General features: G+C 37.2%; 2 protein-coding genes across 21 annotated transcripts in view; one reads left to right on the top strand and one right to left on the bottom strand.

Moving 5' to 3' along the window:
- The window catches only part of mapk10 (mitogen-activated protein kinase 10), a 64038-nt gene extending 45427 nt beyond the window's left edge, over positions 1 to 18611 (top strand). For 5 of the 19 annotated variants that reach the window (XM_084387383.1, XM_084387399.1, XM_084387397.1 and 2 more), the window contains 6 exons: positions 2821 to 3003; positions 5489 to 5613; positions 7697 to 7720; positions 9353 to 9416; positions 10049 to 10126; positions 17212 to 18611. In XM_084387383.1, the coding sequence (XP_084243509.1) occupies positions 2821 to 3003; positions 5489 to 5613; positions 7697 to 7720; positions 9353 to 9416; positions 10049 to 10126; positions 17212 to 17354 (617 nt within the window). In that variant the 3' untranslated portion in view covers positions 17355 to 18611. Of the gene's footprint in view, positions 1 to 2820; positions 3004 to 5488; positions 5614 to 7696; positions 7721 to 9352; positions 9417 to 10048; positions 10155 to 17206 lie in introns of all 19 variants that reach the window. The other 14 variants (XM_084387388.1, XM_084387387.1, XM_084387386.1 and 11 more) reach the window with 6 other exon arrangements.
- Positions 18612 to 26672: 8061 nt separating this feature from the next.
- On the bottom strand, positions 26673 to 142994 carry arhgap24 (Rho GTPase activating protein 24). 2 transcript variants are annotated; one of them, XM_084387817.1, is made up of 10 exons: positions 142223 to 142994; positions 124823 to 125031; positions 102255 to 102342; positions 40309 to 40431; positions 34809 to 35016; positions 32998 to 33130; positions 31213 to 31286; positions 30229 to 30350; positions 29074 to 30142; positions 26673 to 28276 (listed from the first exon to the last, which is right to left on the bottom strand). In XM_084387817.1, the coding sequence occupies exons 2-10, from the start codon at positions 125009 to 125011 to the stop codon at positions 28033 to 28035; spliced, it is 2250 nt and encodes a 749-aa protein (XP_084243943.1). In that variant the 5' UTR covers positions 125012 to 125031; positions 142223 to 142994; the 3' UTR covers positions 26673 to 28032. The 2 variants fall into 2 exon arrangements, with proteins under 2 accessions (XP_084243943.1, XP_084243944.1); XM_084387818.1 differs by lacking the exons at positions 102255 to 102342; positions 124823 to 125031; positions 142223 to 142994 and adding an exon at positions 47339 to 47545.
- Positions 142995 to 144179: the final 1185 nt, after the last annotated feature.

The following is a 144179-nucleotide window of genomic DNA, read 5'->3' as shown; positions in this document are numbered from 1 at the left end:
ATCCTTCCCTTCTGTCTGTTCTCCACTCCTCACTGCTGTCTTCTTTCATATTTAACTTGCCAAATATGTATATGAATATATATATATATATATATATATATATATATATATATTAGTAGATAATATTGGAAAATTCTAGAAAACTCCTATAACACAGGGATTTGATAGAAACAAACCTGTCTTTTATTAGACTCACCATTTAACCTGATTTTGGAAGCTATTTGGAGAAAGTAAGCCGCCAGGCAGCCGTTATTGTTTGTTTGGCTTCCTTAAACATGTGATTGCAAGATAGAGGGAGAGAGATACGGGTCTGGCTTTGTGTTTTGGGTGGGGGGGTTGTTCCCTTTGGATGATGTAATGTGGTCCTTTGAACCAGGACCCCCCTTTGTGGGAATCATGGGAAGCCTGGGGAGCAAAAACAGTCATGTGACTCCCCAAGGCTAACTGGGCTACCATGACAACATCCAGTTCCCCCCTCTGTTGCTTAGCACCCATACAGACGGCTCTTAACGTCTTCAGGATCCATTCACTCTGCCCAGCTCAGACCTATATGCTGTAAACGCCAATAATCAAGACCGTTGAATTCCAGCAGTCTCTCTCTCTGCCCTAATTTCACACCACTACACCTCTGTGATAATGACACCAATGAAGAGATTGCTGAGAGAAATGTCATTTTGTAACAAGAGTTCTGTTCAGTGTTTGAACTGGTCGATAACATTCAGTTTTTATATACATTAAATTTTTTATGTTTTTAAAAAGTAGTCTCTTCTGCTCACCAAGGCTGTATTTATTTGATCAAAAATACAGTAAAAATTATTAGAATGATTTCTGAAGGATCATGTGACACTGAAGACTGGAGCAATGATGCTGAAAATTCAGCTTTGTTCATCACAGGAATACATTCTATTTTAAAATAGATTAAAATAGAGAACAATTACAATACTACAATTTCACAATATTTGTACTGTTTTTTGATTAAATAAATGGAGCCTTATTGAGCATAAGAGACTGTTTTCAAAAACATTTAAAACTTTTGGTGATGTAATTAAAAATTAAATCATTTAATAGACCCATATATCCCTGCTTAGACTGCTGCCCCCGCGACCCGGCCCCGGATAAGCGGTAGAAGATGGATGGATGGATGGATGGACCCATATTGGTCCCACTTTATATTAAGTGGCTTTAAGTACTATGTACTTACATCGAAAAATAAGTACAATGTACTTATTGTGTTCAGGTTGTATTGTAAAACACTTTTGCTGCTATTGAGGTGTGATACGGGTAAGGTTAGGGACAGTTAGGGTGGTATGGGTGGGTTTAAGGGTGGGTTAAGGTGTAAGGGAAGGGTCAACAGTGTAATTACAAATGTAATTACATAAATTAATTACAGTTATAATTACATGCAGGTATTTTCAAACTATAAGTACAATGTAAAAACATGCATGTACACAATAAGTCCATTGTATCAAATTATTAATTTCAATGTAAGTACATAGTACTTAAAGCCACTTAATAGAACTGATTGGCCATTATGTGATAACATGGACTCAGCAAGTGCTCACGCCTCAAGCATGTAATTATAGATTGAGGTCAGAAATTAAAGGTAGGGTAGGCAATTTTGGATAGGCTAGCACTAGCAAGCTAGCTTTGAAAGCATAAGATCCCAATAATAATGAATGTAAACAACTTAAAGAGCTCTTAGTTGTACCAACTGACTGCTGCAGATTCATTTAGGCGTTGACAGTGTTGACTTAGAAACACATAAATCCGAGTCTGAGGACACGAACAGCTCCGAGTAGAACGTCACGGGTTGCCGTCTCTAAATTACGGTTACGACATGGACCGAACCGAATGCAATGATTGGACGAACATCTTTTGGTTCCGAGACTTCCGCAGACGATATATGCACATGTTTTAATATTTAAACCACTTCTATTATTGATTGCTATCAGGATGTGAAGAGAGTTTTAACCAGTATAACAAAAGTGTTTATCAAAACGAAATTGCAAAAAAAATACCACCGAAATGAACAAAAAATGTCCCTGCATGAATTCCTGTTTTTGTTGATTTAATTTTATTGATAAAGGGCAATACATTTTCAATATAAACTGTATATTGAGTTTATGTTAATGAATGAATGATATTGAAGTTCTCTGAAACTATTTACAGTAGAAACTAAAGAAATTCGCATTTCTTATTGTTTGTTTGTGCTTTATGCTAGTTTTTTGCCTTGGGAATAAACTCTTACAAGATTTCAGTGAGAGTTCCATCTTATGAGTCTTATCCCAGAATGCAAATCCATAATTATAATATTGAGCAATATTGGAATATAAGGTAATATCAGATATTATGGTGTCAGGAGTGTGTGTTTGAGCCTAATGGGCATTAATTTGATCTTTTATCAAGATTATCTTAATTGTAATGACTCAGTTGTTGGTTTAATTCAAGTATCATCAGTATCAATTTCTCTTATCTTGTGTGTACTGATTTGGTTTCTTTTCCATTTATGTACTACAAATTTCACACACAAGGCCTAAATAGGAGCCCTCTGGGTGTTTTAACCTTCACTGATTTAGCTTTTATTATGCTGGAGAGGAAGTGTAATCAAACTTTATTTTATTACCGATGGCATTATTAGGCTCACGGCACTTGCTTTTATGTTTGCCTTGTGTAATCATGTTAGAATAACCACATTATGTAGTTATCTTCATTTTATACTCCATTTAAAAGTGGAATATCATGCCTTATACTCTAATGCATAACCTGAGCGGTGAGGAGTGTACGTAGGCATTTTTTTTCCATGACTCCACCCACATTCAGACATCGACCAATGGAATAAGGTTATAGAGCAGCTCGGCACGCCCTCTCCTGAGTTCATGAAGAAACTGCAGCCGACGGTGCGTAACTACGTGGAGAACAGGCCAAAATATGCTGGCCTGACCTTCCCCAAACTCTTCCCTGATTGCCTCTTCCCTGCAGACTCGGAGCACAACAAACTCAAAGGTTAGTGAGGATTTGTGCACATTTAGTTGCAAACATGTTATTTGGCATTCAAAAAAATAAATACAATTTAAAAAAAGTATGTGTTTTATTGTAAAGTACACTTATAAGCCATTTCTTTGTGAGGTTTACTCAACAATACTACCTGGATAGTTAAGTAAGTAATCAACTGAGGTGGAGGCTGATATTTCTGTTTGATTCATCTCTCTTTGTATTCGTATGCGTGTTATTTTAATGGTTTGCCTGGGAGAATCAGGCAGCAATTTCCTTCCCATTTGCAAAATTGAGAGACGTTTCATAAATTGTTCTCAGAGCTCCTGTTGTTCTTCAGGGTATAGCAGAGGAGAATCGTGAGCTTTTGATATGAAAATTGCGTGGTTGAGTTTATTCCCGGTGAACAGACGTCACATCACAGTCAGATGCTGAATGTTTTATGTGTGGGAAACAAAGAGGCGTGTAAGGCACTGCTGATTAGATTCAGTGGTGTCTGTGATTGTAAATGGGGTGTGTGTGTGAGACTAACAGATATGAGTGTGTTTCTGAACCTGCCGTCAGGTACAGCAGCTAAAGGCTCTGTTTGTCACAGTGTGATGGGAAAGAGGGTTCAACACACACTTAAAGGTGCTCTAAGCGATGTTGGGTGACGTCACTTCTTGCTGACGTTCGAAGTATTGTCAAACAAAACAGAGGCTAGCTCGACCCTCCCTCCTCCTCATCCTGTCCCCTCCCCCTCCCTTCCATGAAACAGGCTTTTCCAATGTAAATTCGGGGACTTCGCGCGTTCCTTCTTTTCACTATTCCTTGCTATTTGTTCATCGGAACGTCGTCTCTTTGGTCGTGTGTCGGCCATATCAAAATTCAAGAGAATATAATTCTAACGTTAGTCGTTGTCTAGGACATCTCTCCTCTAGCTAGCTTCCCTCTTCATGCTTCTCTCTCCTCCACTCCCCACACCCCCCTTCATGTGCACGCGCACTAACCCCCCACCCCAAAATCATTCTTGTCGGTTATTGGCTGGAACACTCTTTGTTATGATTCGTGGTCCAGGTTGGGCCAGTTTGTTTTTGTTGCCGTTTGTGGAGCCTGGCCTGGGCTGTCTACAGAGACCGCGTATTTTTATAGTGTGTTCAGGGGACAGGCGGCTAGCGGATAGTGAGGAGATGTTTGCTGTATGTGACAAAAAATGTTTCAGCCTAAAAAACACATGACATTGCTTAGAGCACCTTTAATTCCAGGCCTTGTATAACATTGCACTGCACATTTTTGATGATTCCCTAATTCGACTCATCAGCCTGTAAGTTGAGGCTCCATGAACTGTTCTGTGTGTGTGAGATAAGGAAGACCACCTTGTGAGCAACCACCATATTTGATTATATTATTTCAGTTATATTTTATTTATTTTATGTCATTTTGTTTTATTTTGTCATTTTATGTCATTTTGTAATTGTATGTCATTTTATTTTGTCGTCATTTTATACCATTTTACATTTGTTTTATTTAGTTTAATTCTGTTCCTTGTGTTCATTTAATTGTCTATTTGTGAGTTCAGTTTGCATTTCAGTTTCATTTTATGTATTATTTTTATTTTTTATTTTGTCGTTGTATTTCATTATAATTTTTTTTTTCATTTCATTTTATGTATATTTATTATTTTATTCAATTTTTTCATTGTATTTCATTTTATTGTATCATTTTATTTTATGTCATTTTATGTCATCATTTTGTTGTTTGGTTAATTCTGTTCCTTTTGTGCATTACATTTTTGTATATTTGTGAATTCAGTTTGCATTTCAGTTTCATTTTATACATTATTTTATTGTGTCATTTATTTCATTTCATTTTGTCATTTTCTTTTTCAGTTTAACTTTTTTGGCTATTTGTTTTCCATTGCGTTCCAGTTAGACTTTATAGTCTGCAAACACTTAGCCAATATAAATGTAAAATTTCTATCATGTTAATAAAACACATTTACATGAGAAATTGAAAGGAAGAGGTGTGAAGCGAATCACAGAGAGTGAGAGTCAGCCATACAGATCTGCAGAAATCAGTGTCGGCCATTTTGAAGTGGTCCAGCCGGTGGCAGAGAGAAGAGAGAGAAGGGAGAGATGGGATGATGCTGTGAGAGGAGAGAGAAAGGGTCTGACTTTACCCAGCTATTTATAGAGCAAGAAAGTGAGGGAATCAGGGAGCGTACAGAGGTGGAGAGGAAAAGAGGGAAGGAAAGGTGAGAGCACGAGGAAAGAAGAGCAAGAAAAGAGAGTGTGATGTTTTAGTGCCCTTGCGAATGAACAAACAGAGGATGAAATATAAAGATTGTGGTGTCTGATTTGTGAGATGTTTGCACTGCATTCCTCAAACATCTGAAATCAACAATAACTCTGTTTACTTACTTAATAAATGAGCTCTAATAACATTAGCTATATCGTGTGAAATGCCCTCATTTTAATGATGTAAAGGTTTCTCCGCTCTGTTGTCACGTGTTTTACAGCGAGTCAGGCCAGAGACCTGCTGTCTAAGATGTTGATCATTGATCCCGCTAAGCGGATATCAGTGGACGAGGCCCTCCAGCACCCCTACATCAATGTGTGGTACGACCCGGCCGAGGTGGAGGCAGTGAGTACAGTCTCCTAATTCTCTCAGCACTATCGATCAGTGCGCTTAGGGCCATCTGTCACCTGTTTATTCCACACTACTGCTAGCTCATTAAACACTGGACACAGCTTTTATAGACTCAGGTCTGTGCTAAAGTTTGGCCATATTCAGCATTTTGATTCATCTGACCTTTTTTTTTTTTTTACATGGTTGGACCACTGTGACCAATCATGGTATCCTCCATCACTCACAACTGATTGGATAGAATTGAAGAAGGAAAAAAAAAAAAAATCTACAATTTATTTTTAATATACAACACACAACTCAAGACCTATTCAGTCTGAATTTTCAGTATAAAGAAATTGTACGGAAAGATTTTTAAATTAAATTAAATTCTTGCATTTATTCAGATCATTCATTCATTCACTCATTCTTTCATTCATCCACTTATTCACTCATTCATTCACTCACTCACTCACTCACTCACTCACTCACTCACTCACTAACTCACTAATTTGTTCACTCATTCATTCATTACTCATTCATTCATTCATTCATTCATTCATTCACTCACTCATTCATTCACTCACTCATTAATGAATTAATTCACTTATTCACTCATTCATTCATTTACCCATTCACTCACTCATTCATCCACTCACTCATTCATTCACTCAATAATTCATTTACTCACTCACTAACTCACTCATTCACTCATTCTTTCATTCATCCACTTATTCACTCATTCATTCACTCACTCACTCACTCACTCACTCATTCACTCACTCATTAATGAATTAATTCACTTATTCACTCATTCATTCATTTACCCATTCACTCACTCATTCATCCACTCACTCATTCATTCACTCACTCAATAATTCATTTACTCACTCACTAACTCACTCATTCACTCATTCTTTCATTCATCCACTTATTCACTCATTCATTCACTCACTCACTCACTCATTCACTCACTCATTAATGAATTAATTCACTTATTCACTCATTCATTCATTTACCCATTCACTCACTCATTCATTTACTCACTCACTCATTTATTCATTTACTCACTCACTCACTCACTCACTCATTTACTCATTTACTCAATTATTTCTCAATTATTCACTCATTCATTCGCATTATACATTTTTTATTATTTATAAATTATGAATTAAACTCAGTACATTGTTATACCAACAAAATAATTTTTTTAACAATTGCATGCATTTGTACCAAGTCTGAAATATCGAATTCATGAGGTTTTTACATGTATTTTTATTTATTTTTAAAGCCTGCATGTAGTGATTGACTGATTTAATTTTATTTATTTATTTTACATTTTTATTGTTTTTGCGTGCTGAAAAATTAATTCAGGCTAAAACAATGTAATTTTGTCATATAATGAGTAATATTGATCATCATATTTAGCTGCTTTGCTGAAAATATTATTATATTATATTATATTATATTATATTATATTATATTATATTATATTATATTATATTATATTATATTATATACAGATCGTTTAGATCCTCACTCAATAGTTTTAAATTATTAGCTAGGTTTACTTTATTATGTTGCATTTGTTATTGACGGTTGATTCTGGGGACCTTCATCAGTCTGAGAGGACACAGGAAAGGAGTAAAAATACCACAAGGTTGTCCTGTTCTTTGATGAAGATTTCTAAACATTCAATAAGCATTTGACTCTGATTTTATTCACACGTCCCCTTTTGACAAACAGCTTGTTCTTGTCTAAAGTGCGCATCTGTACCGTTTCAAAGGGGTTTCAATGACACAACGGCCCTGGTTTTCTTGTTTAAGAGAGTGCACAACACAAAGTACAAAGCTACAGAGATACAATATGTAATACAATACTAGCTAAAATTGATTGTGTATAGCTGTTAGCAGTTGCCATTTTATGTGAACGTACATTTTCTGTTGACCGAAATATGAAACGGAAATACGAATATGGTACACTATGATAGAAAATCTGACATTCATTAGCAAATAGTTTGTTTTAATAACCCATGAAGCATCATTATGATTAGTGTGATTCTTTTCTCCTTCTCTCTGGTGTTTCTCTTTCTCTGATGAAGGCCAGGAATCAGCAGATATCTATGGTAAATAAAGACCATTCCACACTTAGGAAACCTCCTCATCTCAAAACACTCACACACCGATCTCTTTGTAACACACTTTGATGTCTAAAACTCAAAAACATAATAAGATTTGAAATTTGCACAGTGTGTGTGTAGGGTGTGAATATCTGTGTATTTGTATGTGTCTGTATTGTGTACTAATCTTGTAGAATGTAGCTAAGAGATGAGTTTAAATTCTGTATTCAGATAACATTTAGAGAATTGAATAGAATCGAATTTTTAAAGTCAATGTTAAACCTACAATTATTCATTTTTGTGTATAAAAAATTTGTGTAAAGTTTATTTGGATTTGTTAGTTTGGCTTACGTCCCATTCGGTTGCAAGGAGAGGGCGGGGTTTATGACCTATACTGCAGCCAGCCACCAGGGGGCGAACGAAACGTTTCGGCTTCACTTTTCAGGATGCGTGTGGCACATTGGGATAAACATATTTATCGCTTCAATATGCAAAAACAGCATTTTCAAATGTTTCCAATTCAGAGAGCGTCTTTAAGAAGCTCAGACAAAAAACACCATCTCAGTGTGGACGGAAGGTCATAACAGCGAAAACATTTTTTATGTATCTGGATTAGTGTAGATGTAGCCTTTAGACGTAGTTAAATTAACTCACTTATGGGTTTTGTGAAATAAATAAACAACTAATATACTGTAAATTAATAATGCAGGTGCATTGTGCTTTAAGTACCCCTGTTTCCCCAAAATGATCCTTTCAGTGCCATTTTAATCTCTCTCTTTCTGTTTATATCTTTCTTTAACTATCTGGCTTGTCACAAAACCTAGCAAGCTACCTACCTAGACTGCATTTTTGTCAGCAACACAGGGGCATTTGAAATGAATCGCATGTGGATGCCTGAAAATGTTGCTGAGGATTGATTGGATTGCTCAAATGTGTCCATGATGCCCTAAAATGCAGTCTAGTTAGTCTGCTCACCAGCCTCTCTCATGTCTCTGTCTTTATCCTAAACCTTACTGCGGACTTTTCTGTCCTACTAATGGTGGTGTTTGGTCCTTATTTACTAAGTTCTTACCGTTGAACATGTCAGCTGCATGTGCAAATGGTGAAAAACACTTTACATTACAGTGTTCATGTTATTTTTTGTGCAAATATTATTAATTACAAAAATATTCTAACAAAATAATTGAATAGACACGTGTAATATTATATTATGAACACTGTAATGCAACATTAACCCAGCCCAGACAGCAACATAGTGTCGGCCCAGATCCGGGCCACATCTGGTACATCTGAGCAAGCACTACGTTGCTGTCTTGGAGATGTTTTAACATTACAAATCTGGCCCTCATATGTTTTCTGATCAAGATCTATGCAATATGAAAAGCATTACATCAAATAAGTGACTCTACAGGAGCAGCTGTGCTATATTTAGACATTATTTAGCACTAAATATAAGTACATATACTGCCTAATGAATAAAGCATGAGATTATTACTTTTTTAACTGTTAGAGGATTGTCTTCATGATTAAGGACAAGCAATCATAAAGCTTAAGACATGTTTATTCAAAAGACACTCAATGTTTATGATTATGTTGGGGTAATTATTAAATGTGTTCCTCTTTCTCTCTCTGTCTCAGCCTCCTCCACAGATCTATGATAAGCAGCTAGATGAGAGGGAACACTCCATTGATGAATGGAAAGGTAGGCCTTCATGAACACACAGACAGATGAAGAGATGTAGCAGTAGATCGTTCACACACTATGTTGTTTTTCTATCATGACGGACACTTTCCATTGACTTGTTTTTATACTGAGCCAGTGTAAAAAAGTTAATATCTAGACCTTTGCATTTTTACATTTGAAATAAAACTTGATTTTAGTATGACATTTTTGTAGGACATGGCTGATCAACCACAATGTAGGTTATTTCAGGGTTTACTGTCTGTTTAGTATTGATTCATATTTTGGAGTAGCTTTTATTTTAATATTGCGAGTTTTCATTTTCATTTTAGTAACTTTATTATGTGCTTTTGTAAACTTAATTAGTAATTTTAGTACTTCAACTTATTTCAGTTAGTTTCTAGGGAAACATAATTAGGTTTTTTAAGCTTAAGATCTCAGCTTTATTTCAATGAATGAAAATGATTTCTTTTTTTATAACAATGGGTATACGCAAATAACAGCACTCTTAGCAATAGTACTGCATCTAAACAGCTTGACACCTTCAGTTTACCACATGGATTTGCCATTAATAATCGTGCTTTTGAGTCGATTAGCTCTAAATGTGATCCTTTCTCTCTCTTTTCCTGCACCTGTGTCTCTCTCTGGCTCAGAGCTCATTTATAAAGAGGTGATGAACTTCGAGGAGAGAACAAAGAATGGTGTGGTGAAGGGACAGCCCTCTCCCTCAGGTACTCTCTGTGCATAAGCTATGCTTCTGTAAGTCAATTTAAAGTGATTTCAGCTGTTTATGAGAAACCCTCCCATTGTGACTGCTCCATTTGTCCCTGTCCCCCTCTCATCTCGTCCGTGTGACACAAAAAGAACACGTCTTGAGTGTGATTACGTGCTAGTTTTTCATTTTGTTGGTAATCTGTTATTTTGACGATGTTGTCTGTTGTAGTCTTTGCTGAAATTAATAAAAGGTGCTGTAAGCGATTTCAGCTATTCTTTGACTTTTGACTATACTACTACAAAACAAATGCCGCGTTCAAGAAATGTCGTAATTACCGTCACTATGAGATGAGAACACGTGACATCCTATTCAGAGCTGGTCATTTTTTATTTCTATTGCAACACTATAAATGCCAAATTGAATCTGCAGCGGTCAGGTGGTTCAATCTCAGAAAAATCCCAGTTTACAAGTTGTAACTACAAGTTCTAGTAGGATGTGACCGTTTTTTACAGTAATTATGGCATGGCATGAACGTACCTAAAACTCTACAAAACCCCGCCCCCCAAAGACGCTGCTTGACAGGCAGAGAGTGTTTTTGATTGGCTAAAAAAAGCATGGGCCTCTCCCAGAGACTTACAGCATCTTTAAGAAAGCACTTTATAACACTGTATTTAATTTAGCCTATTTTTCACTTGAACAGTTACAATTGGACCTTCGCTAAACCCCGCCTTAAAATGTTACTGACCAATCCAGTCCTCCATTTTCTCAGACAAGCTTTGTCTCTTTTACAGTGCGTGCGTACATAATTATGCAAGTCGATATTCTGATCATATTTTTTTCCAAGCACATTTTACTAATTCCAAACCACATCAATCCTAATAACTACTATTAATAATAATAATAATGCACGCACTGTATAATGTAAGTCAATGGAGGATCTGTGAGTTTGGATAAACGTATATGCAGTTCTATCAATTGAAAATATCCAAAAATACAGTCAAATGATTTTCATAACCATCTTTCAGGACACTTGTAATCACTTTAATTTGTTTTGTTTTTCTGAGAAGCATTTGCCTTGATTCTGGTTCAGAATGTTACTTTGAATTTTTTTTTATATGAAAAAGTGGCAGATGAATGCTTTGCAATGTCACATTTTTGCCCATTTAATGATAATATCCCAGCATTTATACCACATTATAAGCATATTTTATATTCTGTGAAGCATGCTTGGTTAGCAACCGTAACCAAAGGGGCGGAGCTTAGTAAAGGAAACATATTTTTTTCACTTTAAACCATCATATAAATAAATTCTACATGACTGTAAAAAATATCCAAGTTATTGTATAACAAACAAACAAAAAAAACTAAGCAAACTAATGCTTGAGTTTAAAACATTGCTAAAATGTTAGGAACTGGCCTGGGTTCATTTTTTAAAATGTATGTGTATCTGAATTTATATTGTTTTGTAATGTATATTTGCCACTGTTGTATACATGTTTCATAATTAAGGTTGGAGTCCATGATGTCTGACATTGAGTCAACACTGAAAGATTTTTAGGATTAATTTAGCATTAAGAATATGCTAATTCACTCAACATATAGGCTTTTTCTTGGAGGACTGTGGGATGTCGAGTCCATTTTATCAGCAGCCTGCAGTGTCTCCGTTTAACCTGTAGAGGGCATCACATGTGTGTGTGTGTGTGTGTGCGTGTTTGCATTGGTGCGGTGTTGCATGTCTGCAGTCTGCAATCCTGCAGCACTGAAGGTGACAGACAGACAGACAATGACACGAGCTGAAGTTCTTCCCGTTTACTGTCGTCTCACTCACTTATTAACATCCGATCACGTCAATGATCGATTGGTTTCTAGCTGCGTTATGTGATATTGCTAGTGTTTGACTGCATTTTGCATGCGTTGTCCATCTTTTTCTGGCCTCATTTTCTCCCTCTCTCTCGCTCTCTCTCAGTCGGTCTCCCCCTTTGTAATTAAGTGCTTGTGCTGAAGAAAGCAGTCGCAATGCAGCTCCACATTTCACAGCAGTGTGGGTTAGTGTGTTGAGTCGTGTGTGTGTAGAAAATCACATGTTCAGTTCAATTCGGCTTATTTGTATAGCACTTTTCATAAACGCACATATATGATTTCACAGCAATTTAAAAAATTGTGGTTTATAAGAGTAATTAATAAGTGTGTAGGTGCAGACTGCAGAGCAAACATGCAAAAATGGTGCGTTATTTTCAACATACATTGATCACATGTCTATAAACAAGCTGGAAATCTATTGACGGATGAGAATTCTTGAAGACTTCAAGTGTTTGTAGATGTCCTGCAGCTGCAGTGGACCGTTGTTGATGTGGCGTCCTGTACTAAACAGTGATTCAGTACGTTTAGTTAAACCCGCAGAACTGTACTTGGGTTAAAATCGATGCAGCTATAAATCCTCATTCCCTTCCAGTTTATTAAGGGTCTGGGAGTCAGAGATGCGCTTTCCTGCAGTATAAATGAGGGATTTATGGTGGTCTCTGGGACGCTTGTTGGGGGGAGGCGTGACTGGAGGATTCTGTTAAGTGAGAGCAGAGCGATGTAGCTGAAAGTCTATTTTTGAGATGGAGAAAGAGCAGAGGAAATGGTCAGGAGAAACCCAGAAAACCAGTGAAGACCATCAGGGAATTCAGGCTGGTCTAAAAAACCTTCTGCAAAACCCAGCTGGCTTGGCTGGTCAGTCTGGGACCAAAAAAAGGGTCCAAACCCTCTCTAAAACCAGCTAACAGACCAGTCAAGACCCTTTTTTGTAGGGCTGGTCGAAGCAATTTTGTTTCGGTATTTATTGCGTCTTTGTAGCTTTTTTTAATGGTGCATTTACTGTTCTTTTATCTTCCTTAAAAATACTTTTCATAAAGTACATTGAAATTAAAGAAATGAATGCTTTTACTCAGCAAGGGTGCATTAAATTGATCAGAAGCGACAGTAAAGAAGTTTATAATGTTACAAATTGTATTACTATTTCAAATAAATGCTGTTCTTTTAAACTTTTTGATCAAATAACCCTGAAAAAAACTATGTATTATGGTTTTCTACAAAAATAATAATCAGCACAATTGTTTTCAAAACTGATAATAATAAGAAATGTTTATTTCAGACCAATATTAGGATGATTTCTGAAGGATCATGTGACACTGAAGACTGGAGTAATGATTTAGAGAGATATATTAAAATGGAAATTGTAATTATATTACGTTTAATTTCTGATTCAATTTCAAACAGAGAAGAATTATGGGCAATGTAAAGTTTTTTTCTCGTCTTCTATAGAGTTTGTGGAAATATTCTTGTTCGTCTGTGCCGTGAGGCTCACTGATGCTCTCAGTGTGATGTGATATGTAACTAGCTATCATATTTTGCTGGTTTGGCACATTTCCATAGAGCGAAAGAGTGAGTGAGAGAGAGAGGCTGAAAGAGAGACGGTGACCATAAAGCTGACAGAGATAAAAAAAAAAAACCTTACTGAGCCAATGTTACCCACCCTCTTCATTTTTAAGGGTAGCTTCTGCTTTCATCATTTATCATATTGCCATCACCGGTATTTTTTCATCCTAACCGTTGGTTCCAGCCCCACTCTGCAGTCATGCTTCAAAATTGCATTGAAATGTTAATCTCAAATAAGGATGTGGGCAATGTAGTATAAAGTTATTGTAAGTCATGTTCACAGCACTGAATGGGTATTAAAGAGCCGCCTTCTATTAAAATGAAAGCTGTAGCCCGTCAATCAAGTAAATTAGCTTGTAATGTTATCGTAGGAAGCCGTTTAAGGGGTTATTTGCGTTTGATTTTTATCAAAAGCAATCGCCTTGCCTGATTGGATTGGGCTGAGCTCAATTTGCTGAAGGATTCCAGGATTTCTGGCTTGTGGATTTATAGGGCAGCCAGTGCAACTCTCACACCTAATGATGAAAAATAGGGACAATTTGTCCTTTTTGCAGGAGCCTTTATTTATTACTTCTTGTAGAGCGTTAGCGCCACCTTGTGGCGTATCTCATTTTTTATTTTTTATGTGCTTTTTGTTACAAGCATGTAGAATGATTGTGTAACTAGTGATGCTTCCTGGAAAATACTGAAAATACTGTGTTTGTGTGTGTACTCTAATGGTTGGTACAAAAAGAAGCAAGTATATCTTAAAGTCCCCCTGTAGTCAATAATTGTATCCCTTAAAGGGCCCCTATTATGGATTTTTGAAAATGACCTTTCATGTAGGGTGTAACATAGCTCTAAGTGAATGAAAACGTCCTGCAAAGTTTTAAATCTGAAAGTGCACCGTATTTAAAGTTATTGTCTTTCAAAAGTAAGAGTCGACTCTGAGTCAATGAAATGAATCGTTTTTCAAACGAGTCATAAGCGTTTTGTTGTGACGTCAAGACGAAACATTAGCATATTGCCCGCCCACTTATTGCGCGCGCAGACACCAGGGAAAACTTGAACCTCAAACCTGCAGCTGATTCCTGTGGATGCTGGATAGCATCATGTCGAGAAGACGCTGTGCTCTACAATGTGAAGGTAAAGGCAGTTTTTTCCACTGCCCAAGGACGAGCATGTGAAGAATCAGTGGTTAAAATTAATTTTTACCACGATACCAGCAGTATAATCCTAAACTTTTGCTGTGTTCCCTTTATTTTACTGACGACTTCTTCTCAAATCTCAGAGTTCAATGCAGGATTCGCAAATCACTTGCTCTTGAAAGATGCTGTTCAAAATACTTATTTTGAGTTTTATATTGTGTAGGTCTCCTGCTAACTGGTTAACTCACATTATTACTGTCTTACTGAAATACTTCTGCTAATCAGTTGTGGGCTACTATTACCTAAAACTGTGTCTATTAATGCAGATCGTCTGTCGTTCTCACTACTTTGAGAAAATATTTGTTTTTACCAACGTTTATGTTACATCAGATCATTCACTCTAGAGCTCGGCTAATGTATACATTGTATACATGCACTGTTATTGATACTGTTTCCACATGTTCACAGCAATAAATGATAAAAATACTTGGTAAATAAATAAGTACAAGTAAAATAATCGGTTTATCGATGGACATGCACTTGTTAATGCTGATGGTGAAGAATTACAGTTGCAACATCTCATAATGTACCTCAGACTGAGTAGTGTATCACTGAGAAACGTCCAGCTCGAGTCGTCCTTGCAATGAAGGTTCGGGTTGAATGACTAGTTCTTCCAGTGTTTCATCATCGCACTCGAGCTCGGATTGATATGGTCAAATCGATGTCATTGTTCGTTACTGTGTTTAGTCTACGGTTTAGGAAACCTCAGGATAAGCAGAGCTGATGTTGTTATGGCAATGGGCGTTTTTGTTTTCGACGCGCACGGTAAACCGTACACGGTAAACCAATCACAGCAGACTAGGGCTGTAATCTCCTAGTCGCTAAGTCGATTATTTGGTCGATACGTTCTGGCTCGACCAAAATTCTGAGTGGTTGATTTTTTGCCGCGTTCATTTCATCAGTTTTGTCGCGTTGACGCGCTCATTTCATCAGATGGAAAGCACTAATTGCTAATGGGGGTGTTTTCAGAGCACCCCTGTTTCCCAGGTAACAGTCTGTCTTCAGAACACCCCCCTTGTTTTCACTTCTTTTGGATTAGCCCAACCCACTGGAGAAGAGCGACAGGTTGAAGAAAGTAGGCTACTAAAGGTTTGCTGAATATTATTTAATTGTGAGAGCGTTTAATTCATAGTCAGTCAGTCCTCTTCTACCTCTAAGACATCGGCAGTGTGGCAGCATTTTTTTTAAAGTTAATAGTCTATTCGTGTCTCAGCCGCGAAGCTGAGCTGCACAGAGCGGCTGAAATGATAACGTTAGTGTCTGTCAGTTATTATAATACATATGACAAAAACAATTGTCTAAATGATGTTGCATATTCCTCAAAAGTGCTTGTGATGATATCACTATTTTCGGAAATCATAGGCTATGATATTGCGCAGGTGCACGTGATGCAACGCTGTCAGAGCCGACAGACTCGTGTGTCAGACTCATTTCAGTGCAAAATAATTAGGTCAAAAACGATTTAATATACTGCAAATAGCCTACTAGTTTTTTTATGTTTATTTTTAATTAATTTAGGCGGACAACAAGGCTACCAAGTAAGTTACTGCGCAGCTGATTAACTTAACGCTTTTTTTTCTTAACGTCATTTTTAGTCGAAAATTTCAGGACTTCAGTCGACCAAGATTTTCTTTGGTTGATTACAGCCCTACAACAGACTGAGTCGTCTGGCCAATCAGAGCAGAGTAGCTCGCTGAATGGAGGGATTTAGAGAGATTGATTCAACTGACGAGTCGTTTGAGAATCACTGAAAATGTGGTGATGTGCAAATGTGTTTTACGAGAAAATGAAACCGTTTTTTGACCTTTGATGCATATAAACCTGCTGTAAGAAACTCCAAAACGACATTAGGAAACTTTAAAATAGCTTAAATGTTACTCATATAGTATATGCGGTTCTATGAATATGCAAATTAGCCCCGCCTCCACTCACTCACACCAGCTCAGAGATCCACTCGCTGGAGTTTTTGACGTCAGAAACACCAGCGATTTCAAACCGTGTTTTTGAGACTGTCTTTGGTTCACTGCAGTTTTAAAGAGAAAATACTCAGCGATGGTGTTGACTTATGAATTTGCACATGGTTTGTCTTAAAGCATATTAAAAACACCACATAGACATATAAACAATATTAAAAACTTGATTTTCACCACAGGGGGACTTTAAGAAAATAATAGAGTAAAAATAGTTTATATTCATATTCTGTGCTTAGGGTTCAGGACAGCATGGAGAGGGTTTAGGATAGTCATCTGTTGGCATTTGTACAAAAACATGGCTCAACATCCTACAGTATCACCTCAGAGACTCAGTCCATGGACTCCACCCTTAAAGACCCCACTTTCATCCGTGTGGGATATTTGTACACGTTTTGTTGTTATTGTAATTTTTGGTATTTGATCTTCTGCTTATAGTATCTATCAGCCCTGTAGAGGGCACTGTGGCTACGCTTTCTTTTTTCGTTGTAACCGTTTTTCCCCCGTTACTTCCCTTAGCGCAGGTGCAGCCATGAACAGCAGCGAGAGCCTCCCCCCCTCCTCCTCCGTCAACGACATCTCCTCCATGTCCACCGATCAGACCCTGGCGTCCGACACCGACAGCAGCCTGGAGACCTCCGCCGGACCCCTGGGGTGCTGCAGGTGACTAACCGCCTGCCTGCGCAACCCCGTGTTCTTCAGAAGGTGAACCCACAAACCTCGGAAAAATGTAATTAACGAAATCAAATATACGCGTAAAATAATGTACCATGAGTAAATGACGACAAAGTGTGCATTTTCATTCTGAATATGTATATTTATGAATCTTCACTAGTTGCTTTGCTTTGAATCCCCTCATATGGCATCCAAAAAATTAACGAGACTTAAAAAAAAGAGAGCAAAAAAAAAAAAAAAAGGACTTAATCGGGCATCTCTGTAAAGTGTACATTGACTGCTATCTAATACCTTGCGATTTTCTGTGCTTCAGTTGATGTGGCAGGGTGGGCTTTTACTTTAATGAGCACTGTACAATAATCGATCAACCCTTGTATTCTGCCCTAATGAGATGATTTTTTTTTTGCTTGTGCCGAAACCCCCAACTGGTTTCGGATGGGCTGGTGTGTCTCTGTGCGATTCCTTGTAAGGTATAATAATAATAATAATATGTACAATGGCGCCCCCTATCTCTTGTATATATGTAATTGTGTACAGCTGTGAGGTGTTCTCAGAGTGGGACTGACGGCCAGTAGAGGGAGTTTTCGCACACCTTGCCACATTACAGCTAATCACCCTTTTCCCTTTGCCTGTAGTCTTGCATGGTCAGAGAAAAAAGTACTTAAGCTAATTATAACATATACAATTATAGAGAACCGTGTTTATATAACATTTAAGGAGCTGAAGGGTGAATGTGGGTGAATGTATCTGTCGCTCGACTGGAAGTGAGGCTGCTTTAAAGGAAGCCATTGGGGGGTACAAGCACTGTTGCCGTCATTTTCCCACTGTCAACAGCCCTTCCTTCGTGTTCGTGAAACTCGCCCTCTCTGCGACAGCCTTGCATGCTTTAACTTCACCTTTGAAAGGTGTGTCTAACTAAGTCGAGAAGCATGAGCCTCATCTTCACTTTTGGTTCCTTGTTCACATCCACGCAAAACTAAATCTCATCTCGAAATTCATACTTTTGTGTTGGCTGAAGGGAATCAACGTGCTTACTACCTAAACTTCACAGCAGGAGTTCATTATTAAATTGTTGGATTTGGGAAGTGCCTTTGAAATAATGCAGTTTCCTCCTCAAAAACACGAATACAGTAAACGCGACGGCTCTGATAGAGGTGTCGGATGTGTCAGGTCTGTTTACCCAATCCCACAATCCCCTATTCATATAGATTTCCTAGTGTAGTCTAAGTGTCTGATTTAAGGTCAATGTATGTATAAAAAAATAGAGAAAAAAAAAGGCACCTGGACAAAAATCTGTTATAAGCCCCAGATCTGAGAACTACAGTGGCCTCAGACAGTATTTGGACATTTACATCACACTTAAAAATGTTAAAACATTAAAAGAAAAGAAATGTCAGTTCTCCTCAAGTTCACACAGGTGTAGTTCAACACATTAAATAGCAACATATTCCACTATCGTTTGACAACCGTGAAATTAATTTGTTATATGGATTTACATGTATTTTTTAATAAATCTCTGAAGTGTCCAAATACGCTTTGGGGCCACTGTTTGTTCCCATGTAACCCCTCCACATTCACATTAATTGTTCCATTTTTTAAAAGACGAGTAATGTAGTTTACATTTTCAAAAACACGTGGCTGATGGTTTCAGTATTAGGTAAAGTTTAGCTTCATTGAATATACATTATGAAGTACACAGTAAATTGAGCATATAACATTTCAGTTGTACGGTTTTGTTTTGTACCTGTATTTGTCTGATTTGATCCGTGTACTAAACATTTTAATAAAGGGATTAAATACACATGATCACATGATTTTTTTTGTTTTTGTTTGTTTATGTAACAAAGCTCTAATTTTCTAACTCATTATCATCTAGAAACACTCTTTTTGTGGACAAAATTGGTTAACTAGTATTAATAATTAAATTATTTGTATTTATAATAATTGCATTGCATGTTAATGTTTATCTGATTCTGCTTAAAAGGTACACTATGTAACTTTTGACCCTCTAGCAGAAGAACGTTGTTTTGGTTGTGCTTCGGCTCTGCGTGACTTCGCGGATGAATATGGTTATCACACTGCTCATAAAACGCGCACTAGCTTAAGAGAAATAACTAGTTTAGATGGAAAGGATCTCAAGCTATCTAGCTGAAGAGGTTACAGTAGCTTTACCTATTTGTAGACAAGGTACTTCCTTGAAAATAAATCCCAGCACTGCGCTACAATAATGAAATGTAGCTTTACCTATTAGTAGACACGGTACTTCCTTGTTAAATAAATCCCAGCACTGCGCTACAATAATGAAATGACCCTTCAAAATAGAAAATGCTTTACAATGAGCTCTGTTAGACAATTTATCTGTTCAATAAAATACCTTACCTTGTTGAGTAATAAAATCACCATCTCTGCGTCGCTTTTACAACACTTCAAATCCCTCGTTCTCTCCATCTCTGAAAAGTCAAGCCAATTTGGGTTCTTGTTTCAGTACGAGCTTTGTCGCGTTCTCTCTTTGCCAGCAGGTTCTCCTCCGTTAAGCGTTTTATAACAACGGGTGATTTTCCAGAGTTGGAGATTTAGTGAGCTCCATATCAACCTTTCTCTCTCGTTGTGACAACTATGCCACTCCAACGACATTCACGCGTCAAAATAGCCGGAGCAACTTTCGTGTTTTTACCGATCTGACGAGTCACGCACGGGCGAGTGACGTATGAACGCAATTTCCCGCGAAAACCGTCCTGTCAGGTCGAAAATCTAATAACAGGCTTACCATAGTGAATCAGGGTAAGACAAACACACGTTTTGGAAAAAGGATTGATGATGTATTGACTCAGTGTTTATTTTGTGTTCATTTAAAACAAAAAAAAGTTTCATAGTGTACCTCTAAGTACATGCAGACGTTCAATTGAAGTTTTATTTCTTTTATGACAGACAGTCACATGCATTTGACATCAAGTTTCAACCCTATAAGTGTGATTACATATTCTAGCCTTCTGTCTGACACTTTCAGAGCTGAATATGAAATCATGTTCAAACATAAAACCTCAGAATTTTGATATTGAAAGCCATTTAAGTTCCCATTATATTTGCCTGAACATTATCAGAAGTTTCCCAACCTAATCAGACATTTCCACCATAGTAATCAACATAAAAAATTCTCACGTCACCTTATAAGGTACAAAGTAATACATATCATCTCTAGAGGACAGAGAGGGTTCTTGGAGGTCTCCGTTCTCTGGAAAATATTTCAATATGGCTGCTGATGATTTTACAACAGGGTGGACACGTATACAGTAGCTTTTGTATTTCAACTGTTAGAATTCAATACTAATTGTAAACCGTTGCGTATCCAATTTGTTGATTGCATTTCATTTAGGAATAGACGGATGGCAATGTCGTGTGGCATCTTGCATTTTATACAGGTTATTTTTCGACTTAAGGCCCTCGTATCTGTCGGGTCACTCACAGGGTTCATTTCTGCGACTCCATCGTCTCGGTCGTCCATTTTGAAACTCAACTTAAACCGGTTGTTATGGAATTAAGCTCAAAACATTAACCTGAAATATGAACTCAAACTATAAGGTTTCCTCATGTAAGAGGTTGAAATGTGTGTAATGTCAGCCCAGGAGTGTGTGTTTCTCCCATGGTGCTTGAAATAAAAACATTGATGTCTCAGAATGGCTTCTGATCAAAGTAGGTGTCAACATTGAATGTGTGTACTTTTCAGAATGATATAATGCTGCTTCTGAAACCATTATAAGCCTGTGAGAGCAGTGATGTACTTGGGAAGCCACTACTGTTGCATTGTGGGTAAAGTATTGAGTGTTAGAGCTGAAAGAACGTGGCAGGTGTGCTGTATTGTAGAGTTTGACTTTGTCTCGTAACAGTGGCGGTGCAGTGTGTGAGCACGGAGCGAAAGATTGGAAATTATGTTACTTAACAATGTGCTATTATGATGTCATCATTTAAACTCAAACTGATTGGTCGAGATGGTGGCCTTAACAGAATTGTAAAATATTCCCTGGTTTTGTTTTAATCTGTTAATTAGTCCAATTCAAAAAACTGTTCATTATCCAGTCCTGAATGTTCATCATAATTAATGCATGTTCACTAGATGAAAGCGTTCAGCAGCTCCCAGATAACACATCTGTCATGTTATGTTTGAAATGAAGGTATATTTAATGTAATACTTTCGTATGAATTACATGCTTCCATCCAAACAATCTGCACAACAATGTACCGTTGATGAATCTGTGTCACTGCAATCAAAGGAAACACTCAGAGCAATATTGACCATCCATTACCATTGACCTCTTTCACTTTTTCCTCCCTTTTCCTTTTTCCCTTTGCTTTTTCAGTTCCCTCGTTTCTTTTCCTCCCTCCCTATTATTTTTTCCTACTTTCACTGTTCTTATAGTTACCTTTTGTTCCTTTCCATCCTTCCTGTTTCTGTTCCCTCCTTCCATCATTTTTTTCCTAATTTCCTTTTCTTCGTTTACTATCGTCTTCATCCTTTCCTTTTTTCCCCTTCTTCCTTCCTTAGTTCCTTATCGTTTACTTCCCTCACTTCCCTTTTTTCTCCCCCATTTTTCTTTTTTCCTTCCTTGTTGCTTTTTGTTACCTTTCAATTCCATCCTTGCTTTTTGTCTTCATTTTTACCTTCCTACCTTCCCTTATTATTTTTCTTCCTCCTTCCTTCCATTATTATTTTTCTTCCTTTCCTTTTCCTTTTCCCTTCCTTTCCTTTCCTTCTTTTATGCATTATTTTCTTTCCATTCTTCCTGTTTCTCTTTCTGTCTACCTTTTTGTTTCCTTCCTTCTTTGCTCCATCTTTTCTATCTTACTTTTTTTTCCTTCCTTGCTCTCTCTTATGTGTCTTCATTTGTTTTCCTTCCTTCCTTCCACTTTCTTGCTTTTTATTTCCTTTTGTCATTTCTTTGTTTACATTCCTTTCTTTGCCTTTTCTTTTTTTATTGTCCTGTCCTTGTTTCTCCATTTCTTTTCTTTCTTTCTTTCTTCCTTCCTTTTTGCCTTTCTGTCCTTCATTCCTTTCTTTTTCCGTTTTCCCTTTTTTCCTTCTTCCTTTCTGCTTGTTTGTTTTTTCTTTCCTTTTATTTTTTTGTCTTTCTAAGGTTATTCATTGTCAGAGATCACAATTTGTGCAATAACAAAACTCTTTAAGTGTGGGTGAACAATGGATTGTTTTTCATGAATTCGCACTGTATTAATACGAGTAATGTTCCGAGTCTCATGGTGATGTTCAACTCAATCAAGTCTTTATGGTTTCATTTGGACTCAGATGGTATTTTTAAGCCTCTTTCTCTCTCCGTCTATCTCTTTCTGTGCTGTCAGTGAGCCATTCTGTTGAGAGTTTAAGATGGAGGCTGTGGTTCTTTTTGACATCTAACGCCATTTTCACACCACCTGCTCCAGGCTTTTTATTCAACTATTCAAATGCAAGATAAAATTAGATGGTTTGGGAAAAAAAAAAAAAGTAAAAATAAAACTTAAAGATTTAAACAGCACTATGAATTGCTGTTAGCACCCGACATTTTAAAGGTACTGTGTATGTAATATAAATATCTGTATGTGACTGAAAATAAACTCCTTTGACCTTGAAATGAATTGTCATCTGTTCTTGAATTCGCATTTAATTTAAGCTAGGCATATACATGGTGACTGGTAGCTATTTATATGGGTTGTTTTTTTGTTTTTAATTACCTTTGTGACATTCATTTTAAATCTTCCTGTGGTGAGAAAAGGGATTTTTAAAAAGTATGAATATTCTATGTAGACACTGCTTGCATTAACAGCAAGGTGCTGTCTAAATTATTATTAGATGATTGTGGGTAAATACGTGTATGCTATCAGGCTAATTGGGTATCTGTATGCTATGCTAGTACATGAGCTAAAACAGACATTAATACTCAGAACGTAGTTCAAACACCACTATCATTACATGATCCTGTAGGAAGTGTAATCAGAAGAGTGCCTATTAAAAAGACAGTAAACCTAATAAAAGTAATGGGATCGCTTGGGGTCCGAATGGAGACACGATTTCGAGGGAGGACCTGATTCGTCCGGTTACTTCCTGAGAACCTGCTCAAACGAACGATTCATTCAAGAATCGGACATCACTAGGAATCACTAAGGAATGAGTGGGATTATTGAGAGAGTGTGGGGTTTCAAAAGAGTGAGGAATAAAGCAATTCAAAGCAAGGAGGTAGAGAGAGGCTTCTCTCATCTCTTTTGTTCTTTCGGGTTTTGTTTTTCTTTTTACCGTTTTCACAGAATCCAGAGAGCCAGATTTTGAAGAAGTGCTCTCTTTCTATTAGGGTCATTTTTGAGATCTGTGCTTTCGGTCCTTCTCAAAGCCGGCCTTGAAGAGTCCTCAATTTAGGATTCCTGAATATAAATGAGTTTTTCAACACAGAGGCTTCACCATAATATCTGCTTATTTTAATACCTTACCAATGCATACGTTTCTTCTCAGACCGTCTATGAGCCAACCAGGGAGTTTATAACATGGCGCAAGCTCAGGTTTCCATATAGGGTTCCTGTAGTCACGGAAAACCTGGAAATATCAGAGACGTTTTCAAAGCAGTTTCATGAGACCTTGAAATTAGTTAGAGGTTGAAATGATGAGGAAATCAAAGTTGGGTTGTAAAAAAAAGAGTGTGACCCACACCTGACCATGATGACTGTAATGAGAAAAAAAAATTGTTTTAATTTGTTTTCCAGGAATGAAACTCCTGGAGTTTCTGTAATAAATCCACATTTTTTTAACCACATTGAGCTTTAAAATATTTTTTTTAGATAGACATGTGGAGATAAACTGAATGTAAGCCATAGTAATGTCTAATTCATGAGGACAGGAACTCAGTTTGGACCGTTTCAAGCTAAACATTTCCAAAAATGATTTAATGTTTCGAATGATAAAATAATTGTGCTTGAACACCTGTGTGAACTTCAGCTGAACTGACTATATCTACATCCTATAAATCACCTTGACAACCAGATGATTTAAAAGTGACTGCAAAAATGAAAAGTAAAAAATTCACTGTGAGAAAAACTTGCAGCTTTTGTTTGCGAAAACAACTTTTTTTTTTAAGACAATTTAACCCTGACCTGAAATAATAGTATGAAAAAAATCATTTAGACAAAAGATTCAAAAAAACGTTTGCATGTGTTTTTTGTTGAGTATCATATTTGATACATCATGACTCATATATATTGTGAATATGGAGCTCATATGAGAAAAACATGCATTTAATGCAATGCAACAATGATTGAGAGATGACCAAATAAACGTTCCTCAAAAGCCTGATGCATCGTATTTGATACATTTCAACATGATTTTTTTAAGCAATTATGTATAATCAAGGACATTCCATAGACGTAATAGTTTGTATTCTGTCCCCTACCCCTAAACCTACCTATCACTGAAAACTTTCTGCTATTTTAGGTTTTCAAAAAGTTGAATTCTGTCTGATTAATAAGCTTGTTTCCTCCTTGGGACCAACACATGTCCCAGTAAGGTCAAAATTGACTAGTATTATACTTGTGGGGACATCTGGTACCCATAACGTAGGGAATACCAGGATCTCACACACACACTTGACTGAAGCATATTTATCATCTCAATAGCTCTGTTACCTACAGTGGACTTCCATCTCATTTGGTTTAGTTCTATAAAATGGAACAAAACCTGACTCGCCAACAAAGGCCGATCCCTGCATGAGAAGCACTCTATTATCTGTGCTTCTCTCCAGCTTCCAGAGGTTTGTATTCTTCAGATCAAGCTTGGCGTGAAAATATTCCTGGATCCCTCTCCTCTCTGTCATCTGTAGCTCAGAATGGAATTTGCGGGCTGCGTTTACTTTGTCCGGCTGCTGTAAGCCTATTATGCAGTGAAGAAAGGTGCGGAGTGTGTGAGCCAGACTCCCTCTATGTGCTGCTGGTGTGAGGATGGAGACCGCAGGCCCCCTGGTGTGTCTTCTAATAGGTTCAGGCTGAAATACGTTATGGGATCTTTAAATTCAAGCAGACCCTTACTGGGGAAAAATGACAAGGATGTTAATCCCCAGAGTGCACCGGGGCAGCGTTACAGGTCTGTAGCAAAGTTAAAGGATTAGTTAATGGCCCACTGAAGTGCTTTGAAACGCGCATCATTAGTGAATGTGTTGACGTAATTTACACTGAAACAGGAAGACATAATCAAACAGCTCCTCCCCTTTTTTAAAAATAGCCAATAGCGTTTTGCGTGACACTAACCTGAAACCAGACATATTTATTACTGAATAGTCTGATCGTTCCCCATCCCTTATATAGTGCACTAGTTCACCATGTAGAAAATAGTAAATGTGTGAACAAGTGACCGATTTTAGCCGCAGCTTCAGTGTCTATTTATAATATTGGGGGCGGGATGCTTTAGATTCTAGAGAGCATTTGATTGGACAGAAAATCTGCTCACAGTAGCGTTGAACTGCATCTGGATGTTCGTTAAAAGTAGGCCTATCGCTGCAAATGTGTTTCCTGCCTGTAGTGAACATAACAGAACTTCACCATGACGGGCCTTGACATGTTCAGTCTCTTGTAGGTTACGTCCGCACGAGCAATACGTTTCCTGCTGCAGTTCACTTACCGGCCACCAGTGTCGCTAATAACAAGGGTTCCTGAATTCCACACATACCTTTAATAAGAACACCAAAAAAAAAGAACAATTGTCATTTAATCAACCTCTTGTCATTCCAACCATTAACTATAATTATTACAAATATTTTTGGGGTAATTAAATAAATCTGAAATAAAAGATGTTGGTAAAGAATGACTTGGAATATAACCAAACGGAACACACTTTTGATGATTGCGTTCTTCTTTTGAGTTCTATGGGTTGAGTAAATGATGTCCGAAATTATTTTTGCATCTTTTAGTGAGAGATTGCAACACTGTGCTGAGAAATGTTCTGCCTAACTGAACATCGACACCAGCAAATACATGCACATTTACACTGTAAAGTGGGATGAAAGCCCATTCAGCATAAGAACAAGATCGGGTCAATATCCCCGTGATTTTGTTGCATTCTGCGTCATCGTGTGTGTTTTATGTTGCATTTAAGAATTATAACACACAAGAATTATAATTGGAAATTTCAAAGGGATATTGATTTTTCATAGTCAATGTCCAGAGTTTGTTTGGGAGTATGCTGTAGTGATTCATAATGTTCATTTTGTGGTTGTACACATCAGACCACCCACGGATTTCATGTGTGGTCGGCCCCAGCGACTGATACAATAACACCAGACAATTTAAGACAGTTTAAATGAGGTCACATAATTTAATTTCATTGCATTTCACTGAATGCATCAAGCTACAGCAGAAGCATGGACAGCTGTGACAAGGCAAATGACCACAAACGCACAGACACGTGGTCCGAGAGATGAACAAACCCCATCGGGTTTGAATCGTCAAGTCTTTAGTCTTCATTTTAACAGACTTCCTCTCGTCTAGCACCGCTGAAAGCAAATGATGTGCGACAGGCACAAATGACAAAGACAGGCTGAGCGTTTGCCCTGTTTTCCCAGTATTTTGCCCAGTATTTACAGGTTTCCTTGTCTAATTGGTTTTGGTCATATCGGGATGCACTGCAAAAAAAGCATGTTCTCCATCAGTATTTTTGTCTTTTCCCAATAAAAATACATTAAAACCCTTATAATTTATCTGAGACATTATTCAAAGTATATATATATATTATTTTCTGGCCACAAGTTGCATTTTGTACCTCTCTAAATTGTTAGATTTATGCTTCAATTATTTATTTTTTTAATACTGATGAAGAAAATGTTTATTTGCAGTGGTAAATTTATGCAAAAAAGCACCAGGAAAGACTGATTGATATTCAAAATGTTTGCCACATCTCATATTCGTACCATACTGAAAACAACAGCAACTCGTATGCTCACGGTAAGTGCAAGGAAAAGCCTTGATATAAAATGTATACGTAACACATTGAGAATTCTGTTTAAATATCAGTACGTACATTAAACATTAATTTGCATTTATACAGACATTTGTTTTTCACCGTGGAATTGTTAACATCGTTTCGCCTTTATATACACAAGAGGACACACGACAGCTCAAGGACACGTTTGGTTGGATCACAAGAAGAAATACGAGTGACATTCCTGGTTCTGTCGTCCTTCAGGAGTTTCCCATCATCTAAGACTCATTGTTCGTTCTCATAATTCATTCGTTTTCTCACATTCAACTGTAACAGCCAAGAGTTCATCTTACCGTTCGCTTTCAGAGCAAAGGTTTTCTGTCATTATTTAGAGTCAGAATCCACTTCTTTCAGTTTGACACTCATTTTCTAGCATATCCCTTTCTTTAGGTTTCATCATGACATCTTTCACCTTAGCCAAGCTGCATCATCCCATCATCTTTCTTTATGAATTCAATCCAACAGCAATCTCACAACTGGTCCGCAATCAGCTCTGAAAATTTGGCTCAATGGGCTTCGCTCAGCCGCGTCGAAACCTTTGAATCGAACGGACAGGTGACAGCGGCTGAGGAGATGCCGTGAAGGCTGATTTAGTCACGTTCTGTCTGAGAACAGCCCACACAGTGTAATGTTAATAATAGACTGTCCTCAACACAAGCGTGGATGAAAAGACTCACTGGATCCAGATGGTGTTGGCTCTGTCGGGCCGTCGCGGGTCCGCGGTCAGGTCTCCGAAGGTGGAGAAGAACTGCTCCATCTCTTTCTGCAACATCTCGTTTCTCTTTTCTGCATCGTCCTTGGCTCGCTCTGCGTTTCTCAGCTTGATCTCCACCATGGTGTATTTCTTCTTCTCTTGGTCCAGCTCTTCATGTAGATTCGCCATCACGGTCTCCAACTCTAGATTCCGATGCTCCAGGCTACAAAGAAGATGGGAAAGGGTGGGTGAATACACTTTTAGTACTGTGATAGTTTAATAAAACACTTAAAAGGTTTATTTAGGTGAAAGTTAATTCTATAATGAAGCAGTTTGTTTGTTTTTTTACTCCAAAAAAGAACAAACACCATGAATTTAGACATTAATCTCTGCCAGAAATCCAAGTGAATGCAAAAATGTTGCATCCAGACGCATCACATCAGGCTTGACATCAAATCAGTTATATTTCCATCCAAGAGAACTTAAGTTATGCAAAAGACCACCTGAATGAAAGTCACTTTTCAAATGTATTTTCCCACTTTTAAATGTAAAATAATTTAAATAAAATTATTATTATGTTATTGTAATAACAATACAAAATACATGTTTAATTACACATTTACTTTAGTTTTATCGAGAGGGAAAATACATTTGAAAAGTGACTTATGTGTGTGTGTGTGTGTTTTTGGTGATTATTAATGTTTTCCCATTTTTGTGGGGTCTTTTTCTGCAGATCACCTAAAAAAATGTAGTAGATGGAAACTGATTTGTTGCAGCATCTCTCATCACTGAAACTGATCCACAAAAGAAAGAGAGGCATGCAGGTTGGAAACAACCAGGGTGAAAAATTAAATCAGATTTTCATTTGTTTTCTATACATTTTCAATTTCATTCAAACTGTGAAAAACATCTCTTATTTGAGTACTCTCCTACCAAAGACAAGGACAAAGGCAAACAGTAGCCTGGTACCATTAGCTTTAAGTCAAAAAAGTTCATTTTATGGTTAAACATGGCTCTCACCTCTTGATCCTGGCTTCGTATTCATTCTTCTGCTTGAACATTTCCTGTTTGAGGCTGGCCACCAGGCTGTGTAGTGCACTGTGGTTGGTCGGTCCATTTGTGATGGCAAACGTTTCACTGTTGTCGCTGCTGCTGGTTCCTCTGCTTCCCCGGCCTCCTCCAACACTGGTCCGCTGCTCCTTTTCGTCCGCCACCAGTCTGTTGTCCTCCTGTACTGGCCCGTCCAACAAAGGGTCCTCGAAGTTGTTGCCAAAGAAGTCCTGCTCTGGGCACGTGGTCGTAGAGGAGCGGCAGGAGGTTGAGTTTTCCGGTAGGGAGATCTCGCAAGACGAGGTGGACCATGTGGCACTATCCACGCTCTGTTTGTCCTCACAGCTGCTGCTCAGACTGGGCTGTGTCGTCTGCTGCTGATGGATGTGGACGTTGTCGTATGTGGACAGGCGGTTCTGCTGGTGCTCGGCGTCTCGACTTTTAACCTCACGCATTGTAACGTGACCATTGGGCACCCAGAGTCCATTCCGCCCATTCAGAGTCCCAATCGTCATATCAGTGCTGGATATGCCCATTCGAACGACACCATTCTGGACCCCCATTTTAGTGCCCGAGCCCTTTATCGCACCCGTCCGACGGGCATGCAGGGTGCCTATATTAGGTAGAGTCTGAGTCTTTTCCTGATTGGCGTCACATGAGGACGATGACGACGAGCTGAACGATCCGTTAGTGACAATCCCGCTGCCTTTGCTGAAAGCCGGGTTCTTTTTTACCGCCAGTGGCGGACTGCGGGTCACCTCGAATCGCTGTCCGGTGAAACCGTTACGCGGGCTGCCCGAGCGGGGAGAGCCATTGTCCAGAGGAGCCCGAGTGGGTGATTCGGGTGCGTCCCAGGTGCATTGCCCACTGGTGTTATTGTTCTCTTTGTTTTGTTGCTGACCATTTGCAGGCCGTTTCTGTGTCTCATTGTTGTTATTATTAACCAGTTCCAGGGTGCAAGTATGGTCCTCTTCGGGTGGGAAAAGAACATCATGCCGGCCAATCAGAACGGCCATCAACTGCTGGACCAGTACTGTGCCTGAACACATGACAGATTGCTCAAACACTAAAATAATCACGATTTAGATCGTGTCTGGAGTGAGAGATAAGGACAAAAAGACCTACCTTCCATTATAGTCACCGGGTCCTCAATCTTTGGCCTCAGAATATTTGGCCCAAAGACCGTAGCCAGATTTTGTACACTCATTTTATTCACACCTGAGTAAGACTGAACTTCATCCAAAAACCTAAATCCAAAGAAAGAAAGGGTCTTAACTTTACAACTGAGATTTCTGCAACTGAATGTACACATCTAAATGTGTAACATTGGACATAAATAAAAATAAATAAATATGTAAATACATAAAAACTGAAAATTAAGTGGTGAGAGGTATGACCTAAATATCAAGGTCATTAGCCTTGGCCACAAGGCACAAACCCAATAGCCATTATCGCATGGTTAACTTAATATAAAATAGCCATGTAGTAATATTTACTTATTTGTTGGTTGGTTTATTGGATGGAACTTGATCGTGGCAAAAAATAAAATAAAAATAAAATAAAAAGATTATATTTTATATGAAACCCAGCACATGACGTGGAAAAAATATATACATTGTGCCCACAAGTTAATAATCCATTCCCTCATTTTACTAAATCATGGCCACATTGTAATAATTTGTTCCTTTGTTTCAGGTCAGTCAAAACTGTACTGCACAACATGGCCATGCTTTACTAAAAAGAGGGAACAGATTAACAAGTTGCAGGAATTCATTCTTAATTTGTGGCCATAATTTACTAAAACAAGGAACAAATTCTTAATATGCAGTCAGAAATATATATATAGCTTAATTTTTTTTAAGCATGTGATAGGGCTCCTTAAAATATAATATAATATATAACAAGCAAGAGTGCTGTTGCTCCTTTATTTTTTGCCGTTGAGTGAGTTAATTTACTGACTCACTCAAAGACTGTTACAGTTAAGTAAATGTTTCTTTAATTCACTTATAAAGAGAGTTGCCATATATTACAATGTAACCTGCAGAATCATGCAACCTTAATGCATAATGTGATGAGCCACAAAGGAATAAAATAAAACAAATCACTTACTTGCATATGTATTTAAGTAGATTGTAGTTCACCAGAGGTAGACCTTCTACTTGCCCTCTTAATTCCTTCATTCCCTGTATAAAAAATAAATACAAATTATATATATATATATAAAAAAGGAAATATATGCATTTGTTTGAACCAACTTCTGTAATTCAATTTGAAATGATCTGGACTAATATACATAATTTAAAGACTTACTAAATCAAAATACATTTTAACCTATCCAATTGCTTTTAGAACTCTTCCTAATTGACTTTAAATATTCATATTGCAATTTATTTTGTTATAACTATGCTATTCGTCTAGGCATGGGTCAATGAGTTTAACAATTGATGACTGTCTAGATTTAATGACGCGCTCCATCCCAGATCTGTTTTTATCATGGTTGATATGTCTTTTCCCTGCAGGCTCTCTCTGAGGAAAATGATTTTGTTGCACCACATGAGAAAGCTATTTCTCAAAAACAAATGGATCCAGTACAGCCTTCAGCTTCATTTGACATCGTACCACGATTCTTTGTGCGTACCGTACTTGAGGGATTCTCACAGGTACGAATCTCGTTCAAAACCTTGGGCCAGTAAATTAAATTCAATCTTGCAAAACCCCATTGTGCACTTTGAATCTATCCTGAAAAGCCTCTGGCTGGACACAGTGGTGATTTATGCAAGGTAAAAGTTGAACATTAAAGTCAGAATGAGGCTGTTTCCGTTCCTCAGGGTCGACCCGTTCTTCTTCGGGCTCAGCGAAAATAAGGATAAATGTAAGATGAAAGACGACTGCAGGAGAATAATGTGATGAGTCATATGCCATTCTCTCAGCCTGCTGGTGGGAACCAAACTCAAACAGAAATGAGAAATAGCACGAGGAATGGCACCAAAGAGGTCAACAATACCTTGAGTCTACAGTAGACGCATTATGAAACGCTTTTATTCAGTCTGTTAAACCAAGTGTTGTAAAACACTAAATGACAAACAACTGCAGGATCAGTTTTAGGCCTAATTTGCCTCATTTTAATTGACCTAAGTTGATCGAATAGTATAACAAGTAAGCAAGACAAACAAAAAAATCCCTATTTAAACAGTAAGGAGTGAAATATACATGTGAACAAAAACACGTGTCCAACATGTGGCTAAATGAAATTCATAACACAATGCATACACACATTGTATTCTTAATGTTTCCAACAATTTGATGTACACTTGCTGAGAAAGTTAAACTGTCAGTAGTTTGTTTTTTGCAAGAAATGTAAACTTTTATTTAGCAAGGATACATTAAACTGATCAAAAGTGACAATATTACAAAAGATTATTTTAACTAGACCTAAATTATGTTCTTTTGAACTTTCTTGTTTTCTTCATCTAAGAATCCTGAAAAACAGTTTCCGCAAAAATATTAAGCAGCACAACTGTATTCATGATAATAATAATAAATTATTCTTGAGCAGCAAATCAGCATATTAGAATGATTTCTGAAGGATCATGTGATACTGAAGACTGGAGTAATGATGCTAAAAATTCAGCTTTGCATTACAGGAAAAAATTACATAAATTATTTTAAAATGTAATAATATTTCACAAAATAACTGTTTTCACTATTTTTGATCAAATAAATGCAACCTTATTGATCAAGAGACTTCTTTCAACAACATTAAAAAACGTAGCGTATATAGTATCTGGCAACCTGCATCATTAATGACACTCATGACAGTCGCATGCTTGCAATGTGATGGTCAACCATTCATGCCTTCATTTTTTTTATTAAATGTGTTATGAGGTGACTCACTTCATCCTGGTCTTTGCTGAGGAGTTTGGTGCAGGCCAGAAACTCTTCGTATTTACAGAACGGGATGACCGGCTCAGGCAGCTCTCTCAAGTACAGCTTCAACAAGGATGCTACGGTGTGAACGTCTGTGTTACTGCAGAGAAAGATGGGAAGTGTAGACACATTAATGTTAAAGTGACCAATGAAAAGCTAGAAGCATCCAGTGTTTTAAACATTAAAGAAGAAATAAAGCATGTAAAACAGTGTAGGACACTTTAAGTGGGTGTTCACACTTCGATTAAAACAAACTTTGGTGCAATTGCTCTAATAGTGTGGTTCATCCAGACCCATGAAAATGTGGGTCTCGGTTCGCTTACAAATGAACTTGTTTTGTTTTGCATCTTTAGGTTCGGTGTTAAAAATGACAGTGTGAACGCCAAGCGAACAAGGACTAAATGTATCATTTTCTTTTTTTGGCCCGGATCAAAAGAACCAAGAGAACTGAACTACAAGTGTCAACACACCCTATAGAGAGATTGTGGGCCATGTGGACATCCATGTGTCGGTATCCCAGAGTATCTAATGATGAGTAACAGGAAGCTGGTACTAAATCAAATCAAGTACTAGCCCGTCACTGATCAGCCCTATAACTTCCCCGTAGAGGACTTAGGCTTGTGGTGACGCCGTAACATGCTGGATTTATTGTCACTTCCTGGGTGGGCTGTACAGGAATAGCTGGCACATGTACTGTATAATGTAACCGCCAAATGTATTTTCTGAGCAATGACCCTTTATAATTATCACCTTTGCTTCAGACACCAACAAGATCTAAATACGAACTGTGTTAAATATGCAGTGTGCTTTTCCTGGTGTCTCGTTCTGTGTGGAGCTCTGACAGCCATCGCTAAAATCACAGACTGTAAATCAACTGGAAAACAGCTGCTGGTGTTATCTGAAGCGTTTGGTATCATGGAAGTACAGAGAAAGCTCCTCCCAAAAGAGAAAGTGTCCACGTCTACATTTTAATGTAATGTAATGAGGAGACATTCCATTAAAATGGACAAAATACTGCACTTTCAGTCTTAACTCTGGATAATCATCTATACTAAATGGAAAATAGGTCATTTGGGGAACGTCATATAAAGGGAGAATAAGACTAAATAAAAACCTGGTGTTGTTAAAAAGGAAGATTTTGTCTTGCTAATTCATAAATGCAAATGTGTGGATAAATATTCCAGATTTAGGTTCTGCTTAATTGTAATGGCAGACTTCTGAGAAGAAAGCAAATCAATTTGATCAAGCAAAAAGATGGCACACTAATGGGTTTTGTTATGAAGTGAAAGTATGTTGAACAAGCTTCATAGGCTCTAAACAGAGCTGTCAACTGTGTCTTTTCACTTTGATTTGTCACTGGAGCCAGAGTAAACTAAAATATTTCGTAATGCATTTAATTAGGACTCAGTTCAGGCATTATTTAAATGCTATGGTATTTGAAAAGAGAAAGATGTTGCAGGTCACCATGTACAGTATGCATTTAGCAGATATGCTTATCCAAAGCATATCTGAATGTTTAACATTTTTTTTCCTATGGCATTGCTGCAAAAAACCCTTTTGGGAACCTTTATTTTGCACAAAAAGTTCTTCATAGTGGAAAAAGATTCTTTAGACTTTCAAAATGCTCTTCATAGTAAGTAAAATAAGTCCAAGTCTTTTAAGATCTGATCACTGAAAGGTTCTTTGGAGGACCAAAAATGGTTCTTTATGGCATCGCTGTGAAAACCACCTTTTGAAATAATTCATACAGAGACTATAAGTGTATTTAGAGCAAGTACCAGTCGAAAGACGGCTTCTCTCCACAGTCGAAAGCATCCTGAAGCTCTTTGACGAGGTTGGCTTGTCCGGGCAGACGGAAGAGCCCTTCCTCTCGTAGACCCCAGCAGCGGATGAAGTCCACGCACTGCTCCACCAGCATGGGAGCCATTTTGTTGCCATAACGTCGCTCGTATCGAACTGTCTCTTCCAACTTCTGACCAAAGATTCCTGAAACACAAGCCAACATAAAGGAAAATTCCGAAACACAAGCTAACATATAGGAAACTTCTGCTGATTTTACACAATAACCTTGACACAGCCCAGCAAAAAAAAAAAATTCTTTGTTAATACATATATATATAGAGATTCAATAATCAAATTATTTACATATGTCCATTAATCAAATGATTCTCATAAATCAATATTTAGACATCAAAAAGTTGCAAAGTTTCAGTTCAAATAAATGTATGCTCTGCAGTTTTTTTTTATTTTTATTATTTTGAATCTTTATTTATAATGCTTTGAATTTACATGCCTAAATTAAATGTGAATATTTTCAGTTAGTGTGCAACTGTAATATTATTATGGAAAATAAGTCTGGAGCTATTTGACAGATCTTTTAGAGCGCTAAAATAGAGTTTTAGCTCAAGTGGAAATATAGATTGATCCCTGTTCTCCTGTATCAGAGACAAAAAAGCCCCATAACAGTGAGGAGAGAGCTGCTAAAGAAGCCTGATTTAAGCTATTCTTTCATGTCATGCCCTCTGAGAAGAAAATCGCACACTTCCTCTCCTGTCCTGTTCTTTTGTCTGCATCAGTCAGGCTGAAAACAAGCGTGAATCACATGTGGCATGCATATGAGCGGGATTAGGCCAGACTTCCTGGAAGCTTTGGATCGGTGGCGCTTTCCGGGTCTCCGGACTCAGACGAGGGTACAAGATGGTACAAATTCAACTAAACCTAGAAGACAGGAAGGGATTTACTGCCCTTTCCTGACTGAGCTGATGGAGAAAAAAAAAAAGAAATTTTCTTTGCTTTTTCACATTGAAAAGAATGTCTGACTCACCATGTTTGAAGCTGACGCAACTTTTAATTTTACGGAAGACGCTTCTGTGCATGAAACTATAGTAAAATAAAGGATGCAAGAAAGTGCATCCGAACTGTCTTCCCCCGAGCATCTTCAACAATAAGTCCGACGTGGCCTGCAGTCACACTATATCCGTACAAAAACACAATGGCACAAGAATATCATCCACAACGTTAAGTCCCGGCTAGTACTTTTAGAGTCTCCAACCAAATTCTTGGGAAAAAGCTTTGGGAACATTGTAACTCTGAGAATATCCACACTTGGACCGCAACTGGAACTCAAAATGCTGACAGAAAAAGGACTTGCTTTGTATACTACATAGATCCTTTCTGGATGAATAAACACAGAAATTTCCAACGATGCATCTCTGGACAAGCAATGTCTGTTATTACGGTGACCACACAGGTGTGAGATAGTGATCTGCCTAAAACACAGTAGGAACTAAAGTAAATAAACTGAATGTAGACATTCACTTGGCTTCAACTCTTAATGATTTATGCAGAAGCTCTTGCACGAGTTTCTAGTTTCCCATGAAAAGAGTTTGATGAATCAGACTTGTGCTTCCAGCCAAAGGTAATCTCCTGATGGATTTTCTCTCCCTTCGGTGAGTTCTCCTGGCTTTCACCTTGGTTTCTCATGACTGGATCTCCTGTAAGCACTCAGTTTGTGAATCCTCGGCTCAGCGCTTTAATATCACATTTGGGTTAAGTTGTCTTTTGTCATGTTGACTTTGACTTCACAATAGCAGTAGGCAATTATCAGCACTGTACAAACACACACACTTAACTTCATGCCATCTTCAAGCTGTCCAGGGCTTTTCTGCTGACCTCATGTATCCGCACACACAAGGCTCTTTGTGCTGCTCTGCGACTCTTATCCTACAGAAGATCAAATATGAGCAGCTGGCAGACCGGCTCTCCCAGCAAACTATCTTCTCCTCTCATTACGCTCTTGCACCTTTCAGGTCTTCATGTCTCATCTCATACCTTTGAGGATGTCTCTTCTTTTTTTTTGATGGTCTTTTCTCATCTCTTTTTATCCCTCGTTACGGTTTCACACCCTTTGAGCTCTTCTCTTGCAGTTTCTTTGGTCTCCCCTCCACTCCTCTCATCCCCTCTCTTAGTCTCATCTTGCCTCCTTTTCGTCCACAGATTGGTCAGATTGCCCTAAAGCCATTCCTTGTATTTTACCAGTTCCCTTCTCCTGTATGTCTGGAAGTAGAGTGCTTTCCCTCCTTTAAGGAGGTTTGGATTCAAAGGGGAGGAGACGAACCGCTCCATCCATCCAAAGCTCAGACCTGACCTGTACTCGAGTACGACAGGGCCAAAACAACCCCCCTCCACTCCACCCCTTATAGGTTAGTGTTTAAAAAAAAAAAAGTTGCTAAGCTCTTAGCTGTGTAATCGTCTGTTGTGGCTGTTCCCAGCCTTCTGCCCTCATTCCTGCTGTTCACACCGCCGTGTTTTTTGGTAGACGTTTGAACAACGGTGCTCCGCACAAAGCGCCACAATGGCTGTGGGCAAATCACTCTCAGCCTAGAAGGTCTTCCAGTTCATTGGCGGAAAAGATTAAACACAGACAGATTGTTTCTTTGATCTTCCTGAATGAAGAATAAAAACATTCTCTGTCTAAGCCTTTAGGGCAGGATTAACATCTCAAACACTATAACGAGTACAGTAAAATGAGCATTTAAATGAGCTTTTTAATTTAACAAATTCATCTTTAATGTAAAATGACAGGAGGAGATGAGAAAATAATGACTTTCCTTTTCATTTTATTTTTACTTTTAGTATTCTTATTTTAATATTCATACATATATTCAATGTGGTGTTTTTAATATGCTTTAAGACAAACCATGTGTAAATTCATAAGTCAACACCATTGCTAAGTATTTTCTCCTTAAAAATGCAGTGTACCTAAGATAGTCCCAAAAACGCGGTTGGAAATCGCTGGTGTGAGTGAGTGGAGGCGGGGCTAATTTGCATATTCATTGAACCGCATATACTAAATGAGGCAAGGGTGTAGAGTTACATTCAAGCTATTTTAAGTCATGAAGAAATTTTCAAGGAAAACACTTTTAAATATGTAATTTTGGTGATCAAAGATTAGTTTTAAAGGGATACAATTATTGACTTTATCCTTTATTATAAAATGACACTTGACACTGGATGTTCTGATAAGCTGATAGTTTGTCATTTTTGTAATTTATACATCTTGCATTATGGGTCTAATGGGTCACAAGTAGGTTGGAAAAGTTCCTTGTTAAGTCAAGTAAACTTTTAACTAATATGTGATCTCTCTTGAATCCCACTGGAAGTGTCATCCTCAGAGAGTCAATACTCCATTAACTACAAATACACTTAAATGTCACTTCTGAAAGCCGATAAAGTCTTTGACAGAAGGGTAATCACACTGCAAAAGCCAAATAACATTTAACAAGTCAAAATCTAATTACATCTGATAATGATTATAAACAACGACTGCGATCTAATGAATTATCAACTTGTTGCAGCTGCACACACATGCTCAAATCAAATCTGAGACGGAGATGTCAAAGGTCAAGGAGAGGAGACTAGAACACACGCACTGCAACTGGGTGGTCGTGAAACCCCACATAACCCCTACAGTGGGATATTGTACACTGTTTGACTCAGTGACCTTTGACCTATCAGGTAAATCAACTGACTTTGGGAGGGAATGTCACTTTCACAACTACAAATGTAAACACTAAATGCATTCCTAAGGAATCTTAATTATTTTGGCTATGAGATTTGAATGGCTTTGTACACAGAAATGCCACCAAAATCGTAACAAAGTCTCCATTTGTCAAAGTCCAGTGAACCAATTGAGTTCACATAGAAATATAGATTAAAACAAACTGGGAGATTAAAGAGATTACAAAACGGTCACAAAAGCACTGTGCTGGCCCCAGGTATTACAAATAACTCAACTTTTGAGTAATTAAACAAATGATGTATGAAACACTGGGGGGGGGGGGGTTATGCGAAAAAATGTAGGACATCATATAGGACAAGTTGTAAAATCCACAACATGCCTCTCCAAGTTCAATGCTGTCAGTATGCAGTCTGTCTGGTCAGTCTGGCTTGGTACCCTCAACCCTGAGGCTGGGTCACATTTCTGCCCACACAGAGTGGGATCATTCAGACGTATGAGCCATTCTTGCAGGCTGGTGAACAAACCTTTTAAGCCGAAATTGGAAAGTGGGCAGTCTAATGATGTTAGTGCTGTATGTGAGATTGAAAAAAATAGCACACATTTAAACACACCCACACAGCAACGAACAAGATCACTCGTTACCACGCTCATAGAGAGACATGGATAACCCAACAGCAATTACACCACTCACATCGAGAGTCAATTAAACTGGCAACTATCTTAAAGGCCTAATGGCATTTTTTTTGTATAAATGAAATCTATATTGAGTCTTTAAATATATGCAACCTGCTCCAACTTTGACCCAGAGATACAACTTGAGTAAAAACTACAGAAAATAATTAAGCTTCTAATGATATAATTGTTAATGAAATAAAACGTAATCATTTAAAAAAGTTCAATAGAGTTTTAGACACTGACAGAATTAAAATAGAATAAAAGTCAAAATGAATGAATGAGGACATTTTAATTTAGGTTTTTTTAAAACACTGCTACATTTACGTATTAAAGTAAAAACAAAAAAAAAGAATCATATTTTTTAATATTTGTTTTGCATAACAATATTGAAAGTTGTCATGAAAATAGCAAAAAATGCAATGCAAAAATCCAAATGGTTGTAAGGACTTAATTTTATCTAAAGCAAACATAGACAATCAAACAAACAAATAAATGAGTAAGTCATTGATTCATTCACTCAACTGATTTGTTCATAACGCTGATTCAAACTACTGCATGTTGCTCGATTTTTTTATTTTTTTTGTGATAGTGTAGACCTGCTTTGTACTATGTACAGCACTTTGGATCAATCTATATTGTGCTTAAATGTGCCTTATAATTAAATGTTGTTGTTGGATGATTCTACTGGGCTTCATTTGCATATTTTAGACCTTATATTATATTAGGCCTTTTTTTTTTTGCCCTTTTATTATATTATGCCTTATAGTTCAATTAGAGCATTTAAGTAGCTTTTATAAACATGCCTTAGAAAAAAACATTACTGGTGTGAATCTTGAGACAAAACAATGGCACTGACATCTTTTAAGATATATCAGTGCAAGTTGCTTTCAGTTAAAAAAGCTCAAACATGCATTTTAGTCTGGGACTAGACTTAAGCTCTGTCTGTGAAACCAGGGGATACAGTAGTATAATATATAGCAAAGCTGAGCTGTGTAAGTAAAGCAAAGTAAAACTGTGGCCAGCCTGTTTATAACCATTAACCAATGCGGATTTATTCAGACCAACTGGTTGCAGAAGCTCACCTCCTCCAAACGGAGCCCATATCACCCTGCGGATGGTCTTCACCCAATCCTCCATGTCATTCTGTGTGCTGGCCATAAGAAGGTACGTCTCATGGTTGGATGTCATTCGCTCCCTGTCGCCCCCTAAAGAGAGAAAATTAAAATAATGGTCAGATGTTTGTTGATTTGAGATGTTAACATTTTTTCCACATTTAAATACATTTGAAATTTTAAAATATAGCAAAAATGATTCATATATACACAATTTCAATATGCAAGAGTGAGGTAGGCTAAATCTCATTCAGCTCCCAAAACTTTCCTTTCAACAAACCATGACAACCACCAATTAGGTCATGAAAGATGACATGAACATGCCTTTGTGTACTAAACCTCACTGACACTTCTGTGATCTGTCATTAACCCCTGACTCAAAGCCATTATTTACAAATGTACAGGTGTTGACATCTGTGAAAGGGAGCTGAGCCTGAGACTTTTGAGCATGGGTTTGTCTCGGTGGATGTGAGGTGATGTCACATGTTTAGTCTGCTGGGGAATGAAGTGTCTGTCTTGTTTTTGAGAACAGCATGCATGGGCCGTTTGAGGAATTCAAATTACAACTTTGATAGAAAAAGTGTTAAAAATAAAGACTTTTTACTTTAGGTTAAAACTGCTACAGTTTTACAGCAGAAAACAGCAGAAAAAAGAAAAAAAGTCTTAACAATAGACTTAATTTAACAAAGCATCACTTTTTTCTCCATTCTGCCAGCTGATGGAGCTTTGGTTCCTTGCCACTCTCGCCTTTTTCACCTTTGTTGCCATTGGCTTGGCTTGCTAAGTTGGGGATATTAAATTTAACATTTAATTTAATATTCAACAATAATATTGATCTGCCTGCATTGACACTATTATATGAGAACTGAACAGAGCTGGACGGTTTTCTCCAGAGCGACTAAATTAATAACTTTTTTACAACTAAAATGAAACATCACTGAACTAACTTACTGTTAGTAAGTTACTATACGATACACTGGTGACAGTTACGATAACTGTATCGCTGGACTGTGACGCTATTTTGGAAACAAACTTTTTTGCATTATTTTCCAAGCTGCTTTGAAACAATCTGTATTGTAAAAAGCGCTATAAAAATAAATGTGACTTGAATCAATTTTAGATGATAGATATATAGATAGATAGACAGATAGGACAAATAAGACATATAAGATAGATAGATTCACAGAAAGAAAAAGCAAGAGAAAATCTGATCAATACTGGATCCATCTTGTTTTGTCCCTCATCCATATGGAGAGAGATGATTACCAGTCTTTAAAAGCATGTCTGACATGTCCGATCCGTGTGCTGAGAGAGATTTTTAAGAGTTAATGGAGATATGATTTGAGTGAAAGACTAAATTATTCATTGTATACATTTGTGTAGTTCTCCGGAGAGTCGCCGCTGTCTTGGTTATCGATTTTCATCTGCAACAAGATCAGTTTGGCGACCATTAAAAATGTATTTATAGACTGTCGAGAAGCAAAGCAGATGGAAATCACAGAAGGAACAATGACAGCGGTGATTCCATTGACTTCTGCACAGCACCCCAGGAAACGGAGCGATTGATTCTTCGGAAATAGCTTTCGTGCTACAACCGAGAGTGTTGTGGCCTATTTTTGTCAGATTTGTTTTTGCTTGTCATATTTGCGTTAGTTTTATTTATGTAAAACGACTGCCTTAATTCATTTGGATAACCAAACAGGGGGTTAAATTTACAAACTCGAAAATGAATCTTAATAGGTGACATGGTAGGTAAAACTACTATGTCATAATGAAAGTCATTTACAAGGTTTTAAAGGTAGTGACAAAAGGTCCAAAATGTTGCAAAATTGCCATGAAAAAGTAATATGTTGCAATTTTGGTGCAATAAAATTTGACTAAACTATAAAATGGCCTGACCATGCGTGTTTCTTCTGAAAACCGTTTGCTTAAATGTTTTTGGGTCAAATACTCCATTGCCATGTCACTTAGGTAAATCTTTAAAGGGATACTCCACTTTTTTTGGAAATAGGCTCATTTTACAACTCCCCCAGAGTTAAACAGTTGAGTTTTACGGTTTTCGAATCCATTCAGCCGAGTTTCTGATATTTAGAAGAATATCAGTAACCAGACTGTTTCTGGTCTCACTGACTTCCATAGTAGGAAAAAATATATACTATGGAAGTCAATATTTATTCTTCTAAATATCAGAAACTCGGCTGAATGGATTTGAAACCGGTAAAACTCAACTGTTTAACTCTGGGGGAGTTGTAAAATGAGCCTATTTCCCAAAAAAGTGGATTATCCCTTTAAAGATTTACCTAAGTACCAGTAAATTTACCTTTACCATTCGACGAAAAATCTTAAAAGTCAGCACAACCCATCTCATTTACATTACGTAAACTTGCTCTGGTGTTTCGGCATCCACACCTGTTTTACAAATGGAAATGAAGGAGACAAAAGCTGGAATGCTGAGCAGCAGCCCACCGCCTGAGGCCGCAGATGAATGGAGAGTAAGATAACGGCAACCTAAGCCAAGACTAAAGTGTCATGGCATATGCACCGACCCGCTCACATAGGAATGCATGCGCGCAACAAAGGGCAGACTCGACAGGGGTCCGGCTAGAACACAGTTTACACACCATCTGCTGCGGTCTCATCTTCCTACCACTTGAGCACATATAACACATGCACACTCACACAAGAGGCCTGAACAGACCGCCTGAGGACCAAGAGGAGGCTAAATGAATCGTAAATGAATATATCTAGCAGTAAACAAGGCCTCTTTCCCAATTAACACGACACCTGTTTCATCCAAGAGAGAACGAATGGATGGAGGTGCTAGCCAGCTCATTCCTCTCAGCTGCATTGCATGGCTGCTTTATCACTGAGGCCAAAGATCTAGAAATGAAAGGACAGACACTGGTGAGCAGTCACTGCTACAGAAAGGGATCTGAAATTACATTTCACACTTGTTTCATTAAAACCATTGGACATTTAAAAATAGGTCAATTTCTCCAATTCAATGGTTAGAGAACAGAGAGGGCATGATTATAAACTAAAGACCTGAATTTTAGCTTAAAGGGATACTCCACTTTTTTCGGAAATAAGCTCATTTTACAACTCCCCCAGAGTTAAACAGTTGAGTTTTACCGTTTTAGAATCCATTCAGCCGAACTCCGGGTCTGACGGTACCACTTTTAGCATAGCTTAGCACAGATCATTGATTCTGATGAGTCCAGTAGCATTTCTTTCAAAATGACCAAAGAGTTTCAATATTTTTCCTATTTAAAACTTGACTCTTCTGTAGTTAAACCGTGTACTAAGATCGACGGAAAATGAAAAGTTGCGATTTTCTAAGCCTATATGGCTAGGAACTACTCTCATTCCGGCGTAATAATCAAGGAACTGTGCGGCTGTACCATGGGTGCAGCAGGCGTAATGATATGACGCTGCGCCTGAAAATAGTCCCCAGCTCGGTAACTTCTTCCAACGTGACCGGGACTAAGTTTGTCTAACCTATTAGACCTATTTTCAGGCGCTGCGTCATATCATTACGCCTGCTGCACCCATGGTACAGCCGCACAGTTCCTTGATTATTACGCCGGAATGAGAGTAGTTCCTAGCCATATAGGTTTAGAAAATCGCAACTTTTCATTTTCCGTCGATCTTAGTACACGGTTTAACTACAGAAGAGTCAAGTTTTAAATAGGAAAAATATTGAAACTCTTTGGTCATTTTGAAAGAAATGCTACTGGACTCGTCTGAATCAATGATCTATGCTAAGCTATGCTAAAAGTGGTACCGTCAGACCCGGAGTTCGGCTGAATGGATTCTAAAACGGTAAAACTCAACTGTTTAACTCTGGGGGAGATGTAAAATGAGCATATTTCCGAAAAAAGTGGAGTATCCCTTTAAACATTTTTGGGCAAGATTTTTTTTTAAATGTTTTTGAAGGAAGTCCGTTATGCTCATCAAGGCCTTTGAAAGGCTAATATTACTATTTAAAATAACTGTTTTCTATTTTAATATATTTTGCATCACACTTATTCCTGTGATCAAAGCTGAATTTTCAGCATCATTACTCCAGTCTTCAGTGTCACATGATCCTTCAGAAATTATTCTGATATGCTCATTTGGTAAACAAGAAACATTTCTTACTATTATCAATGTTTTCCCGGATTCTTTGATGTTCAGAAAGTTCAAAATAACAGAATGTATTTGAAATAGAAGACATTATACATTTAATGCATTCTTGCTCAATAATAGTATTAGGCCTAATTTATTTAAAACAACAAATCTTACTGACCCCCCAAACTTGTGTACAGTATAGTGTACTGTAGTTCATAATTATATGGCTTATGAAGACTTGTATTACACCATAAAGCTAGTCTGAACTATTTTTATAGTGCTTTTGTTGATATTTTTGGAATTCATCCCCATTCACTTTCACTGCATGGATTAAAATGGATTTAACTGGTAAACAATGAAAAAAATGGTACAGGTACAATGAGCAGTACAGAAAAAAAAAGAAAAAAAAAAAGAGAGAGATTGGGAGGGGCTGGAAGCCATTCAAAAAAATAAGACTCTCTAATCTAGTACAGCGTCTTAAATGGAACCAATGTACCAAACAATGGCATGAAAACAAATACCGCCAGCCTAACTATACTGCATTTTCTTATAACAAACATCAACACTGCTTCAACTATCTCACGACTCTTTCTTCAACCATTTTACCAGCTCTAATCAGCACTTCAGTTCACTCCAGAGACCCATGACCCCACACTTACTACCGACAGATACTCTAATAGATTACCTTCCTCTCCAAATGAACTCAACGATCTATGACCCATACGCTCTCTCCCCTCCCCTCCATCACCTGGCTGTACATTAACCTTAATGTGCCTCTTTAACTAGACTTTTCCCATGAGTATAGATCCATAGAGGCGACCCATAAAAGCTGTTCTAGGATCAGCACCCCTTTGTAAACAGTAGCTTTAAAGATCTGAGATCGCCGTCCATCTTTCGGCTCCTCTCTACTTCGCAGCGGGTGAGTGACAAGTTCTCAAGGGTTCATAATGAACCAGCTTTTCACAAGCCCGTTGCCATTGATCCCGGTGCCAGTTCACACACTCAGGAGGCTAACGAGAGCCCTTTGTGCCCGCTGAGCGTTCAACAATCACCCATCTTCATGACCAGGGCACGGCTGAGCCAGTTAGCAAACCATAATGTGCCAAGCACGATGTCACCGCTGACAGATCTACTCCAGCGATCTTCAATAAATAAGGCTAATATGCAAATGGGAGAGCTAATTACATTTAAAATAACATCATTACGCCTCTGAAATGCATCATTGCATACTTTTGTGTGCTTGTTTTTCCAGACGCATTGCTTACACATCAAAAAGCACTTATGCAGTTGAGAAATTAATTATAGTATGAGTTATACTTGCAAAGCACATCATTTTGAGGATATAGTCTAAGTTCTTTTTGGATATATAATGCCACCAACTAATATGCAAATGACAAGGTTATGATGTTTATTGGCACCATTAACTGGGAATTCATAGAAGGACATAACACTTGAGTAAACATACACCACATAAAGCAATATATTTTTATATAGAGAGCTATTTGACAGTGTGTTTAAGTACTAGAGAGATGGTTTACATAGTGTAATGTATAGGCATGGACCATCAGTGCATGATGTGTGTGTGTGTGTGTGTGTGTGTGTGTGTGTGTGTGTGTGTGTGTGTGTGTGTGTGTGTGTGTGTGTGTGTGTGTGTGTGTGTAATAAACAACATTAGAATGATCTGTAGACACACATTCCTCTTGTGCTCTGTATGTTTATCTGCATGCGCTGCTCCTATGGAATTCTCACATATGAAACAATCCATCACATGGCCAAAACCTTAAACATCCCAGAAAGACAAACAAAAATGCTTCAGTTTTAACATCTGTCAAGATAATGTCATAATACATCTAGAGACATAACAGCGCCCTTATAATCTAAAGTCTCAGGATGCATTCTTGCATTGCATATGTGATTACTTTTAATGGTTGATGTATGTATATATGAATCAGACGAGGAGACAAGTGTTGCATTTTTAAGATAGTTTCACATTTTAACCCTCTATTGCACAGTGGATGCAATGAGTAGGCTGACCAACCATTTCATTATTTAGATAATTAGTTTGCTCAATATTTCACAGTTATTAACTGTATATGTCAATGCATCATGTAATGTTAATATACAAGCCTATCTGAGCTAATAAAATCAGTTTCTTAGAGTAAATTGAGCTTATAATAACACATGTGGAAAGCCAAACTTCAAGTTCACCAAATTGGTGCTTCCAGCAACTGTGGTCGATAATACTATAAAAATAGAGCACAGTGTTACCCACAAAAACACCATCACCACATGACACAACTTTACTACAGTAAATATGAACTAAATAACACAAGTGTCAAATAACTTAACATAATGCAAAATTCCAATATACAAACTAATAACAAAAAGGAACTAACTTTTTAATTAAAACCTAAACAAACGTAATTATTGGAATGTCATTTTCATCATAAATAATGAGGCGATTCATAAATTTCACAGTAAAATATTGGTAAACTGATACACATATTAGGCTACTTGTTTTATTTTAGGAATGAGGTCAAATCCATTGTCAAAAAAAAAAAAAACTATTTGTTTAACATTACTTTCGTAATGCATGCAACATGCGGTAGAGTGTTAAAAATAGTTCAACTTTTAAAACGCGTCTCGAGAGGCTTGCGTTACGTCTATTTTTTAAACGCAAGAACAAACGCGTTCTATTAGATTCCCCCCTTGTGTATATCTAACATGCAAATGCCCAGAGTTGCGATTTCAGTACGTAAATCCAGTCTTGTTTACACTCTCTGTAAAATCACACACGCAACATTTACAGAGTCCAGGATTTTGCGCGCTTCAAAATGAAACCACCACACAAGCCAAAACTATAAAACAACGCCTCAGTATGCATACTAACCCTTAGGCTTCCAGGTGCGGGTAGTTGTTACATACGTATGGACTCAAAGCACTGCAGAAATAAATCCCATTTATGTTCCAAACGGCCGCGCGCACTGCTCCACACACACCAGCACCTCGCGCACCGGCAGCGCGAGACACAATAGGATTACCAGCGCTGTCAGTCCCTCCCCTCACGCGCTCGCTGCCACTACGCTGTTTGTTTGGCGTTTAGAGCTGCGTGACGTCATACAGACTGATATTTGAGCTACTTGGTTTATATTTTGTTCACCATTTTCTTAATATCATAGTTTGCTTTCACATTTGTCATAGTTTACACTTTGCTGAAAAGCTGATATGATGTTTAATGGCACATTCCCAATGTGATAACTTACCCCATGTGTCCATGTTTAGTCAATTCATTGTTCACTTTTTTTTTTTACCTCAGAAATAATGGTGGAAATTTTCAATTGCTTTTTTATTACCATTATTTGAAGCCTTAAAGAAACCTCATTCATATTAATAGCTATATGATTTTATTATTATTACTGGGAAATGTTTTATTAATGCACTAAAATAATGAGGTAATAATAAAAGCTTACCACAATACTGTGGTTGCCATAGTAATTTTTATAAGGCCAAAAAAGACCTATTGCACACTATAAATCAGTTAAATGGAGCATTCATTTCTTTTCATGATGCAAAACATATAAAACTGTCTAGTCTCGTCATCCTGACCTTCTGACACGCACGCACACACACACACACCCACACCCACCCAATCATTATCTGTCCTGACCGACTCCCTGTTCAGTCATCTATGCAGAATTCCCTGCATTTTTCCTGTTTCCCTGATTTAGAAACGCACACCCTCCTTCCTCAGGAAGTCCTGAACAACCGCTCCAGTGTTTCTGAACTTACTCATCTTTGCATTCACCGTGAGTAAACCGATTAGCAATATCTTTCCTCCTTGAACAGTGTGTGTACCATGTGTCCGTCCAGTAAGTCGGTTAGTAGCAGGTGACCCACAAACTCTTATTCATCTCATTAAAATAAATGAGATCTTCAGGATAGTGGTTTTATAGTACAGTAAATCTTCGAGCTAACGTCCGTCACACATGCTTGTGGGTTTAACAGCAACTGCGCTGACATAATCAACTGAAGGTCTTTATTCAGATGTCACTGGTGTTTAGGACGCAGCTGTCCGAGGCATTCGCAGGCTGCGCTGTGTGAACGGATTGTTATGCAAACATACTTTGACTCCTGAAGGAGTTTGACTTCGACTCTTTCTGTTTCTTTCCTCAGAGCCCATCTAACATTTACAGACATGAGTAACAGGAAGAAGTGACTTGCCTCCCTTTAATGCAACAAACCCAGTGACCTCCTTTTTCCTGCTTCTTCCTGTTTATTCCTCCATAACATCCAGGACGGACCAGTATTTTATGGTGACTGCCAGACTGCAAATAATTAACAAGAAAATACACTCAAACTTACGAGTCAAAAGTGAGTAAAGAGATCTTAAAGTCACCATGAAACCTAAATGGACAATTGTTTGTTATGGAATTCTGCAATATTTATTAAGTCATTATTTATTTATTTTTAAATCCATGAAATTCCAAATAACTTCCCATCCCTCTTGCAGCAACATCTATTCTCTTCTCTGATGACATGTTTAATGGCGCGAGGGCGGGGCAACCTGTCACTCACATGACATCACAGCAATAGAACACCACAACCCACAATCCAACCAATTCCCATTGGACAAAATCAAGCCCCGCCCTACATTTTGTTCTTCTTGTCCGAGAAGCCGTTTCACTCAGATATCCGTCACAGTAGGGAAGAAAAGACTATCGCAACTTCTGTTTCATGAGGACTTCAACTAGTCCACACATTCACGGCCAATCAGAACACATTTGATGTTTAATTCACTGCTATAAGATCAAGACTTTCAACCAATGGGATTTCACTGCGGACGGGACTACCTAGAGTACTAAATTGTCACGATCATGGCTTCTTAGGACAAAAACTTAGATTATCATGAAAGAGAAGTGATTTATTGCTTCCTGTTTGGAACATGGTGTTAGCCTCCTCTGATCTAATGACCCGGTCATGAAACAAGTATTATATAACCCATTATATTGTGTAAGATAGCCACAATGGAAAGGAAATACATACAAACTAAAAGCGCTTTTCACACCATGCTTAACCCTTGCATTCCCACGCACTACGTTTGCATTGTTTTTCTATGTAAATATGAGCTAAATGCATGTCTTTAACCATTGAGCTCATCTTTTGCAGAGCCTTTCGCATGACACGGCATTGTAAGAATTGTGACAGAAAGTTCAAATAAGTTAAACTTTGAGACCTTGCTTCTTTTTTTTTTTTATTCCACTTTTCAACCCAGAAATTAGTTCTGTATGAATGGCCCCTTAATTGCCTTTTTAATGCCACTTTAACTCTGGGTTAATCAATGTCTCACACTTTTTTTTCAATGCACATTAACATAAATGCAGACGAATCACAATCACAGAAAAGCATTATTTATCTTTCATGTATCCCACTATGTTCACACTTTCTACATGACTAAAATTGATTGAGAGGGTTAACAGCCTATAACATCACTAACTCTTATCAGCAATACTATGTCAATATTTAGCATTGTGATATCACCAAGGCATGCTGGAATACAACAGTGAGTAATTAGCGACAGATGAAAAACACAAAAAAACTTTAGTTTTTGCATCGCTTGTCCAGTCGCTGGCTTTCATTCTCTAAGTGTGCATGTGCAAAAAATGTGTAACTTTTGTTATTCTAAAAGTACAAAAAAAAAATGGGAACAACTGAAACCACACATACACAGAAATCGTATACTTGTGTTGAGATTAAATAGCTTGAGTTGAGCATCATCTTTTTGCTGAGAGTACTGAAAGGCTATGAGGGAAAAGAAGTGTGGAAAGTCCTTATATGGAGATGGTTTTGGTGTGTCTTATGCGTGAACACTCATTTAGAACACTCCAAAATCATCAGAACGAGGTTCTGAACAAATTCTTGTGCGTACGCAGATGTGTTGAGAACAATTTCAAGAATGAAAAACCCAAAACATTGACTTTTGGACACAGAATATAGGCCTATACATTCTCAAAAAAAAAAAAAAAAAAAGTACAAAAGCTGTCACTGGGGCGGTACCTTTGTACCTAAAGAGTGCATATTAGATCCTCAAAGGTACATATTGGTACTACAAGTGCACATATTAGTACCTAAATGGTAAATAGTAGAACCTTTTTAAAGGGTACAATCCCAGTGACAGCTTTTTGTACCATTTTGTTCTGAGAGTGTATGATGATTGGCTAAAATGAGCCCGAAAGCGACTGGTTCTCCCTAATTTTAAGATGCATTCAGCCATTATAGTTCTGCAGGGGGTTTGCCTGATCGCTGTTTACTGTTGTCTGTTGTCAGGGAATCACCATGGTGTTGCACCTCTGTTGCCATGGCAAAGGAATGAGGTGGAATGTTTACAGTAATCTCCAGCTAGCATGTTCCATTAAACTAGCAAGCCGCAGTTCCCCGACTCCTGCAAACAAAACATATTTCACCTTCTCTATTCTGTGCTTTCTTTCCGAATCTCAGTAATACAGCCATGCTTACGAGCTCTCGGGGACAAACTCTGTCTCCTAGCGCTAATGTGGCATGAATGATTGATGTTGTTGCACGGAAAGCTGCACTCTGAGTCCAGTGACATACTGAATCAATTCTTGTAGCTGTCATACCGCTATCATATCGCTCTACTGCACATCGCAATAGATTATTCAGCATTACGTCATTTAGATGACTGCTTCTGCAATTGCATATCGTGACCCTCGTAAAACAGTCTTGATAAGGAGTGTGGCTTGAAGGATTAGACAAACTCACAAACAGTCCGTTGTGTTTGGGCCTAATAATCTTAACTTGGATTTACAACCCATGGCAAGGCTTACGCAGTAAACATGTCTCCATTAGTCTAAGTACATAAAGCAAAACAATTTCATTATGTCCAGAGTGTAGAATGTCTAATAATAAGCACATTTAATTATGTAAATAAACCAGGTAGTGATCTCAAAAGCGTATCATTTGCGCACAGAGACACCATTCTCCTGCGACAGCTGACGAGACCGAATAATGTAGAGATTTGGACTCACCGTCATGATAAATATGAAACATAATTGATGAGAATTTGATGGATTGCCTGTCCAACAGCCCAAGCAGCTGTCAGAAGATATGTTTCCATTTAGAAACTAGATCTTAGAAAGTCATGGAATAAATCCAGCACTTGTTTAACATGCAATCCATTTGACTCCGTGCATTTTATTACGGATGATCGAGAGACCAAGTTGAACAGATACGTGGCATAAACATAATCAGTTTACATAAACTTAATCATAGTTTTCGAATGAGGAAACTGCTTTTCTAAAAATGCTGTCACACTAGACTTCCATTAATATGGTTATTTTAATATTTTACAATGATTTAAAATGTACATTATTTAAATAATTTATTATGTAATAATATTTAATATCGATATAAATAAATAACAACATTAATATGATTACATGATTATAATAATTCAATATAATATGTATTTTATGAATTTAATTTAATTTAATAATACAAAAAAGAAATGAACAAATATTTATTAAAAACATTTATTAAAATCTTGTTGCCCAAGTTTGTTGTCCTAAATAATTTTGCATACTTAATTCCAAATTAATTAATATTAATATTATTAAAAGATCAATAAATAAAAGATAAAAAAAATCAATAAATAATTATAAATAATAATAATAATATAAAAATTAAATTATATTAAATTATTATTTAACAATACAAAAAAAAAAAAAAAAAAAGTTGGGTAAGTTACTCTAAAGAAGGAATTAATTACTAGCTACTAATTACATCCTCAACAATGTAATTAGATTACTGTACTTATTACTTAAAAAAATAATTGCATTAAAAGCCCAAATCAACCTCAACCAATTGAACTAAACAAGGATATAAAAAACTGCTCTTTTAATTCTTTCAAATAAATAATATAAAATAACATAAATTATTCTTGAACTGAAGTATTTAAAGGGAGAAGGTTACATTAAAAACATACATTTAAACATTAGACGTTACATTTTGTAATTAATGCATTACACCCAACACTGTATATTTAATATTTATTCAACTTATTCTGCTGCCTATTCCCTGCAGGTTTAAAGTAAATGTGCATGCTCAAATCCTCGAGTGACTACACCTTAACACTTAATACTTTTTGAATTGACACTATGTGACAGATAGGTAATTTAGTTTTATCATAAAAGAAAAATGATTAGCCTGTAAATCCAAAGGCCTTATTCACTACTGGCAATGTGAGTGAACTAATCTGAAGGTACGTATACAGATAAAGTGAATCACTGGCTAATCATAGTCCCTGCTCTCTACCAATCTGATAACCCAGGCCATTGTTTCCGTCGGTAAATCCAATCAAAGGCACTATGTCAATCTCACACTGTTGTCTGGGAAAACATTGTATGAGATAAACCAAGTAGGCCTACTACAGGAGAAAGTGAAAGATAGCAGGGAGACTTCATGCTTGTCAGGAGATTTGACCAATAAACAGGATTATATCTCCAAAGGTGGCCGTTTTCAGCAATCCCAAGTAAATGGCGCTATTCTCTGTTGTCCATTCCTGAGACTGTGAGAAAGTTGCTCCATGCCCATTCCTAATCTACTGACCTTCATGACAAATAACATTTGTGATTTGGCTGAAGCCAATGGAATCTTCTATTGTGACATTCCTGATCTACAGAAATGAGAGTTGTTGGCAGATTCAAATGGAAGTAGTGTTGTCAAGAGTACCGAACTCGGTACCAAGTCGGTACTGAAATTGAAAAAATGTGACAACACATCTAGCATTTAGAGCGCTGTTGAACGGATTCTTAAACACCTCTGATTGGCCATTGCATTCATGTGCTCAACATATGTCTCTGATTGGTCACTGTGTTCACGCGCTCAACATATATGTCTGTGATTGGCTACAATGATCAACGCTTCAAAAACATGCCGCCTTCGCCGAGCGCTTACACAGATTCACATGGGAGCGTTGGCGGACAGACGGCTATCGGCGGACAGACGGCTGCATTCCAACACTCCCGTGTGTTCAACAGAGGGAAATGCTGGTATCGTCACATTTTTTAAATGTCAGTGCCGTGGACAACACTAAATGGAAGAGACAAAAGTTAGCTTCTGCTAACTGCAACACAGAGATTCATCTGTGGTGAATTAATGAAACTCTAGAGGGTGCAGGCTGATCGGTCCTTTACAAGCAATCCGCAAGCAATCACATCATTACCTCATGGCACATGCTGATTGGCCTTTGCTAATCTTGCACCCAATGAGATTGCTTACTCACCATTTAAACAGACTGGTTCATTGTTTGCTGTAAGCTAGTAGTAGTGGGAAGTTTGGATCATTTTACGGACTCGGATCTTTGAATCTCGTTCAGCAAAATGAACGAATCTTTTTTCGAGTCATTTCGTTCATTTTAGCAGAATATAATTAAAATGTCATGTTAAATAGCCCAACACATCTAGTACTTACGAAAATGTTGATTACATTTGAAAAAACTAAAATAAACTATAGGGTAATGCAGCCAAATCCACATTTTTAATTAATTGATTAGTTGGGTCTAAAGTTCAGGCTAATGCAGTCCGTTTAGTTCACCTGACCTCAGTTTATTGCACATATATTTTGATAATTGTATGTTAATTCCTAAATATAAAACAATATACATTCAGACACACAGTCAATAATACGAATCTAATGTTGTCTTTGTAGCGAGATACCAGCGGTCACGTGACAAAAGACCGAAGATTCATACCCGATAGACTCGATGAACTAATCATTTGTCTTTCCGGTACTGACAGCATAGTCTCTATGGGACTCACAGGAAGAACGAAAGACTCAGACTCGGCCGAACCCGATCCAGATGAACTAATAATTTCTCTTTCCGGTACTGACAGCATAGTCTCTATGGGACTGATAGGAAGAACGAAAGACTCGGAGGACCCGGCCGAGCCGAACCCGAACTCCCGAAGACTCGAACTAATCATTTCTGTTTCATGTACAGAACCAATGGGATGTTGAACGAATCACTCTCTGAGACAACTCGGTAGTCCCGAGTCATATTAAAGATTCGTTCAAAATGAACGAATCGTTCATGAACGACACATCACTAAAAGCTGATCTTTGAAACCCTCTACCTCCCCCAGCTCCACCTGTCTAGATCTGCTATAGGATTTATGTATGTTTATTTATGCAGCAGCAGCATATCTTACATGCTCACAGCAGTGTGTCTGTATCTATTAGCAGTAGCAAGTCCATACTTGTTCTGAAGCAGCAGCAATAATCATCAGCAGCAGCATAGCATCGCAGATCTAGTCCTCCAAGACCAAAATGCATTAACATTGCCATCAATAACATGCTAAAACTATTCAGAGAGTTGTCATATACAACATATGGGCAGCAACAGTTTGAATGCAATATTAAGAAAAAGAGATAATATATGTTTTATGTTAATATAGGATCAAAGGAAAAGGGGACTCTTTCTTGACAGTCCTCTTATTAAAGTCTTAAAGTGCCTGTAACAGCTGCAGTCAGACACTGTCTGTTCAGACTTCCAGTCTCTGGGTCAGTGTCTGTGTTTGAGGTACCCTGAGATTTTAACAACTCAAAACTCACACCATCTGCCACTGATGGCACGGGGCGATAGGCAGACGGCTCTTCTGAACCGACTAGACAACCTGTCACGCCACAGGACTTTAAAAGTAAGCAGAGTGAACTGTCATGGGAATAACAAAACCAATGAGACCCGAAGCTTTAGACTCAGGATCTGTCACACAAATCTAGTAAATGCATCATACACACTCCTGGTGCAAATACTTCTCCAAGAAAAGAAGCAAGTGGAAAAATCTATCCAAGAAGGCAGAAAATGTTGATTATAAACATAATGTAATAACATAAGATATATATATAATGTTTTTGTGCTGTATGTCTCTTCATGTGCATGTGTCTCATCAAATATGAGCTTGGCTGCTCTTTAATGAGTGACCTGAGCTATAAGACGGCTCAAACCAGGTGGAACCAAACAAAAGGGTTATAGTGAGCAGCAATTACTGTCACATACCTTCTCCAGGAACGCCATTCACCCTTAAATGCTCCATTATGTGTGTTCCCATCATTGACTTCGCTAATCCCAAAGATCAACAGCCATTTTATTAACAAAACAGCCACATAAATAAGCCCATTGTTACATGGGAATCGTTTTGTGGTCGTGCCAACAATGCACAGATACAGATAATGATTTTTTCTTATGTTCCTCTCAAAACAGTGTTGTGAAACACCACAAATATTTGATTTAGATGCTCACTGTACACTAAGGAAGCACCAGGAGTTGGCAGGAAAAAGGACAATTGCAGTATAGCATTGTTTGCCCAGGATAGACATAACATAATTCATACATCCTGGTTGAGCTTGAACTCCTCTCAGCTACTGCGAAGACTGTTTTTAAAAGCCTTAAGGGAGCCGCAAAGAAATATGCATGGGGATATAATGCAAATATTAATGGCTTTGTATTATTTTAACAGGGACTTAGATGAGTTAGACAACACATGCTGTACAGAGAGCATCTGAGGTACTCTGAGACAGCCGAGATCCATCAACACATCTGAGAATATCATGATGAAGAAACACAGAAACTAGGACTGTTTGGAGGAAAAAGTGAGAGTGGGAAAGAAAGCAGAGACAGTTTGTTGTTCATGAAATGGTTTAAACTCATAAATAATGTTCGACTCAGACAGACGCAAGGGCCCAAACCTGCTTATTTCTACAAATACAACCATTCTGGCATCTGTGAGTGTTGATATTAATCTTCAGTTTACCCGAATGATTTATAGAAAATGACTGGCCTAAATTACTTCTTTCCACACATAATGTGACTATAATTGAATTATGAATCATATGAATAACAATACAAGCTGAAACAACAATTAGGCACACAAACTACTAGGAAAAATCTGACAAAATCAATACAACTGAACTTACAGCAAATCTAGCCAAAAACAAAAACAATTCTGTCATCCAAAAAGCTTCTCAGCTGCAGTGCTGAACGTTTAAGAGCAGAATTACCTGCAGATGCAGACAGACACTCGGATATCCCAAATGGAGATAGCTGATGTCCAACCTGTTGCACCACCTCCATTATGAAGCAGCACTCCTGCTCTACCTATCCCAGAAAAGAGGCCTCAGAAGTGGGGAAGAGCTGGAAGGAGAGTGGGTCTGTCAGGAGACTATGGGCCTGCACACTTGAGGAGCGCTGACATGGGCCATAGTGAGGACCGAGGAGGAGGGAAGAAAGACCTGAAGGGGAGGGGGTCGGGACGGGTACACCCACTTCTCTCTCTGTGACTCTACTCGGTGAACAATAGAGAGTTTCAACTGTCCCAGAATCTCTTTAAAGAGAATAAGAGAAAACGGCCCCTTCTCCAGAGAGTCTGTCAGTCAAAGCTTTGAATAAACTGTTTCAGAGGATTTTTTTTTCTGTATAAAGGCTGTCAGGGGTGGCTATTTATAGCATATCTTTTAAACTAGTTCTGATATGTATAGTGTATATATACATATCAGTGCATATATATATATATATATATATATCACAGGATTCAAAAATCAGATTTTGAATTAATCGTATGCGTCAACGTTGACAGCCCTATATATATATATATATGATTAAAAGAAAAAATAGTGTAAAAATATATTTAAAAAAGTATACAAAATATGTGATTTATAATAATGTACAGAACAATCGGCTCTTTTACTCTTTATACTATTGTTAAATATCACATATTATTATACATTAGGCCTATATATATATATATATATATATATATATATATATATTAATCACAACATGTTTTTGGCATAGCACTTTGTAAAGACTGTTTTAAATGGTACTATAAATAAATAAAACTAAATAAATAAGTAAGTATCCATGTGTTATATGGGAAAAAATACACCTCTACTAAGCAGTATGTCAGGGTCCTGATCAGGTTATTTTGTAATAATGACCCACTGACACAGGTTTTTGGAGGACTCAGGGGTTCAGGGCAATGTTCCTGGTCATCCCACACTGTTTGCAAACATCTGCATATTTATTAGGGAATGCTGAAGTTTTCCTCAGAATTCAGGAGGTCAGGAGAGTACTACACAACCTTTGCCATTCTCATCATTAACCAGAAACATCAATGGAGAACTTTCTAATCTCATAGTTTGTTTAAGATAACATGAGGTTAAAAACCGAGGGCACTGATGAGTGCGATGAAGACCTATCTTCACACAACCTGATTAAATACTCAAGCAGACTCTTAGGTTGGTCGCCATTCCAACTGCAGATAAATGCTTTAACTCTCTTTGAACAATGAACAATCTCCAGCTCCTCCGGTGCATGTCCGAGGGTCTGGTTTCAGTGCCCCCCAGAAGGGGAAAGTGGGAGACTGGGTTTATCTGATCCACAGACTCATATCAACAGGCTCCGCCCACATCTTGCGTCCACAAGCTCCCATCAGCCATTGTAAGAGGCCGAGCTCGACTCCAGGGGCGGAAGAGCCTCATCTAGCCCATTCGATATCCATTGAGACTGAGATTGAAAAGACCAGGTCAAGCCAAAGGTGAAAGGCAACTCTAGTTGTTCAACTCTATACATCTCCACCGGAATAGTTACCACCCTAAAAGACAACCACAATGAACTAGCACTGACATTACAACATGACACCACTTAGAGCACTTCAATGTGTCTTAATGACAGGGGGAGTATGCTTTGCAGTGTATGGTTACGTGGTCGCTAGGTTCATGACTGTAACTCAGTATGTATGTGAAAGTAATCTCGGCTTGCATACGAACCACACTAAAGTGCACAGGAGACCAGACATACACACTCACCTGTGAGGACAGACGCCACATCTCTATTGTAAAGGATCTTAAGTAGACGTCCTGCTCATTTAGATGAAATTCGATGCAACTGTTCATCAGCATTCAACTTCTGAGCCATACTGATAATCTGTATCTAAAGTGCTTTAAATTGTAGTAGGTCATTTTTGTTATCTTTAAATACTTTTATTTGAGTGCATCGACAGCCAATGTGATTTTCCGGAGTTCTCAGAAGTGGAAGTCGGCTCACGGCAGCAGAAGGAACCGCTGGAGAATGTCTGAATGCCGACAGTATGGAGGCAAATGTAATCTTCCCGTCAGGCAAAGAAACTCATAAGATAATTCTTTCCGATTTTGCCAAATGCACACACACTCAGACAGTGCTGTTTAATTACAATTCAGTGTTTTTATCAAGTAATCAAGCAAGTTGGAAACCCATTAAATACATCCAACATACTGATTCAACTCTTTTTTTCGTGAATTAAATATTCTTTCGAACTGGTTGTTTGATTCAGATGATTAAATCTGATTATAAATATCATATTCCAGTGCAATAACATTAATAATAATAAGGAAATACTATGATTTATCACATAATTCACTGGACTGTACGTAGCCTACTGTACTTTAGTAGCTGAAATACCTGATTCATTAACCCAAACATTTAATCAATGTAATGTAATCAAATATATTCATATACACATCAGTATTTAATTAAATAAATATTCGGAAAAAAAAATAATAATTCTGTATAGTGTATTAAATGAAACATTAAATCGATTCAAACAAATCAATGAACCAATACAAGTGAATTGACTCAAACGAGTCAATGAATCAATACAAAGGAATCGACTCACTAAAATCAGAATTTTCAGTGCTACTCTTTCTAAGCATTATTAGAAACATGTTCATTATGTGTCTCAAGTTTAAAAAAGTAATCTTGACAAAATGGTCAAAGGTCAGGATCAACTGAACATTAGTCTGTCTGTGAAGAGAGTCCCATTAAAATGTATAAAATGTATTATGCTATTACTGAGTACACAAGTCTGCTGTTCCGTCAGATACAGACTACTAGGAAACACATAACGTGGAAGTAAATTAATCGCATTGCTTAAGCTTGGGAAAACAACAAAAGTGGCGTATTTAATAGTAAAACAACCCTACAAAGGCTTAACATATTATTTGTATTGTACATGTTCAATAGTCAGGATGCTTGCCAGAACAATAATTAATGTTATAGACTGATCGGTCTGCACAGCGTCGCTCTAGGTCAGTCCTAGAGTTCTTCCTGGCTGATTTTAGGTGAAAAATCTGATCTGGAGACGTCCAATAGATTATTTAGGCGGCGAGAAAACACCGCAGGCACAGTTCAATCAATATGGGAAAATCTCAAAGTAAAACAAAGCAGTTGTGGAACACTCTGACTCTTCCAACCAGATAGGCTGCTTTCATTGTTATTTTCATTTCTTATGCATTCCATTTTTATTACTATGCTATTCTTTATTTGAATCCTTACAGCACTTTGAATTACCATTGTGTGAAATGTGCTATATAAATAAACTTGCCTTGCCTTCAAGTCAAACACACCTTTAATCTGCAGTGGTCAGGTGGTACAGCGGCCACGTTGTAGCTCTCAGAAAATTACGAGTTTACACTTCGTAATTACAAGTTCTACACGCATGTGAAGGCTTTTTACAGCTCAGAATCGTTACGTAATCACGACATGGCCTGAACGAAACGCACCTTCACGTTCCTCGTACTGTGACTTCATTTTTTGAAGCTTTTTGCCATTAATGAATGCTAAAAAAACGGATAAAAGCTAACAGGGGGACAAACAACAGTCCACTCTATCAACTCTCTAAGCCAGGGTGCTTAAAGTTTTAGTGGTTTAAAAACAAAACAAAAAAAGATCGGTTTCTAAACCTGTCAGTGTATAGGATAAGGTTGAATGTCAGACAGATCTGAGGAAGATCTCAAGCAATGTAAGGTGGAGATGTCCCCTTGTCTTCTCTTTCTCACCTTGCCTCTCTTTTATATCCCTGTCTTTTATCTCTTGTCAGGTTTGTGATGTGAAGAGATGTTAAGGTACAAAGTCAGTAACCTCACACTTCTAAAGTCTCATTCTAAGTCAGAGCCAAGAGTCACAAGGTCACGTGGAGCCCTTGGCTGCTTCTGGTGTCATCATTTCACCTTAGCATCTGCACAGCTGGTTGGCCTGTGGCCCAGAATGATGAATGATGTCATAAATAAGATTTTAATCCTACAGTGTTTCTCTTTTAATTATCTTTTTTAATTATCTTTTAATGATCTTTTCTGTAAAATTAGGTGTACAGAATTTCATTAGAACAAACTATAATTCTGAAATGTCCAATACTCCTTGCACAACGCCATCGCAACTACATTGCAATGCTCTGCAAATCATTTAAAATACCTTTGAAACTGCATAGCAACCCCTTAGCAACCACTCATAACACTCTAATTGCAACATTCTAAATACACTTAGCAGGCATATATCAAACACATTACGTTACTGTGAAAAACAGTATTTTTAGCAACCATTCACAAAATACCCTAAATGTAATGCAACCACACAAAGCACTTCAGGAACTGCATGGCAACCCTCTAGGAACCACCCGCATCACCCTAATAGAAGAATTGCAACATTCTATATTTAGAACACCTCAGTTCCAACCTAGGAATATTCTAGCAATCACATTACATTGCTTTAAAAAACACTTAAAACACCTTAGCAACCACAGCAACACCCTAGCAACCACATCAGAATTGCTACATTCTAAAAACACACAACACCTTAGCAGCCACATTACATTGTTGTACAAACCACAAAAAAAAAAACAAAAAAAACGCATAGCAAAGTTTTGGCAGCCACCCACAATACTCTAAAAGGCTTTCAATTGCAACCACTCAAAAACCTAGCAGCTGCATTTCAATGCTCTAAAAAACACTCTTAACAGTCACCTAGCAACATCTTAGCAACCACATTACATACTGTAGCTGTAAAAACCCTTAGCAAATGCGCCACCCACAACATCCAACTGAATTGCAATGCCCTAGTAAACGCCAACAACACATCTAAAAAAAAATCATAGCAACCACATAGCAACACCCTGACAAGACCCTAGCATCTGCATTGTAATGTTCAGAACATATTCGCATCACACGTTTCTAGAAAAAAATAGTTTCCTTGGAAATTTGTTGACCCCTCCAGCAGGTACACCGACGTTTAATCTGCAAAACTGTCATTTGCATGGCGCAAAAAAATGCAATGTGGAACACAAAGTGTGCTGTATGTTTGAGCATGGGGTGTTTTGGGGTGCATGTGTGCTTGTTTTTGCCTGGATTTTGCTGGGAGATAATGAGGTAATGGCATTACAGGGCTTCCTAAAGTCCTAAAGCCTAAATCTATGATCGTCAGCATTTTCTCACCAGCTCTATCTAAGCCCTATCTTACTGGAGATCTCAATCCCACAATCCCCTCTGTTCTCCGTTCTGGCAGTTTGTATTGGCCAGCAGCTTTGCCAGAGCAAACAAGCTCGATCTGCGCTGGTGAAGCAGACGGGAGCACTCGGGGCTTACAATACAAACATTCTTATCAGCTGTCTGAACGCTTTTGGGCCGGACGCTGCGTATGGACTGTCATAATAATCCGAGCAGGCCCAGCCTCCTGCCAGAGTGTGTATGTACATATTCAGGTATTTTGTGGACATATTTGCCAAGTAAGACACTGGTTAGCTGGTTCAGGTGCAGGACAGTGGCCCCCCAGGAGATCCCTGCCATAGACTGTAAAAAAAGACACCACAGATCCCACAATATCCAAACGTTTTTTTGGAGCTTGCATGGTTAAATAATAATAATAATTATTTTTATGAGTTTTTTTTTAAGCTATGAAATTTGCAGGATGTTTTAATGGTACAAATATCTCTTATACGTTAACAGATCAAGGAAATATACATTTCTCATGTCATGACCCCTTTATTAAATTAAAGAGGTTTTCATTATAAAAATCATATGACATAAATCATCAAGATTTTTTTTATGCTTTTGAAAGAAGTCTCTCTCCAAAGCTGCGTTTATTTGATCGAAAATACAGTAAAACAATAATATTGTGAAACATTATTTCAATTTAAAATAACTGTTTTCTATTTTAGTGTATTTTAAAACGTAATTTAAATGACAAATCTGAATTTTCAGCCTCATTACAACAGTCTTCAGTGTCACATGATCCTTCAGAAATCATTTTAACGTGCTGACTTGGTGCTTAAGAAACTTTTGAAAATATGAAAAATAAATAAATAAAATAAAATAAAATACCTTTATTTTACCTTAATAAATTTTTTTTTGTTAAAATTATTTGTTTACTGTACACGGTGTTTACTGGGCTAACAGATTATTATAGGATCATAAAAAGAATTACTTTACAAGTACTAACCAAATCATTACAAAAATATTATTTATGACTTGAATAATAAAGTTTGCTGCTTTTCCTAGGAGATATTGCTCAGTTTCATATTTCACTGGTTAATGTTGAAAAGATACAGTTGGCATTGATTTATATTGAGATTCACCTTAATCTGTGTCTGTTGTCCGACAGCTGGAGATATTGAGCCCTGTTGATTCGATCAGGCTGTTAGCTCAAGGGATTCACACCAACACCACTATGTACATTAACATTCAGTTCTGCCTTCAAGTGTCATGTTGACATTGATATATCATAAATTACAGATGTGATATCCGCATGCACAATGCATGCACGGCTGTCTTGCTGTTCATATCTGAGATATTTGTCTCTCATATTGATTTGACGTTGTATTTCAGGGCAGGGACGCGGAGGAAACTGTCTGATAGATTGATGTGTGCGGTGTCAGATTGTTGCTCGAAGCTCTACGAAGGAATTTGATCTCGGATATGCAAATGTTGGAGCGCAGTGCAGAAATGAAATGTTTTATGATTGTGTGAATAATGATCTCTGGAGCTGCGCACAGGGGTTTAGGACAGCTTGTACTTGATTCGTCTCTGCCGATGGCAAAAGAACAACGATAACTGGGACTTGCAGTTCCACACACTAACTTTTGCAATCATGTGTGCTTCTTAGATTTTGATTAAGCAAGCATCACTATTTATACTTCAGGTATTCAAACAAAATATTCAACTTTTCCAAAGTGAGTTGAGCCTTAGCATTAGCTCTCTCCATGGTTGTGTCTTGTCAATGCCATCTCAGGGGATCCATCAGTAACTGACACAACATGTGCTGTAACAGGTGTTTAGTGCGTTAGCATGTAGAACTCAGCTCTGGGTTTCCTGTAGAAAGTCCCGTCTGTTATACAGGGATTATGTTCAGTCTTCCTGTCAGTGGGAAACGGGAGTCTCTTCCGATAACCTAAAACAGGATAACGCAAGCCAAGCTATAGCACTGTTTTACGTGCTGATGCAAACAAATTCTGTCTCCTTGAAATGTGTTTTTCTAGACAAAAATAAATTGTGCCAGCCAGTGTTGGGTAAGTTACTGTAAAAAAGTAATTCATTAGCTGCTAATTAAATCTTCAACAGTGTAATTAGATTCCTTTAATTACTCTCTTTAAAAGTATTGCATTACTTATTACTTTTTTTAAATCTCATATCAACCTCAACCAGTTGAACAATACAAGGATAGACATGAACTGCTTTTTTAATTCTTTCAAATAAATAATATAAAATTGGATACATTATTCTTGAACTGACCAAAGTATTTAAAAGGAGGTTACATTAAAAACATACATTTTAACATTAGATGTTAAATCCACTATTGTTTTATATAGAATTGTTCTATAGTCTTTTTCAAGGGAAAAGTAATTAAATTACATTCATTAATTACTTAGTAATCCATTATACCCAACACTGGTGGCAGCTTATGATTTCTTTAAAAACTATTATTTTATTGAAAATATAAATGTTTTATTCAAACTAATTAAAATAATTATAATAAAAAAATACATATAAATATATATATTAAAATTCTTAATTTCAAACAGTTTATTTTTGTCTACAAAACTCATTTCATTTTGTTGATTAATTCATTTCTATATGGATAAGTGTGACTGAAGTTTTTTTTTGTCCCTACATATTATCCATACTTCCATGTGTGTTAAATCATAGTTTTGAAGATTAATTTTTTAACTATTATTATAAAAAGTGGAAAAAATGTCATAATAAAGAATTAAAGCTTACAAATTCCTTAATAAACTATTTTATTTTTTGTTTACTATTTTTATCTACATATTTTTAGAATTCATTAGTTGACACAAACTATTAAATATTAATTTATTCATTTTTAAATGGATAGGTTGCATAGTGCAGGAACGTTGGTCTCGACACATTTTTATCGACACTATTATTTAAAAAAAGGGGGAAATAGATATAATAAAGGAGTAGTAGTTGTGTCCAAACTTTTTAGTAGTGTAGTCAAGCTGGCAGTGAAGCTAATGCTGACAAATTACCTCGTTTTTCAAGTAGTAAAAACTAATTCTCAACTTTATCTGTTATTCATTTGTGAATTGTTGTGGCGTAATGATTTTAGAGTGTTTTTGTATGGGTAGCACCAATTTTCCACCAGTTTCATGAGTCAAGATCCCCAATTATCTGATTCCCCATCAGCAACTAGTGTACCCTATAAATCTTTCCCACAGGTGTGTCAGACTTCAAATAACATTAACTCTTTGTCTACCCCTTCAGGCAATGAAAAAGGAACATATAGTGTGGAAGATAGTCACTGATATTAAAGTCGGGCCTGTGGTCGTCTGACAGAGAGACCTGGGGGGAAGAGATCTTTTAGTAATTTAATACATCATGGTTAGAAGTGCCAAATGGAGTAAATGAATTATTTGGTCCAATTACCTTTTAACTAATGTGATTTACTAGAACACTTGCGGCTGTGATGATAAGTCATTCCTGTGAGCCACAGACCTCCATTGCAACCTTGTGCGTCCTGTTATTCCAACCAGTGCAAGTGTCATCTGTGTACCAGCCTGGAAATAAACCATGGTGTCTGACCAGGGGTGTCCAAACTCGGTCCTGGAGGGCCATTGTCCTGCAGTTTAGCTCCAACTTGCCTCAACACACCGGCCTGGAAGTTTCTAGTATGCCTAGTAAGACCTTAGGCCTTTCTCAATCTGTGTTCTTGTCTGTACTTGTGTTCTTCATCAGTCATCAGTCGCTGCCCAAGTACAGTTCCAATTTAAAGTTCACATCTAGCGAGGTAGTTTAAATCCCCAGATGTGTTCTTGCTCTACCCCTTTTATCGAGGATGCATCAGGAGGTGACTTGTGCAAACTTAAACAGCCAGGTATCCCAGAATGCATCTCGCACCAACTAGTAAGCGTCAATGGCAGAGGAGAAAACCTGCATAATTTAAAAACTGCTGCTGTTATTATGTCACGAAATGTACTTTTAAGAGTTTTTCAGTCGAGAATGTAGTTGTTTAAAGCTCAAATCTGTGGTTTTATTTATAAAGATAGAGCCTATTTGAAAATTTGCTTCGCCGTTTTTTGAGTTGTGAGATCCAGGCGAAACAGAGATGCAATTTTTTTAACAGTGCTGTGATTTTCCCCTTTCTAATAATCCCACACTGAGACTGCTCAAGTAAATGTCATGGTTTCTGCCTAGTTCTGCAGTTGATGGATGACCACTGCAATTTCAACATCGCATGTCACTGCAACCGCTAAACATCCTTGTAACTGGATGTTTTTGTTGAAGGCCTGACAAGGGTCGTTGACAGGGGAAGTAGTTGAACCTTATCTGAACCAATCACAGCCTCCGCTCTGACATTATGACAAATCCCATTCAGTCCTATACAAATACTTTCTCTCGTTCTGTCTCTCTATCTCTGTCTAACCAACTTTGACGGTTCGAAATGTGAGTAAAATCTCTGCAGGACAACGCAAACCCTCAAAAAAGTGTTGACAGCGTTCACTAGGAGATGAGAATCATGACATCTGCTAATCTAATAAAGACTGTGCAGTCTCTTGGGGACTGGATGTATAAGACAGGTCTGTCTTCAACAACGACTATGGGAAATGCTGCAGACATGCCATTGTGTCTCGCCTACGTTCACAACACTGAAATATCATCTTACATTCTCAACTACTTGTCCTCTGGACATAATATTCACCTTTGAGCTATTAGGAGCCAGAAGATTTAACATCCTTGTGTAATAAAACGAGGTGAATAATGACATTGCTAGACCAGCATTATTGTTAATCCAACTTCAGAGATTTAGAGAGGATCTATTATGTGGGCTGGAAATGCACAATTGTCCAGATGCATGCCTTGGAAAGTTATTTCTACTGCACAATATTCATGATGTCCAATTGATATACAAAGATAGAGAATGCAGATATGCAGACCATGGAAGTGTCTCCTACAAATAGAGACCTAGAGCTAACACTTTGACGCTACTATATAGTAAATGGTAGTTGTGTAGACTGCTAATGGTAGCCAATTATAACAAAGGTTTTACATTTTACCAAGGTTAATTCTAACAACTATGTTGCTGTACCTTTTCTGATTTACATATGTGAATTACCTTTGTTATGACTGAACATGGGCAATGAGTAATAATGCCTGGCCAAGTTGCTGAATACTGGTGTTTATATCTAAATGAGACAGTCACAAGGTTGTGACATCAGAATTGTTAATGGGGTAGTCATTGGGATATCACCCAAAAATGAAAATTCTGCCACCATTTACTCTCTCTCATGTCGTTTAAAACCCGTAAGACTTTCGTTAACACATCTTCGGAACACAAATGAAGATTCATTCTCATGTGTTACGCAGCACGTTTGAGCTTCAGCAAGAACCAATGAGGTTCATTCTTGTGTTACGCAGCACGTTTGAGCTTCAGCAAGAACCAATGAGGTTCATTCTTGTGTTACGCAGCACGTTTGAGCTTCAGCAAGAACCAATGAGGTTCATTCTTGTGTTACGCAGCACGTTTGAGCTTCTGCAAGAACCAATGAGGTTCATTCTTGTGTTACGCAGCACGTTTGAGCTTCTGCAAGAACCAATGAGGTTCATTCTTGTGTTACGCAACACGTTTGAGCTTCAGCAAGAACCAATGAGGTTCATTCTTGTGTTACGCAGCACGTTTGAGCTTCAGCAAGAACCAATGAGGTTCATTCTTGTGTTACGCAGCACGTTTGAGCTTCTGCAAGAACCAATGAGGTTCATTCTTGTGTTACGCAGCATGTTTGAGCTTCTGCAAGAACCAATGAGGTTCATTCTTGTGTTACGCAGCACGTTTGAGCTTCTGCAAGAGCCAATGAGGTTCATTCTCGTGTTACGCAGCACGTTTGAGCTTCAGCAAGAACCAATGAGGTTCATTCTCATGTGTTACGCAGCATGTTTGAGCTTCTGCAAGAACCAATGAGGTTCATTCTCATGTGTTACGCAGCACGTTTGAGCGTCTGCAAGAGCCAATGAGGTTCATTCTCATGTTACGCAGCACGTTTGAGCTTCTGCAAGAACCAATGAGGTTCATTCTCGTGTTACGCAGCACGTTTGAGCTTCTGCAAGAGCCAATGAGGTTCATTCTCTCTCGTGTCACGCAGCACGTTTGAGTTTCTGCAAGAGCCAATGAGGTTCATTCTCGTGTCACGCAGCACGTTTGAGCTTCTGCAAGAGCCAATGAGGTTCATTCTTGTGTTACGCAGCACATTTGAGCTTCTGCAAGAGCCAATGAGGTTCATTCTCACGTTACGCAGCACGTTTGAGCCTCTGCAAGAACCATTGAGGTCACTTTGGACTCAACATAATAATTCGTTACATTTATATAGCGCTTTTTCTGAGACCTCAAAGCGCTTTACATATGGAAGGGGGGAATCTCCTCAACCACCACCAATGTGCAGCATCCACTTGGATGATGCGACGGCAGCCATATTGCGCCAGAACGCCCACCACACACCAGCTTACTGGTGGAGAGGAGACAGTGATGAAGCCAATCAGTGTATGAGGATGATTAGGAGGCCATGATGGACAGAGGCCAAGGGGCAGATTTGGCCAGGATGCCGGGGTTACACCCCTACTCTTTTTCGAAGGACATCCTGGGATTTTTAATGACCACAGAGAGTCAGGACCTCGGTTTTACGTCTCATCCGAAGGACGGTGCTCTTTTGGCAGTATAGTGTCCCCGTCACTATACTGGGGCATTAGGACCCACACAGACCACAGGGTGAGCACCCCCTGCTGGCCTCGCTAACACCTCTTCCAGCAGCAACCTGGTTTTCCCAGGAGGTCTCCCATCCAGGTACTAACCAGGCTCAGCCCTGCTTAGCTTCAGTGGGCAACCAGTCTTGGGCTACAGGGTGATATGGCTGCTGGCATAGTGATCTAAGACCTATTTCAAAATGGTAAGAAAATCCTATTTTCCATATACGGCCTCTTTAATCTACCACAGCTACAGCAGTGCAAGAGGAACCATCATTGAGCACTGACAGCCCAGAGTGCCACGTCAGCTCTTCAGATAGTCTTAAAGAATGGAACGCACAAAGATAAGGAGAGTGAGCAAAAAAGGCATCTGAAATCAGTCCAAGAATGAAGCACTTAACCGCAGAGCCAGAGAGACAAAAGAGAGACGGGAAGAAATCTCCCTAAAGCTCTTTCTTATTCATGCAAGCAAATAATCATGCAGAGAACACAATCAAAAATGCACCTCCTAAAATACACAGCTAACAGTTGGAAAAATGTAAAGCACAAGAGCATTCAAAATGCAACTTTGTAAAAATGCTAGGGTGTTGCTATGAGATATTCTAGTCTCTAGATATGACTTGGGATTCTCCTTTATTGTAAAACTATGCATGATCGTACACATTTTGTGTTAAGTTGATTTTGAAAAAAACACTAATAGTAAAAGCAGTAGTAGAAAGCGCAAAAAGAGCAAGCATCACAAATAACCTGATTTATTCTCCTCCCCGTTTGGTTTTGTCCAATAAAAAGCTTTCTGAGCAATTGCACTTCCTGACAAACAGGTTCAGTCTCCATGCCACCCACCTGGGTTGTAGTTCAAGTCCATGACGGGACAGGAGCTCTATCTATCCAGCTTTTGTGATTCAACAATAACACAAAGATCAGTCCTGCTCTTCTCATCTGTGCATTTCTCAAGGTTTCTCTCCTCTCATTATCCTGTTTTTATCTCCCTCCAGCATGATATTCCCTGCGCCGGATCTGATTTGAGCTGCAATCTAAATTACAGAGTCAGACCATCACTGCTCAACAGGTTATCTTCCTTTCTACAGCTGCGTGCAGAGACGGGGCAGTTCCCGAACGCAGTGTCTTGGCTATAGGATGGTTGTCAATGATGCACTGTGACGATCTGGAAGGCGAGCAGCGGAGCCTGGCTCATAAATCACGAACGCTAAGGCTCTTGGGGGTCTCGGCCTGGCCTGTAAATTTGATGATCGAAAAGCAGGCACTCGGCCAAACAGCTCGGCCCCTTACAGTGGCTCTATAAATACAGACAGAGCTGCTACCTCACGCTACGGTGAGGAAACTGATTCCTTGAGCTCTCTTTTCCAGTTGCACTTTGATCTGTAAAAACCTCATAATCCACTAAATTTCACTTTAATCTTCCTGAAAGGAATGATGTGGATGATTTAGTTTCTTCTGTGAAACACAGCTCCAAAAATGACAGAAAAGCACTGTAAAAGTATATGTTTTGTTTGCAATTATTATTTGGTGTGACATCTTCATAATATTTGGAAGCAGAGGCCAAGATTTTAGAGAATAATGATTTATAAGTAAATAAATCAATATTTACCACATATAGCCTATATTTATAAACAAATAAAGATGTATCATGTATTCATAAATTAATTAATAAATAATTAAATTAAAATAATATTTAACATGTATGTATTTATTGATAAATAAAAAAATTATTTACCAAGTATAGGTTAATAAATAAAGATTTGTGATAAAATTAATAATAGTAATAAAAAAATAACATGCATTTATTAATACATCAATAAATAATACAATAAATAACTATACTTATGCATGTATTAAGTGATAAATAAATATTTGACATGTTTATAGGCTATTTATTAATCAATTATAATTTTTCAATAATGATTAATAATATAAATAAATATTTAATGTATGAATTTATAAATAAGAAATACATATTTTTCAAGCATTAATAAGAATAACATAAATAAATAAATAAATAAATAAAATAAACAAATAGTTGTAATAGTTTTTTAGCATCTGTAGCCATTCATTCTTTTTTTTTTTACATGTTTGTGGACTATTCCTTTACGTAGACGTTACCCAAATAGCTTTCGCATCCACTGACCTGGCAGTCAATGACAGTCTATGACAGCTTTAGGCTGCTGACTCTGTGTGAAAAGCGCCCTGTGTGCAACCGCCATGTGTATTCCTGTTATATCTGCTATGCTGGATATGTCTGGAGTGCAAAACCAGTCTAGAATGTTCCCTAGAGTGTCAACACAGTGTTCACTTACACATGAACTATAGATGTTGAATGTAAAGGCTTAACCTGATCTGTGTTGGTGTGCGTGTGCGTGTCTGTGAGAGGGAGAACGAGTATAGAGGGCTAGAAGTTTGCTGTGACAGATAAACATCCTCTCTGTTACCAGGTTATGTAATCGTCTGTGTTTCCCGTTTGGTCTCTTTGCATCTGTATGCCAGCTCAGACACACACAAACACAAACACACAGTAGTAATTCACTCTCCCTGAATATACACATTTCTTGACCTTTTGCCAAAAGTGAAATTCACTCATCAATTTTAGCCCTTGAGAAGTACTAAAGTCTCTTTCTGCGAGCCTGGTCTACATCTCTCAGATATAACCAGAGCTTCAGTGTCATGCAGTGACGCCCGAGCCCTGTTTAACAGCGATGCCAGAACCCTCCATCTGTGGACAGATGCCAGAAATGTGCGACGTAATTCTGACTAAGAAACACAAACACACATATTTCATTCTGTAGAAAGATTAATAAAGAGGTTTGGAAGCCAAATCCAGACATCAGACTGTTCTACAATGAGAAATTCATGGTTTTGTATTTATATACCTGTGATACAATGTAACCAACACAAAAGAGCTAAAAAAAACAATGTTTTAAATGAATTATACTATATTTGATTTTATTTACCATTATGCTGCATGTAAAATGAATCTAAATACAGTTTTAAAGGAGAACTTGGTAACTTTTTTAACTTAATAAAACTGTCTAGAAATCATTTGGATGGTTAAACAACCTGTTCTAGTGATATTGGTGACTTTCCCCGCTCCCCCCAGCGTTCCCAGGCGGAAAACCAACCTTGCAACTTTGGGACTACCGTCCCGGCAAGATAGAAATTGGAAGTCTCGTGAGAAGCGAGAACAAGAACGAGAACGAGCGCGAAACACGAATTGCTTTACGGCAATTCAACATAAACACACGCACATGTATAATGATTACCCACCTCGGTAGACATAGCTCCACACGATACAGTTGGCTTGCTCCGATCAAAACAAACGCACATGAGCAGCGGTAGAGAGGGGGAGGAGGCCGCCGCAAGTGAGTTTCTTACGACAGTGTTGTTATATATAAGCACCCCCACAGCTATAGGGGGAGCTCGTGGGGAAAACATGCGACAACAAAAGGGAAAATCAGCGAAGAAGTGACTAGAGTTCGCTAGAGTTGCCGAGTTCAGCTTTAAGCTGTTATTGTGAATTCAGCAGACTAACTAAGACCATAAAAATAGAAATAAAATATACAAAACTTACATTTATTTTAGCCCAGTAACATTTATCATTTTTGTTTAGTTTAAGTACTAAAATAACTAAAACTAACTAAACTAAATCTAAAAACTATAGACATTAAAACAATGAAAACTAGCAGGAAATGTCACAATTAAATTCTACCCAATATAATAATAATACCTTTTTTTTTAGCACATTTTATTGAAAATCATGCCGTTTATTTTTATGCCGACAGAAATCTTCAGTTCAATATGGAATTAACAACAGTAACCAAGGGGTGGAGCTTCACGAAGGGAGAATTTGCATAAAAAATTCAAAACAATTTTTTTTTCTGTCGAATAAATGTTTTTGTCATTTTTGGAGCTTAGCAGTATTTGTCTCCAATCACTTTCAATCTACATAAATAGATAGCATGAACATGCCTAATGGCTCAAATGTGACACATTCATTCCATCAAATAATTTTGTTTTACCGTTTTGAACACATTTTACTGAAAATCATGCTGACATTTACAGAAATCTTCAGTTCATTCTTATAAAGTAAGCAACAGTAACCAAGGGGTTGGAGCTTCATGAAGGATCAATTTGCATAAACATTTTAACAAAAAAAGTTAAAGATTATTTTATGAGGAAACACTACAGACATAAAATCTTAATAGTAGTAGATTGACCTACTTATATTTGTCTATCCATGGCCACACGTCTGTAGCTATCTCAAAATTGTGAGGAAGCCAATAGAAAATGGTGAAAAGAACTAGACCTCGAGAAAGACAGAACAAATTATGAACTCATTTTCCTTTTCTCTGTCTTTTCAATCATGCTGCGCACACAAGACATATCCCACACCAAGAGCACTCTGGATATCTGCCGTTCCCTCGTGTTATTGCTGCCGGCTGTTTTCAATCTCGGGTGGCATCCATTATTTCCTTTGACGAAGAGCCCAGTCACAACTTTAGCTATATTAGATAAAGGCCTGAAGAATCAACCAGTTTCCCTTTATAACCCCCAGTATCTTAGATTCAACAAGTTGTTTTGTGATTTTAGAGTGAAAATGCCTTAATCTAACTCAGCATGGATCATTTATTTATAATTTAAAGGGGACCGATTATGTCCCTTTTTATATATAAGTCTCAGGTGTCCCCAGAATGTGTCTGAAGTTTCCGCTCAAAATACCCCACTTGTTTATTATACCATTTTGTAAATACCCATTTTTGAGTGGAAGGAAAAACATGCAGGCCTATCCGTTTTCGTGCACGTATCTTTAAATGCAAATGAGCTGCTGCTCCCGGTACAGCCTGTACAGCTCATGGCTCCGATTCTCTGCCAAAAACTAACAAAACATCTGTTTTGTATTGATTATCATCTCTATCGTGGTCACTTTCTTGTGACATTGCAGTTCTTCATCATCATGAAAGTTTATCATCTGCATGTGTTTTAAAGCCATATCAGTTTAGACGTCTGTTATATGGTTTTCTGAGCGCACACATCTGAAGCACGCGCACAGAAAGCTGTCTAATCGAGTCTTATAGCGCTCAAACAGTCAAATACACACAAGGTTATGTCAAAACACACCAAGTTCACATAAAAACAGTCGGTTATGTCTGTGAACGTAAACAGCAAGTAAAAAATGTATATTAGAAAAGCAGGGTAATATACGGTACATACTGCTATATATGTTGTTAATATGAATCAAACAGCGAAAGAAAAAACTGCTCTTGACTGAATAACTTTAGTAGCTTTAATAAGAATACATTTCTCACTTGAATGCAGGTGTTAAATGCTGTGGCGAGAAGATAAACATGGCGGACTGTGTACAACTCACTCAGGGGAGGAGCTAAGCTAATAGTTTTAGCTATTTCTTCAGCAGTCGTGGGCATGTGACTTCATATTGCATGAAAACTGCTAATGGCTTATTCTGAGACATTGCATATGATTTATGGGGATTAAAAAAAGGAGTGGGTGGATTTTTACCATTATTACCATTTTGTACACACACTGCTGACACATTTGTTTAAACACCATGTAAAAGTGAACTTTGCATAATAAATTATTTGTGCTTCACAATCACCAAGCATATTCATGAATATTCATCAGTACATCATTCTAATTGGCTGATGGCACTGCCTTTGCGAGGACTGCTATTAAAAACATTCATGTCATCTCTAGAGTATACTTTGTGTATCAGTAGCAAAGCGAATGTTTACACCCTTCCTCTGATGTACAAAAGAAGCTCCGTGCCGAGGCGTTCAAAAGATATAGCTTTCAAAATAGGACATAAACACAATATTCCTAAGGTCAAGTCCAGCCCATGCACACAGGGCGGTTCTGACATCTGGAAATCATAAAACACTCAGTAAAAATGTCTGACATGTAGATGTGAGGAAAAATAAAGCTCATTTCGCCACTTCCTCTGCCAAGACGAGTCCTGTGAACTTAAATACACATCAGAGGGGTATTTATGGCGTGCGAGAGCTCGTGATGACAGAAAGCGTTTGAGTTTCCCTTCTGCTCAGGATAAAAACCTGCCTGCGTAGGTTCTCCTCACCCCAGAAGACCTTCCTCGACCTAAATCCTAAGCTGAGTAATAAAGGGGTTCATTCAGGTTTGCAAAAATGAAGGTTAGCATTTTCAACAGACTCCTATGGCAATTCTTAACTATTTTACAATTTGGCGAATTGGTGGCAAATTAGTATGATCTCATTTGCATACATTTGTATTAGAAAACATGCAAACAAGGTTTAGAGGTGGGCCTTTTTTAAAACTTTCATATGTCAAATCGTACAAATTCATACAACTTATAAAGTTACACTTCCTCTTGAGATCGGGTTGGCATTTTCAAAGTACCTAAATATGGCTGGCTTTTTTTTTTATTATAGTGAGAATTTGATTATTTGTTTGTTTATACTGTACTTCAGTCAAGCTACTCGTTTAAAAAAGTTGATATCTATTCTACAAGCTAAGTATACCAAAATTACTTATCTTTTTAAATGTATGACAATCCAATTATATAAATTTATCATTAAATCAGTGCCACATATATTTCAATGAATGAACAGTCTCAATTAGGGTGACATCAAACTTCAGCTGAGAAAATGTACAAAGTACAACTAAAACTAGAATACTGCATGCATAATTTATATTACAGTGAAGTTATCTGATATAAAAAAGGCAATTTACATGTATCCAAATGAACCAGTTCATTAGAACTAATCAGATTTTCCAAAGAAAAATACTATTTATGACAAATTGATTCACTAAAATGAATCAGACTTTTTTAATACTAAATATGAGAAAAATAACTGTTAAGGTTGAACAAATTCACTAGAATAAATCAGAGTTTCCAATGCTCATATGAGGAAAAAGAATCATTTATGACGAATCGATTCACTAGAATGAATCAGACTTTTTTAATACTAAATATGAGAAAAATAACCATTAAGGTTGAACAAATTCACTAGAATGAATCAGAGTTTCCAATGCAACTATGAGGAAAAAGAATAATTTATGACGAATTGATTCACTAGAATGAATCACTTTTTTAAAACTAAATATGAAAAAAAGTACAGGTAAAATTGAAACAATTCACACAAAAAAACACACAAAAAAAAACTTTTATGATGAATCGATTCACTAGAATGAATCAGACTTTCAAATGTTATATATAAGGTACCTAAATTATTTATCTGTATCTGTCAGTTATATTTTGAAATATATGACTATCCAATTATATCATTTTATCCTTCAATCAGTCACATTTATATAAATGAATCTGAATAAGGTGACAACATCAAACTTGTACAGATCATTTTAATACAACTAAAAAACTAAGTTATGACTCAAAGACAGTGATTAACTAAATATTAAACAAACAGAGAAAATAGGTTAACATATTTATTTAATCTGTTCATTTACAAAAATCTTCCAAAAAGAACTGACCTAATGTATTATTTTTGTTCTTTTATAACATTGGATGTTCTCAGGGAGACTTTTCCAGGAAAAATATTCAAAACTCAAGCACATTTTCTAAACCTGAGAGCATACCAGTAAATTTCCAGAATCAGAAAACAGGTCTCAGATCAGAAGCACGGACTTAAGAGGACTAACTGTAGAAATCCCTCCGTTTGTCGCTGAGCTACACTGTTCTCAATCAGGTCCGAGATTGCGCTATCAGCACCCCTGCAGACACTTTTGACTTGAGAAATATCAGTTCTCACACAAGACCAGAGGGTTATGAAAGACCAGGACTGAGAGAGGAGAGAGACGGGCGATTAATCAAGACTTGAATGAAGTGAACGATGAAACAAATTGCGTACAAACTCTTCCTTCGGTCCCCCGGGCTACGGCGTGAGAAATGAGGGGACGAGGAAAACACGCCGTGTGACAACACGATTCAATGAATGACCGCCATCAATCAAACACTTCAGAGGATGAAGGAACAGCGGGGATAACAGACTGAACGCAAGAAGGAAAACAGCAGGAGAGCTCAAAGAAATACACAAACACACACACACAGTCAGACGTTGGCCCTCACAGCTGGACACGTAACTGTTTTTTTTTTATAATCGGTTTCTTAATTAGGGTGAATCCATTGATGGAAGTTTCAGCTTCAATGCACCAGGTTCTGAATGGAATAAAACCGGCTTTATCGAACGCACAGTTGTGTTTGAACTGGAATATAAGCACATATTGAACGTCGCATATCTAGTGTGTGTAGTATGTGAATCTGAAAACTGGTGTAGGATTTACTTTGAAGGAATTTTCTCTCAGGAACTGCTTGTAAATTTCACAAATAATTACAAAGAAACGGCAAATAACATTGAATTAAAAGTGACATTTTTTAAGAAGAAAGACCGAAAAAAGAGGTTTCGTGTAAAACATCCAATATTTTCAACTTCAAAAATATTTATTTACAGTGATACAATATGCAACAATTTAACAACATCACATTTAAAACACAAGGAGGCCATAATACCTTGAAAAAGTTACCATTAACAATCTCATTCATCTCAACAGCAACTGACAAATTCCCCTGATATAGTCCTTTTCCGTTTCCGTAGAAAAGCAATGTTTTAAGCTGGATGATAATGGTGATGTTACTAATGGGATATTTTAATATCAAACACAATACCACTTTAAACACTGACAGATTTATGTGGAGGAACCAAAAGAGACATGATGGTTGACAAATGATAGATTGTGGCGTTCAATTACTTTATCAAAGCAGATTCAATGAATAAAGTGAAAAGGATGAATTTTATCAGCACCTTCACCTACAAATCATAGCAGACTGTCATATACTGGTGCTGAAGATTGATCGTGATAAAGTCGGTTGACAAAACCACGAGAGACAAAACAAATCCCTCTTTATGAAAAATGGAACAAACTCATATTCAAACTCACTGAATATCTTGACATGTTTATTGAGAGTTAATGAGAAAAAAAGTAGCATTATCTAATTTGTAGAGGACTTGTTCATTTGAAATTGGATCTTTTCAATTAACTTGGGGATATACTTTTAGGATATTTCTATGATGCATTTGCATCTTTTTTCCTCCAAGCTTTCCTCCCCATTTATTTGCATTTCATGGAAAACCGTGACCTGTGTAATTCATTAAATGATCTTTTTGTGCTCCATGGAAGAAAGAAAAACATAAGGGTAAGTGAATGATGACAGAAATTTCATTTTTGGTTGTATAACTAAATTAAATGAAATGCAATTATTACTCACAGTATAGCCGATATATCTACTTACTCATACAAACATGCCAGGTTATAACTCATTTCAGCCAGAGCTTTATTTATATAAGACAGAAGCACAGATAAATATGAACCATGCTGACATGAAGAGCCCATAAATAAAGCTTGAAGAACAGGGGGAACCCATCAAATTAGACAGGACAAACAAAAGGGTCAATGCCTGACAACAGACAAGAACGTGACATTAAAGAAACACTGATCTGATCAGACACCGCCACACCGGTGATGTTCTTTCACTAATAATAGTAAACGCTAAACAAGAACCTAGAACAAGACCTACCTGCATTACAGGAATACTTTTAAGACTAGCAACAGTGGTGCATGAGAGGGAACTGATGCGTATTCTGCGCTAAACTGTAATTTATATAATGCTTCGATTGAGCAAATTGCCAAGAGTCAGAGGGGTTCAGGAGCAGAGTGAAAGAAATCGAACTACAAAGTGCACAGTGATTCATTTTGTACGGTGCTTCTGTGAGATTAAATAAAACACAGAGCTTTTAGTTCCAAGATAAAACCAGGTATATCATTTACACACACAAGCACAAGACATTTAGCTGCGCTGAGTTGTCTGTGAAGATCAAATATCAATGTAACACTGTACTATGATAGCAAAAGTTCTTTTATTTTGTGTCCCAGAGCATTATCTCTCAGCAGAGGTGTAGTCTGGAGTCCTGCTTTCAGAATGCACACAGTGAAGGCAGCCGGGCTTGACAGGCTAATGTGGAGAGTCATCAGTTTTCTCTTGAAAAATCCACAGCTATAAAATGTCTCTAATTACTAAGAGTGATCTGGGAAGGCTGTATCTTCTATGAGGTCACTGTCTCTGGGGTGCTTCTGACATCACTGTCATTGGAAAGATAATTAACTCAATCTCATCATCTACTTGGGGACTGATAAACGCTGCACTGCTGAATACTCATACATAATCTCTCTCTTCAAAATGAGATTACTCTCTATACAGGAAAACCCAACTTAAAGGGTTAGTTCACCCAAAAATTAAAATTCTGTCAGTAATTACTCACCCTCATGTTGTTCCAACCGCGTAAGACCTTCGTTCATCTTCGGAACACAAATTAAGATATTTTTGATGAAATCTGAGCCATGTTTCACTCCTCCATAGGCTTCCAGTGTGACCGAAACTTGCTGGCCCAGAAAAGTTATTAAAGGAGTCATAATGTAGAAATTTCACTTTTCCACGAGAATCAATGTATGTTATGATTGCATAATGATTATACACTGGCCGGGAAGCCGATATTTAAAAGTGAAGCGTTTGTTTACCTCGGGGTTTGTAAAATAGGCCACGTGCACGCGCACGAAAAAACGAGATTTTGATTTCTTCCCCTTCTTGACGTCAAGACGGGGGAGGATATACCAAATATGGACACCGCAAACCTATGCCGCGGGAAGCCCGCCCCTCTCCCCCTCAGATTCAGTTTAGTTGACTCGAGAAAGATGGAGAAATCGAGTGCACACCTGAGATGCTCTGTGGGTGACTGCCACAAACAACATGCAAATGTGTTTTATCTACCAAAAACGGACGAAACTATCAGGGAACAGTGGATGAAATTCATTTTTAATGACGCTGTCCCAACAACTCTTTCAAGTGGCGTATCGTTAGGTGTGTGTGCTAAACATTTTACACCGGAATCTTTTACAAATTTGGGGCAGTATCAGGCGAACTTGGCCTCGAAGCTCCGTTTGGGATAAGGTGCCATCCCCACCATCAGGGACTTGCCAGAAATTGAAAAGGTAAGACTGTGTTTTTATTGCTCTACTGTGGTTAACAAATAGCAGCTAACTGCTAATGCGGCTATTGTATGTAACGTTACCTTCGAGGTAAACACGGGGAATGGACTCTACGAATGCTAGCCACATCTTTCCACTTTGTTTTACACTAGCAGCTACAGTAGTGACGGTACAGGAGTCCATGCTCAGTGGCTAAAACTGTTTAAATGCAAGTATGAAAACAATATACCACTAAACATTATTAGCCAAACTCATGCAAAACATGCAGTTTGAAAATAGCTTTCAGTTAGTGGGGCTTCTGTAAGAATGTATCTGGCAATGGTGTATTTTTTCTTATTTCTTTGGTTGTGATTACAATTTCACTAACAATAAGTACCGTCACATTTATTGAGCTATTGCAGTATTTTGTCTATGTTTTTGTACCGCTTGGAAGTAGTAAAATACATTCCTGCAACCAATCAACGCGCCCCTCATTTGCATTATTATAATGACCGTCCACGACAGCCAAAACATCGCATCAGATCTCGCGAGACAATAATGCCTTTAGAAATAAGGGTCTGAGGGGCTCTGTGTTGATTTTTTTTCCACTTTTCTTTTTTAGAAGTGCCTAAAATACTATAATAGAGCATTTGGGTATCCAAGGTAACACAACATTATGACTCCTTTAAAGAGATCGTTAATATAGTCCAAGTGACTCCAGTGGCTCAATCTTAAGTATATCAAGCGACGAGAATACTTTTTGTGCGCAAAAACAAACAAAAATAACGACTTTATTCCACTATTCATTTCCTTCTCTCTCGACCTCTAGTTGGTTCGCGTAGTGTTTTTGCGCAGCGCGTCTGTGTTACACGTCACCACGTAGGCTCACTATTGGCCGACGCCGGTCATGTGTGTGTTGCGTGATGACGTGCAACACAGACGCGCAGCGCAAAAACACTACGAGGTCCAGAGAGAAGGAAATGAAAAGTGGAATAAAGTCGTTATTTTTGTTTGTTTTTGCGCACAAAAAGTATTCTCGTCGCATGATAAACTTAATGTAGTGCCACTGTAGTTACTTGGACTATTTTAACGATGTTTTAATAACTATTCTGGGCCGGTGAGTTTCGGTCACACTGGAAGCCTATGGAGGAGTCAAAATTCTGTCAGATTTCATCAAAAATATCTTAATTTGTGTTCCGAAGATGAACGAAAGACTTACATGGTTGGAACAACATGAGGGTGAGTAATTACTGACAGAATTTTCATTTTTGGGTGAACTAACCCTTTAAAAGATGAATCTCTCCATACAACAGAACAGAAATGGAAAAGAACAAAACAAAACATGACAAACCCAAACAAACATACTAAAACAGAACAACAGAACAAAACAAATTCTAAACAAAACATGATGAGCCTAAACAAACATACTAAAACAAAACAAAACAAAATAAACCTAAACAAACCTTCTAAAACAAAACAATAGAACAAAACAAATTCTAAACAAAACATAACGAACCTAAACAAGCATACTTAAAACAAACCTAAACAAAACAAAAACAACCTAAACAAACCTAAACAAAACAAAAATAACCTAAACAAACCTCCTAAAACAAAACAATAGGACAAAACGATTCTAAACAAAACATAATGAACCTAAACAAACATACTAAAACAAAACAATAGAACAAAACAAACCTAAACAAAACAAAATCAATCTAAACACAGATTCTAAAACAAAACTAGATACAAATCAACAAAAAAAAGGTTTGTCAAAACAAACTTTGATGTTGGCTTGAGAACAAAGTTTGAGGTAGTTTTAATAGTTTATTAAAGTTTGTGTTGGTTCTAATGCCATTGAATTTTAAATTTGAATTTTTGTCTTAGGGTGTTTCTCAAAACCAAGAATGCAAAGAACGGACTTGTGTTCTTGGGGAGAACGCTCTTGCTAGTTGTTCTTGGAAGAATGAACTCACAAGGTGACGAGCACACAGAATGCTGCTGACAGTTTGAGACGATGTGTTCTTGCTGCTGGTATTGCGCAATAATACCCCCGCACAGACGCCGTCTGCAGTTCTCAAACATAACGAGAATTATTGACGATAACAACCAGGCTTTATCGCCCAAGCCTACCCTCAGCTCAAGGGATTACTCTACAACTGAACACTACAATGTAATGTATATTCATAACAATAAAGCGACGCTTATGGAGATTCTCACTTCCGAAAACGTTTGAGCACATTTTCGATTCGCCATAAATTTTTGTAAAAATGCCAATATTTGAAATCTACACAAGTTGATTTCTCGCATCAAATGTTCTCAGAAGTGAATTTAGTGATGAAATAGCGTACGAAATTGTAGAAAAACGACTAACTGTATTGACCTGCCTCTCCTTCCTCGAATGCCGAAATGAATGCTGGGATATTTCTGCCGTCAAGTTCACACAAGTTACCAACCGATGCATCCTCGGTAAAATGGGCGTGTCAAGAACACTTCCGGGATTTTTAACCGTTCTTGCCAAAATGCAAACTTGTGTATTGGGGACAGTACTTGGGCAGCGACTGATGACGTTTCACAAGTCCACAAGAACACAAGTACAGACAAGAATGCATATTGAGAAACGCCCTTAGTTCATTTGAACATTCTGTTACAAGCCTATGGGATCTTCGGCCAACGATATAGTAGACCAAAGTTAAATAGAATAGAATAGCATAAAAGAACCCTAACTAAACAGAATGGAACGGAATGGAATGAAACGGAACAGAACAACTTCACATTTCAAACCACAGAAAAGGACGGAATAGCATAGAAAAAAACTAAACACAGCAACATTAAACAAAGCACATATAAAAATTAAATAAAAATGTGAATAGATCAAAATAATATAGGCCTAGCCTTTCCAGATGCTAGTCTTGCTACATAGTCATTGAAAACTGGTCGAGCCATGATTGTGCCAGACGTTTATGCGGGTTTGTTCATTTCTATCTTCTCTGATCAGACTGAGAAAAACTCAGAACTTCACTGCATATAAGGACAAACTTACAGCACCAGTTTTTAAGCTGATAGAACTCACAGGTATTGTAATGATGGATGTGTCTCATTTTCAGGAGTTTGAGTCATTTTATTATGACCTTTTGGGTGGAGAATGAAAAACGAGGTGTGACTCACTCAGTGATTGAAGATTCAATATACTGTAGGCTGCAACGTAAAGCTATTTTTCAGATAAAACCACTGCGGTGCAAATGAGGACGGAGGCGGTGTCGTTCCATTAACTGGGTTTCGGACTTTTGCTGTTGCCATGGTTTCCTGTCCTGTTAGGTTCATTAACACAGTGCAGTATTCCATGCTTTTTAAAACGTACAGACACACGTCACTGGACAATCTAAATTTGACAGAGCCTGACAAACCATTTAATGTACATCACATAAACATGCGCACACAAAACACAAATATTGGTAGGGAGTCAATCAGGAATTTTATTCCAAATTCAGGCAAGAAACTCTCTCACGCAGTGGCCAATAAATGCAGATTGCTTTTTTTGCAACAAGCCAGATTGGTTTTATTACCTTGGTTCTCAGAGAAATAACTATAAAATGTGTCCAACAACAGCCTGTGTCAATCACTGTAATCATTCCTAGGACCCACGAGAAAACCAGCTGTAAAGTCTTGACAAGTTTTCAAACGAAATGTCAGGACGAACAAGGGAATAACCATAGAAGATAGAGAGTAAACAAAACCACAATTCAGATTCTTGCAGAATATATGAGATGTAGCAGGTCATGAAGAACACGGTCGTATTGATTCCTTCAGGCCATAAAACATTTCCCTACAGTTCATTATAGATATGCATAATTATTGATTTGACAAGATAATTAGATGGAACTGAATGGAGTGTAATGAGAGTATGACAAGCAAAATAACGGCTCATGAATATTTAAAAGCCAGCATAATGTCTGCAGTGATATATCATCTGTGACAGTGTTGCTGTAAATGGCTTTGCGACCACTTGGGGGCATCAGCGTCATCTTTTTCAAGACAACAGCCCTCAAATCAGAAAATAAAAAAGATCTAAAAATATTTTAGGACAGACTTAATGATAATGCAGCTGTCAGAGGTAGTTTTATAGCCTGCAAGAAAGTTCAAGAAGTTTTGTGAGAGAAAACCCCCGGATTGCTTCGAAGTTCGAACAGCAGTAAAGTGCAAACTCTTCATTATTCACTGACTCACACTGTTCAAAAGATCTGCAAGGGCTTATTAGCATGAGAGAATGAAAACACACACACACACACACACACACACACACACTCTCTCTCTCTCCTATATTAGTCTTATGACTTCGCAATATGAGAAACACAAATTTGGCTATGTAGTAAAATCAGTCAATCATATTGTTTACCATCATTGTGCACAAAAACAGTAGTTATTGACCAAACAGAATAAAATATTTCTTAGAACTGCATAATAAAAATAAATAAATAATACACCAGATCTTGTATTGACAATGCAAGAGTATTAAAAAACGAAACAATAATCACTGCAAAAATGATAGACTCTTAATCATAGATCCTTAAGCATTTGCATATTTAAATCGAAGCGACTTTTTTTCTCTTTTTGGCTGGGAAGTGTGAATATAATGAATGTGTGCTGGGTTCTGATACAGACTAATCAGTTAAAAATAAATTTGAAAAAAAAAGTAAAAACAAAAAAAAAATCATCTCTCCAAAAGATCAAACCTTGAAGATTTGGCCTTCAGTGGCGTCTCAGACCTGACCTTCAGACCAACTCAGACCTTCAGTTGTGCAGTAGCTAACACAACGTGGGTTAACAAACTTATGAAATGTTGCAGCTGTCATGCACTTACAATGGAAGAGGGTTTCAAGTTTCAACATCGAAATATGGTGCTTTTATTTTTGATTAATCACTTTGGCCTGTAAAGTTGTCGTATTTATCCTTTTAGCAGAAGGATGAATCAGATGAATTATTGTGTGTTGAGTTTGTCTAATACTGGATAACCAATATACTTTTTTTTTTTTTTTTTTAAATATAATCTACTAATCTATTCTGCTAAAATAAATAATGGAAAAAAAAAAAAAAAATCTTATGAATAGAAAAACAGTTTACCATGTGTTTTAAAGTAACACTGAGCATAAGTTAAGCAGAAACAATATACACTAATTATTCAGCACTGGCTAATAAAAAAATAAAAAATGACAGATAATGAGCCATAAATGATATGGGGCCAAAATATCGTGCACCCATAGTTTTTCAGTGCAGTATCTTGCCCCATACAAGTCTACTGTAAGTGCATATATAACGCACTTTTTTAATTAAACATTATATTTTTAGCTTTTTTATGTCTTCACTGGATAGAGGATAGACAGGAAAGCACAGGGTGGAGAAGGGAACGGGATCGGCAAACGCCTCCGACAGTGTTTTTACAAACGGAAAGACAAAATTATTTCTATGTTAATCTATAATGTTGCATAAAGCTCAAGCTGTATTGTACCTGGAATAGTGTAGTAAATTTAAACAGAACAAAAGTATATAATATAGGGCCTTAAAAGCAGATTACATAACCCGATCCAAGCCACGATTTGACATCTGAATTTGTATGATTCGATTTGTATGAAAACGTATGACAAAACAAAGCATGAAGTTCCACCATTAACCATAACACTCAATGGGGTGTAAGCAGATCGAACAAAAATTTAAAAAATTCAAACAAATTCACTATCAACTCGGCAAAACATAAAATAGTTACAGACTGCCATGAGAGTGGTGGATTTAACTTAGCTGTACATAAAAGAAAGAAAGAAATGAAATACCCACCATCCAATCGGTTAAAACCAAGCTGTAATTAAAATCTAATCTGATTTAACGCCCTTTTGTGTGTGTATACACCCTCCAAATACCCCGACATAAAAAAGAATGTTTGCCTAGAGGGGAAACCACATGCACGATTCTGATTCCACATCCTCTGCACATGTTTCAGCACGAGGCCCACATGCAAAACCATCACAGCAAACCAAAACATCTAAGTCATGGTGCACTCGCTCCATCTGGAGAGGCAGATAATGATGCCATCCATATGAATAGGACACTCCGACTGAACAACTACTCAAACAGCCTCGCAGCAAACAACAATCCTTTCAGAACACGCTGGAGGGGGATCTCATTTATACGTGCCTCTGTCGGCTCCAATAACAGCTTCATGCTTTTGTGTTGGATGGAGGGGCTTAATTTCATGCATTAACTGCGTATTATTCTCAGGTTTTCAAAAGATGATTTATAATTTTGCAAGGAATCGTTTTATTTTTGAACACAAGTAAAAACTTGAGTAAGTAGAATTTTCATTTCATCAACTGTTTGGTTTCAAAGCACAGGCCTTTAACCACCACATTATCTGCTATATTTACAAAACAGAATGATAATATGATGCATTTCCCAGAAACCCCTGCTACAGTACGTCGCACCGGTAAAAGTCTAGAAAAACTAAACAGTCACATATCAAACCTACACAACCTCCCCACAGGGTTCAACCCACATATAAATACTGTTCAAAAATCAGTCTGGCTCTCATGTAAGAGTCCTACAAAACAACCATGGCCCTGTATCATCTGCTGAGAACAACATACAGACTAGAATATAATTTGATAAATTATAAAGCTAAATTCAAGCTCAAGAAGAAAAAAATATGATATTTATGTTTTCAGATGTATTTGATCTATTACTGAAATGTCAGTTGGTCAAACAAGTAAAATATATATGGCCATTGTTTGGCAAAGTGAGGTCCAATTATAGGTCATTTTTAATTGACTTTAAAGGAAACGTTGGATTGTTGGAACCGTAATCAACACAATATTATATATGCACAGTACTGTGCAAATGTCTTAGGCTTAACGTTTTAAGCCAGTTATTTATATCTTGTCAGTAGGAAGTATCAGTTTACATTTCCAAACATTCCTTTTCCCAATAGTTGTAATAATCCAGTGAGATTTCTGCATGCACAAGGAGTCTGACAACAGCCGGTGCTCCACACGGAGATCTGATCTCACCATCATCGAGTCCATCTGGGATTACATGAAGAAACAGATAAAACTGAGACAGACTAAACCCAGAAAAACTGCGGCAACGTCTCCAAGATGCTTGAAGAAACCTTCCTGCAAAACTACAGCACTGTGAAAAGTTTTAGGCACTTTGATGCTTTCAAAAACAATGTCATAAATAGATTTTATTTATGAATTAACTTCTATTAATTAAGTCAAATAAATATTTGGTATGACCACCCTTTGCGTTGTATATATACATATAGGAACCAATGGTTTCCCAAGTCATTTCTAGTGTGAAGCCCAGTAGCATGTATCTCTATACAAAGCGGACAGGAGAAAAGGTCAGCTTGTTTCACGCCTAGAATGAGCTCCTTCACGCAATCTTTAGCGGGCCACACACACCTGGACACAGGCCAGTCTGCACAGTCAGGACAATAGACATCTCTGTTCCGTCTTCTTCTATATCGCAAGTTCCCTCGCCCTTTCTCTTCTTGTAGGACAGATTTAGCTTTCGGGAATTTGTTTGTCCGATGTTCATGCCGGTTCTCTTTGGGGTCCTTCATAGCTTTGACCATTGAAGTGCTTCTACTTTCCATCTGTTTGGAACGGACGGGAATGTCACAAAAGACCAGAAGCATTCTCTGGGACAGCTGTGAAACATCCAGAAGGTCATCTTTTTCTCATCAAATAAAGTTATTGAAAATATGAATGATGAAATATCATCCTCATCATTTCTGCATAGTACTCGATTGAATCATTACAATGGATTGTTCAATTGTTTCCAAGGGTGTAAACATGTTTTGGACATTTAAACCGACTAGAGACTCACAATGAAAAGGGGCTTTCGCACCAGAGAGTTATAGGAACTCGGTTATTATAGGAACTAGTCACCAGGACGGCCCGCCAAGAACAAAATTTTCCTCTAGGCAATTTTCCTGGTTGCATTCGGCCAATAGGGACGTCGTTTAAGCATGGCATTCAACAACGTCAACATCTGGTGGATGGAAGACGCCGTGATTATAGCCAGGGGTGCATAAAACTGCACAGCCCAAATGTAGAGGCAAGCGCTTTTGAGTACCAACATTTTTGGGGACACGTTTACTTACTGGAGTAGGATTTTTCTCCATCTCTGGTAAGATAGCAATCATGATGATACGTGCGTTCATTAATTTTGAGGGGTGCAAAGGATCGCAGTTGATCCATGATCCGTACAGACCAGTCCCAACGATTCGGCACGCATGTGATTAGCAGATTAACTGCTATGTTTAACCATAATAGAGTGAAAGTTTATCATTTGGACGTGTTTTGTCTTACCAATTTACACATTCAAACAAGTTTTCAGGACTCGCACGCTGTTATCTGTGCTGTGCGCAGTACAATCCAATACTACAATCCAAATACAAAACAATGGCCATAATAAAATGGCTCTCTAATAAAACCAGCTGTAAACAAGACAGAATGTTCAAGTTACTATCAGAAAGTGTATCCCAAAGTAAACCTGTTGGTCAAGTGAAAGAAAAAAAGAAAGAAAAGACAAAGGAAATCTTTCAAATATTACTGTTAAAACCTTTTCAATTAGATGTCCTTGTCCTATAAAACTGTATCTAACTGTATTGGAAATGCCTCACACACCTGAAGTGCACACACGCAGAGAAAGAGAGAGAGAAAGAGAGCCGCGTTTCAGACACACAAAATTATGTTTCGAAATACCCATCTCGGCAAGTATTCTCTCGGTTATGTCATAGGTGAACAGTTGCAAAAGAAACCAGATGTGCGTCAGTATATTCGGCCTGTGCATTCGGTCTTAGTGACAGCAGCCTAATATTCCTGCTGTTGTCTTTCAATAATTTTAATAAACTAAAAAAAATAACCATAGACTGATCCAAACTCGTAACTTTTGTTCATCTTCAGAACACAAATGAAGATCTTTTTAATGAAATCTGAGAGATTTCTGTCCCTCCATTGACAGCTACGCAACTACCACTTTAACTCTTCAAAAGGTTCATAAAGAGATCGTAAAACGAATCCATATGAATTGACCGGTTTAGTCCAAATATTCTGAAGAGACTTGATCGCTTCATTTGATAAACAGATTGAATTTAGGCTTTTATTCACATGTAAACATTCATCAACTCCCACATTAGATGAGGTAAGCGGAAGCTCAAGCATGTTCGCTTGACATGAAAGAACCAATGAGATTCATTCTCATGTGTTACGCAGCACGTTTGAGCTTCATCTCGTGTTAAGCAGGTTCGGTTGAGCTTCTGTTTATGTTCATTGATCAATGTTTAAATGTGAATAAAAGCTTTTATCTAGGATCTTTATTCAAACATCTGTGGAAATCCTTCAGTTCAAAAAACGTAAACACGGTTTGTGGCAGTAAAAAAATATTTATGTTTGGTACATTTTTGCATAAAGGGGTGCCATAAAGTACATGTTTGGATCCTGTCTGTATATACTGCAAGCTCACTTCTGAAAATATGCGACAGTAGAGAGAGATTCTTGGCTATAGAATCCTCTAGATGTGGCCCTGATTGTTTTTCCTGAAGCCATCTGTCAAATACAAATTTCCCACTAAGGTTTTACAGTGGCAGAACAGATGGAAAATGAACCCACTGTCTTGGTTGTGCCAGGATAGAGGATACAACTAAAGTTTTCTTCAAACAAAAAACATCTGGAATAATGTCAATATTAGATGACAGCTAAAATAAAATATGCATTTTATTAACTCAGGCCGTATTAAACTAGCACGTCTCCACATTGTGTTAGCAACAGCTGAAGGTCTTTTTGCTAATTGAGCTGCCTGTCATCCGCTGTTGCCATGGAGATGATACAGCTAGAGGTCAAAGGCAGTGACCCTAAGCTGTCACGACATGCTCTTCCTGACCTTGCGAAAGGAAAGTGAAAACCTCACTGCGTGAGGCCTGTGTACAGTGTGACAGGTGCACAAAGAAAATATGGCACACATCTAAAAAAGAATTACATAGGAATAATGAAAATTTAGTACAGGTGTGTTTTTAGCCAGAGAGGTTGCTTCATACTCTTCTTTTTTTAATGATTGTTTTAATGGTCCAAAAACGTTCAAGGATGTTTCAAACTGAATGTTAAATCTATTATGAAAAAACCTTGCATTATATAAGTCTCTGATTAAGTTTCTCTCTGATTAAGTATTTTGGTTGGAAACGTGTGTCTTTTTAAAGCTGATTGTAATTGGTTATGACTGTATTTCGAGCATATTTCATATGTTTATATGCTAGAGAGAACGAAAACTTTTTGAACAGATAGAAAAGAAAAAATGGACAAAATTGGGAAGGTTTTCTACAGATTCAGCAAATTAACTTTTTCACGTTCAAAATAAAAACCTTATCTTCTGAAAGACTTATAAGCACATATGTGTATTATGTTGGTACATATAAAAATAAATGTCTAATAAAATTTCAATATGGGATTGGTCCAAGAATTACACTACGAAAACATCCACAGAAAAATGGAAAAGGTACCGGTGTATAAAATACAACATGGAAAAGTACATTGGGAACCTATTTTTATGGTCTTTTTAGAGAGTATAAACATGTATTATGTATTTTCCATCTGTATCTCTATCTGTACATTCTCCACCATCTCATAAACAACAGAAAAATCTCTGTCTGCTAGGTGACCTTTCACCTGGTCTATGATAATATATGTACAGCCTGTGGCGACGTGCCTATGACGATCACATTTCTTAAAGCATGTAAGATATGCAAGGAGGGGTCCGAGAGACATTGGATGATAACACAGCAGACGTACATCTATAGCACTTTCTCTCTCACCTGCCCACGCCAAAGAATTAAGTTACAGCTAAGAGGCATGACGGATTTAGAATGAATGTTGTGAGTGGGGGGAAAAAAACAATATTATAATATTTAAGTCCATAATACGCTGAGGCAAAACTCACATTTATCTGTATGATTCATTATATTAACTTATATTTTATGCTAATGTGTCAAAATGTAATGACCCTTATATATACAGTATATAAAGAAAAACTTAATTAGTATTAACTTTTTATTAAATATACAGAACAACTCCCTAATTAATTATAGCGTGCAACAGAGCCCGCACACTTTTTCAGTGGCGTTGGTCCCGGAAGTATTTTTTCCATTCATTTCTCCCATAGGGATTTCCAAAAAGTCTTTGTTAAAGCATTATAAGCCATGATGAATCAAGCCAACCAGCTACAAGGTGAATCATAACCTTACAAACTTTGATTTCAAGCAAAATAGTATTTGAAAATAATACAAAAATACAAAGGTACAAGACTGTGAAGAGTATAAAAACGAAGAGTATATATACAGTGTATATATATATATATACATACACACATGACATACATACATACATACATGAGAGCGTAGTAGGGAGACCGACTTGATTACATCATTCGCAGTACTTCATGGGAGTGGGCGGAGCTAATGAGATCGTTTTGCTTGTCTCGACTCTCTGATTGGTGGAATTTTCTGTACAGCATCATGGGTAATGTAACTTTTCACCACAAAATTAGCTTTTAAACAATTATTTTAAAACTAAGTTGAAATAATGCAGACTTGCGTCTTCAACAGAAGCACATACCATCGATTAACAACCTGGTAGCTCACAGACAAAGTAAGGCTGTCTTTAAAGTTTTATTGTTATTTAAGTTATAGTTATTGTTCAAAATCTTTTTTTTTTCTCCCAGAACCTGACTGTTGCACTCTATTGTTCAGCTTCCATTAGGGCTGAACGATATTCTGTTTTAACATCGACATCGCGATGTGCGAATGAGCGATAGTCACATCGCCGGAACATGCGATGTGAAGGGTAACGTTAGTAGCACACAGTAAACACGAGATTGTTGTATGGCTTTTTGCTGGGGTGACATACACGATCCGCGTGCCTGCACAGTGATTGGTTCGCTGTGCCGCAGCTCACCGCTCACAGCCAACATTCACTGGCAATCCTATAGCTAAAAATGCGCTACGAAGAGGATCCGCCGCAAAAAAAGTCAAAATCAGCTATTTGGGACTAGCCTATTTCGTCTACAAAAAGGAGGATGTTGACCAAAAAGAGGTAGGCTACTTTGCTGGAGTGTTATAAAGTTGTGGATGTTTTTTTTTTTTTTTAAAGTCGTTTATTTTTCGTGTTCGCATTTATGAGGAAAAAACAATGTTATTAAGGACGCGACCGTTATGAAAGCGGCAGTAAAAGACTGCTTTAAGACTTTCACAGATACCTCAAACAGAAAGCACAAAGCCTTTCTTTAAAACGAATTTCGTTTCGTATTAATTGTATCTTAATTTTAATCAGTATTTCATTATCCAATTTCCTGGATTTAATAAATAAATATTAAATAGCCTATAGCAGCCAGCGCCTGAACTGGAGATTATAAGCTATCATCCATGAACCGCAACTCAGCATAAAAGGTAGCCTACTCGCCTCACACACCTAATAATAATAATAATAATAATAATAATAATAATAAAATAGAAATATTACTATTATCTACAGAAATCTCTACTTTTAAACAGAACCATTAAAAAATAAAATAATAATAGCCTAATCTGTATGAAAAGTGCATTTCTCCCGATCACTGCTGCGAAGATCGCGAGTCAGTATTGTCAACTTAATCTTTACAGAAAACACTTGTTTATTAATAAACAATTAAAATGTCACATCGCAATATTTTACATATTATTAATCATTACTTTTGATGGTTATAGGTGCCGTTTACATGAACGCGTCACTGAATCAGCACAGAAAACATAATTTTTCGGGTCCTAGAACCTGAAGAACGTTAGGTCCTGTGAAGAATGTTCACCGAATTCTGAGAGAAATATGTTTCTGGAATAAAATATTAAGTGGCCTTTTTTTTACTTGTAATGAAGCTTGCTTATTAGTGAAATTATTAATAACATGGAATGGTAATTATTGACTTTAGCCTGGATTGATGGCTCGCAATATCGCGATATATATCGTTGGGAAAAAAAATATCGCAATGTAATTTTTTTCCAATATCGTGCAGCCCTAGCTTCCATTATTACCACGTAACCTGGACGAGTTTGATAACCAATCACAATTCAGCATACAAAAATTACTGACATCATCATTGGCAGAATTGGAATATTCTATCAATGTCAGACAATGAAACATGTTATAGTGATAGTTCACCCAAAAATGAAGAATGTTGGTAACCAGATATTTGAAGGTAGCCATTGACTTCCATAGTATGAAAAAATACTATGGAAGTCAATGGCTATCGTCAATATCTGGTTACCGACATTTTCCATAATATCTAAAGTTTTTAAACTCATACAGGTTTGGAACAACATGAGGGTGAGTAAAATATGGGATGAACTATCCCTTTAAATTTAATCTTAGAAGTGTTTAAAAAGCAAACCCACATCTTAAACGGGAAGGTCTAAGCTGGTTTAAAGTGGTTTCCCTGCCTGGCCAGCTGAAAAGTGCTTAGGCTTTTTATTTTGATTTGTTCTAGCAGAGATAACACAAGTATGCATGGCATCAGCCAACTGCAAATACTTCATTAATAATAGCAACCGTAGAAAACCAGTTACAATAAAACAATGCACCTGGATTTAAACCGATGTTGGTGACTGAAATCCGAGTCTCACGCACACATGCATTAGTCTAACTTGCCTTGTTAGTGATTCTCGCTACATTAGGAGCGTCCTGGCAGGGAGTCGAAGCTAAATGTGAAATAAATTGCCATGCAAATTACCAGCGATCAAGTCAAAGAATAACGTCTGCACAGTTGGCGGTAAACGAGAGGACACGACTCGTTTTCCACTGCGAAGACACACAGACAGCAGCAAGAGCGTAAATAAACAGCCACGACCTTCAGACAAAAGCCCCTGGATTCCTCAGTCGCCCTCGGACCCCCTGATGAGACCCGTCCGGTTAAAACACTGATTCATTCTATATGGATTCATGTCATCAGAGTATGGAAAAACAGAGGAACTTCAGAGACAAATAATGTTTTGTGCATATTATATCATAACGTTCATTAATCATATATCATCTCAATAAACAATGCTAAGTTAGTTGAACTTAAATATGCATCAAAAATGTATTAAGCATGAGGTAGTGTTTTGTTTTGTTTTATTCAAGTCAAGTCACCATTGTTGATATAGCACTTTATACAATAATAGTAAAGCAGCTCTAAAATAGACAGTGTCTTAAATTACCAGTGTTATCTGATATCTTGATTTGCATGTTGCACATTTTTTATTTGTTGGGAGAGATAAACACCCAAATAAATCTGCCACTGTATTAAGTTCCCCTTTGTTTTCGGTTTGATCCATTTGGCTACCGTAGCCACTGTGATTGAACAGTAAGTAACGACCCAGGGTCCTGTGGTTTCAGTAGCTTTTTGACCCTGACTTTGACATTCATCTTCGGAATGAGATTACAGCCATCGTAAATCTCAAGAGTTCACAACCTCCATGTTTTAAACCGCACACTGTTTTCTAGAAGTCACATGGTCTTGCCAGTGCATGAGATGGAGGTGTTATCCGCTGTAATTAAGTCATTCTAAAGGTGAGAATAATAGTTCGCCGCAGGAGATTCAACAATCACTCCATTACGCTCTCATTTATGTAGGTCAGAAAGAAAGAAAGAAAGAAAGAAATGAACAAAGTAACAAATTAATTAACTGACCGACCAATGAACAAGTAAATGAATGAAAGGAGGAACAACAGAAAGCATGAACTGACAAAAAAGAACAAACAAACGAGAAAGAAAGAGAGCGAATTGATTGAAAGAAAGAAAGAAAGAAAGAAAGAAAGAAAGAAAGAAAGAAAGAAAGAAAGAAAGAAAGAAAGAAAGAAAGAAAGAAAGAAAGAAAGAAAGAAAGAAAGCTGATGACAAAATGGAGAACTGAACGAACAATCAAACTAACTAACAAGCGAACAAACAATTGCAAGAAATAAAGAACTGACAAAAATGGAGGACTGAACGAACAAATTGACAAGCAAACAAACAATTGAAAGAAAGAACGAACTGATAAAAATGGAGGATTGAATGAACAATCAAATTAACAAGCGAACAAACATTCGAAACAGAAAGAACTGAACTGACAAAAATGGAGGGCTGATTGAACAATCAAATTGACAAGCAAACAAACAATTGAAAGAAAGAAAGAAAGAAAGAAAGAAAGAAAGAAAGAAAGAAAGAAAGAAAGAAAGAAAGAAAGAAAGAAAGAAAGAAAGAAAGAAAGAAAGAAAGAACAAACCGACCAATGAACAAGTAAATGAATGAATGGATGGAGGAAGGCATGACAAAAAAGAACAAACAAACAAATGAGAAAGAGAATTGATTGAAAGAAAGAACTGACAAGTGAACAAACATTAAAAGAAAGAAAGAAAGAAAGAAAGAAAGAAAGAAAGAAAGAAAGAAAGAAAGAAAGAAAGAAAGAAAGAAAGAAAGAAATGGAGAACTAAACGAACAATCAAATTAACAAGCAAACAAACAATTGGAAGAGAACGAATGAAAGAACGGACAAAAAATGGAGAACTGAACGAACCAACAAATGAAGCGAACAAACAATTGAAAGAAAAAAAGAAAGAAAGAAAGAAAGAAAGAAAGAAAGAAAGAAAGAAAGAAAGAAAGAAAGAAAGAAAGAATGCTGATGACAAAATGGAGAACTGAACGAACAATCAAATTAACAAGCGAACAAACAATTGAAAGAAAGAACGAAAGAAAGAACAGACAAAAATGGAGAACTGAATGAACCAACAAATGAAGTGAACAAACAATTGAAAGAAAGAAAGAAAGAAAGAAAGAAAGAAAGAAAGAAAGAAAGAAAGAAAGAAAGAAAGAGAAAGAAAGAAAGGGCACCACTTTATTTAAAGGTGACGTAGTTACACGTTACTACATGTACTTAATAATAACAGTGAATTACTACAAGTAACCCTAAACCAAACCCTAACCGTAACTTTATATAGTAAGTGCAAGTTAATTATACTCACTACTTATAGAGTAAGTACAATGTCACCACGTCACCTCAAAATAAAGTGTAACTGAAAAAATAAAGAGAAAAAAGACAGGAAAGAAGAAGCAAAAGAAAGAAAGCAATGTCTCAGATGATGATTTTGCAGGTGTTGTCTGAAAACACAGATTCAGTTCCTCATCTGCAAGGTTTCTGTCCACTTCACCTCCGACTGACTGAATCACACTCGTGTCTGTGAAACAAAAACCTCACGACCTTCACGACAGAACACAAACTCACTTCAGCTTCAACTATTCCACAAAATGCCCTTCAGTTCGCAGGTTTGTCTGCATTAGCTTGACTTTCTCTCAGCTCCCCATTATTATCACTGGATGTCAGTGAGTTATAAATAAATTAGAAACTGATAAATAAAGAATTAGTGAGTAAACAGCGGTCTAGATGGGGAAATGATTAAATATTATGAGGAAGGATCCTGGTTTCTGTCTGGTTTGTAGTTATGAAACAAAGCTGTCAGTGTAGTGTTTGTTTTAATTTGCTTTTCCAGAAAGAAATCTGTGTGAAATTTGTCATGCTGTGGTACGAAAACCAGGTCTGATATTTCATTCTGGTGCTCACTGGGCCGGTGAGGTAATTGTTCACGTTATTATGACAATAGATTTGTCTGCGTGATAGAGAAACGTATTATGAGCTGTTGGACTGCAGCAACAGATGGAGCAAATTTGAACCCCACATATTAAAACTTTCAAGAAAAAAAGGTTTTAATTAAAATCCTATTTGGCGTTCATGAGGTACTCGATTTTCTCTCGCTGGTCTGGAATCCAAAGCAACAGGCCTGTGAAATTGGAAAGGACTCCTATACCACACTGTGGAACATTCGAAATTAACATTTCGACCTGACTGACAGATAACGTAATTTATGTTGATAAGCGCAGCTTTTTAATCGGACAAAAATGAATCCAAGAATGTGTGCCGAATCTGTAAGTGAATCAGTCTCAAGCTCTGTGAAATTATTTTGCATATCCCAAAAGCCATGGTACTACACAATGGGACAAAAACATCTCTATCTCTTCGACTTACCAGGTAGCGACAAGTGACTGTCTTTATGAGAGAATCAATCATCCGTCCATTCAAGCGATTCGCTCAAAAATGCTAATATATGAGCGAGCCACTGAATCATTTTCTAAACCGATTCATTCAAAAACGCTCATTTATAAGTGAGTCACTGAATCATTTCATTAACCGATTAATTCAAAAACGCTAATTTAGGAGTGAGTCACTGAATCATTTTCTAAACCGATTCATTCAAAAATGCTCATTTATGAGGGAGTCACTGAATCATTTTCTAAACCGATTCATTCAAAAACACTGTATAGTATGGTACTAAATTTGGTTTGAGTCGCTTCACCCCCATTCACAAATCCTCTCCCATATTCGATTTTGGACGCAGCGTAATTCGTTCAGGAACAAAACAAGTGACTATTTTCTTGAGGGAGTCACTGAATCATTTTCTAAACCGATTCATTCAAAAATGCTCATTTATGAGGGAGTCACTGAATCATTTTCTAAACCGATTCATTCAAAAACACTGTATAGTATGGTACTAAATTTGGTTTGAGTCGCTTCACCCCCATTCACAAATCCTCTCCCATATTCGATTTTGGACGCAGCGTAATTCGTTCAGGAACAAAACAAGTGACTATTTTCTTGAGGGAGTCACTGAATCATTTTCTAAACCGATTCATTCAAAAATGCTAATTTATGAGGGAGTCACTGAATCATTTTCTAAACCGATTCATTCAAAAACACTGTATAGTATGGTACTAAATTTGGTTTGAGTCGCTTCACCCCCATTCACAAATCCTCTCCCATATTCGATTTTGGACGCAGCGTAATTCGTTCAGGAACAAAACAAGTGACTATTTTCTTGAGGGAGTCACTGAATCATTTTCTAAACCGATTCATTCAAAAACGCTCATTTATAAGTGAGTCACTGAATCATTTCCTTAACGGATTAATTCAAAAACGCTAATTTATGAGTGAGTCACTGAATCATTTTCTAAACAGATTCATTCAAAAATGCTAATTTATGAGGGAGTCACTGAATCATTTTCTAAACTGATTCATTCAAAAATGCTCATTTATGAGGGAGTCACTGAATCATTTTCTAAACAGATTCATTCAAAAATGCTAATTTATGAGGGAGTCACTGAATCATTTTCTAAACTGATTCATTCAAAAACACTGTATAGTATGGTACTACATTTGGTTTGAGTCGCTTCACCTCCATTCACAAAACCTCTCCCGTATTCGATTTTGGACGCAGCGTAATTCGTTCAGGAACAAAACAGGTGACTATTTTCATGAGGGAATCATTTAGCAAATTCATTCAAAATACTGATTTATTCAAAAATGAAAAGAGTGATTGTGAATTTGAATTGTGTGATTGTAAATCGTTCACTGAAATGATTCATCAAAAAAAATGGTGATTCATTAGCACAGCACAAAAACAGATAAAGTATTGCGATTTTGTATGTAAAATGTAAATATTAAATTATTGATCTTTTGTATAAAAGCAAACATTGCTCTTGCAAACGTGATGTTTTCCCACCTATTAAGATATAATAATAGTGATAATAATAATATTCAGAAATACAGTGCTCCTGCTCATGTGATAATTCTTAATTTACTGGCAGATATTTATTAATAGACGTCTCGTTTCTGCCAATTTTTAGATTTGAGATTTCTTTTGCAGTCATCTGGTGCAAACTTAAAGGGATCGAGCTATAGATTATGACAAAGATTTAACTCTTTATGAGCTCTTTCCTATAACAGAGGCCACACATTCCTAACAAAAATCCAGCTCTGAGAAATGTTTTGAGTCAAAATGACATGATAAAGAACCAAATTAATAGACGGAAAGAATTGAAATTCAGTCCATGTTATCCCTACACAAAACACTCCCATCTGTATTTATGAAAGACGAGAGGAAATTAAATGCACTTTTAACAACCCTCTTTTATGAACTGAGCTTTACAACATTACCTCCAAAAAGCCGTTTTCAAGGACAAGTGATTTCATGGCCTGTGCAGCAAAAAAAACTACGCTTATATTCCAAAATACTGCTGAGATGAACAGTGGAATCAACGGGATAAAGATGATAAAACACCACTGTATGGAAAAGTGCACGTAAGCATGGAATCGCTCCTAAACGCCTTCATCTGAGACAGACACGCTGAACAATGGCTCGGGTTTTTCACAGTCCGCTGGCAGGACAGTTGGAGTAGTTGTGCGTTTCCAAAGAGCTGAAAACATGCTATAAATCTCAGTTTCTGCTGCTTTCTGGCACAGTGCGCACACTCTCACGGCTCTCCGCTGGGGATACGCAGCACAGGATGGATTTCTACACGCAGGCCAAAGACGCCTGTAATACCAGGAGCTATCCATTAGCATTCCCATGCATCTCAACTGCAGGTGCCCGGCTGGCGCGTGGGATTGTGATGATATCGCTGATAGATACAACGTGGCATTTGCCTCCTTCACTAATAAGAAGAACGTGATGACAGGGTCAGTAAATGATGTGTCATATTAATCTGCTCCGCAAAAAGGCCTTATTCATGTAAATGCCACAGTGTCACTGTAGATTAAGGTCCAATGCTTCATTACAAAGACCTAAAACTAACTTTTTGCCTTCTACAAGGTCACAAGTCTGCGAAACAAAGACACAGTGTGCTCACGTGCTTCACCAAACACAGATGACGACAGACACGGTTCATTCCACTGCAGAAGGTGATGTGAATGTCATCGTTGAAATCCTTATTAAAACAGGTCCTGTTTCAGACTTAAAGACTTTAGACTGTTTTAGTCACCATGAAATCAACATTTACAGTTGTTATTTGTATGGAATATTGCAGTATTTGTTAAAAATGATTTATTTATGCACTTTATGACCCTTCAAGTTTTCAAAATACATCTACTGAGCTTTAACTAAAGACATCACGATTCTCACAGAGACAAAGTCTTCACTTCTTTCATTACTGGATGAATCAGCGTTTTTGAATGAATCTCTTGAATGAATGATTCGATGACTCACTCATAAAGTCTTCGCTTCTTTCATTACTGGATGAATCAGCTTTTTTGAACGAATCTCTTGAATGAATGATTCGATGACTCACTCATAAAGTCTTCGCTTCTTTCATTACTGGATGAATCAGTGTTTTTGAACAAATCTCTTGAATGAATGATTCGATGACTCACTCAAAGTCTTCACTTCTTTCATTACTGGATGAATCAGTGTTTTTGAATGAATCTCTTGAATGAATGATTCGATGACTCACTCATAAAGTCTTCGCTTCTTTCATTACTGGATGAATCAGCGTTTTTGAATGAATCTCTTGAATGAATGATTCGATGACTCACTCAAAGTCTTCACTTCTTTCATTACTGGATGAATCAGCGTTTTTGAATGAATCTCTTGAATGAATGATTCGATGACTCACTCATAAAGTCTTCGCTTCTTTCATTACTGGATGAATCAGCGTTTTTGAATGAATCTCTTGAATGAATGATTCGATGACTCACTCATAAAGTCTTCGCTTCTTTCACTACTGGATGAATCAGCGTTTTTGAATGAATCTCTTGAATGAATGATTCGATGACTCACTCATAAAGTCTTCGCTTCTTTCATTACTGGATGAATCAGCGTTTTTGAATGAATCTCTTGAATGAATGATTCGATGACTCACTCATAAAGTCTTTGCTTCTTTCATTACTGGATGAATCAGCTTTTTTTAATGAATCTCTTGAATGAATGATTCAATGACTCACTCATAAAGTCTTCGCTTCTTTCATTACTGGATGAATCAGCGTTTTTGAATGAATCTCCTGAATGAATGATTCGATGACTCACTCATAAAGTCTTCGCTTCTTTCATTACTGGATGAATCAGCGTTTTTGAATGAATCTCTTGAATGAATGATTCGATGACTCACTCATAAAGTCTTCACTTCTTTCATTACTGGATGAATCAGCGTTTTTGAATGAATCTCTTGAAAGAATTATTCGATGACTCACTCATAAAGTCTTCACTTCTTTCATTACTGGATGAATCATTGTTTTTGAATGAATCTCTTGAATGAATGATTAAATGACAAATATAGTCTGCATCTGAAATCGCATACTTCCCTACTATACTGTAGGTGAAAAACAGTATGCGACAAAAGAAGTATGTCCGAATTCACAGTACTCATAAAAAAGTAGGCAAAAAGTACCCGGATGACCTACTTCTTCTGGCAAGATTCTGAAGTGTGCATACGATGGACACTTTACTATCCCATGAGGCCACGGGAGAGGATTTGCGAATGGCAGTGAAGCGACCCAACTGATGCTGTAGGTCACATGGATAGTGACAACATTGCGAATGTAGTACGTCCAGATTACATTCATACTACACACATTCATACTCAAAACATGCTTCTTTAGCGACCATGAAGTTATTACTTATTCAAAATAAGTATGTGATTTTAGATGCAGCCATAGTTTTTAACAGTCATTTGTCGCATCGCCACCTAGTGGTGTAACAATGTAATGACACAATATTTACTTTAAGCGTCTTACTTTCAAAAAGGTGATTTGCTCTATTTTGATCGCTACCGTAGACATCAGTGTTTATATCTTAACTAAAAACTTTCCCAGGACGTCTGTTATAATTTGAATATTTGTAACAGAAATAACCATACTGTGAGGTTGAAAAGATATTTGTGAAGCAGTTTTATACCTATACATGCTCTCTCTGAACCAGCGGCAGCGACAAACCCAGATCTGACTGTTCTAGTGTGAAGATTCAATAGACACAGGCGAATTATTGTCATTTAGGAGTAATATCACATGTGGGTGTCCGAATCGAGATCGCAATCTTTTAATGATTAATCGTGTATATATATATATATATATATATATATATATATAGACACACACACACATATATTCAACAAACTGATTCAAACCAGTAACCGTAAGTGTTGTTGAATGTGTGTGTTACCACATTTACAGCTATTAGAAAGCAGATTTCTGTTGAACTAATTTATTTACTTTGTATGTATGTAGGTGTGTATGTTATCAGAGCGTTCCCCAGAACTCAACAGGAAGTAGCGTTCCTCAAGCACTCATCTGTCCTCAGTGATTCATCATCCACCGCACGAGAGGGACATCTGTGTTTTATCTGAACCCTTTCCAAACACAACCAGAGCCCGAAGAGAGAAAGAAGCACGTGATTTGTAAACTAATTACAGCAGGTGGCAGATCCAGCATCATTCATCACTAAACTGCATTTAGGAGAAAAACAAATCACACCCAAACTTTTATAAAGACGGATCTATTTGAGAACACATTGGTTGGTTTGGATGACAAGAGATTTATAAAATTGTTAACAAATGCAAGAGACTGTTGAACAGAAATGACACAGACTTCCTGTGATATGTTGCATGTGTCTGGAGCAGGATTCAGCTGTGTTTGTCAGCGAGATGCCCAGTGTTGATCTGTTCTCATTATCTCTGATGAATGTCTTTGAAGACCTCTTCTCAGCGAGTGAGGTCATTTGGGTGCCATCATGAAAGCCAAAGAAAGAATGTATTGCAAAAACAGACATGGTAAAAAAAGAAAAAAAGGTTTCTCCTTACCTGGGATGACTTCAAATAGGAACTTTCCGCTTTCCTCCCCATTGCTGGGATGTTCGGTGACTCTGTTGCCAGGTAGGGAAATGGTGCCCTAGAGGAACCAAAAAATAAAAAAAAATAGTCAGACACAAACTGCTGAAGAAAGCAAGACCTCCGAGAAAAATAAATCACAGAAAGGAAAAAGCTCAGATGCATTGGAGAAAAAAATTGTTGGACTGAGGAAAAATAAAAAGTTAAATGTGAAACCTTATTTTTCATTTATATATTTTGATGTATATTTTTTTATTTCATTTACTGTATATATTTAGATTTCAATTGAGTTTGATTTAATTTATAGAATTAAAAACTAATAATATATATATATATATATAAAAACAAAAAAAACAAAAAGTTTGATTTAATATATATCAAAATTATACAAAAATAATAAATCAAATATAACAAAACATATAAATATGTTTTTATATATATAAAAAGTAAACTTAGGTTAACTTAGTTTACTTTTTTATAAAATAAAAATATTTGTATTATATTTTTTGTTATATTTGATTTATTATTTTTTTATATAATTATGATATATGTGACCCTGGATCACAAAACCAGTCACAAGTCGCACGGGTATATTTGTGGCAATAGCCAAAAATCATTAGGATATTAAGTAAAGATCATGTCCGATGAAGATATTTAGCAAATTTCCTACCGTGAATATATACAACATTTCTTTTTGTGAGTGAATGCAGCACAATCGCGAACATAAATGGAGAACTTTAAAGGCGATTTTCTCAATGTTTTGATTTTCTGCACCCTCAGATTCCAGTTTTTCAAATAGTTGTATCTCGATCAAATATTGTCAAATCCTAACAAACCATACATCAATGGGAATCTTATTTATTCAGGTTTCCGATTATGTATAAATCTCAATTAAAAAAAAAATTGACCCATGTGACTGGTTTTGTGGTCCAGGGTCACATATATTAAATCAAATATAAAAATCTTATATATAGATACATACATACATACATACATACATACGTGTGTGTGTGTGTGTGTGTGTGTGTGTGCTGGGCATCTGAAGGCAGAAATCAGCAGCGCTGGCAGTTCAGAGGTTACAGATGGATCCCTTGGGGGTCTGTATAATAGAGCGCAGGCGGCATTAGAGTCGACAAAGCTCTTGTTATTATGTAGAAATCGGATCCTAAGCAGCACTGCGACTGCTGTGGCATTATAGATCAGTGTTTGACACGCTGAATGAACTGGTGCTTTAAATAGACCCAACATCAACACACCACAACGGCCATGTTACCACCACCAGAGCACTAGTAAAGCAGCCTGATTTCCCCCATTGCTCTCATCTGTCTCTTCATCCTTCTGCTTTCTCGCCCTCCTCTAGCAATGATTTCTTCTGTTAGTTTGTATTTCTCTGTTTGTCATTTTCTTTCTTATTATTACCATACTATCATGCAGTATGTGTCATGTGCACAGAATGAAAATGTTCTGTATGTTGTACCTCATCATCTACAATACTATATTTCAACATGACAATATGATGTGATCGTACTTGTAGTCAAAGGTTTAACAGACAGAGCCGAATCGTTGTCATGTAGGGATACGATCGATATGGTGTTTGAAAAGAGGTCGCAATATTTTAACGATTAATCGTGCAGCTCGAGTGAAGATTGCTTTAAGTTCACTTAAATTAAAAGTTGTTATACTCTTAAAGCCTATTAAATGTTACAAAGTATGGCTTTCAATTATACTGTTATGTTGAATGGCTATAATTACTCCTTTCATCCCCAGAAACTGAGAAAAATCTTGATTAATTGTGATTACAGAAACAACATTTTATATATTTCTCAAACGACTGACAGCACTAATATTTATATATATATGAAGTGCCATCTGAAATTTTCTTCTCGAATGATCATTTTTATCAAGCTTGTATATTTAAGTTCAGTAATTTCACTTAAATGACAACTAATATGTAATTTTCATTGCCATTTAAGTTAAATTATTGAACTTAAATATACGAGCTTGATAAAAATGATCATCAAGTTTCATTTTTTACATTTTTATTTTCTAGAGTAAAAAATGAGTTTTTACAAATCAAAATAAATTGCTGTCTATATTTTAAGAAGGGGTCTCACACAAGGGGATCAGCATATTGGGGTCTACGGTATATAAATAAAAAAAAAAGTATTTTGTACCTTAAATAAGGGTCTAACCGCTTGAATGGAATTTCCCACCATTTTACCACCAGGTGTAACTTCATCCTGCTATTTAAATGACAGAATCAAGATACAAATGACTGACAGTCACACGTGGTTCAGACGGCACAATGAACGCCATTAACACAGCATGTGTTGAGCAATGTTTTCATATAGATTTTAATAGTAGCAGCACAGTACGCGCTAGCAAACTGAGGTTATTTACGGTATGCAGGGAAACAACTGCAGAGGTCTAAAGTAGTCACCTTTGAAGGAGAGTATTTCATATATGTGCTGTAGTGGGGCTTAAAAGGCACATTTTCATTAGGAGAGAGAGAGCTTACTCAGTTACTTCCTTATCAAATATCAGTGCATATGTTCCGTATCCAGTATCTCGACATGCTTGGAAACACTGAGAACATTTAGGATGCAGAGATTTAAGAAGGATACTTAACATAGTGGCTGATACATTATTTAAATCTCTCCACTAGAGCTTTTGGTTACATGACATTATCAGAATTGTAATGAACTTGTGAGATTAATAAAAACTAAATAAAAAATGCAAGGGTGCACTAAATTGATCAAAAGCAATAGTGAAGTTCCAATAAATGCTATTCTTAGTTTTGACTTTTCTATTCTGAAGAATCCTGAATAAAGTATCAAAGTTTCCAAAAAATAATAAACAGCAAATCAGCATCTTAGAATGATTTCTGAAGGCTCATGTGAGACTGGAGAAATAATGCTGAAAATTCAGCTTTGCGTCACAGAAATAAATTACATTTTAAAATAGTTTAAAACAGTTATTTTAAATTGTAATAATATTTCAAAATGTTACTGTTTTTACTGTATTTTTTATCAAATATATGCAGCCTTGGTGAGCATAAGAGACATTTGAATGGTAGTGTAAATTCCTGGCTGTAAATATAAGCGATATAGTGAGGTCTGACTTAATAACTAGTTTGGGTTTTCATAACGAAATCATAAACATGCAGCAGTGTCCATAAATGTCACAAGCCAGTTGTCGTTTTCTAGACTTCATGGAGTCTTTGAACCATTAGGATCGGTTTACTATGATATAAGACTCAGTAAACAAGTCCTTATAAAAATACTTGGCCTAGATTGTAGGGTTCCTGGATGTAAGTGGTGCCTGTCATGGTAATACGAGTGAAATAAGTAAAAAGCAGCCACATATGACGATCATTACACAATGACCTCTTCCCCCCGGGGTTTTAAAGTCTCTCTGCATGTGGTGCAGAGACTTGCCTCTGTTAAAACATCATAAACCTTTACGAGATCTGAAAGCGGGATCCCGCTGACAGTGCGTTCAAGTTGAACTCGAACTTCTTAAGCGACGGAAACTCTACCTGCCGGAACATTGGTGGGGCTCATGAAGATAGCACAAATTTCAACCCACAATGAGGCAGGTCACCAGTTTGATGTGGGCAGCAGTTCCTGTTTTAGAACCGGAGGCTTGAGGGTGGGTTACTAAAGACATGGGCCCTTCAATTAAAGGCATTTTTGTTGCCCCCAGAGACATTCCATGTGGAAAAACATGGAAAGACACATCATCAAAAGGCCGGGAACAAAACCCTGGCCCATTCCAGAGCAGAGGAACCATGCATCTCCTTGCCACACTTCCTTGCTTACTCTACACTAAGAGATGTGAAAGAATTTGTATTTGCTTTGGTGAACAACAACAATGATCGTGATATATATGGTGGAGTATGGCCCAAAGCATGCTGGGATTACTCAAGCATGCCAACTTCCATATATAACCTACATTTTCAGTGTACTATTCTGAACTGCATTTGGCCATTTAAAAAAACTTACCACAGTAAGAACACATTTTTCCATTCCACTGTGCTACTTTTCCATTGTTTTTCCTATGTAAACCCGCGCTAGACAGACGTCTTTAACCGTTGCGTCCGCGTCTTGTGTCTTTTGCAGCGTCTCACGCATGACACGTTGTTCTAAAAATGTGGCACTCAAGTTAAAATAAGTTGACCACACAATCTCAGCTCGTGTCTCTGTCGCCTTTCAGACATCTCTGCTTAGATGAAAGATCATCATCTGCAGCTCAACCTTGCGAAGACGGAGCTCCTTGTAATCCCTGCAAAGCCATCAATTGACCACAACTTCGCTGTGCAACTGGGGTCTACAACACTAACACCATCCAGGACACCATGGAACTTGGGGATAGTGTTTGACGAACAGCTGAGCTTTTTCACCCACATCTCAACAACGCCCCGGTCATGCAGATTTGCGCTCTACAATATTAGGATAATCAGACCCTTCCAGTCAGAATACGCAACACAGCTACTCGTCCAAGCGCTTGTAATTTCAAGACTGGACTACTGCAATGCTCTACTAGTGGGACTTCCAACCAGCACGACTAAGCCTCTGCAGACGATCCAGAATGCGGCAGCTTGTCTAGTCTTCACTCAGCCTAAGGGAACCCAAGTCACTCTACTGGCTCCCAGTTGTGGCCAGAATCAAGTTCTAATGCTGGCTTTCAGGCTCCCCTCTACCTCAACCCACTACTACAAATGTATGCTCCCTCCCACCAGCTCAGGTCACTGAATGAGCGACGTCTTCTTGTTCCCTCACAACAAGGCAAAAAGTCACTCTCCAAAACCTTTACTCTCTCTGTTCCTCTCTGGTGGAATGAGTTGTCAACCTCCACCCGAACTGCTGAGAACATCACATCTTTTAAGAAACAGCTGAAGACGCACTTCTTCCTCAAGCACCTAATGATCTCACACTTTAAACCAATGCACCCCTTGGGTTCCCATGATCATTGCTTTGGGGCAGCAGTTCATCTCCCAGTAAGGTGTTGCACCTCGCTGACCTCTGGAGTCCTGGCTGTTTTATTGCGTCCTCATTAACACCTCAAGCCAGACCTCAACAGTTCATGCTTTGACACAACCAGCCAGAAATATACTGCAAAGATAGATCAAAGAGACTACCATGGGCCTTCTGGATGATCTGGACAAAACAGGAATGGAAACTGTGGGAAGAGGAAATTAGATATTGGGTCCATCGCCCCAGAAAGCTGTCCTACGTTGAGCAGGGGCAGAGGTTGGCTTAATATCATCTCAGGAATTTCCCTCCCTGCTTGAGAAAAAAATAAAATAAAGAAGCAGAACAAAGCAAAAAAAAAAGATTTGTTATGTCACTAGTGTTTATCTTTAATTAGATTTCAGTCCCCTTGGTGCAAAAACGAAGTTAGCTTCTCAGAAACTTGCCTACACAGAGCCAGCGGGTATGTGGGAATCCCCCACAGAGACGCAAAAATCCAGTCCCAGATCGGATCAGAAGAGCTGCTTCATTTGTTTATCAACCAGTGGAGATTGATGGTGGAGGACCAAAGGGAACAGGAGAATATAAAACAAGCTACAATCCAGTGCTTAGGCCCGAAAGTCCTAAACGGTCCCATGGAATTAATTAAGGGAAAGCCATTTGCTGTGGAATGGTCCTATTAGGTGCACATTTGAACATTTAACCTTGACTTTTCCTCAGAGGGTTGCCCTCATGTCTAGTTCATTAGTGGCCCCTGTTTGTCCTGCAGCACTTTTTCACACTTAGAAGCCACATTCACTCACCATTTTTTCTTTCTGCTTTTTAATATGCAGTCTTTTGCCTGCAGCGAGTGTGAGTGCACCAAATGTGCCTGTATGCAAGTGAAATCAGCTGTTTACAATGCAAGTTATTTTCTCTTTGGGGAGAATATTGGGGGATATTATTGGGGGATATACAGTACAGTATATTAATATTTTGTTTCTAAAAAGAGAGGCCAATTTTTGTACCTTTTTATGGAAAACAAAACATTATTATTATTTTTGTTACTTTAGCCTGAGTTTATGCATGATTTTTTTTATTGTAATACAGATGCTTTTTGCCTCTAACATAGTTTGCATGTAATATAATCCTATATAGATAGTCTAGACAGATTTAATGTTTATAATAACAGCAATATAATATTTAAAGCATTTGAAGTAACTTTATATTACATGAGAAGTGTTTGTCCATCCATCAGCGCTTCTCTCAAGCATGTTTTTCTGCCGATGCTGACCGAACTCTGTACTAAAAAAGCCACTGCAACCGATGCAACAGAATCTACAGTACAGCGCTATTCGATAACAGAACAAATGACTCAGTGAGTCAGTTCTTTTAGTGAATCAAAAACATAACAGCACAGTGTAGTATGATTCTGAACGAATTGCTCTTATGAACCAGCTCTTTTAGTGAATCGAAAACATACAATGCAACAGTGTAATACGATTTCAAATGAATGGCTATTATGAACCGGCTCTTTTTAGTGAATCAAAATCATAGAGTGCAACAGTGTATAATACGATTTCGAATGAATGGCACTTATGAACCGACTCTTTTTAGTGAATCAAAATCATAGAGTGCAACAGTGTATAATACGATTTCGAATTAATGGCTCCTATGAACCGACTCTTTTTAGTGAATCAAAATCATAGAGTGCAACAGTGTATAATACGATTTCGAATTAATGGCTCCTATGAACCGACTCTTTTTAGTGAATCAAAAACATTCAGCACAACAGTGTAGTATGATAATTTCTGAATTAATTACTCTTATGAACTGGCTCTTTTTAGTGAATCAAAATCATTTAGTCCAACCAGGGTAGTACAATTCTCAACAAATGACTCTTATGAGCCGGTTCTTTGTAGTGAATCAAAAACATAAAGTGCGACCAGTGTAGTAGCCTATGATTCCCGAACGAATTACAAAATATGCAGCATAACAGTGTAGTACGATTCTGAATGAATGACTCTTATGAACTGGTTCTTTTAAGAGAATAAAAACACACAGCACCACAGTGTAGTATGATTCCGAATAAATGACTCTCATGAACCAGTTCTCAAAAACATTGAGAGTGACCAGTGCAGTAGCCTATGAATGACTCCCAAAGTCAATTTGCAGATTACCATCCTGACAACTTTCAGTTCAGATATATGCCACCTAAAAAATTAAATCTACCACAGAGTAGCCGCAGGTAAACATAATTTCCCTCACCGCAATTTGTGGTTGTCTAACAAAAAACAGGTGGGAAATTAGCTAGTTTGCCAAGAGTTTAAATCAAAAACTAATTCTGAAATGGACAGCATCCATCTAGCCATTTTGATTGGTCACAAGTGAGTTGCCAAATGTGTTTCTCTGTTTGCTGAAATTTGTTCTGTGCCACGAGGAGGACCGAGGAGACTAAACCTATTACTGCCAGTAATATTATAAATGCCCACAATGGCAGACCTGATAAAATCAGGTTTGGCGTCTGGTGTACCTGTAGATAGGGGGGGTCAGCCCACAACCAGACTGCTGCAGTTCAGAAATGTGATTAACCTCAACTTTCCATTACCTACATCCTGACCAATGTTCCCCTGTGAGATGCTCTATATAAAGTATCTGAAAACAGAGATATAGGCCACATAGTCTGTGTATGTGAGTGTGTGTTTGTGTGAGAAAAGGTGTCTTCCTGTGTTCAAGCTGAAAAGAAAATTAATGTTTTGAAAGAAGTCTCTTATGCTCACCAAGGCTGCATTTATTTAATTTAATTTCATAATATAAATCGCATTATTATGAAATATTGAAAAATGAAATATTACAATTTGAAACAACTGTTTTCTATTTGAAAATATTTTAAAATGTCATTTATTCCTGTGATGCAAAGATGAATTTTCAGTACTCCAGTCTTCAGTGTCACATGATCCTTCAGAAATCATTCTAATATGCTGATTTGCTGCTCAAGAAACATTTCTTATTATGTCTTATTTTTATAAACCATGATACATTGTTTTCAGGATTCTTCGATCAACAGAAATAGAAATCTTTTGTAACAATGTAAGTCTAAGTAATCATTATAAACGTCTTTACTGTCACTTTTGATCAATTTAATACATCCTTGCTGAATACAAGTTAAAAAAATATATATCTTACTGTATATATTTATATGCCACTCAACTCTGACATCATTTGCTACCTAAATATAAAATCAGCCTTTAACTGATAGATATTAATAGCTAATTTTGAGTTTTGGAAAATGAAATGTTATGGTGCATTAAAATGACTCACTTTTGTTTTCAAGTGCAAATCTATTTATCATTTTTAAAGTTTATAGAGTGCACATTAGTCTAGTCCACTAATAAAACCTTACTTGCTACATCTACATTTATTCATTTAGCAAACGCCTTGAAATAAATGTAAATGGTTTTATTAGAGCACGCTAAATGTATGTCCTGTAAACTGTCTGTATTAACCGTATACTTGTGAGTGGCTTAAATGAAGCAATTTTCCTGTAGTTTGCTAAAAGCTCTAATGGTAGAGGTTTTGTATCTTACAATATGAATCGGCTGAAGTGTGTGATTTCTTCAATGTTAAAATACTTCATCCTATCCCAGTTTAAACAACACATAGCATATATTACAGCCTATTATGTTTCAACAAACACAGAAACCAGGGTACCAGCCTCCAAAACAAAAGAGACTTGTTATTTATTGGATCCAAAAATGGATGTTCATTTAGGCCTAGGCTGCGGAAACAAAATGACTCATCAACCTCATTTTGTTTTATATATTTCAGAACTCTAATTTCAAACAGCAATTGCACCGAGGCAAAATGTCAAATTGCCAGCTAGCCTAGCATACCAATGACCAATAATGAATAATACGAGAGACATAAGAGGCCACATGAATCACTCTAAATTCCCTTTTTGCTGCAGGTTTGAGCTTTGGTGAGAAAAACCTGCGTTCACAACCTGGACTTGCATGAGTCAGAGGGAATCATGCAACACACACCATCTCAGAGCTCAAGAGGTCTTTCATCTTCATGTTCATTGTTTTGTTGTGTTCAGTTAGGAGGAACAAATTCACTCTGAGCACAAATCCTCTAGTTTAATATGATCTTTTCATAGCTCAGAGTCAAAAGTTGCAGTTTGTACAACATTGTACAACAATATCCCTCAGGGTTAAACAGATTGGCTACCTTCACCTTTTCCTTTCAGATCTCTGTTCCAAACTTAGTGTTCTGCCTCATGTCAAAACAACAAGCCAACCAGAACAACCACATATAACAGAGTTCTTCACAAGAAACTCAACTAACGCTCACCATGAGTTTCTGTCATCAATTACTCATGCTCATGTCATTCGAAACCCATAAGAGTTTCGTTCATCTTCAAAAACAAAATGAAGATATTTTTAATGAAATCTGATAGATTTTATTTCAGCAAAAAGGGGCTATTTGTAATAATTTTCATATATGAATCGCTTTCTGTAATGGCAATGTGTGAACAGCTTGTAGCAAAACTTAAAAAACGGGTCCTTCCCCGACTTCCTAGGTTGTCTATGAAAGCCTATGGACATAAGTGCCAGGAAAACTGGATGTGACGTTTACGTGCGTTCCCGAGAGCTCTTCCGTTCTATAAGACATGAAATGAATGCTTATACAATGTTCAGGATAATGCCGAAAGAGCTATTCTGTAATGTAATGTCAATGTGTCAGGCAAAGAAAAGGGATTGATTCAGAGTATAGTCTCATATAGTCTGATCTATAGTCTATAGTCACAAGTGAATTTTGTGAACACAAGTGTTATTGAGAGGAAAGCATGCAGCACATATTTACATATTCATCTAAACGTCGCCCTCAGCAGCGTGGACGGCTTCGGGGTGTTCAACAGTATATCGCTGCAAGGGTATTTCCAACTTTTCACTTCTAAGCAAAGAAGGAAAAATAACTTCACCGTGAGTATATCGGAGCACTGAATCACGTTCAGTCACTTAAATAAGTTGCTGTCTGCAGGTCACTTAATGGCCACCGTCATCGCTAAAAACAAGAGTTTATGAATTCTACATGTAGCCCTTTTAACGTTTATTTTATTTAAAGCATTAGTTTACCCAAAAATGTACTCACCCTCAAGCCATCCAAGCTGTATATGACTTTCTTCTTTCAGCAAACACAATTGGAGTTACATTAAAAAATATCCTGGCTCTTCCCAGCTTTATAATGGGAGTGAATGGTACCATAGACTTTGAAGCCCAAAAAAGCGCATCCATCCATCATAAAAGTAATCCATACAGCTCTAGTGGGTTAATAAAGGCCTTCTGAAGCAAAGCAATGTGTTTTTGTAAGAAAGAAATCTATATTCATAACTTTATAAACCAGGCATCCTAGGTCATATACACGCTTGAGGGTGAGTAAATTATGGGATGATAGTTAACTGCAATAACCCCACACATGTTTGTCAACTTCCGATCTTTTCCAAGGAAAGAGGAAATTTCCTGCAGTGGTTGTGCAGTGTTGTTCTTCAATTACTGACCAGCGAGCAGCATTGAGCAGCTTCAGGAAGCTGTGTGTTTGCACTCTCGCTTGACATTCTGATATGATTTGTCCTGGGAAAAGCAAACTTATTGGAGATCATTAGATTGTGATGTAGAGTAGTTTCTAATCACATTAGTCACTAAGTGCTTTCTAAGGCCAATTAGCCAGCTTAGCTTACAGATAAAATGCAAATGATCTAAGAAGGACAACAGATGCAATGGGGATAATTCCTTTGTGCAGTGCTTAATGCTGGCGCTAATGCTAATTGCTTCTAATATTGGAGTTCCACCATTGTTTGCTACCACTAATAAGAAGGAAAGTAAACTCTCTCAAAGTTTTTCAAAGCTAGAAAAGAGAAGAGAAGCTGATGTAAGTATGGGGGGGGGTTATTTGAGTTAATTTAAGTTATTTGAGTTCCTCTCGTTTATCATGCAAAACTACACTTCAGTTTCCTAAAAAGAACAACACCAACATTTTCAGATTTCAGTTCATATCGCATCATTTCAGATCAATATTTGCCCGAATTATCTTCCGAACACAACATGGGTGCATTTTTCTGCAGCTGAAATATTGCGTTTTAACAAACTCTTGCGTTTACTGTTGTTTTATGGTCTAATCAGATGAGACTCATTAAAAAGGGATATTCTTTTATGGTGATAATACACCTTGCAGTAAAGTTATAGTGCCACACATTTTGTTCGGTGGAGGATGGATGGCGACAAAAAATATTTTAGGGAGAGCGAGCACAGAGGACATAAAAAAGATTACAGAACTAAGACATAAAAATTAGAGCCAGAACCTCAGTCTGCTCAGAATACCAATTACTATTATATCTGACGCTTGAGAGAGAGAGAGTGAGAGAGAGATATTCAGACTGGACTCAAATGCAGGATTCTGTTCTTAACTACAGCTGATATAGTGGATAATGAGAGATCACCTGTCACAATTCCACAGCACATTACAAAGGAGAATAAAAGGAAAGACAGAGAGATACTTGCATAAACCTTCTATCTGTCTGGATGTCTCCTACTTGCCAAAGTTTTGACACATATTCAAGGACACTGAACAAGAAAGTGTTTCAGAGTGTGTTCACACTTGGTTCGGTTCAGTTAAAGTGAATTCTGGTGCGATTGCTCTGTTAGTACGGATCATTTGAATAAGTGGTGCGCACCAAACACGCTTTCAAATGAAATGCATCGACTGAAATATGAATGCAAGATGGACCAAAGACATCTAAACAAACCAAAAACAGACGTAATGTCACATTCTGCCCTAAAATGCTCAAGCACACCTGTTTTTTTCTCGTCGTAGAAGCTATGTTGCCCATTACACACCCTTAAAAGTGCTGATCAACTCTTATTTAAAGGTGAAGCATTCTGAGCCACAATATCGATTAGCAAAAATAACGATCCACAACCGTACCCATATTCACATTAAAAAAAACTGTAGAGTAAATCACAAGTAGATCAGCACTTTTTTTTTTAAGAAAGCAAATTCCCTTATGATTATGCTCAAAGTTAATGGCCTGTATCCTGTATAAATTAAAAGTTCAGGTGTCTATATCCTCCTTTTATACCTGTGATTAATTTTAGCTGACACTGCCTGTTCTCTTTAAAAATCCCTTGTGAACAGATTATTGTTTTTCATCCCGCTTTGTAACTATAAGCCCTGACTTCATTTAGTGAGCACTGAAAGATGCTTCGCTCCCTAGACAACCTCTGATGTCTCTAAGTACAGTGGAACAGGAAGAACAAGAGGAAACAGTGGCTCAGCAGGTCATTTAGGACACATCGGTGAATAAGCTTATGAAGACATGCTGCTGCGCATATAATCAGGGATCTGATTACACATTGCAATAAAATAAAATAAAATAAAATAAAATAAAATAAAATAGAATAGAATAAAATAAAATAAAATAAAATAAAATAAAATAAAATAAAATAAAATAAAATAAAATAAAATAAAATAAATGACAGATATGCCACAAAATTCAAAAAGTTTTCATGAAATAGATATATATATTTTTTTTGTAAAAAAATAAAAATAAATTAATGTTTTTGCCAGATATAAGTATGAGTGAAGAAGATTACTAATTTTTTTTTTTTTTTTTTTTACATTTGCCAAATGGCAATAAACAAGTCATGAAAAATGATTTCCTTTTTATGAAGTTCTTCTAATTTAATGGTCTGTGTTTTATATCAGACAAAAATACCCCCCCCCCAAAAAAAATTTGATTAAAAAATCCTAAATCATAAAATACAAATATTTTTGCCAAATTTGCCACAAAATTCACATAACTTTTTTATTAAAAGTAAATATAAAATAAAAACAAATTTCAAACATTAAAATTAATAAAATAACTTTTCATGAAATATATTTTTGCAAGAACTGAATAAAGATAAAAATATGTTTTTTTTTCATATAATATAAATATAAACATAAGTGAATAAGACTACTGATTCAAATAAAACAGCAAGTATTAAATATTAGAATTAACCAAATATATTATTACATTTTTGTCACATTTGCCACCAAATTTTCCTGATCAAGGCAAAAAATAAGTCAACTTTATTTCATTTTTAAGAATTCCTACTAATTTAATGATCCATGTTTTATATCAGACAAAAATCCCCAAAATAAATAAATAAATAAATAAAATAAAATACATTTAAAAATAAATATAGATTTAAAAATTAAAATAAAAGAAGATTTCAAATTAAAATTAAAATGTATTTAATTTTTCCAGATTTATTTTAAGAGTTTCAATGATCCTAAAACAGCATTCCGAGTGCCTCAGTGTCATCACAAGTCCAATTATTCAGCTGAATTACAATGATTATGCAATCCATACAGCTGGACAAAAACCCCTTTATGAACATCTATCTGTACTTGAGTGCGTAAAATGAACCCACATGCGTTGGTCCCCTGCCCACTACCGCCCCTCTCTGCATGCCAGTAATGACCTCTGACCCTTCCAGTGGCTGCTGTGTGCATTCCCAACGTGACAGACGCACACGACCCCAGACGGTTGCGAAGAATATGATCCTGTCAGTGTATGTGTGTGTGTCACATGACCACGTCTCCTTGGGCAACATCAGGGGGCAGATGTTCATGCACCGGAATGAGACAGCAATTAAGCTAATGAGGCAGTTAACTAATGGAGCTATCGCTTTGAATGAAGATGATAATTAATAGCCACTTTAATGATAGTGCTTCATCACCTCTTGTGGCTCTGTTGCATTGTGGGACGTCTTAATTACACTTCCCTTCCCTCCTCATTTACAAACAGATGAATTTTGAGATTTATTCTGACAGTATCTCTGGTCTTGGATGCATGATGTAACTTTGGTATCATGACGGGTCTTATTCTTTTTTTGGTTCCGAAGGTGTAGCCGGTGCATCTTTCCGTTCGCTGCATGACAGTTCGGGGAAATGATGGGCTCTGTGCAAATAGCGCAGACAGTCTCTGTGTGTGCCCTACTTACAGACAAGTTTTCCATCTCTAAAACAAACTCAGCTGGTTGTTTGTGCTGTGGAGAATGTTAAAGCAACGGAGCATGTTGTAGATGAGATAGTTGGGATTAATGCACTTGTCTTTGGTTCGCTGGTCACCATTATTTGTGGAAAAGAGAGACACACAAAGGATCTAAATTTACCATTTGTGTTTTCCTTAAAGAGGCCATATCAAGAAAAAACAGCTCTTTGGAAATAAAACTATGTAGATGTAATATTCATAACACTCCCTCCACAGTTATGTACGAATTATGACTTTTAGTTGGGTCAACTTATTTTCAATGAATTTAAAAAAAGTCATTTCGGCACAATGCGTCTTACACAAGCAAAATAATTTGTAGGCACCAAACGTCAACATATATATATATATATATATATATATATACATACATACATACAGTGAGGAAAATAAGTATTTGAACACCCTGCTATTTTGCAAGTTCTGGTCTGAGCAAGGTCTGAAATTGTCATCATAGGTGCATGTCCACTGTGAGAGACATAATCTAAAACAAAAAATCCAGAAATCACAATATATGATTTTTTAACTATTTATTTGTATGATACAGCTGCAAATAAGTATTTGAACACCTGTCTATCAGCTAGAATTCTGACCCTCAAAGACCTGTTAGTCTGCCTTTAAAATGTCCACCTCCACTCCATTTATTATCCTAAATTAGATGCACCTGTCCACCCCATACAATCAGTAAGAATCCAACTACTAACATGGCCAAGACCAAAGAGCTGTCCAAAGACACTAGAGACAAAATTGTACACCTCCACAAGGCTGGAAAGGGCTACGGGGAAATTTCCAAGCAGCTTGGTGAAAAAAGGTCCACTGTTGGAGCAATCATTAGAAAATGGAAGAAGCTAAACATGACTGTCAATCTCCCTCGGACTGGGGCTCCATGCAAGATCTCACCTCGTGGGGTCTCAATGATCCTAAGAAAGGTGAGAAATCAGCCCAGAACTACACGGGAGCAGCTGGTCAATGACCTGAAAAGAGCTGGGACCACCGTTTCCAAGGTTACTGTTGGTAATACACTAAGACGTCATGGTTTGAAATCATGCATGGCACGGAAGGTTCCCCTGCTTAAACCAGCACATGTCAAGGCCCGTCTTAAGTTTGCCAATGACCATTTGGATGATCCAGAGGAGTCATGGGAGAAAGTCATGTGGTCAGATGAGACCAAAATAGAACTTTTTGGTCATAATTCCACTAAACGTGTTTGGAGGAAGAAGAATGATGAGTACCATCCCAAGAACACCATCCCTACTGTGAAGCATGGGGGTGGTAGCATCATGCTTTGGGGGTGTTTTTCTGCACATGGGACAGGGCGACTGCACTGTATTAAGGAGAGGATGACCGGGGCCATGTATTGCGAGATTTTGGGGAACAACCTCCTTCCCTCAGTTAGAGCATTGAAGATGGGTCGAGGCTGGGTCTTCCAACATGACAATGACCCGAAGCACACCGCCAGGATAACCAAGGAGTGGCTCTGTAAGAAGCATATCAAGGTTCTGGCGTGGCCTAGCCAGTCTCCAGACCTAAACCCAATAGAGAATCTTTGGAGGGAGCTCAAACTCCGTGTTTCTCAGCGACAGCCCAGAAACCTGACTGATCTAGAGAAGATCTGTGTGGAGGAGTGGGCCAAAATCCCTCCTGCAGTGTGTGCAAACCTGGTGAAAAACTACAGGAAACGTTTGACCTCTGTAATTGCAAACAAAGGCTACTGTACCAAATATTAACATTGATTTTCTCAGGTGTTCAAATACTTATTTGCAGCTGTATCATACAAATAAATAGTTAAAATATCATACATTGTGATTTCCGGAATTTCTTTTTTTTTGATTACGGCTCTCACAGTGGACATGCACCTACGATGACAATTTCAGCCCCCTCCATGATTTCTAAGTGGGAGAACTTGCAAAACAGCAGGGTGTTCAAATACTTATTTTCCTCACTGTATATATATACACACACACACACACATACACATATATATATATATACACACACACACACACACATATACACATACATACATATATACACACACATATATCTATATATATCTATATATCTATATATATATATATATATCTATATCTATATCTATATATATATATATACACACACACACACACACATACATATACATATATTATATATATATATATATATATATATAAATATGTATGTATATATATATATATATATATATATATATACATACATATGTAAAAAAGAAATATTGTGAAATAGTATTACAATTTAAAATAACTAACTAAAACTATTTTCATATATTTTAAAATATATAACTTATATTGTATACAAAATACTGACCCAAACTTTCTTAAAGGCCCACCCAGTCTTGGTAAAGTAACAAACCTCTCAAACAGACTAAGTGTCTAAGGGTCAGGGGGAAAAACTTAAGAGGAAAAAATTGTATTCTACCCATCTCACACATTATAGGTGGACACAAGCCCTTGAAAATATACATCTGTGTTCACTTCACTGAGGGCTCTTCCCTGGCAGGCTGCATAATATTCCACGTTTTGAAGTTCATAAGGGATCTCATTCATAAAACAGAGAGCAGAACAACAGATGCATTGTGGGCTGACGGTTGTTCTTTCCATTGCCGTTTAGCTCCCTTTTTCTAAAAGCCTAACCTTGGTGTGTAGGCTGGAGAGATGAACAAAGACAGAATAAGTTTGGAAGGGTTAGGCTAAATCTTGGCCAATGAAAACCACATGCTGTACTACTTATGAATATGTAAATGTGTTTAAACGGTATTCAAAAGCGGTTTGTTTCTTTCTTCTTTTTTTCAGATCACTAAATATGCTGAAATATGGCAAAATACATTTTTAGTACTCTTGCTTTCTTTGTGCAAAAAGAGGTTCACCATGGGAAGAAGACAGGCTGATTTTTTAGGAACTTTCAATCTTCAAGGAGTCCTTTTCTTAATATCTTAGAAATGCATGCTCGAAGAAGCAAAGAACGAGCAAGGTCTTTTAAGGCAAAGCTGTTTTTAAAAACTTTTCTTACATAAACATGTTGTGCCGACTTTCACAAAATGACTGCAGTTATACGATCAAAAGCAGCCCTGGCTTTAAAAGTTTGCATTTTCTCAGATTATTCATAGGCTTTGAAGCCACTGATAGGATCCTTTTCCTTACTTTTTGATTTAGTCAATAAACTGCACTGAAGTACAGCTGGATCTTCTGAAAAATAGTCTAATGCAGAAGTTAGATGACAACACTGTTTCAGCATTATAGGCCATTGTGGTTTCTTCTTACGTTTTAAAGAGCTATCTTGGGAAACACTTTTTGCATTATAAGCATTTTCAAAGCAATATATTACAAACTATAATCCATGCCTTTTCGGAAATAATTGAAAACACCTTTAAAGAGTAAAATGCATTATAAAACATAATAAAGCCCATAAAAATTAGGTGTTGATCATGTGATTAAACTTTAAATGTGAAAATGTAGGCAAAAGTAGGCATGATAGATAGAACGATAGAACGATAGATAGAACGATATATAGATAGATAGATAGATAGAACGATAGATAGATAGAACGATAGATAGAGCGATAGAACGATAGAACGATAGATAGATAGATAGATAGATAGATAGATAGATAGATAGATAGATAGATAGATAGATAGATAGATAGATAGAACGATATAGATAGAACGATAGATAGATAGAACGATAGATAGAACGATAGAATGAACGATAGATAGATAGAACAATAGATAGATCGAACGATAGATAGAACGATAGATAGATAGAACAATAGATAGATAGAACGATAGATAGAACAATAGATAGATAGAACAATAGATAGATAGAACGATAGATAGATAGAGCGATAGAACGATAGATAGATAGATAGATAGATAGATAGATAGATAGATAGATAGAACGATAGATAGATAGATAGAATGATAGAATGAACGATAGATATAACGATAGATAGAACGATAGATAGATAGATAGATAGATAGATAGATAGATAGATAGATAGATAGATAGAACGATAGATAGAACAATAGATAGATAGATAGATAGAACAATATATAGATAGAACGATAGATAGATAGAGCGATAGAGCGATAGAGCGATAGAACGATAGATAGATAGATAGATAGATAGATAGAACGATAGATAGATAGATAGAATGATAGAATGAACGATAGATATAACGATAGATATAACGATAGATATAACGATAGATAGATAGATAGAACGATAGAACGATAGATAGAACGATAGATAGATAGATAGATAGATAGATAGATATAACGATAGATAGATAGAACGATAGATAGATAGAACGATAGATAGAACGATAGATAGATAGAACGATAGAATGAACGATAGATAGATATAACGATAGATAGAGCGATAGAACAATAGATAGATAGATAGAATGATAGATAGATAGATAGAAATAACAATAGATAGAACGATAGATAGATAGAATGATAGAACGATAGACAGAACGATAGATAGATAGAACGATAGACAGATCGATAGAACGATAGAACAATAGATAGATAGATAGATAGATAGATAGATAGATAGATAGATAGATAGATAGATAGATAAACAATAGAGTGATAAAAGACAGACAGAAGGACGGACGGACGGATGGATAGATAGATAGATAGATAGATAGATAGATAGATAGATAGATAGATAGATAGATAGATAGATAGATAGATAGATAGATGGATAGATTAAAACTGGATGCAGAAATGTAATAAAGCCTGCTATGTTAAACAGCAAACAATAGTCTGTTTCTCATTAGACGAGTGCAGAATACATAGCAGATCTTCTTCTCTCTGACTGGTTCTGCGCATATGGAATAGTTCATGGCAATGATTAAACAATATGCAAAGAAAAGACAAACGCTGCTCTTTCATGGTTGAATGTCTGGTTATCGTGTCAACAACAGCCTGTCATAACAGTCACTGACTCATGTCTGCCTTTCCATTTACTCTTCAAATACTCAGCAGCGGCTCTGAGGGGGAAAGCAGATCAAAAGCACGAGTATATCCTGAGTTTTGATGTTACCAGGTCATCAGAGGTCTTATAAATCAGTTTTGCACATAGTCCACCTCTAGGCACATGGGTTTGATTTATATTGTGGTGATTCGCATTAATGCACTTTGCACTTACTTTGTCGTGGCAAAGCATGTCTGAGCCCACATGACCTCTTATTGCTTTCTTGTTCATACACACAGACGTAAACACTGACACACACTTCACGCCCGAAAAGCACTAGTCTAGACATAGTGAGGGATTAACCCACAGAAAATTCATGAATGACATTCAATCACTAATTCAACTAATTTGACAGAAATATTTGTACACTTGACCCACAAACTGCTTTAGGGACTTTGAATGGCGGCTTATTTACAATGAATTCTCGTACAAATAGATTACAGACAAAACACTTCACAGAAATTGTTCTAAAATATATTACAGAGGGGTTTATTTATTATAATATTTATGATGTAATATTAGACAAATAAATATAATAATAAATTAAAAATATAATAATAATAAAGGAAATATGAGTAGAATAATAATTAGAATAGTAATAAATTATTTATTAAATTTACTACATAATATCAAAGTTATACATTAAATATTATTCAGGGGTGCAAACACATGTATGGTCAAAAAAGAGAGAGGTAATCGAAGCCCTCGTCCCGCGGCAAATATCCAGATACTACATTGCCACCATCCCCAACCCAGCCCTATAGGCACATAGAGTCAAATGAAATTTAGAAAAACTATCTTGCACTTCTTCTTCTTGCTTTACTGCTACTTCCTGAAAACAATTTCACCTGATGATTTGAATAGCTCTTTTTGTAAAGAATTAATAATTCTAGGATGATTGGGGTAATTGTGTAGGGTAGGCCTAGTGCATCTGCATAAAAACTAATAAACAAAATACAAATAAATAAATACAATAAAACACAAATACACGAGAAATAAAGCAGTACTTTGTTTTTCAGGTAAATTAACTGTATTAAGTATTAATACAGTTTATCTTTTGACAAAACGTGATTTTAATCTTTCTCTTTTGTTGTTTGATTAACTTTGGTGACACAAACAGCTGCAGGTATATTGGGTGCTGTCCCTTTAAGACGAACGCACGTATCTAAAACTATGATCTAAAACCGGTAATGACACGCATCCGTTTTATTTTGACTGCGTTTACGGGGAAACTCGTTGAGACGGACACTGGCTTATTTTTTCGTGCACATGTCTGTTCAAACACAAATAGATAAGAAAGAAAAGGGAATTCGATGTTCACGAACTTCACGTGCTGTCTGCGACTGCGTGGGTCTGTGCGCCGACAGACCATCTACATTTGGATGTTAAACATAATATATATAGCCTGATACAGCAAAGACAACGTCGGCAGTATTGACGGCAAAATAGGCTACAGAATATTTCGTTCTGTACGCCTATTGACAGGGGCAATATTTGAAAATCGATAATTAGGCCTATTTTTTAAATTACAATTATATATGCATTTGTCAAAACCGAGAGACTTTCGAGCATCAAAATGTTATTTATTAATATGTATTTGCGCCTTCTATTTTGTCTGAAAACTTCCAACACTCTTGCGTGTCGCGTGAAAAATAGGCGGTTCTATTTCTAGCACGCGGTTTCGGCGCGGCTCGAGAAGTGTGTGTGTCACGCAGGCATTGTGCTCTAACACAAGCTCTAACCAGTTAACATGAGAGCCGACATAAAAACGGACACTCCACGCCACGCAGAGAGAAATGTGATGCAGTGGCAGATCCAGAGTGAGACAGAAACACTAGTGGTTCACGCTTGCGCACATACTGCTGGTTTGGCGCGCAGTGTTCTGATTCGCCGCTTATTTCCTATTTACTTGTTGGTGGACGCAATCCAGAATTAACACAACACCCCCCCCCCCCCCCCCCCCCCCCCCCTTAAAAAAAAACTCTTCGGATCTGCACGATTCACACAAGTCACCCAAACTGACGTGAAAAAAGCGGGAGGCGCCGAAAAGCGCGCTGTTTGCACCCCTGATTATTATAAAATAAAAGTAAATATTATAAAATGTGTACTTTATGAAAGTATACACTAAATATGATAAATGTAAAAGTAAATATTATGATAAATAAAACCCTTCTTAAAACTTTATACTAACAGTAAAGTGTTATTAATACTAAATTGTATTAAAGTAAATATTACAATGCAAATATTACAATTATAAAGCAAATATGATGATTGTAACATATATAAGATAAATAATATTGATATATTTATTTAGTAATACATATAGTAAATATTTTTAGAAAATATTATAAAAATGTTTACTTTAAACAATTATGTATAAATTATGATACATGTAAAATCGAAATTTATACCAATTTATATTGCTTTATACCAAAGCAAAATATTAATAATACCAAAGTATATTAAAGTAAATAGTATGATGCACATAATTATAAAGTATATGATTACCATAATAAAGAGCATACAAATAAATAATTAAGTTACAGTTATTATATTTGCATCATAATATTATAACATTACACCTGATAATATTATTAGAACATTATAGTAAATATTATGATAAATAAATCACTTTGTTATACCACATTATTTATTAGAATGTTTACTTATAATACTTACTGCACTATTTGTACGAAAACATGCCATTGCAATGTTTATTTTGAGAACAACTCAAAGTAGAACACGCTTTAGTATTTTGATAAAAGACTTTCTCATATTTGTGTAAATATTTGCCAGTGGATTCTAGAAGAGCTTCACAGCGTCGATCCTTTCTTAAGTATTTTAACAACCTCAAACATGCTCGTCTGAAGAACTTCAAAGACTCTGGATTCCTTTAAAAGGCGTATTCAGTGTCCTTTGATAGCTTTGTCAACCAAACCCTGAATGAAGATGATGCCTACCCTTGAAATCCAATATCTGACTGCTGACGAAACCTGCGACAAGCTCCACCAGAGCATTAAACGTGAAAATTAAAGCAGAACATGGAACTTCAAAGATAGAGAGGAGATGGACCTTAAAATGCAGACGTGAAGGTATAAATCTTTAATATTCCTGTGGGCAAAGAGCCTGTCTTCCTCTCTGTGGAGGCACGAGACGGGACGGGTTTTAAGGGAGATTTATGGAACCTTCTCAAATTCCCGCCTGATTCCATAGCAAACACTTTTGTCCACCTACTCAAGACCAGCTGCATGACCTCGAGGATAAAAATCTCCATTGTTGGACGAGGAACCGTGACAAGTCATCATTCAGGAGAGGTTGATGAGAGGTAAAAAGCAGGTCACTCTTTCCTCACCTCTCTTGTTTGGGCCTTGGCATGAGATTTGAACTTGTCGTGATATTTGCGTGTGAATGAACCGGCTAAAATGTGTGGAGTGTAAACAGTGTAATGTGCACATCTGCGTGTGTTTGCATGTAAAGACGTCAAAAGAATTTTCTCACCAAAGCCTTGGTCTCGTCCTCGTCCTTGTAGTAGTGCAGCTGGTCTCCTCGGAGGACGAACCAACGCGTGTGCCAGGTCTTCACGAAACCTCCTTGCTTCCGGAGCCAACCGCATCGCAGGACGTCCTGCCTGGCCGACCCGCGCCCGTGTTGAGGGCTGTTGCCCGCGCTGCCAGCCTGCTCTTCCATCACCGATCCGGAAAAACTCCCTGTACCCGAGACAGAAGGCGAGACGGTAATGTTTTAGCACATGAGACGAATGAAAGTGTGATAAAAGTCACGTGACTAACCTCTCAAGCAGGTGTTTTGGCATTAACACGGAGGAAGGGCGGTTTCGTTGCCCTGCTATGACACCATACAGCGCACTCCAACCATGCGGCATTTGCATTTGTCAAGATAAGCAAATTCTCACAAAACATTAGTTTGGCTTCTAAGGGAGTTGCTCATTTATTCCAGCCAACAAACATTTGTTCAGATATAAGGGACTTACTTACTAATTACTTCATTTAAAGTTACATGTCTGTCTATATATCTTACAATGCAGTAAAGTATTATTTAAAACTAAAGCAAATATATTAACTATAGTATAAATAATAATGTAAAATATTATACTAATACAATTATTATAATAACTCATTGAAATGTATTTATTATATTTACTTAATATAATATTTACTTTAGCATTTATGCATTTGGCAGACGCTTTTATCCAAAGCAACTTACAACATTATACATAGTGAATATTATTAAAAAGTGAAGTGAATATTATATTATGCTCAACACAGCTGCATTTATTTGATTAAAAAAAATACAGTAAAAGAGTTAATTTGTGGAATATTATTAAAATTGTACTTTTACAACTATTACAACTTTCTATTTTAATATATTTTTAAATGTTACCCAATCCTGTGATGGTAAAGCTGAATTTTCACCAACCATTACCGTGAAATATTGTTTTCAGCATCCTTTGATGAATAGAAAGTTCAACATAAGAGCATTTATTTAAAACAGAAATCTTTTGTAACATAATAAATGTCATAACTCTCACCTAACCAATTTTATGCATTCTTGCAGAATAAAAGCAAAATAAAACAAATCTTACTGTCAAACTTTTGAATGTTAGTCAATGTATGTGACAAACATTCCATGTATGTATATATATATATATATATTTTAAATGTTACAATTTCAAAATGTATATATATATATATATATATATATATATATATATATAAATCATTTATGTCGCAGTCTGACATCACTGGCTTTATGTTATGACCTTCCGACATGAACTTTCTCAATGATGGCCACAAGATCTTTGCAAGTCTTTGCTTTATGAGCTCAGGTAGCGATGAATATAATCAAAAGCTCAGCAAATATGTGATCACCAGAGAGGAAGTGACCTCCAGTGCATTTTAACTTATCTCCTCCACCACTCGCTCCCCTTGCTCTCCCTTTCCATCTTCTCTCTCACCTTGCCAAAAGAAAACTCATATCTTGGAATAAGACTGTGTGTTTTCATGAGTCTACGAGATCACCAGACCTTCCTCAACAACATTCTGCTCAAGAGATTAAAATCGGTGCCACACACAGAGCCAGGAGACGCCGTCCAGGAACAAAGCATTAAAAATTCAACATCTGAACAGTTGCTGCTTTTGCTGGGAGCTGGAGTTATAAGTGTGTATCCGTCCACCACAAGTGCTTCAGCAAAGAGAGACAAGACTGGGAATCACATATCTGCCAAACGGGGCAGTCGACCAAACACCTGACGTTCATTTAAGTGGCTGTTTGACAGACAGACATGAAGGCATGAAATCATAAAAGGGTGTTTTATCTGAGTGTTTAGGATTTTTTGATGAAATCTTTCAGAGAAGGAGGGGTGGAAGGTTCTGCCAAGCCATCGAGACATCAAGATCATGTCACGCGTGTCAGTGTAGATTTGTCGCTCACTGCCTCAGCATGTGTGTGATGTTTGCTGTTTGTGCGTGTGCTAGTGTGTGTGGGAAACCATTTCCTTTGAGTACGTTTGTATTTCTCCCATTCAAATCAAAGAGTGGCACTGGACTTTCAACTGAGGAAACATTCATCACATTTGTTTTTTTTTTCCTCAGTGCGACCTCCTTCTTGTAGAGCAGAACAGAGTCTGTCTGCAGCTTTCAAATCTCTGTGGTGTTGTTGTTGTTGTACCAGACACAAATTTTCCTATCTTCCTAGAAAGCGTTTTAAGAAGGTGCACTCTTGACTATTCAAAACATTACGCAGTAAAACTGTACCGAACAAGACAAAATATGCACACAAAAAAAATCTGCAGGATTGTCTAGAACTAGTATACAGTAAACCCGTAAACGTGATAAAATGTGTTAAAGTACACTGACAAAAAAAATTCATCCAGTATTTACATGTAGTTTGTGTTAGAGTACCAAAACATTAGCTTAGCAACATGCTAACGTTAGAATCAAGTCTGTGTGTGTTACGTAGAAAATTAACATAAAAGTTTGTGTTTATATAGGAGTGTGTGTGTGTGCGTTATATTATATAAACACACTTTTCAAAAAAAAATAAAAATCTTACTAACCCCAAACATTTGACCAGTAGCATAGTTAAGATTCAGATTCAGAATCAAGATGCTAACTATTGGAATAATATTTATTTTTAACAATGAAGCTTCAAATTTGTAAGCCTAATCTTGCCATTATCCTTCATAACCCTGAGAAGATTACATCAGGATTTAATATCTGATTTTGAAGTGAACATGCTCGTATCTGCTGAAGAACCGCTACGCTTCAAGCAGAGAAAAATAGATAAGGGATTTTATCCCACATGCAAAGGGAAAAAAGTGTAAAGAAGTAATCCTCTTGTTCGTGTCATATTTAGAGGTCAAGGCTTATTTTCTCTTGCGCTGGGTCTCATTAATGATTCAGACAGTGGCAGAGCCAGAACATGTTGAGCCCCAGACAGGATTTTGAAATGCCGCCCCTGCATCTAATTTCCTCAAACAGCTTCGGAAATGAACACAGATGATGGTGTTTCTCAATGCTGACGACACCAGAGACCCCAAAAAAAGGTTCAAACGGGAACATGCACACACTGTTTTCCCTTCTTTTCCTTCAGCAGGAAGCTGGAATGATTTAAGTATCAATACTTAACAACTCAAAACTAAGCAAGGTTTTTATCCCAGAAATCACTGCTCTGTTCATTCACACTTAAAACTAAAGGTTACAAAAAGGAGGTACACAGCAAGGCCTTAGAAGGACCATTTTGGTTCACTGAAAAGATCAAAATATATATTCTTAGTGTGAAGAACTTACTAAAAACCTAAAGAACATTTTGTCCAGTGGAAAGGACGGATGTTAAAGATTCTTAAAGGGATACTCCACTTTTTTCGGAAATATGCTCATTTTACATCTCCCCCAGAGTTAAACAGTTGAGTTTTACCGTTTTAGAATCCATTCAGCCGAACTCCGGGTCTGACGGTACCACTTTTAGCATAGCTTAGCACAGATCATTGATTCTGATGAGTCCAGTAGCATTTCTTTCAAAATGACCAAAGAGTTTCAATATTTTTCCTATTTAAAACTTGACTCTTCTGTAGTTAAACCGTGTACTAAGATCGACGGAAAATGAAAAGTTGCGATTTTCTAAGCCTATATGACTAGGAACTACTCTCATTCCGGCGTAATAATCAAGGAACTGTGCGGCTGTACCATGAGTGCAGCAGGCGTAATGATATGACGCAGCGCCTGAAAATAGGTCTAATAGGTTAGACAAACTTAGTCCCGGTCACGTTGGAAGAAGTTACCGAGCTGGGGACTATTTTCAGGCGCTGCGTCATATCATTACGCCTGCTGCACCCATGGTACAGCCGCACAGTTCCTTGATTATTACGCTGGAATGAGAGTAGTTCCTAGCCATATAGGCTTAGAAAATCGCAACTTTTCATTTTCCGTCGATCTTAGTACATGGTTTAACTACAGAAGAGTCAAGTTTTAAATAGGAAAAATATTGAAACTCTTTGGTCATTTTGAAAGAAATGCTACTGGACTAATCAGAATCAATGATCTGTGCTAAGCTATGCTAAAAGTGGTACCGTCAGACCCGGAGTTCGGCTGAATGGATTCTAAAACGGTAAAACTCAACTGTTTAACTCTGGGGGAGATGTAAAATGAGCTTATTTCCGAAAAAAGTGGAGTATCCCTTTAATGGAACCATAGATGGCAATAAAACTTTTAAGAGAATTGTGAAGTTCCCACATATTAGGCTTTTTCGAATATTACCTTTCATGACGTGTGTAATATAGGTGTTTGTGAATGTAAAAGGTCTGCAAAGTTTTAAAGATCAAACACAAATAAAGTTATTGTCTCTTAAAAGAATCGAGTCGAGTCGGCCTACGTAACAATGTAACAAATTTGCATAATGCCAGCCTAAAGTCCTCATTGGCTGCTTGCGAACAATGTCTACTTTGACCGGCCCTTAAACACTAGTTGTAGCTGAGGCCTGGAAGAGTCTGGTTCGTGTCGTGGACATACTGTTTTCAGATCCACTTTGCATGCACTTCAAAAGGATGAAGACTCGTGCTGGAATTGATTCGGAAAAACCGACACCATTGTCCGTATCACTGAGTATCAAGTGCTGAGGAAGACTCCGGAGCTTAAATTCAGATATGGTAATGGACGTTTCATTTCCTGTTTTTGTAAGTGGTAGATCAATCACAACAGACTGGGCCAATATGACCAATCAGAGCAGAGTAGACCAATCACAACAGACTGGACCATCTGATCAATCAGAGCAGAGTAGATCAATCACAACAGACTGGACCATCTAACCAATCAGAGCAGAGTAGATCAATCACAACAGACTGGGTCATCTGACCAATCAGAGCAGAGTAGATCAATGACAACAGACTGGACCAACTAACCAATCAGAGCAGAGTAGATCAATCACAACCGACTGGGTCATCTGACCAATCAGAGCAGAGTAGAACAATCACAACAGACTGGACCAACTAACCAATCAGAGCAGAGTAGATCAATCACAACAGACTGGGTCATCTGACCAATCAGAGCAGAGTAGAACAATCACAACAGACTGGACCAACTAACCAATCAGAGCAGAGTAGATCAATCACAACAGACTGGGTCATCTGACCAATCAGAGCAGAGTAGAACAATCACAACAGACTGGACCAACTAACCAATCAGAGCAGAGTAGAACAATCACAACAGACTGGGTCATCTGACCAATCAGAGCAGAGTAGAACAATCACAACAGACTGGACCAACTAACCAATCAGAGCAGAGTAGAACAATCACAACAGACTGGACCAACTAACCAATCAGAGCAGAGTAGAACAATCACAACAGACTGGGTCATCTGACCAATCAGAGCAGAGTAGAACAATCACAACAGGCTGGACCAACTAACCAATCAGAGCAGAGTAGGCAAATATGAGAAAGTAGCTGCACTATAAAGTTATAATACTGTATAGTGTTGTTTCCTGCAGTAAAAGTAATTTCACAGTGAGAAAAGCAGCACTGCCACGTTATCATATGCACAGAGGTGGCGGTGTGTGTAAGTGTGTGGGTTACGATGAACTCCAGATGTGTCTGCTCGACTACCGTCATGTGCTTAGCAAGTGCAGGCTGCGGAGCGGAGAGAGACCCTGCTGATGGCTCTGATGTACTGCCATCACACACACTAAAGCTATGTTCTGGAATCGCATACTGTCACACTACCCTTATTATTTCTGCAGCATTCAGTATGTAAACTGTGGGCAGTATGTAAATGTTCAATATGCATGGGATATCCAGATGACACTAAATTTGCCAAAGTACACAGCATACAGCTTGAGCACACATTGCATGGAAAACTGTATGCCAGATTGTAAAGTACAATTGACTTAACATTTCCAAAAGTGAACCCAAAGTAATATCAGCCACAATTTTCTTGAATTATCATCTAATCTGACTGCACAGAGTTTAAGTCAACATGAACTCAAAATTGACCCTATTTACTTCCATAATCCATCTTTTTTTCCATTTGTGTGTATTATTCCAAAAACAACACATGAACTTAAGGGAAAATGTGCCTGTGGCGACATAATATAATTCTGCATGCTTTTTGCACGTTTCGTGACACTTTCGAGATGAAATGTCCTGTAAGCGGCGCTAAACGTGCGTTCAGTTTTATCCGAAATCTATGTCCAGTACTAATGGACATAGATTTATGATTAGATTATATGATTTATGATTAGACATAGATTAGAGACTCTATGTCACTAATCCAAATAGGTGACAACAATCGTGACATTAAACATTTGGGTCTGACTTGTGTATTTAGTTATTTTTTCAGTTTTAATCGCTTGAGGTAGGCTACTAATGTTAGCGTCATATTTACAATATCTACCTACCATATGAGATAATGTGACAGCAATGTTGCATACGGTACTACAGCTTGAAAAGTCATATCTTTGTACAATGTGTGTGTACTGTTTCACAGTCTTTTTTTCTTTTTTTAAGTACGCAGTCAGGAATTCATTCAGAACATATCCTTACACAAATATATGCATAAACCAACGGTTTTAATTACCTGTCTCCAATACAATAGGGCCAGTCTACATAGATGCCATTAATGTTTTGAGATTTGACTTTTCTAATGGCACCTGCTTTGAATGAGTCTATGAATACAGCGCAGCAGAGTAAAACACTGTCAATATGCCAAGTCTAAGCCTCTGTGATACATTAGTGCCTGTCTGCTGTCAGTGTGTGGCGTCACTGAAGTTTCCCATCTATAAACTCCTCTCTGAAGACCCAACAGCTGCGACAGGGACGCTGGGAATGCTCAAAACATCAAACACAGACTCTTACCACAATAATCAGAGACAAAAACTCTATTACATATTACAGAATATCTCTCTCTCTCTCTCTCTCTCTCTCTCTCTCTCATATAAAAAAAAACTCCTGGATGCACTGGAGATGCCGAATATAATTTAGAGAATATTTGATTGTTGTGCTTATTAGCTCAATGTGCTTATGATTGATGATGCTTGGTGAATAACCACCTAACAAACATTCAGAGCACCCTAGCAACCGCAAAACAACATCTTGGCAACCACATGCAAAGCACTAGCCACTTTATTATCTATAAACACTTTATCATTTATAAACAGTAAAGTAAATACAAAAATCCCTCGCTCAAAAAAAAAAGTCCCTCACTTCCCTAAATTATTTTAATTATTTAGCAGGAATCTACAACATTTCCACCAAAATAACAGCAGCGAGTTTAGCTTAAGTACCACTCACATTTTCCACAGAAAATGTAAAATATAGTTTTCTGTTTGCTTTGTACAAAGCAACATGAGGCTACATAACACATCCTCATGTGTGTAAACATGGAAACACACACATTAGAGAGGTGAATGAAATCTAAAGTCTCTGCTAGTCGAGCGACACTCAGTTTTCCTGTTTGCATAATTTCCTTTTGTACAATTCAGTAAAGCCCTGCTCTTTTCCTCAATTATCATGTCAAACAACTGATGAGGCTAATGGGATAACAAGATAATAGCGGAGGTGACAAGATGGGCGTCGAGTGGGGCGCTTGTCTACAGTATGTGTGTGTGTGTGTGTGTGTGTGTACTTATGTGGGCGGATGATTGGACTTCTGATGACGGAGACAGACGTGTCCTCCCGCACAGCCTCTCTGTCTGGCATAAAGGAGTTTATTGATGAGCTTCATGAATTAAATATCCCCTGCAGTCTGCTAAACAGAAGTGCATTATTAATACTAATCTTTATCAGATCTCCAGTTTTTTCTAGTTTAAAGATTCAGAAAGCAAAACAATGAGGAATAGATATGAATTAATAAAGGAATACATACTTACACATACATACATACATACATACATATATCATACATATTTATCACACATATCTGCATATATCAGTGGAGATATGAAATTACATGCCATTTTACATGCCATCGAGTCAAGACATAATTTCAATAAGGGTAAACGATATACCATATCTTTACCAAATAGTGTTTTTTTCTTTTTTTTTTTCTGTTTTATCATTATCAGCCAATATATACTGTACACAATATGACCAATAACGTTTTTTTTTTCTTAAAAAAAAAAATCACTATATATTGGCTTAATTGTGCATGATTATTTCCCCTATTTTTATATTTACACTCACTTAAATGTCAAAAATATACATTTATTATATGCAAAACATGTATTTTATTGAAAAACATCGCTATATTTTGAAATGTTTTACATACAGTACATTATAATGTGATGCCTAAATTACCTTGTAGAATTTAAAACAACTGATTTTAGTTTTTAATGTTTTTATTTGAACATTATCTGTTCATTATCAGCGTGTCATATTGTCAAAATTGATATGTCATGCATAGCTACATTTCAATAATAATATATTTCAAATCAGCAATAAAATCGACAACAATGATATCATGCTTTTTGCTTCTTTAGCTCAATATGGTAAAGAGCATGCAAACTATAAAAAAAATGGCTCTGTTAACGGTGTGTTCTTTTTATTGTAAAAAATAAATAAAAATAATAATAATAATGTATAATTTTCTCCCTTACACTGACCTTATACAGCAGTCTACAGCTGTTTGTTTATTTTTTTTTTAATCACAATTCTGGAATCCTACACTGAATATCTCACACTCTTTGACCTTGGGACTGTGTACGAGTGTTTGTCTGAGTCTGGTGTGGGAATATGAGAATAATGTCCATTAACAGGAACATGCATGCAAGATAATCTCCAGAGGGAACAAAATCCCATGTTTATGGAAAGGAGAAGATGGTTAGACGGTCTCAGACTGCGGCTCTGACCGGGACACACTGATCTAAACTGTGTTTAACTGTGTTATTTGTAGACTGTATGGAAACCAAACAATAGACCAATGGCTCCTCATTAACAAGATACATTAAAAAAGATGGTTACTTCACAACAAACTATGGTAATTTTGTAACGAAAACAGTAGACTTAATACAAAAATCCCTCACTCAAAAATCACCAAAGTCTCTCACTTCCCTAAATTATCATAATTATTTAGCAGGAATCTACAACATTTCCACCAAAATAACAGGGTGAGTGATTTGCATGCAAAATGCAAATGCCTAACATGTAAATATTCAGAAATTTCGTTTCTTGTTCCTGGCTTTGCTTTTCTCAAAACCTGCGAACCATCTTCAAGGTCCAATATTATCATGTGCAACCTCCACAACACTTGCACAAAACTGTAAGACCAAGCTTTTGAAAACCCACAAGTCTTTTCTCATTTTCAACAGCCAACAATTTAAGTTTAGCTTATTTTTTTCAGAGACATCATCTGAGTCTGAACTCTGTTAAACGACCAATTAAGAAAACCAACAGCTTCAAATAAAAGCACCAGCTAAAACATGACTTACATTCACAATGACGTTCTAGAACATCTGTGTTTTTGCAAAGAAATAAAAGCTCCTCGCTGTTCTCAGCAGAAACTGCAGCATGCCTGTGAAAGTGTAACATTAGCATGCGGATCCAGTCATTCACTGCGGTGAATCTTCAGCCACTTTATTAATCTCAAAGAACAAATAAACATTTTAAGCCATCCATTTGGAACAAGTCAACAATGGACTCAGAGACCACTGTCTCATTACAATGGACAGAAAACGACATGTGTGTGTGTCTGCCAACATCGATCAATGAAGAACACAAAGATCCCATGGGATGTTGTTCCAATCTGTGGCATTATGTCTAATGGAGGATTTTAAATTTATGTCAATGTTTGGCTTGTGTTCCCTGGCACACGGATAAAGAAAACATCCTGTTTAGTTTTCTGTAACATACATCTCAATCAGTTTTAATGGATTACTTGACAAGACTTTTCCTGCAAGAACTTGGAAACTAAAGCATGCAGGACAAGGTTTCCCTGTGGATGTCAGGTAAATTTGTGTCTCGCAAACATGGATTTTGTGATTTCAGTCCCAATTGCCAATTGTTTTGAGGGCGAATTTGGGCATCCATGCGACAAATTTTATCCCGCCTGCATCTTTTTGATTCTCTTCATTTATTTTGACCTCGTAATTTTCGTGTGTGCGTGAATCTTCTGACTACATGGTACATGTTCATTGATATCTTTTCCAACGTGCTGAGTAAATAAGCAAGATGTGTCGTTACTTATTTGTCTAGCAATAAATCTATCAACTTTAATTAATTTGCTCAGCGAGATCCTCTAAAAACCATCACCACCTGTAGAAGAAAGGTTTATCCTAATGTATATGCGATGTGTGCTTATCTGACACATTTTGGACTCATTTGAGATCTCCCTCTTGTAGCATCTGCTCACGCTTAGAACTCTTTGCTTGCTAAGCATGTTTGCTCTGCACATGGGAATGTGACAGGGCTGAGCACACAGAGCAGGCCTCAGTGTTTGAAATGGCTTTGTTTGGCCCTTTTATTACTGGGAACCACTTTCTCCAGCTCATGAGAGAGAGAAATCTGGCCACCTGGACTATAATTTTAGGCATTATAAGCATATGCTCGAACACTATAATGAGATATCTGAACTATCTGAGATATCTGGCTAAATTCTAAGGCATCATCTCATGCATCTTATGCAGATTTCAGAATGCACTGCAATGAGATCAATGAAAATGTTTAGCCAAGATGGTGAATGGATGCAAAATGTAATACTAAAACGTAAAAGATCAAATGTAGTTCAAATGGCAATCAACAATTATTTGTGTTGTATCATTTCTCTCTCACGCACACACACACTTAACCCTCCCTAACTTTCTTTCAATGATAAAAAAAAGAGACAACTTTATACTTTTATTCAGCAAGAATGCCTTAAATAGTTCTATAATTAAAAAATGCCAAATTTCAGCCTATATATCGGCTTTGGCAATATATTTGTCATAGTTTCCACAAAAATATTAACCAATGTTTTCAAAATGGATTTTTATAAGAAATCCATATTAAAATAATTTCTGGATCTTGTGACACTGAAGACTGGAGTAATGATGCTGAAAATTCTGATTTGATATTACAGGAACAAAAAATAAATAAATAATTCAAATCCAAAATATAATTTTAAATTGCAATAATATTTCACAATATTACATTACTATTTTTGATCAAATAAATGCAGCTTTGAGCATAAGAGACTATCAAAAACATAAAAAAAATAGGCCTAGCAAGCCCAAATGTTTGAACAGTAGTGTATAGGGAAGTGTATTATAGATACTTGAATATCAACTAAAAAAAACACTAGCAACCTCCTAACACCCATTGGTCTTATAGCGAAAAGTTCAGTGCACCTGCACCAGATTCATGAACTAGTGCTTTCAACTAACAGCCATTGCTTGTGCTAAACCAGAACCACTGACAAAAAAAACCCACAAAACATTGCGTATTAAAGGGAAAAGATGCCATTAATCTGGCATGTTCAGTTGCCCCAAAGGGCAGTAAATCCCTTGTGTGGTCATGCATTCTTTATATCAGCCAGTTCTTTGTGTCTCTATAAGTGAGTGGTCTAAAACAGGCACGTCGTGGGCTTTATCCCAGCCATCTGTCTGTCTGTCTGCCTGTCTGTGCTTCAGTCTGACAGCTGCTGGTCACTTCTGTCCACGGCTCCTGACAGCTAATGCTGTCTGCTAATGCTGATGGTCACATTTGACCAGTTGACCGTGAAACACAAAGTCCTGGTACCCAGACCAGAGAGCATTAGAGATGTTGATGTCTGAAAAGACACACAGAAAGTACAGAGGAGAAAGAATTATGCATTTTAGCCATGCACGTTATGACCTTGCGTGTAAGGTTGCGTAACAAGATTTTAGCACAGAAATTAAAAGGAAAGAAATTCAATGCATGTATCCTTTATGAATCAATCCCAGAATGCATTGCAATGAGCTCAGTGGGGAAAAAAACACATTAATTCAGTACTAAAAGACATTGAAAAAAACAATTACATTTATTAAAAGAGAATTTATCTTGATATGAACTGACATTAGGATATCCGAATATGTCCTCATGTTTAGAGGTTTTGCAGCACTGATGGATAAGTGTGTGGATATGGAGAGAACCTGCCAAAACCACAGAGTGCTGGGAGATGCGTCTTTCTGGTCAGGGTTCGACTGTCACTGCTGTTTGACTGACACATGTGGCATATGAATCAAATGAGTATGATGTCATAAGGGCATGCTGCTTCCTTTCACCCGTTTTAGTATATTTGGCAAAAGTATGGTTCCACTTCCTGTTTCTATTTTAACTCAGACATCTACATTGTTTTCAATACAGTCATTTCAAGAGATGTTAGATGATGTTTTTATATATATATATATATATATATATATATATGTCAGGAGTTACACTGCCATTCAAATGTGCAAGATCAGTTAGATTTATTTTTATTTTTTTAAGAAATCAGTGGTTTTATTCAGCAAGGGCTCAAAAGTGACAGTAACAACAACAACTTATATTTATTACAAAAGATATGCATTCCAAATAAATGCTGTTCTTTTGAACTTTCTTTTCACCGTAAAAAAAAATCATCCGTTTCCACAAAAATATTAAGCAGAACAAGTATATTAGACATTGCTGATAATAAAAAAATATTTCTGAAGTACCATTAGATTATTAGAATGATTTCTGAAGGATCATGTGACACTGAAGAATGGAGTAATGATGCTGAATATCAGCTTTGTTTATCACAGGAATAAATGTCATTTAAAATATATTGGGGGGAAAAATTTAATTATTTTAACAATTATCTTTCAGAATTTTACCATTTTAATTGTATTTTGGATCAAATAACCTTGGTGAGCATAAGAGACTTCTTTCGAAAACATTAAAAATCCTACCAACCCCAAACTTTTGAATGGCAGTGTATATCAAAATGTTCAAGATTGGTGAACTTTAATGAGAAATTAAAAAAGGTCATATGAATAGCCTATCTTTCACATTGCCACAATAGCATAATGCCATACGGTTATAAAAATAAACTCCCCTTGAGGAATCCTTCTTACATCTGTGCAAAACCACACATCTAAGCATATGACTGTCTGAGTCATTTGGGGAAATTTTAGCAGAAGTGGTTGGTAAGTCGATGGGTGTTGGCCTCGGAAGAAACTCACTGGCTTTTTTCACACAAACAAAGGGAAAAAAAGACTTGCTAAAAACAGAAACCTATATTGTTAAGGACCGTGATGATGATACTGCAGCCACCTCCAGATTGGGATGGATTTGGCTCTGATTTTGGCAGTTCAATGGGCTGCCTGACTGCCTCTTTTTTTTTTTTTTTTAGGTTCAGACAGTTTAGACAAGTTAGACCATATTCTTAGTCTCTAGACCTTTACTGCTTTCACAACTAGGTGAGAAACTTTTGCCAAACCTAGAACTTTGCAAACCACAATTCAAGACAGTTGCCTTCTGTAGTGTCTTTCAAACTATAAAGATATCATTCAACTTGTTCTGGGAAGAATTCACAAGCTGTGCTGTTTTAGCATCTGATTCAGTAAAGAAATTATAGCAAAAAATAGCACAACATTGGCTCTTAAAGAGTCAGTTCACCCTAAAATGAAAATTCTGTCATCAAGTATGACGTTCCAAACTCATAAGACTTTGTTCATCTTTGGAACACATATGAAGATATTCTTACAGAAATCTGAGAGATTTCTATCCCTGCATTGAAAGCCTATAAAGTCTATGAACAAAAAAAAACAAAAAAAACATGAATTGAGCAGTTTAATCCAAGTCTTCTGAAGAGACATAATTTAGCTATTATGATGAACAGATTTAATTTATAGCCTTTTATTCACACATAAACATTGATCAGCTAACATACTTACTTAATTATGGTAAACAGAAGCTCAACTCTACTTGCTCAAAACGGAAAAACAAACCTCAATGGTTTTTGTGGGAGCACAAACATGCAGGTGTGACACGCCAAGATGAACCTTACTGGTTCTAGCTTGTTTACCAAATTTGAATGCTCTATGTATGTTCGCTTATCAGTGTTTCTATGAATACAAGCCTAAATTAAACTTTAAAACGATAATGTCTCGTCAGAAGACTTGGATTCAACTGCTCGATTCATTTTTATTGTTTTTTTACATTTCGAACCGTCAGAGTTAGAGGGATAGAAACCTCTCAGATTTCATAAAAAAAATTCTTCATTTGTGTTCCGAAGATGAACGTCTTATAGGTTGGGATAGGGATGCATTGATGGCCGATACCGATTAACCAATAATTCTGTCGTGACAACTCTTGGGAGATTGGTATGGTAATAGAGATTGGCATGGTAATGGATATGGCAATGTTAATGTATTTGGTCTTGGCGGAACAGATCTGCTACGCTGCGGCTACAGGGCAAGTACCGAGACTTGAGAGCATGTAAGACATGCTGCTGCACATGTAACATACATGAATTAACCCCGTAGCAGATCTATACAGGTGGAGCTAGGGAAGGGGGAGGGTTCTGAAAGTGCGCTGCAGACTGTTAACAGCAAACAATGCCAAGAATTTGAATGTTTGTGCAGAAAGCTCATTGGCCGCTGATGCAACAGCAACCAATCAGCTGTGCTATGTAGATAATGACATGATTGCTACCAATAAGTTAAAGACCTATCAGCCATCACCATTCAGAGTTTCATGCCAGAATTATGTAATTCTTTATATTTGAAAGCCGATAACCAATATATTGGTCGATAAATTTAAATCCAATCAATATTTGGGTAAACCAACCCTTTAAAAATGGCAAATGAATCACTAATCGATGAATTACTGCTGCCAGGATTGCTAGCAAATCTACACTAACATTTTTAAATAATATAGTTAGTGAATAAGACTGAAAAAGCTCAAATATAGCTGCAAAAGTGACGCAATGAATTTGCCTCTCTGACTTTGAATGCTCCCAAACAGCAGATGAGATGGTTTACTTTACAGTGAGCGAGCTGCACGCAATGCCTGAACGAGACAGAGACAGACAAGCCCGCATCACAAACACAATCACAGCGTTGGGTCATGCAGGGTTTGATGGGGAAAATGAAAGGAGATCACTCCTCTAAATAGCTACGGTTATGTCGCCCTCCTCTTACTGGCAAATAATGTTCTTCCATCAACGTTAAAGCACCATAATGTGCCGTAATAAGGTTAGAAGATTGGAAGAGGGTTACGACCTCCAGTACAGTATTGTATGTGATGTCACCCATAGAAAAGAAAAATCACAAATGAGACGTCTTTAAAATCTCAGTTTCATAACGAAATGAAATAGTTAAGCACACAGATCTGATCAGCATGACCCATTCTGTTTCTGAATTACTGTTGAACTGTGTGCTTCCGTCTCTTCCAGATATCATCATCTCCTACAGTGTCAGAGAGCTGACAGATTGTTGTTCATTCCTGCCTCTTCCTTTCATTAGCTTCTATCTGCATCTCCATCTCCATCTCCCCCTCTGCCGCTCTCCTCCATACCTCCTCTAACTCAACATGAACCTCAAACTGACTCCAAGCAGAATTCATTAGAACACAAATTGAGAGATTCTTCTCTGTTAGAGAGAGCTCTTTAATATCTCAAATGTTGTAGATGGCAATGAGAATAAATGAAGAGAGCAGCAAATAGCTTAAAGGGTTAGTTCACCCAAAAAATTTTATTCTGTCATTAATTACTCACCCTCATGTCGTTCCAAGACCTTCGTTTATCTTCAGAATACAAATGAAGATATTTTTGATAAATCCGAGAGTTTCTGACCCCCCCATAGACTGCAACGTCATAACACTTTCAAGGCCCAGAAAGGTAGTAAAGACATCGTTTAAATAGTCCATGTGACTACAGTGGTTCAACCTTAAGGTTATGAAGTGACGAGAATACTTTTTGTGCGTAAAAACAAAACAAAAATAATGACTTTATTCAACAATTTCTTCTCTTCTGTGTCAGTCTCTGATGCTGTTCATGTGAGCTCCACAACGTGCGTGTGCTGCTGACGCAGGATCCGGCCAATACTGAGCCGGCGCTGCACTGTGTTTACTACGTGAACACAGTGTCAGAGACTGACATGGAATAGAAGAAATTGTTGAATAAAGTTATGCTTTTTTTGTGAACAAAAAGTATTCTTGTCGCTTCAAAATTAAAGGGATGGTTCGGAGTAATATCAACCTAGGGTCCTCTGCACCATGACCACGTGTTTTTCTCAACTCAGTGAAGTGTAGTCGACGTCCGGGTTAGCGGTAGCATGAGCCGCCAGGCAAGTGTTATTTAAATAAACTCCTGATGTACTTACAAACTTTCCAATGCCTCGTTTTATGAGTACAGAACCTATTTGTACTACTGTAGAAGTTTGGTACCATTCTGGGCATTATTAGTGGGGTAATTTACGAGATACATTATAGGATCCATTAGCGCCTGCACTAAGCCATACGGCTGATTTCTGTGCATAATTTGTGTTCCGAAGATGAACGGATGTCTTACGGGATTGGAACGACATGAGGGTGAGTAAATAATGACAACTTTTTTGGGTGAACTAACCCTTTAAATGTCCTGATTTTTCTCCTGAGAAAAACATCTCATGTGTCTCCTTTTAGAAAATATCTTTTCAATATGCTTAGATTTGCCAAAGTCTGCATTCAAATCTTCCAAGCTCCTTTTCACACTTTTTTTCCCCCCTCTATTGTTACTGTGTGTCAACCATCATTAGTCTATTTTTATTTCTCCTTAAGAATTTTAGGAGAAACATCTGAGACAAAGAATGTAAAACTCTATGGATGCCCAAGACAAACATTTCAGACAAAACTAAAATCTAAATCATAGGCAAGGAGAACGTCTGAGCTATTTTACCACTTCTTCCTAAAACTGTCAAATCATGCAGACAACAGCTGTAGAAATTTGAATATAGCTTTTGATATTATGTAACTTATTAAGGCTTGTTTAAACATGGGTAGTTGACATATAACATAACATGCATGAACCTTTTTCATATCAAGATTTAAGATTAATATATAGCATGTCATTCAAGCCTATAAAAATTTAGTTTTTCTTAAAAATACAAAAAAAATTACTTTAAAATAACAAAATATTTTAAACTTTTTGAAACTTGTTTAGTTACAGACAAAGTATACACGATGTGTCACACAGCAAGACTGTTGTCACTGATTGATACTGTATGTCAAGCCAACCCATATAAAGAGCAACACCTAGCATACTGATTATAGTTCATTATGTGTTTCTGTGGCTATGACAGAAATAAATATAGCTGCACACCATACTCTGGTGCTGGATGACCTCTACAGCTTAGCAAAACAATACACGCGTCTCACGACAGCAAAATAACCACATTCACACATCCAACTTGCCATTAGCAGCATTCAAATGACTGTAAACAGACTATTATTAACTTACCTTAAGAACTGCTATCCAGAAAACGTCCACAGAAATGAAGTGGAAACCAATCCAGTACGTGGATTCACTGTGACCCAAGATTCAATCCCGAACGTGACTCTGTCCGACTCCGATACAAGTGCATTACTGAGTCAGACAGCCTGGTAAAAAGTCTGTAGCTGCATCCGTAAAATCAAAAAGCTCCATGGGGCAGCCGAGAGCCGAAAACAGCAGAGCTGTCATAAACTTTTCCCCTCACTGCTCACACACCACCTGCAATGGGGTCTCTTGGGGAAATCGACAGCCTCCCTTTGCTCTCATTCAGGACGACCACTGGGGGCTTTGAGTTCAGCCCCTCAACATACAGTCACATACACTACACGAGCCTTGCCGATACACAGACAGGAGGACTGCGACCTCAGAGCGAGAGAGCGTGAGCTTGTTTGAGGAAGTGTGAGAGGAGGAGAGATCCGAACACCTCACACACAAACTCCCTGTTCGGTTCAAATTGCATACAGAGTGACTCACAGTGACAGTCCCCCTCACTGCCCCTAAATGCGAGATGGTTGTCTTTCTTATACTAGTATTGTGTTTTCATACGCTTTTGGTCTAAAAATGTCCGCACCTGCAGTACAGAGTCGTTCACAAGCGGCTCACGCAGGTGACTTATTTCAACATCGCTGGCAAACGATGGGATGGATTTGCAAGTTTAGTTAATGTATACGTATGTAAATATCCACTCATTCCAGTGAACTTTTTGTTTTCTGTGATCTGAGTTAAGCTATTTTGTACAGACTCCCCCTCAAATGATTCAAACTTAATTGTTTCAGAAACCGTTTCCTTGAACCGTTTGACCGATTCAGTGAAAAGAACCGACTCAAAAGAGCGATTCATTCGCGAAAATACGGGACACACGACATGTTTTATCAAATATCAACAGTGAACATGTTTCTCATGTAAGTATACAAAACTCCCTCATCCCACAAAGAATTTTACTGGGGTTTATGACTTTATTCGTGGGTTTTTAGCAGTGTTTTTCTTTGTTTTGCAACATACAATTCTAGTCCACAAAATACAGTGTGTTTCAGAAGAATAGAGGCTGAATCTCTGGAGGAGTGTCATAATATTCCTCTGTCACATATAGCTGTCAATCACCTTACACAATGACCTCACTCTTAAAACTGACATTTTCCGAACAATTAAACAAAATTTGCCCTCCAACTACTAGGCAAATGTCTGTGAACTAAAGAAAACCACCATTATAATAATTATTTTATTTAAAGCCATTATTAAACCTGACTCTAAATTGTTTTGGTTCCCATAAAGCATACCGTATTTATGACTAAAATGAAACCCTTTAGTATTCCAGCTTAACTGTGGCTTGATCTTTGTGTCATAGTGACACTTCAAACAGATGTCTAACATCAGACAGCCACATTCCTGAGCGTTGATTTTTCATGACTGTCTTATCAAACCATCAAACACAATGTGGCAACGGGGTGGGGATCCACAACCATTAATAAAAAAGAAAAAAAAAAAGAGTTTGATAAGAAAATATATGCAAGAAGAAGTGCCGCTGTAATCCAAGGTGGGAAAACAATGTTGCTGGAAATGAGAAAATGTCAAAGCAAGGTTGAAACAAGTGTCGTGTCAGAAAGAGGATTATCTTAAAATTAAACGTGTTGGACAGATATTGTGTGGACAGATGTGTGCATGTAAGATTGGAGGTAACATGAGACTGAAATTGAATGTTGGTTGATTCTCTTGTCTGATTCTTTTGATCAATTTAATGTACAACACAGGCACATAAAAGTGAAAATTCTTCGATTCTACAAACATTTTTTTTCTCTCCAAAAAGCTGCTTCTGTTTATCAGGATAGGATGCTTTTCTATTGTTTGAGATGGTTCTTAAATTGTAGTGTTTTCTTGGTAGTCCTGTCGACAAGATCGCTGCAGTTTCAAGTGGATAGAATCAGGC

Source organism: Rutilus rutilus (assembly GCF_951802725.1).
Source record: "Rutilus rutilus genome assembly, chromosome: 18".
Taxonomy (NCBI): Eukaryota; Metazoa; Chordata; class Actinopteri; order Cypriniformes; family Leuciscidae; genus Rutilus; species Rutilus rutilus.
This window is presented reverse-complemented; position numbering and strand designations above follow the sequence as displayed.

Bases quoted from the DNA above. Each gene is read 5' to 3' on its own strand.
- arhgap24 (XM_084387817.1), bottom strand. From the start codon at position 125,011: ATGGAAGAGCAGGCTGGCAGCGCGGGCAACAGCCCTCAACACGGGCGC. The intron at 33,131-34,808 runs GTACTTGCTCTA...CTTTCTCTGCAG, and splicing joins GAGAAGCCGTCTTTCGACTG to TAACACAGACGTTCACACCG. The intron at 30,351-31,212 runs GTAAGTGATTTG...CTTTGGATTTAG, and splicing joins CTACTTAAATACATATGCAA to GTTTTTGGATGAAGTTCAGT.